The 144,179-nt window shown below is 39.7% G+C and overlaps 3 protein-coding genes and 1 long non-coding RNA gene across 10 annotated transcripts; 3 read left to right on the forward strand and 1 right to left on the reverse strand.

Moving 5' to 3' along the window:
- The first annotated feature begins 13,052 nt into the window (after positions 1-13,052).
- ZC3H7A (zinc finger CCCH-type containing 7A) lies at positions 13,053-41,577 on the forward strand. 4 transcript variants are annotated; one of them, XM_068699926.1, is made up of 23 exons: positions 13,133-13,243; positions 18,841-18,944; positions 20,060-20,099; positions 20,951-21,148; positions 21,673-21,831; positions 22,984-23,064; positions 23,173-23,214; positions 23,990-24,023; positions 24,537-24,817; positions 26,631-26,838; positions 27,838-27,902; positions 28,592-28,784; positions 30,599-30,760; positions 31,802-31,998; positions 32,223-32,320; positions 33,375-33,556; positions 34,984-35,060; positions 35,603-35,736; positions 36,104-36,209; positions 36,659-36,767; positions 37,682-37,815; positions 38,135-38,298; positions 39,558-41,577. In XM_068699926.1, the coding sequence occupies exons 2-23, from the start codon at positions 18,877-18,879 to the stop codon at positions 39,745-39,747; spliced, it is 2,922 nt and encodes a 973-aa protein (XP_068556027.1). In that variant the 5' UTR covers positions 13,133-13,243; positions 18,841-18,876; the 3' UTR covers positions 39,748-41,577. The 4 variants fall into 4 exon arrangements, 3 of the variants coding, with proteins under 3 accessions (XP_068556026.1, XP_068556027.1, XP_068556028.1); XM_068699927.1 differs by having other exon boundaries at positions 13,241-13,299; XM_068699925.1 differs by lacking the exon at positions 18,841-18,944 and having other exon boundaries at positions 13,053-13,243.
- A 213-nt stretch (positions 41,578-41,790) lies between these two features.
- On the forward strand, positions 41,791-72,001 carry TXNDC11 (thioredoxin domain containing 11). Of its 3 annotated transcripts, XM_068699930.1 has the most exons (13): positions 41,791-42,061; positions 46,547-46,624; positions 46,916-47,132; positions 47,856-47,953; positions 49,406-49,535; positions 56,488-56,581; positions 58,857-58,969; positions 60,119-60,319; positions 64,388-65,177; positions 67,557-67,702; positions 68,590-68,699; positions 70,049-70,129; positions 70,934-72,001. In XM_068699930.1, exons 1-13 carry the CDS (start codon positions 41,916-41,918, stop codon positions 71,553-71,555), a joined length of 2,826 nt encoding a protein of 941 aa, XP_068556031.1. In that variant the 5' UTR covers positions 41,791-41,915; the 3' UTR covers positions 71,556-72,001. The 3 variants fall into 3 exon arrangements, with proteins under 3 accessions (XP_068556031.1, XP_068556029.1, XP_068556030.1); XM_068699928.1 differs by lacking the exon at positions 46,547-46,624 and having other exon boundaries at positions 41,792-42,061; XM_068699929.1 differs by lacking the exon at positions 41,791-42,061 and having other exon boundaries at positions 46,486-46,624.
- Positions 71,585-82,406, reverse strand: SNN (stannin). 2 transcript variants are annotated; one of them, XM_068699954.1, is made up of 2 exons: positions 82,256-82,406; positions 71,585-74,428 (listed from the first exon to the last, which is right to left on the reverse strand). In XM_068699954.1, the coding sequence occupies exon 2, from the start codon at positions 74,359-74,361 to the stop codon at positions 74,098-74,100; it is 264 nt and encodes an 87-aa protein (XP_068556055.1). In that variant the 5' UTR covers positions 74,362-74,428; positions 82,256-82,406; the 3' UTR covers positions 71,585-74,097. The 2 variants fall into 2 exon arrangements, with proteins under 2 accessions (XP_068556055.1, XP_068556056.1); XM_068699955.1 differs by having other exon boundaries at positions 82,216-82,348.
- Positions 81,779-98,905, forward strand: LOC137865143 (uncharacterized). Its single transcript, XR_011101768.1, has 3 exons — positions 81,779-81,903; positions 84,497-84,578; positions 98,283-98,905. It is a non-coding gene; the product is annotated as an uncharacterized lncRNA (long non-coding RNA).
- The last annotated feature ends 45,274 nt before the right edge of the window (positions 98,906-144,179 follow it).

Genomic DNA, 144,179 nt, shown 5'->3' on the forward strand with positions numbered 1-144,179 from the left:
CTGTAATCTTAAGGGTCATATCATCCTAAGCACACAGAGAGACTGTATGCTTTAAAATGACATGTATGAAAAATCTTATGTAGAAAGGAAAAAGTTTTAACTTCGTATTGAGATGCTGTCATTAAATGAATACATCAAATGCCATGGAACTACCCCATGTGTACTAGCAGTGATTGAACTGTCATTCTCTTTGCATTTGCTATAAGGGGCTGTGCTATATTGAGTGTAACAGGCCTTGCTAACTGGCGTCAGGATGTGCAAGACAGCACGAGAAAGCAAGGGATTAAAGGTGTGAATCTTGCTAAATGGATTTACTTCTCTAAAGCACTGATCCTAAAGCATATATAGCATCAAGTCATAGGTGATATTGAGCAGTCAAAAGGAGTTTGGTAACATAGTAGTTCATTCCTCTAAGACTTCCTCGTTTAGGATGTATGCTGTAGCTTTCACTGATTAGTCCTTCAAAGCCTAGAGAAATAAACAGCCATAAAACTTAGCACATTCTAATTGTATTAATTGTTGTTTCAATTATTTTAATGCAGATATTTTCTGTCAAACTCTGTTGAACAAGTAGAAATTTTGTATAGATTTATTTTGTGACTATGATACCCCAAAATAGGGTATTATGGTGCTGAATATTGTTGGCATCATTTTTTGTTTGCAGATTATCATTTAAAATATAAAAATTCTTATATTTTATGCTTTAACTTTACAGAGCAGAACAGTACTGCATACAGGGAGTACTCTGAATTTTGTGTGATCTGCAAGGCTGCATTTCTTAACCTCAATGCTGATTTGATATTGCTGTGAGAATCCTAACCTTTTTAATTTTCTAGTTCTGTTTGGAATTCTTTAACGCCACATTAATGTTTTACTGTTATTCTGTTTATTTCCTCTCTCAGAAAGAAGAAAAGCTAAACCCTTATTAGTTTATGCTCCATGTAATCCCTAGGAAGGATTTGCCAGGAACGGATAATCTTTGCTTGATTCCAAGTCTTATTTAGATTGGAGGGTCAAGGGGAGACGTACCCCAACTTAATTATATAGCAATTCTAATTCGTGTTCATTCTGTAGAATACCTTGCAGAGTTTTTGTTTTGATTTTTTTCTGATAGCCACCAATATAAAAAGCACTGATTTTTCTGATAGCCACCAAAGAAAATACCTGTATTTATTAAATAAAAAAAAGTCAATACTGTACATCACTGTTTTAAACATATAGATGTTCTTAAGTAACTGTGTGTTGAGATACTAAAAGGTCATTTTCTCACTTTCGGTAAGGTAGTGTTTTTTATTTTTGAATTTATGTTGAAGCAGTGAATAATTTGCCTATGGATATGTGGAAACATTTTGCTTTATGCATGCAATGAAGTAGACTTAAAATGTAACGCAAAGTGGTTAATTATCTGTAATGATATCATCCCTGATCCTAGGGAAGGGAATGCATCTTCCTTTGGCCAGAAATAAAACAAACATTAAACAACTGCTTTTATATAAAGAAAGAAATATTTTTAATTGTAGCACATATATTGTATCCCCCCAACCCCCTTAATTTTTCTGTAGTCTGCGTACCTAGCTGATTACCCCACAACTGGGAGAACTGGTATTAGGTGGGTGCCTTTATGATCATTATGACTGTAGGCTGAAAGGAAGAGGAGGAGCTGCAGGAGCCCTAATTTTACTTGAAATACTGGACTTAGGAAACCATGTGAAAACACCAGGCAGTATGATTCCTTCAAGAAGGGTCACCAGCAACACAAGAAGTGTGACTACTTATTGGTAAGCTGCTTGTTTCTTGTTCCTTTCCGTTCCGATCCTTTCCTTTCTTCTGTTCTTCGATGTTTTATCTCAATAAATCATCATTTAGATTTGGCCTCTGCCCACCTTCTTCTTCAGCTTCTTAAATCACTTGTGATTTATTCAAAGAGTTGACGCTCAGATCACCTCATCTGACTTGTATACCATAGCTCCTGAAATTTCTTGTACCAGCCCAAGTAATTTATTTGAGCAAGGCATATTTCCTATCTGCCTGAAGCATATAATTAAATTTGGAGTCACACAAATTTAGAAGATAAGGGACTTCCTGTTCTGTTAACAGAACCCTTTGGGAAATCGGTAACATGTTTTTAGTAAAAATAAAATCTAATCAACACAATCATTTTTTCTCTTCAAGAAGAAAATTTATATTAATTATTTATTCATTAAAATATTTGTTAAAATAATTTGGGAGAGCCTTTGAGAAGGGGAAGGAATGGCAGTAAGTTCAATACTAAAACATTTCAACTGACAGGCAGAAAAACTCTGGTCATGAAAACATACAAATAAAGCATATGCAGTATGTACTACAGGTTAGGTTCTGTTCTCAGTTAAAACAGTTAATTCCTATTATCTCTAAAACATAAAGAAAAATGTATAAAAACAAACAAAAAAAAACACCACTAAAGAACAACAACAAAAAAGGGAACTAGAAAAAAAAAGAAAAAAGAGATGAAACACCAAAAACAACCAACCAAAAAAAAAAAACACAATAGCTATCTAGTACCTGAAATTCAACAGTTTAAAGAAATAATTTTTTTATTTAAATCTCTGCAACTACTGTGTAGGTTTAAATGCTAGCAGCTCAATTTTACAAATTTCAGTAATGAGACACAGAACAACGGAAGCCCTATACAAAGCAAGGTGAAGAGAAGAAAAACTTAGAAGAGCTTAGTTCATTGTCTTATTTTTAGTGCTTTGAAGTGCGCTAGTGCTGCTTATTCTATCATGATAATAATGTACTCTTAAAGAGACTGTATCAAAGCTGACGTGCCTAAAAAATATATATATCAAAAAAACTCAGAGGGTAGGCAACATTGCCTTTTAAAATAGCTTCTAACAATGACTTAGCGTAATTATATATCCTCTAGACTGAGGTTTGGAAGAATGTTAACTCTCCTGTCAATTTAAAACCTTCTTACGTATACAACCCATGGGTGGGGTGCCACATTTTAGAATAGAGCATTTCACTTAAATGAAAAAAATAAAAAAAATAAAAAAAATAAAAAAAATCTAGTGTTTGTTTTGTTTAGGTCTTATAGCATATAAACTCAAATTTCATGGAAGCACATGTGGTTATAAAGCCTCTTTTGAGTTCCTACCACAGAGTAAAAGAGTACAAGAAAAATGAGGAAAAAAAAAGATTAGCAAAAAGGTATGAGAAAGCAACTTCTATGACTTCATATCCTGCCTTGCTGGGCACACAGTCTCTAGATGGACTCATGTTGTTGTCAGAGGTTGTGCTGCTCCATCAGGGCCATTATTTTTAATGGACACTGTACACTGCCCATTCACCTGGATTCTCTTCTGTACTGCAAAATGAGAACTTTGAAATTAAATATATTATGTCAGTTAATTCTCATATGACTCTTCTCACTTCTGAAATTGTGTATATTTAGGAGTAATGTGTGCATAACCTATACACTTAACGATATGGCTTGCAGCAGAGGAAAAAAAAAACAACTGTACTGGCTTGAATACCAAAATGCTGGACTGAGGGATGAAATTATTTTTAAAGAAAATATTATAACTTTATATAAAAAGATATATATTTGAATAAAAAATAGCTCTAGGGGTTCCACGGCAGCATTCATTCTTATGCTTTTCTACTTTGAGGATATGAGTTCCTTAAAATGGTAATCTTTCTAGTTTAACAAACAAGAATTGAAATACTGTTTTTAAATATTTCTCTTTGATAGGCTTTCAGTTATGAAGTATTCTGCATTTTTTCTAGTTGAACCAAATAGTCTATCTTTTCTCCCTAGAAGAAAGAGGTGAAAGAAAATTATTATACAAGTTTCTAAGATCTAGTTTTGACACTTAAACATTCCAGTTGCTGGCCAGAACACTTAGTAAAATGAGTATTGGTGTCTGATGCTGATCTACACATTGCCAAATTTTTCCAGTATCAGTTTATGTCCTTTCAATGCATAGCACTTCTTGCTAGTAATTTCTGCATTTTTTTGAAATTACTATATTTATCCTTCTTGTATTTTAATGTTTTTTGTTCAAGAAAGATCAAAAATTGAAATGAAAATTGCCAGGAAGGAATAAAGGGTGAATCCTACAAGTAAATTTTATCTGGGAAGTGTGTGCATGTTTTGTGAGAGTTTACAGACTTTTTCTCTCTCCTTCACTCTAGAAAAGCTGTATTTTAAACCCTGTATTTCAGTAACGATGGTAAGGGAAAAATAGAAACATCTCATCAGCTTGATGCCCAGCAATATAAAAACAGAAATAAGCTTTCTGTTAAAAAGTATTTTCTCTGAAAGAATCTAGTCAAATCTGGCCCCTCCTTATTTAAAGTTGTATTTAAATTCAGCTTTTTAGTGTATAATTGCTACTTTTGCAAAGCAGCTTTTGTTTCATTATGTTTTAGGTGACATGATGAAAAGCAAAATCATTGTAATAATGTACTCTAACATGAGGTGGAGTGACATAAAGCAAAAAGTAAACACTACTGTTCAGGACTTGAAATATGTCAGTGGCAAAACTGAAGAATTCCTTACATATGTTATACTCAGCTTGAGAATACTTTGCTGTTTTTACTAGTGCTTATATTCTGAGTCTTGGATGACTTCTTGACCTTTTGGAGTAACACTGACAGCTAAGATCAGCTGATGAATAACTGCTTATATCTATAACTAGGCATTATGGTGGTTGGTTCTCTGTGTGAAGGGTCTGAGCTTCCTCTGAAGTAAAAAGACAAAGTTAGGGATTCACAAGAGCCAATGTACTGTTGGGGGACTCCCTGTTTTTGCCAAGTAGATATGATTAAGAGAGGCAGAGAGGTGTAGCATTTAGCCACTTTGACCTAAGCCTGCAGGGAGCAGACAGTTACAATGTGTTAATAGCTTTCAGGATATGAGAGAGACAGTTTAGAGTCTTTGAAGATACTTATCCTACTTAACTCACCTATGAAAAGGATAATCTGATTGCCAGCCCTAAAGAGGTTTTAAGCAACTGTTCCCTTTACTCTTTCTGTTGAAATTGTGAGAAGAATGAGATTTTCTTTTTCAGAGACAGAAAGACATGCCAGCAACAGTTGAGCTCGTGATTAGGATACCTTACTGCAAAAAAGAGAAAATCTGTCCTGATCCCTGCTTGTTTATGCAAAGGCGCCCTACAAAACTCACAGGGATTGCTTTTTAGCAGGAATGATCAAATTGGTAAAGTATGTGTCCATGCTAGCATTTTAGTTTGGCTCAGAAGTAAGCCATTGATTGCCACTATTTGGTGTGCTTTGGGTCGCTGTGTAGTCATCTGTTATTATGGTAGGGCCCCCTCTGTGGATGGAGGTATTCTTCAGTTCTGGTTGTGTTCTTTCCTGAACAAACTTAACCTCTGGGTTAGATTACAAACCACTGGTTTCACCTCCTCCATCTTCTTTATGGGCAGATTTAAACTGCATATATAAGCTGTGATAGAAAAAGAGATCAATTCACTTTAGCCATAATCCGTCTTTTCAGTTATGTTAGAATTCTCTAGGATTAAACATATGTTCTTCTTAACTTCCAAGTATAAAGCCAAGCAAATAAGGACAGGACCATGGAGGTGGAAATCAAGATACTGAATCTAACAAAAACACGTAGCTCCAAAGTACAGCTAGAATGTGTATTACCCCTCAAATAAAACACTTATAGAATATCCCGAGTTGGAAGGGACCCATAAGGATCATCAAGATCTAAACTTGAGATAGATTCACGCTAACAGCGGATGCAATGATGTTCTCTTTCTCTCAAAGGAAGTAATCTACATGCCTTACATTGTTAATCAGCACAGCCATAGTTAAAGAAAATGATAAAATTAAGATCAGATGTAAACAGCTGAAGCTCATGATAATGAGTTAGCCAGTTACAACAGTGATGTAAATATCATATTACCAAGCAGGCCAGAAATTGTGTGTATTTTCCTCAGTTTAACCTCCAATGCCTGTTTGTAATGTAGAAATGAATAAAACAATGGTATAGAAAAAATGGAATATAATGAAATAATCCAATAAATTAAATGGGCATATATTGCTACATTTAAACCTTCTTAACCACAAAAAAATAATAAGAAAAATTGTAGGGTTTTTTTTTTGAAAATGTAATGAAACATGTAAACATTGAAAACTTTAAAGCTGCTCGGAAAGAAGAGAGTTGACAGATTAATAACTTCATAATGTGCTTTTCTTGTATCCTTAAAGTACCTTTATATGTATATATATCTATATCTATATAGATAAATAGATATAGACATCCTTTTTCAAGATATATTAGGCACCGTCAGTGATTGTCCTTAAATCCCTGGACATGGAGAGGTGCTGTGAGAACTGCCCACAGAACTGTCCCAACTCCTGACTTTTCCCAACCCTGGTCAAAATTCTGTAACCAGCTAGAATAGATCAGTTATTATTAAACCAAGAATTGAAACAATATATATATTATTCCTATTGGAATATAGCCTTTATGTCCAGACAGATACATTTTTTGTGATCAGAAGAGAGTTTGTGAGTTTGCAAGTCCCTTATGAAAATGGTAAAGCACCTCAAAAGATTTAAAAGTCTTGAGTGCATGCAGCATTAAGGCTCAGTAAACAGGAAAACTGAAGTTAAACTACTGAGACCCTATAGAGCAGAACTGTTTGTTTCAGAGTCTCAAATTTATTTCCTCTTTAGTATTTCTGGTATGAATTAATACAAAATGCCCTGCATATTCCCTTTCATTTTTAAATCATTTTAAATCACGTTTTCAAAACCGTGTGGCATTTAAATTTTCTAGTCCAGCTACCAGCTACAAGTTTTTTTTTTTTTTTTTTTTTTCCATACTCTGGACAACTAACATTTAGGAAGGATATCTTAGCTAAGAACCTTGACTATAATGATATAATGATGTAAAAAATAAAAATTCAACCAATGCATTTTCAGGACAGCATGCTTTTGAGTAGTTGCTCATTCATCTCAAGCGACTTTCAGGTATGGCTTGATGTGGTTCCAGTTTTGTCACTCTTCCTGTTGAAATGTGTGACAACATCAGGAAATGGTCTAACCTGTAGTAGCATACCCTGACAAGCACTTATTTTTCTTGTTCCTTCCCCTGCCAGCCTGAGGTGATACACTCTGATTGTTTTCAAACATGCAAAGAGAGAGAGGCCTGAGTAAGCCTTAGGTACATTATGGAGCAAACTAGGGAAAAAGAAAGCTTAAATCCATCTCCCTCTCATTTATGGAGACACCTACCAGTTATCATCCTTATTATTCCTCAGAAAAGTTTAAAAGCAGGGACTGGCACTCTTTCTTTCCTGGCTAAAAGAAGACCTCTAGCTGATCACCCATCCTGGCAAAGGGTTACCCTTCTTCTTCTTACCCTCATTAGACCCGCCATCCACACCTTTGTCGTGCTGCAGCATGTTTCACTCAAGATTATTGTCATGGGCTGGTTGGAGGCCTCCAGCTAATGCTCACGGTGGTGGCTGGCATTAATGTCAGCTAGCCTTGTGCAAGACAGGGGTCTTCTGCATGCTATAATATTACACTGAAGTTGTTGGGTTTTCTTAATTCAAGAAGTCATTTCTAATTCTGAACCTTTCAACCTGCAGGAATTCCTTTCGTTCTAGCTCTGCTTATGACACCTGACATCGGTTTGTAGATACCAGCACCCTAGGAACCCTGGAGTGGGACTTGTGCCCTCTGCTGGTCAATTGGTCCTCACAATGCTGCAGGAGTAGGCAATCCCTTCTCCTTAGGCTCAGTAAAAGCTGTATACTGCTACAGAGCGACTGTTTATTAGTTTTTAATTCTGCTGCAGATTAACATTGAGACACTGAAACTAACACGGGATACTCTCCGCTGCATACTAATACTTCAGTTTAATGTAAAATATGACAAGGATTTCTACTTTAATTCCTAGACACAAAAAAAAATGTATATGTTTTGCTTTCTTAAACATTCTAAATGTTCTACTCAGCAAGGAGTTTTAAATTAATTAAAAAAATGCTATTTATTTTCCTAAGAAAATAAAAAACGTTCACAACTAATATCAGGCTCATATAACAAAATTTGCAGTTTCACTTGCTGTTCTTCAAATACTCAGCTGCCCCTCTGCCACCCAGAGCCGCTCAGTGATAGCAGAAATCATTTCTCTGTTAGGGTATTATCAATTCCTTTACTTTTTGCATACAGTAAGTAATTATTCGTGGTTACAGAGAGAGTCATAAGCACAACTTGGCAACATAACGTTTGTGTAGGAAGATCTTGTTATGCCGTTTAGTTCAAGTCTAAGAGTAACTGAATAAGGATATATAAATGTTTTAAGAAAGAATAAACAAGAAAGTTAAAACACACACACAAACACCAAAACCTTTTTATTTCTACAGAGATTAGTTAAGTATTGTCTAGTACAGAATATTCTGCTCTCATGTGACTTAACTTAAAAATTCATCTTATTTTCAGGGGTCAAGCCTGTATTCTCACCAGTAACTGTGGGAAGTGACAATATACTATATCATCATCATTTGTAAAGGAAAAGATCTTGCTGTGTCAGTAATGCAGTCAGTTAGGTTATTCAACAGCGTGGCATGCACATGACAGAACAGATAAAATGCCACAGAGTATGACTTGCATGCCATACTCAGTATTTGTCCATGGGGGTATAAAGGATTCATTAGTTCATTGGTATTCATTAATACCAATAAATAAATAAAAACCTAATATTTGCAATACCTTAGGTGGGAGTCCTCCTCCATATGCTGGCCAGCTACAAGAATGTGCACTAGGTCTTCCTATTTTGCTCAAAGCACTTCTCACTCATTTCTGTGTATCCTAAGGAAAACATCAAGATATCCCCCCCCAAAAAAAACAAACAAACAAACAACAAACAAACAAACAAAAAAACAGGTATAAAAAATACCAACTGCAAATTGACTTATAGAATGGATTACATTAACCTGATTATTTAAAATACAGGACATTATTTTTAAGGTTCGTCTACTCATAAAGATTTAATATGGTTTAACTGTTACAATCTGAGTAATTCAGGCCAACACTTCTGAGCATGCCTTTCACAGAAGGAATCCTGTATTTCATCCTGTTTTTTTTATGTTGAGCTCTACCTTGGAGAATTATTTATATAATATATATATATATTTTTTTTTTGGTGAATACTTCCTTTCATAGTTGCTAAAACACATATTTATGCCTGACCCAAACTGGCTATTTATACAGATGTTAAAAAAAAAAAAAAGTTTTTTTTAAAAAACTTTTTTGAAACTTCCTGTTTTAATTATTCAGGAAATTTCTTTTTCTTCCCAAAATACATGTGGAAATGGAATAGCCATATATTTGCAAACCACTGCTTATGGAAAGAGCACAATGTCACTGTGCATATGTATGATGGAATTCTGTGTCTGGAAAAGAAAATCAAGGCCTCTTTCAAAACGACAAAACCAAAATAGTTTAAGGGAATACATTTCCTGGAATTATCTCTACACATAAATAACTTATTTACATTAGAAATTTCTATGAACTGAAATCCTAATGTCAGAAAATGTTCAATGATAAGGACTTAAGATGCTGCAGAAAATGCAATGCACTGAAAAAACTAGTTACTTGTCTTCCAATCATCTGATGCTGCTATTCATAGCTATGTAACTCTCCTGATTAGTGAACGCAAAGATGGACTCCAGAGCAATTTACTTTTTAACATCTGAATTATAAAAATAAGACTGTTCTTTTGTTTCCTCTCAGAAAATAATTTGTGGATTTCAAGGGAAGTCCCTTTGCCTGGTTTGTTTTATAAGTTTATTGGGGAAAAAATACTAAGAAAATCTGACCATACTTCTGGTAGTCAGCTGCATAAATGACTTAATTTCTACTAAGTCCCAACTCTTTATTAGCTCAAAATATCACTTAAACTGGAAAGGGAACTACTCAATCATAGATGTTAGGTTATTATAACATTACAAGTTATAACTTAGATTAGTGAAAAGGAACATATCTACTTGTATTAAAGTGGTGAAAAGGAGAGTATGTGTGTTCTTCTGGTCTACTAACTACTACTAAAAAATCTACAATTACACGTTTTTCAGTCTGTAGATTGGTTCTTGGTCAGTCTTATAAAAGCAACTAAAATACGCACTTCTGAGTAACAATTCTACTACAGTGGTTAGGAACAATCAAAGAATAACAATTTTCTCCAAAGTGCAAAAAAGCTCTACAACTTCCAGCTACATTGAGTTTTTCCTCTTTGTCAAATAATTAACCTAGATTGTTTGTTCAAAATCATCAGTACGTATAGCGATGAAACATCTCTTTTAACAGGTTTTAATATGACAAAAGATTAATTCTCCAAGAAAGCAACTCCAGTGATGTTCTAGCAAGGTACAAGGGTCTTTCCTTCTTGATACAGAAATGCAGTGTTTCCAAATTCCTTTTAAAGGGTATTTAATCTCTCTCTCTCCTGGAATAATTCTCTCATAAGCAACAATAACCAGGTTCCCCTTACATGTCAGTATAACTACATAAGCAGTTGAAATTGTCAAAAAATAATTAGTCTGGTAAGTTTATGTAGGCTTCCACAAAGAGTATTTTAAAGTGAAAGATAATCAGGTTATGTAACAGGAGTAATTATCACTTGTTAACCTGTGACAATAAGTCAGTTCAAGATGGTTGAAGTGTAACTACTATTCTGTTCCTCTGAGTTACTATACCATAAAATTAATTTAAACAAATGAAAATAATTATGTTATCTACTTCCAATTTATATAAAAGCAAAATATATTATTTCCTCAAAAGCTTGGTTTTGGGTCAATGCCTTGCCACATTCTCCTGATATTTTGCACATCCGGTACATAACACGAAAACACGACTCCAAAGCTCCCACTCTCACAGAGTGCCACTGCTGTGTTGCTGGAGCTGCTTATAGGGTACAATTTGTTTTTAATAAATAAATAAATAATGTAGCTTGTTCAACAACATAATAATTCTAGCATAAAATCTGTTTTGCTTCCTAAGTGTTTGATACATAGGGTGTTCTTACAGCGTTTTCTGTACTTTAACATCATCCCACAATTTTCAGGCTCACTTCTGCAGTCCATCTGATTCAAAGATCGAAGCCGAAATTTCCTTAAGTGGTATATCCTTTATTGCAGTGCTGGATGCACGGGGGATCTCTCCACCTATCGTGCATACCCAAAGTGGAAAGCAGTCTTGAATTTATACAATCAATCTATCAATATTCTACAAGCGCCTATACATATGCATTACCTATCCCCGCCTTCCCTCGCTTCTCATGCTAATTAGCCTTTTGGCACCTTGCGCCTGCGTAGAGCCTCCCAAGAATTGTGGGCAGGGGTCTTTGGGACGTGGGCAGGGGTCTTTGGGAGGAAGACCCCGAGTCTTCCTCACAGTGTACTTTTCACCTTTGGCCAGGAATCTGCTGAGTTGGCAGGTTTCTTAATTGCAAGAGCTGGTTGTTGCTAATTCTTCCATTTGTTGTATCTTTATAATGAATTCCAATGTCCAGTTTTGAGATTTATAGTCTTTACATTTGTTTCTCTGTCCGTCTGCTGCTTCCTTATCATGAGTTCCAGTGTCTTGTTTCGAGATATACAGTCCATGTCTGGGGATTGTCCTTGCCTCCCCAATGTCTCCCCAATACCTCCTTAATATTGTCCTTGCCTCTCCAATGTCTCCTTAATCACATCCTACACCTGAAACTCTCCCAAATTGGTCAGCCCATGGGTGGAATTCTCAGCAAGGCATCTTTTACCAGTGAGTGATGTGTACAACATGATTTATGCAATACCCATACATAGAAAGCATTAACAACTAGGACCAATATTTTTAACATGCTTCTATCAGCTGAAAGATTTTACCTGATCTTCGGTTTGTTGTTCTGGATGAGAACGATTGTATTGCTTGCTTAAAGCTGCTCAGTGTTCATACAGTTATAATGTGGAATCAGCTAAGCCTTCTTTCACCATTTTCATGGTCCAGCTCACGGTTTATTATCCATGAGTACAACCATTGTCCTGGGCATGCTTTTTTTCCCCCTCTCACCTTCCTTTAGTTTCTGCAGTGAGCAACAACCTGATTTTTCATTCAGTTTTAGAGGACTTTTAATCTTATATGCTTAACTCTTTCATGGCAAACTGCTGCAATTAAATTCTCACACTTAGTTAAAGGAATTGCAACCTTGCATCAGGTTAACCTTGAATCACAAGCTCACATCAGCCAGGTTATCTGGAGGCAATTCAACTACCGCGGCTTAGAAAGGCCTCAAAGCCACGCTCAGCAATTTATGCTCGGCCTTTCAGCAGTAATTAGATCAGAGCTGATTAATGCTGCCGAGCCGAAGGCATCTGCCAGGGGCCTGACTGCGCCCGAGACACCACTTCCCGGTGCACTAGGCTAAGGCCCGGGACGTTTTGCTCTGCAGGGCTCTACTGCACGGACACGTGCCGGCACCGGGGCGCCCTCCAACACCCGGTGTTAGCGGGGCCGCCCCGGCAAGGGGCCCGCGCAACCTCCCGGTACCGGGACGCACACGCGGAGCCCCGGCCCACCGTCAGATCCCAAGGCAGAGGCGGTGGGTGCTCGCGACTAACGACAATGCAACGGTTCGGTTTACTCGGATTTTATTATTCGGAGAAAAAAAAAAAAAAAAAAAAAAAAAGAAAGAAAGTTTCCATAAACACGGACCGCACCCTCACGCCGCCCTTCACCTTTCGCTCCTCCCCTCAGGCCTCCCCCACGGTTCCCTCAGGCGCCCCCGCCCCGAGCATGCGTAGAAGGAGCGCGCAGAAGGGGGGTGACGTCACCGTCGGCCAGCACTCCCGGGAGGCGCCGCGGGCAGGCTGCTACGTCACGCTGCTTCCGGGAGAGCCGACTAGGCGCCACCCACCCTCCCCGGCGGGCCCTGGCGGTAGGGCGAGCTGCGCGCAGCGGCAAAAAAAAGAGGCGGGGCTTCCAGGAACCCAGTCAATCAGCGCCAAAGCCCTCCCGCGCCGTCACCAATCAGGAGGGCGAGTTTCACAAACAAGAGCGACGAGCCAATGGGGGAGCGGGCGGTGCTGGGCGCTGCGGCCAATCGGCGGCCTCCGGGCGGCAGGGGGCGCGCGCGCGCGGTGGGGCCGGGCCAGACCGGGGGAGGCGGAGCCGCAGCCGCGGGAGGCGGAGCCGTCGTTGTCGCCGCCGTGGGGGCCGCGGGCAGTTGCAGCCACAGCCACAGGTAGGGTCTGGGGGGCGGCACGGGATGTGCTCCGACGCTTGGCTCCTCGTCCGCTGGTAACAAATGTGGCGGGGGGGTGCCGGGCCCGGTGCGCCCGTGGGAGAGCGGGGGACGCTGGGCCCGCGGGGTTAGCGGGGCGCGGGCAGGCTGTAGGGGGCGGAGGCAGCCCCGCGGGGCCCAGCTGCTCGGTGGGGTTGGGCCTGGTGCCCGCGCGTCCCGGCCCGAGGAGGCGCTGCGGCTGCCCGGGTCCCGGGCTGGGTCCGGTGCTCGGCGCGATTCGTGCGCGGAGCGTGACGCGCGGCCCCGGCCGCCGGGGGGGGGGGGGGAATGAGGCGGCCTTATGCGGCTCCTTTGTTCGCCCCCGGAGCTCCCGCGGCTCGGGAAGGTGCAGCGAGCTGTGGGCACGGCGGGCGGGCGTTGCCGTTGGGGTACCGGGTGTGGGGGTGCAGGGAGGTGCCCGTGTGAGTAACGTGGGGTGAGTCGGGGTTCAGCTTGCGGCGCGCTCTGCTCCGTTCGCGGTACGGAGACGGTGCCGTGCAGCTGGAGCTGAGTCTGCTCCTGTAGGAAGAAACCAAGCCCGAGGCCGAGCCGCGTGTCAGGGGTGCTTCCAACGTGGGAGCTGGCTGTGCAGCTCTGGTACCTGCGGAGTGGGAGCCCAGAAGTAACAAAACCCGCGTGTTCTGCGCTGCTCCCTCCCCTCCCCCTGCCCGTTACCCTGATCTGCCCGGGGCAATGCCCAGCGGTGCGTGGCCGAGGCGCTGAGCTCATTTGTGCCCGCGCTGCCCCAGGAAGATCCTTCTAAAAGCCCTTTGTGTCAAGCTCTCTGCTTCCCCTTCCTCATTGTGGTGCCAACCCAAGAATGCTAAGCGGTTCAGGCTCTCGGGAAAGGGCTGCGCTTTGTGATCTGCAATGACCTGGTTAAACAGCGGGGCAGCAGGATGAGTGATGAGATGGCTTTGAGGAGCCTGCATTGGGCTGTGTTCATCCCCCTGGGGCAGGTGCCCGATGTCCAGCCTGGCCCTTGCTGAGGTGGTTTTGCCTCTGACTCTCTGGGAAGCAGGTAGGGTACGGTATGTGTTCCCGGATGTGGAGTTGTGTATTTACAGCTCTGTTTAGATCCTAACACCCAAACATGCTGCGCTCGCTGCCCTGCTCGGAGGTGCCGGGCATAGTAACAGAAACAGGCTTCAACTTATCATGGGAGGAAGGGATCTGTACTGGCTTGGCTGCCTTTCAGTCAGTTACTCGTGTGCCCTTCAGTCTTCCCTGTCCACTTTGCAGTATTCCCTTTACCGTTGGGCCCAGAATACAACTTTCTTCTTCATGAGTATGGTTTTCCTATATGTAAACAGTGGTGAACTGTTCACATTTTAATTTTACAACCAGACTTCTGGTTTGACAACTTCTGATTGCTGAATAAAGCTTTAACATATGAAGGTGTAGATGATAGATTCATTTTTGGCTGAGTTAATTTTTTTAGTCTGTTGCCTTTTTATAACTTCTTTCCTGCCTGTGACATATAAAGGGGCAGAAGGTGGATGCTATAATACAAAAGGGGGTCTTAGCTCGGTGTGATTTTCATTAGACCTGCACCCTGTCAAGGTTTATAATTCAGCTGTAACAGTGAGTCCAGTACAGATAGACCAGCAGCAATCACAATGAAATTTTCAATGTGGTTTGTACTGTGGAAACATCTAATTTAACATTCTTGTAACCCAGTAATTGCATTAATAGTGAACTCAGTGGTGCATGGCAAGAGGATATGCTTCCATTATCTTAAAAACAAACAAACAAAAAAACCCACATCTATTAAAAAAACAACGCTCACATACATGCACACAGAGGAAGGAACTGTAACAATTATTTGGCCACTGACACCCTGCGTAGTAGTTCTGGTCCCCAGGTAATGTTGGGCGTTAAGAACAGAGGGAATGCTCTGTGCCCTGTTTGCCTGTCAATGAGTTGTCCACACAGCTGGATGCGGTAGGAGGGAGGCTCCATCCTCTCCAGCTCACTGCCCTTTGGAACCGAGCTCCCAACTGGGGGAACTCCTGGGCACAGCAGGTTGGTTGGCCATCCCCTGGGTTTGTCTCCAGTGCGATCATTTCTGTTCTTCATAATGTCCGCTCACGGGCTTTACTGTTCCTGTTCAATCTCTTGATGTTAGGATCTTTGTAAAGCACCGTGTTGGACCTTAACTGGTGGTGATTACTTAACTGGTGACTTGAGATTTAGCAAAGGCTGGGCACTATGACCTTCCCCTTCACAATGCCCAGAGCCTGCCTTCCTTCTGTAGAAACACTGAATTCTCTGTGAATTGATTAATTTGCTTTTAAAGATAAATTTTACAGTACAAGATGATCTAGCACTGATTGTAGCATTGATTATATTCAAATCCTCAGTGCCTAAAGAATTAGCCCAGGCACATCCTATATGTTGAGAACGTCCTTTAAAACTTACCTGAATGCTGCAGAAGTGACAAAGTTTAGAAAACAAGAAAATTGTCCTGCTGGAAGGAAAGCAAAGAACCAGTAAGAGGTGTGAATGGCTTTGTACAATAGAGACATGTTGGTTTTCCTGTCTGCCAGAGCTGGCACAAACATGTTTTCCTCCATATCTCCTGTTTGTGTAACTGGGCTGGTGTCTGTCTGAAAAGGTGACATTGACTGCTGGCACTGTATTTTCTGTCACTTTCTCTCTGTGTAATGTGATTGAGATGAAGCCTGTGATAAAGATTTAACAGTGATAATTGTTCTTTGGGTTTAGGCAGATGTTTTTTTTTGTCCTAGGTTTAGTGAATGGAGCTTGGATTGGTCACTAGCAGCAGTTGAAGAAATACAACACTCTGTGCAACACTCAGTTCTGCCTATAATCTTAATTACTGGTACATTAGTGTTGTTTTTTTTTTTTGTTTGTTTGTTTTAACATCCCACACTACCTCTCTCCTGTAGCTTGTCTCTGTCAATGGCTTGTACACAGCGTAAAGCCACCATATGGGCTGTGTTTTTCTAATAGTAGTTACAAGAAACAGGGCAGCATTTTAACTTTCAAAAATATATATATACATATGCATATTTGTTTTAAATTCTGTCCCTTCAGATGAAGGAGAAGAGCTGTTACAGGTGATTTTTCTGTATTTTGAAAGTGAATGGATGACTGAAAGTCAAGGCACCATTATTTGCTGTGTATAACCGAGGCTGATGTGTTTCTGGTTGCACAAGAGGATGTAAGAATAATTCGGATGGGAGAGATACTGTTGGAGGCATTATGTGAGACAACTTTAAATCCGCTGCAAAATCAAATATTGGGATAAAGTGACTGCCCAAGTATACTACAGAAGGATAATTTTTACCTGAATGTCTTATGGATACAGATGAGTTAGGAGGAAGAAACAGAAAACTCCTTTGAATAATAAATTATGCCACTCTCATATGTTCGTCACTTGCTGGCATTCTTTTATCTGTGATGCAAATTTGTAACAGTTCCATTAACTTTATTGTTACGGAGAAATTCCAGCATCAATATGTGAGTTATTCTTTAATATTTTTTGCTACAGGTGGTAAATAAATGCAGTTGTTACTATGCCGGACTTCACCACTTTGCAAGTTGGTGGAGTGTTGAGGTTGCTTAGAATTAGTAGAGCAAAGCTAATTTTATGCTTGCCCGGATCTTAACATATACAAGAGACTTGTGTTGACAAAGTAACACAACCTTATTAACAACCTTATCAGTTGTTAATTCAGGGAGAAAAAATGCTTTATTTAGCTTCCTTATTTTTGTGGATAAGTGTATGCTGATGCTGCTGCTTGTTTGGTTAGCATGAGGGTTTCTGAGTCTTGTTAGCCTTGTTTGAATTCTCAGTGCTAAACCATGAGTGAGTAAATAAAGTATTCAAATGGCCAATAAATTTCCTTTTGGCATTTATATTTATATTTCTTCATAGATATGCTATTGTTAGCCAGTAAAACATTTCTCTCATAATAAACGTCCTTTGTATATATGGCAGAAGTGGTATGTATTAATAACCTGATAAAGAAAAAAGGATGCATGAAATAATGTGAAAAACAGTTACAAAAGCGTTGATGGTTATTTCCTCTCTTGGGAATAGATTACTGAGTGTTATTTGTATGTCAAAACAAGCAATATCTGAACAATTCATGTCCATGAACTGTTGTAGCTGCTAGTTATCTGCAGAGACTGACTTTTTATTTATGAATTTTAACTTGCTGGTGGTAGAGGACGCAGTGGGAAGCTGGGTGAAATGGAGCCCTTGCAGTGCTTCCGTTAATTTGCTCAGTGACCTTAAGAAAATCCCTTTTTTTTTTTTTTTTTTTTAATGGTGGCTTTAGGTATGTGTTGTCATGGGACAGACTCTTGAGAGCTCTCATATGTTTGTTTAAAATCCTTGAGAAATGTTTGTAAACGTTATTATTCCAGATCAGTCAGGCAAAGTAAGGTGTCTTACTGGCAGATTGCTGGTCTTGGTTGGGAATTTGTTGAGTTAGCTGGGGGTTGTTTTGCTGTTTTACTTTTTCATTCCTTCATCATTGATATGAGTTGGTAACACAAAATGTGACATGGCAACCCAATGCAAAATGCATTTTTTTGGTGGTTTTAGCTTAGTTTCAAGACTAACAGAAGCGTGCTGCATGTAGCTTAGTATTTATAGTTTAGTATTGTTTACTGTAAATTCCTACATCACATGTTTTTGTGAAGCAAATTAGCTTTTTTTTCAAGCTATTTTTTTTTCCAGAATTCTAGATTTCCAGAATAAAACCTGGCCCTGATGATCTTTTTGTTTAAAATAAATACATTGTGTTTTTACATTGTGATTAGGGACAACTGTAGGCAACCATGAAATGATACTCCAAGTAGCCTTATGTTGAGGTTATACCAACCATTTTAGCCTGTTTAACTTGAATAGTTATAAATGCATTGAATGAAAGACATGGGGGGGAAAAATCAATGACTCAGACTAGTTGACTGGGATTGTGAAGTTGACAATGTGGAATTGACCCAGTTTGGCTTTTGAGATGAAGCCAGAGCTCTGTGCTGCTGGTGCAGGTTTCAGTAGATTGGCAGCTGTTGGCCGCTGGTGCCCGTTTGTGTGGTTTCTGAGTACACCTTGGTGCTTGGCTGGCGATGAGAGACTCGAATTAGATGTTATAGTAGTTTTCTGACCAGCTTGGGTTTTATTAATAAATATACTGGGCTCTTGAGTTTATTTCCACTTCAACAAATAAAGCAAGTGTAAAGCTATTAAGGGGCACAAGGTGGAAACATTCCCCATCAGCTTGGTTCAGCAGCAGTGCATGTGAGCTGTGCGTGCGGTTTGGTTTGGTTTCACTAGCATGACTGTATCATCTTGAGTAAATAAGCAGAAAAGCAGTGCTAAATAGAAGTTGGAGAGGGGTTTTCAGGAGAAGCAGGTGCTGGCAGAGAGAGTGTTGCTTTTGGGGCTCTGCATACTTGGTGTTCTCTGCAGGCATGGTGCTGCCAGTGCGTGATCAACTTGCTGTTGCTGTGAGATTGGGTCCTTGGGGCCCACATGCCAACTGCTGCATGCTAACAGCCGTTTTTCTTCTTTCCTTTTTGAGGAGTTGCATATCCAAAAAGTGGATGTTCAGGATAACATGTCCAATGTGTCGGAAGAGAGAAGCACTAGACAACAGGACATTAAGAAAGGACTTCAGTTTATAGAGTATGGTTCTGTGTTTTTATTCTTATACATGCTTATACACCCTTACATACAAGATGGATGGAGAAGTCCTTTTAAACAGTACTAGGGGAGGAAGATAGAGAACCTGCATTTCTCCTCAGAATATTTGCTAGCATCAACGTGGAAGTGGAGAGCAGACTTAAAGAGCAGACAGCACCCCGCTTTGTTCCTAAGCAGAGCAGACTGGAGGTGGGAGGGTGTTCCCTTTCAGCCTTTGAGGAAAAATCAGCACTGACGTTTTTCATGGGTGGATAAAATCCACCTTACCTGTATGGACGTTTGCACCTAAGACTAGGTTGCTACTGACAGGGCTGAGTTTGCTCACTGCTGCCTCAATGTTTCTGCTCTCTGGAGCTAAAGTTTAACTTAATAAAAAAGCTTAGCAGTAGTTAATTTTCACTTGGATCAGTGCCAAGTTCTCCTCTAGGAGATCCTGACTAGCTTGAACTGACTGTGAAGTTTCACATTAGTTCACTGCTCTTATAAGACATGGGGGGAAAAAAAAAAAAGGAAACTGCACTTAAAAAAAGTATCTAGAAAGTGGTTCCCAGATAACCTGTATGGGAAGAGATGGCATTCCTGTTTTTCCTTTCCAAAAGTTTGTAAGTAAATACACGCTTGGTGCTGGAGAAAATCTTTGTAGTGTGTCATGCAAAAGAACTTTTAAAATTCCTTAAGTGTTATTGGTATGACTTAATTGAAACTGACATGTTCTTTTAACAGATAATTTGTAATTTTATAATGCTTACAGAAAGATTTGCAGTTCTCATATATATGAAATGTTTTTGCATGTTGAAAAAGAGGAAGAAGGGAATTGTTTTTAAACAAACGACACTGAAACATTAAATCCAGCATTCAAAATCTTGATACGTTTTGAATAGCAGAATTAGGGCTGGCCATGTAACTTCAAATTAAAATGACTCCGTAATTCTAAAACATAGCCATTTAATCAAATCTACTCTGCAGCTCTCCTGCCTTGTTCAGTGCAGGCAGTAGAAAACATTTGGTGTTTTAGCCTGTTGCAGCAAGTGAGACTGCTTTTCATAATCTTTTCAGCAATGTGTACCATAAGTAAATTTTGTAATTTCTTTTTCTAGATCTACTTTGCCCTATCCAGGGACACAAGAACAATATGAGGTAATGAAACTACTTTTGCATTTCCAGAAGTGTTTTTTTGACATGGGGTTATCTTATTATATTTATTGTTGTTTTCAATCATCATTTAAGTAATAGAGTATGAATGTTAATTTACTGTGTCTGAATATGGGAGCCGGAGGACTACTTATATGTAGGACTACTTGTGATAGAAGTATTCAGATATTTGGATATCTGGAAGTTGCTCACAGAGCAGCTCAGATTAACTCTTTCCCTACTAGCCCTGCTAGCGGTAGGGATGAATTTGGGGCATTCATTGGATAAAGTAATGTGCTCTTCTGGGTAAACTTTAGGGTAGCACAGTAAAAGTGAGGTAAAAGGACTTCAGGCATATATGTCTTCATGACACATTTTATTCTTATATGTGTTACTATTTTGCATAATTTTTGGACTTTCACATTCATCTTTCTAGCATTTTTATCAAAGAAAAGGTTGTTTCACTGGCTTTGAGAACACATTGCTTAAGAAAGTAATTGTTCACATTTTAGACTGAAAAAATCATTTGTTTTACAAAAGCAGCCTTTGTGTAATATTTGTTTGCCAGTTGCTGGGGCTGCTGTTTGCTAAAAGAATGTAGGGAACACGTAGATATGTCTTAGAAGTTACATGTACAAAATAATTATTTTATAAGTAGCTCATCCTCTTTTGTTTCTGTGTATTGTTGTGTTGAGTATTAGAGACTGGAAAAAAATGCGAAGAAAAATAGACAAAGTTTTAATTTGATTTTGGTTCTATTAATTTACAAATATAAATTTTCTATTTAAATATATATTTGGAAATATGGAAGATTCACAAACAGTATTTATTTTGTGTGTTTCTCTTCTTTGTTACAGTTATTTATACGAGAACTTGTTAGAAATCTTTTTAATGAAGGGAACGATGTATATCGAGAAGGCGATTGGAGAGGATCACTGAGTCACTATACAGAAGCTATAAACATAGCAGATTATGCAAATTCTGAAGAAATACATGTTTCTGATGATATTTTAGAGAAGTTACATGTAAACAGGATAGCATGTTTTTCAAATATGGTAAGCTTCTACTTAAACTGTGTGATTTCTTGAGAACAGAAATGAAGGTATGGAAAGCTTAATAGTGAAAAGCTCTTGGTTTGAGAATTGGAGTGTTTCAAATAATCATTTTGGCATACTCTTTAATCTCATCTTTTTACAAGTATAATAACCTAGATATTTTAGCTACTAATATTAGAATTTAACCAAAAAGAGTCATACTGAACTTGAAAGTTGGTGGAAGAGTATTTTTGTCCATTTATATGGCGGATTGCATTTGAGACTGCCGCTTCCTCTGTGGAATAAGATGTGAAACAGCTAAATTGTCTACGTAACACTAAATGGATTTTATGTGAAAGATAGCTAAAAAGAAGCAGGGTTATGTTGGTTGGTGGCTTAAGAGAATTCGCCAAACATTCACCCACTGCAGCATATATGAATGTTTTATAGTGTTTCAATAGCTTAATTTAATACAGTTTACATGCTATCTTCTAACAATAAAAACTGATCTGATTAGTTCCTTTTTTTCCTTTTATCCATCGTAGGGACTTCATGAAAAGGTTCTAGAAGACTGTGAGATAGCATTAAGGTTGAATGAAAACAATTTCAGAGCTCTGTATCGGAAAGCAAAAGCTTTGAACGAACTGGGAAGGTATAAGAAGGCTTATGATGCTGTAGCAAAATGTTCTCTTGCTGTGCCGCAGGTAGGCAAATTATACTGTTTATGATATTTTAAATAAATTAGTACAGAAAACCTGTACTTACATCAAGACCAGTACAGTTTTGTTTTAAAAAAAAATTTTTGTTTTAAATTTTTGTTTTAATATGTATTTCTTCTTCTTCTTTTTTTTTTTAAATTGTGGATGTTAAGGCTGACAGCAGATACTACAAGCTTCAAATTCAGTTTGTTACATTAACTTTCAGCAAAAGAAATACTAACTTTTCCATATGTATGAACTGCTATAAGCTTTTGCAGTAAACACTAGAACCATTTAACTGTTGTTTAAAATTCTCTAGTTATTATACTCTAAACATTAAAAAGAACCCATAAAGTGTAGCATTTATTCCTGTGATGGCTGTTTTTTAGCTTTTCATGAATTTAGTAATGTAGTTCTTACCTGTGCATTGTCCTCCATCTAAATCCCTTAATATGCACCTCTAAGTTTAGGCTATGTCTGTATTAGCAAGCAGTGTGTGGTATAACAGGAGAGGATCTGTAGACTGGAATGATGATACTGAGGATCTGATTTCCATGCTTTTTTTTTTTTTAAGAGTTGGAGTGCATCAAGTATGCTCCTGCAGCACTTCTTTCCATTTAGTTTCATCTTAAATGAATCTAATTTGGCTCTCTGAGACCATTCATAATGCAAGCTAAAATGCAGTGAGTGAGGATGATTAAGAGATTCACTTCAGAACTGCATTCCTGATTTGATCTAAAATGCTGATCGAAACTTACATGGTGTGCTCAAAACAGACTTAGGACAGATTATTGAGTTAATTTTTTTCTTCTCTGTACATCAAAAATATTGAGAGAAAACACACACACTTCTCACTGTCTCTGGTTTTGGAAAATCTTTGTTATTTTTGATTCAGATAGACAAGTGCTTTCTCTTCTATTTTCTGGTCTTTTTTCTTTCTTTTTTACTTCTAGACATTAGAATAATTTTGCTTAAGGATAGCTTCTGTATTTTTCAGTGCAGCTTGTAGTCCTATGTGCTTGTGAAAGAACAAGTATGCATTAAGAGACATCCAGCATACAGAGATCTTTCAGAATATAGATTATTTGAGATGCAAACAGATGTCTTTGACCAATTGTTAATAGATATACATTATGAATTTTTATTTATTTCCTTTAGGATGAAAGTGTGATTAAACTGACTCAAGAGCTAGCTCAAAAATTAGGGTTAAAAATAAGGAAAGCATATGTAAGAGCAAAGGTAAGACTTCATTGTAACTCTTACAAATTTCTACTGTTTTAAAAAATTAATTGCTTTCTCTCTCTTGATCTCAGTTTTGTACCTAATGGAGGTATCTTTCCATTGCAGCCACCCTCTTCAAATTCAGTTTCTAGTGATATATTAAATCTGGTAAGTTTTCACATTTCAAGTGAAAGTTGACTTTAAACTATGGGGAATGGCTTTCATAATTTCACAATGATGAAGTAAAAATTGCGCAATTCACATTTTATTTAAGGTGCTGGTATTTTGGACTTCAGGGTTCCATCAGTCTTTGTGTTTGATTTTGCTATATGCTTATTGCAAATTAGGGCGTGAGATTGTTCAAGTTATCTCCGTAGAATAAATGTTAGCTAGAGCTTTAGATCCAATGTAGGGAATATATTTAATGCCTTGAGACAATGGCATAGTTTATGTGGTTTGTTTGTTTATTTATTTTATATTACTGAGAGTAATTCAAGTGAAGGGTGCTAGACCTTTAACTTGCCAAAACTTGACCTTGCATTTGAACTTAAATATATCTTCATATTTCTAATGTATCTGAGTAGCACTAATGAAGAAGAGTTCTTCATCTTCCTTACAGACTTCTTTTCAGGTGAATATAGACAACTTAGTTGTAAACAGAGGATTTTGAGTAGAATGAGGAAATAAAGGAACAGCACATTTAAGTTGCAATTTGGACTTATACCAAGTATCAGTCTCACTATTGTTGGTTGCTTACAGATTTTTAGTGCTACAGTGGTTGTATTTCAGTCTGCAAATGGATACTTTATCTGAAAAAATGTTTGGTCTTTAAATTCCTAAGCCTAAATGTGAGGGCTTACCTTCTTAGTCTGTGAAACAGGTTTGAACAATTTTAATGGCTCTTGTGCAAAGTGCTGAGAGGTATTTTTTTTCTCACTTGCAGAGTTCTTCTTCTTCTGTAGAAGATATTGAGTTCGGTGAGTCTTGTGTTCCAGTATTAATGCTAGGAAACTAGATTTATCATGTGTACCTACTTGTATTTGTTAAGAAACTTCTCCATAAGAAAATGTAACTTGTCATTTGAAAGACCTGTGACAAAAAGTCTGATCTGTTTCTCTATAAAACTACATATTGGAGTGGCTGATCCAATCTCCAGTGGCATTCCCCATCTTGATATGACTAATTGCCATTAATGCGATTGTCTTGCAGATCTCTCTAACTTGGAAAAATAGGAAAGTGAGAATATGCCAAAGATTTAGTAAAGTATCAAGTCTGTAACTTTTGCTGTCTTTTAGTTTCAGAAGTATATAAGCACTGAGATAGAGGTACATGTCAGCTGGAAGTTAGAGGAAACTGAATACATTTATTTGCTTAAACATTCTTCACGTTTCTCTACCCCCACCACCCCATGTCAGCATGATAAACGTTATGGGAGATATTTTTACATTTCTGACTAAAAGTTGCACTCATTCCTGTGTTATCTGTTTCAGATTTATCTGACCAGAAGCAAGAAATGGTTTCTGCTGCTTCTTCATCAGTCTTTGTTTCTGAATTGTCTAAAGTGGCATCAGTACCCCTGTCATCCTTATCTTCTGTTATGTCTCTTCAAGTGGAAAAGGTTTCTTTGCCTTCTGCAGTGTTGGCAAATGGAGGAAATGTTTCATTCTCTATGCCAGAAGCATGTTTAGATTGTGGAGATGGGGATATAATTATTGGGGAAGAACTTGACGAATTACTTGATTCTGTGCCTGATCCAGATGAAAGTGTAATGGTAAGACTTTTTGTTTCTTTCTTTTCAAAAGACTGTTCTTTTGAGTGACATCTTGTGTGTTGTTTTTTTTTGTTTGTTTGTTTGTTTTTGTTTTTTTTTTCCTCTTTTTAGTGTTTGTTTTGTTTTTCAAAGTGGGCAGGTAATGAAATGTGAATTAACTTTCCCGGTTACATCGAGCTGTATTTGTGTACAGTCAACTTGAGTCTCTCAGATGTGCTTCCTTCAGATGTGTCTGAAAATATAACATCAGGACCCTACGGGGCTCTGAGGACAATCACATTGGTCTTATGTGTTGGAAAACTTAAGTGAAGTTGCCGTGGAGGGTTGCTACTTTGAGAAATATTTCTACCAGTACTACCACTGTGGGGAGGGATACTAATTCTATTAGTATGGAAAGTGAGGCAGGCATTTGAAATCTGGCAGATGTGTATTTGTTGCAAATGAGTCCTCAGTGAACTGGAGGTTGTTGAAGCGCCCACCCTGGGCCTTTAGAAAGTCAAATTAAGCATATGCTGATAGCTTTGCAGGACAGTGGTGCTTATGCTGTGGTCTGCTAATGCATCCACTAGAATCTGTGTAATCGGAGCTTTGCCCAGTATTGCGTCCTGCGTGACCAGAAATAGCTAGATCATCATGAGGCTGACCTTTTATATTTCTTAAAGATATTACAGAAATTTAGGCATTTGAAGAGTTGTTTTTCATTACACTGTCATTCTAGAGTGTTATAACAAAATAAGAAGCATACAGAGTTCCTCAGCTGTCAGTCAGAATGAAAGCTCTAACTGATGACCAGAGATGGCTAAACTTATTAGCAAGGTTACTGACTCTGGGTTCTGGCTCTGACAGTCATTTGGAGCCCTTAGGATCACAGTATTAAATGAGGCTCTGGCATGTTCAATTCTTTAATTAGTTTTGATTTAAATTTCTCATTCAGCTATGGATGCAGCTGTAAATAAGGTTGATTACAGAAGTGAACTTGTCTTGTGTGATCTCTTAAAATAAGGCCAAGCATTTTTTATTTAAAGTTTTATGCGGTTTGTTTTGTGTGTTAATGGTAATATAGATTGTGGTTGTTAAGAAAAACTAAGAAGTTTGCCATAGTGAAAGCCAAGAGGAAATACAATCCTTCAAGACAGACTGTGGGTCTCATGTAGTATAGAGCCTGAGTGGCATGTGGGACCAGACATTGCCTGAATTGTGCAGACCAGCTTAGTCAACCTGTAGACAAGGAGGGAGCTTCTTGGGGAGGCAGGGAAAGAAACTCCCAAACTTGGTCATGTGCTTACCAACGTTTGTGTGGTTTTGCTTGGGTGAAGAAGGTGAATTGGCTTATACAGAGCACAATATCATTTGATTCAACTTGAAGATTTGTTTCAAAGCTAACTCTTAACTCCTTACTGTACTGAAATTTGAATTATGTTCTCTTTTTATTTAGAAGAAATCATGTGGGTTGGACTCTTCTTCCTTTTCACTATTGTGTTATGCTTCTAACATAATTTGGTAATTCAATTCTGATTTTTAGTTCACAAAAAAAAATCAAATCCATTATTAAATTCAGCTAACTGAACCATTAAAGTGCTTGGTTCATAGAGAATTTATTGATTAGGGCACTGAGGTGTAATTTCTGCACTTCTGTAAGTGTCCTGTAGTTCTGCACAGTACTGAAGGGTACCTCTTATTGTTGTTTTGCTGTAGGTTTACCAAAACTTAGTAGAAACTTCACTAAAAGAAAAACTGTTAGAGATTGTGTTCTTGAGAGTTTTTTTTTTTTCCTCCTGTGCGTGAACACTTTTTTAAATTCCTTTTTATCCAGCAAACTACAGGTGCCAGGGGACCTATTCCTGCAGGAAGTGTAGCTCCCAGTGTTCCTTTCTCTGCCTCACTGCTGGGGACGTTGCCAGTTAGCACAGGATTTGTTCCTTCGCCTTCTCTTTCAGAAATCTTTTCACAGCCTTTGGCTTCTTCACTGGAAAATTTTTGTTCACCATTAAGCACCTTTTCAATCAGTGACCCAAAAAGAGGTAAGAAATGAGTCTTAATATTTGACCTTATGATGAGTTAGAGTTGTGAATGAGACAACTGGCTTCCCTTTTTAACAAAGAAATTTTCACCACTATTCACTAATATTTAGTACTTCCATAAAATTTGGCCTGTGCTCATATTTAAGAGTACTGATGATCAGTATTGGTTATACACAAGATTTTATAAATAAAGCTGCTGTTTACTTGGGGTCTGCCTAAGTATGCTCTAAGCTCCCTCTGTGCATTTCATTTTTAATTTGTTGTGGAAGTTAGTGGTTTCAGGTGAAAAAGTATAAAGAAGGAACCATGCTAACTTCAGGCTTTATTTACTTAGGTATTTATTTTAACAAAGATGTACTCACAGCTTAAACCATTTCTGATGATTTGACGATAAACAGGAATCCTAGAAGTCTAGTATAATTGTATTCTCTGAAAATATAGCAATATTTCAGATTTGGATTCAGACTCCAGGTTCTGTAATTATATAGTAAAGTCATGTGAAATAGCAAGAAATAATCAGTGAACTGGAATAGAAAAGAAATAAGTTTTGTCTCTAATCACCAGTATTACAGAGCATGCTCTCTTTAAAACGAGGCCAAATGTACAAAGCAAAATTAAAATTCTCTAAACCCTCTTTCATCTCCTTATTTTTGCTAATCTGATATAGCTTATCTATCTACTGTTTTTGTACTGCAAGGGTATCTTTATATTCCTTCAGCATGTCTGCAAAACTACCGCTAATGTTAATTAGATGGTTATATTGAACATGATTGCCCAGTAATTTGTCAGCTGAGTTGCTTACAACGGGGCTTTTGCATAATTGGGAAAAATAAAAACAAACCCAACAAACCAACTAAACAAAACCCCATAGAAAACAATAAACTTCTCTGTTTGTCCAAAAAAAAAAAAAAAGCACCTTTGCTTATACTTTGCAGGAATGATATATAATTTTTGGGATAGGATGCTTTGAGGAACTGAAACTTCCTTTTATTCCTTTAGATCTCTCAAGTTCAGCTTCTAGAGATGGAACACCAACTCTTAACAGCAATAATTCCCCATTGTTTGTAAGTATTATTTTTTTTTACATCAGTTCAAATCTTAATGCCTCACAGGCTTAACATAGACCTTAAAAGAAAATTCTACTATGAAAATTAAGAAAATAATGGCACTTTTTTCCATACCAGAACTGTATGCTAATCGTTTTACAGTAGCTCAAAGCAGCAGTAATTGAACACAGGAAAAAAATAATTTTAAAATACAGTTGAAGTGTAAAATAACCAACCAAAGAGAGGGAAAATCTCTGTATGGTGTGGGTGCCAAATGTTAGGAGTCCTGGAGAACTGTCTTAGTACAGGAACAGAGCAGAGGCTGCCTTGTGTCTAAGAATCCATTTGGTCTCTGTATCATAGTCATGCCATGTATTTCCTGCAGATACTGGCCCTGCTGGCCACTGACTGTGTGTGGAAGGGTGGCATGAAGGATTGCATCCTCATGGGCCAAGATGGAGCAACAGCCTGGCAACTGCTGCTGTTCACCCTGTACTTGCTTGGGTCTTGTTATATGCTTGGTTTGCTGTGTGTATGGCTTTTGTGAAATCTGTCCCCTTTCCTAGATATGTAGTTAAGTTTGTACTTGATTATTTTTTTTTTGTGCAATCTTTCTTATTCTTTGAATAATAATTTAAATAAGTTAAATTTTAAATGTAGAGAAATGAAATGAGATGGATCAAGTAAAATACACTTTTTTCCAACAGATAAATGGCCCTAGTAGTTTGTTTGGGTCTGAAAATTACGTGGGAATTGCAGGTCAAGCTAGAAATGAGTTTTCAAATGTTTTTAGCAGTGCAACTGCTAATGTACCTGTATCTTCAGTACTTGCCGGAAGAAACCCATTAGAAGGCACACACGAGCTAAGACAGGCCTGCCAGTTATGTTTTGTCAAAAAAGGTAAGGGGCCTTGGGACTCAATTGGGTTCATTTTAAAGTAGTCTAAAGCATACATTTAAAATATTAGTGTACATAAAATACTCTTGGCTTCCCAATAGTGTTCAATTCCAACTTGTTTTTGCGGTTGTAGTATGATCTTATTATTAAGGAACTGGTAGAATGTTTCAAGAACTCTATTGTCTTTCTTCTTTTCTTTATTTCTTGTCCTAATAGGTTCTTGATTCCTAAAACCACCACAAATCATCACATGCCTTCCCCAACCTGTAGGTTTACTGTGTAAGGTCATTCACATTCTGTATTCACTTTCCTCCCAATGCCCAGGGTACTGTGAAGAATGACACCTTTGCTCAAGACTAAAAAAAAAACTTGCAATACCCTCTCTGATTGGCCATGGGGAATTGAACTGCAGTTCAAAGTACCTGGTAACCTTCACATCCCATCTGTTTTATTGTTTTTTTTTTTTTTTTTGTTTTTTTTTTTTGTTTTGTTTTGTTTTGTTTTTTTGTTTTGTTTTGTTTTCTCCAAACTAATTCTAAATCATAATCATGAGGCTTCCAAACCTTAACTTCACTGTATTGACTCAAAGGATCTTAACCTGTACTGGGCTTTAATATAACTAATCTAGGCCTGAGCTGTTGCTGTTAAACAGAGCTGTATTCTAGAAGCAATAGCTTTTATTAAGACTAATCTTAAGAAAAACACGAAAAAACACCATTTTGTTTCAAGTTACAGGTGTCAATAATAAAGTACAGCATAGTAATCGATCTTATAGAGACTTGTATCGAGACATTTGTGGAATGAATATTGCAGTTTTAGGAACTCCTTTATTTGGTTAAAATTATTTTTACAAGAAAAATCCATGTCAAATCCAAGTCATATTTGAAAAGCCACAGAACATGCTCTGTTAAAAGCCAGAGCTATAAAATATTGGTGGAAATACTTGTTTATATCTTGACTTCTTATATAAAAACATCTATTTCTTCTCTTCTTTGCATCTCTATCAAAGCCTTTAAGTATTGCATCCTTATATTACCTGCTAGTGAAGTTGTGCTGTGCCATCAGGTTCCCCAGGGAAAATGGGTCACACTCTTTTTTTGTAGTTTCTTAAATAGCAAAGTTCACTGAGCATTGCTAATCTTCAGACTTACTCCCTGATTTCTTTCTTTCAGAAGTAATACAATCTTCACCTGGGTATCATCCTAAAAACAGAGTTTAAATGTAGGCACATCTTTGCTTCCAAAATCACAAGGCTCTGGGAGGGGCATTTTTATTTTTGGCATGTATACTCCTTATCTAGTGTTTTGTGTCTGAACATAGTAGCTGTTCTAATATAAATAAATAAATAGAGGTTAAATTGGATCATTTACGCATTCTTGGAGTTCATCTGCATTGCCTTTTTGTAAGTAAGCAACTTTTTGTTGTTTTAAACAAAAAGTTTTAAATCAAACTTTAAAAATAAAGTTTTAAAATAGTGTTTTGGGAACGCATGGTAAGGAATTTGAAAAAATGTAGCGATTTGTACATTGTGCAAATCCTCCCATAGTACTTCTAAGGTTGTAACACAGCACCTCCTCCCCAAATAACTTGTGCTTTTTATTGCCAGGACTGGCTGTTTTGTAAGTATTTATTTATTTCATTCTGCTCAATGTGGTTGTTAATGAGTTTTGGTTCTTCAGACTTGCTGGTGCAAGTAAGAATTCAATATAGTGTGTTTGTGTACTTTGCTTTTGGTTGTATGTGCCTTCTGTGTGTGGAGATGGTACAAGTATGCTGCACTTTATGTGAATATAAGCAATTCTCTGTGATCATTTCAGGTCCTAAATTATTGGATTATGCTTACCATCCCAATTTAGAACATAAATGTAAGAAGGATATTCTGATTGGCAGAATTAAAAACTCTGAAGATAAATCATGGAAAAAAATACGTCCAAGACCAACAAAGACACAATATGTAGGACCATATTATATATGTAAAGGTACGTGTTGTTATAGACAGTAAAATGTTAATGCCTACGCTCAAAGTAATGCCTTTTAGCTTTTTCACAGTGAAGTATAGAATGAGTTTTTGTTCTTCTTCATGGGAGGTGGGGAAGAAGGTTCACTGGGCTATTTATACTTTCAAAGGCCACGAGGGGAGCCATATTTTGACAATTAACAAGATTATTTAGAAAAACATGAGATGTACTTCTGTCCTTAATTATGAATAACTTCTCTTCTGAGTATGAAGTATGAGGTGATATTCTTACTTTTGCTTCATTTTACTGTGTCACTTTGGGCCTTTTTCCTGTGAATTATGCATACAGTGATTACTAAGAAAAGGCACAGGAGTAGTGCCCCTCTGATTTCTAATATTTCCCCAAAGCTTTGGTGTATGTATGTGTTACTGTTTGGCAAGCCAGCACAAGGGAGGAGTAGAGTCCAAAAAAGTGGATCCCACTGTCTTGACTGCAGCAGGTCTTTCAGGGTGCACCTACCTTCTCATGAGGAGTTGTATTCTCACAAAGATGTGCTCTGGACAGGGAGGGACATGCAGGACAGCTTTTTCAGCTTCTTGTAGGTTAGCAAAGAAACTGGTCTGGCTGTTAGGCAGGCTTGGTACACCACCCAGCCACCTGCAGCTCTGTACAGTGTATTTTGAGCACTTACTATTAAAAAAACAACAGCAGAGCATTTTTGTTAGACTTGTGCATTATGAACTTCTGCTTATGGTGTGAGCAAGTTGACTAGTATATTAATTAACAAATATCTGTCTGTATTTAAACAGAAGTATTCTGGGCTCTCAGCATTGTTGTCTTAGAGTAGCGGAGGATAGTGCATCAGTCTTTTTGAGGAGCTCTAAATTTTCATCAAGTCATTCTGTATGAGGTTCTGCTACTATCTGTTAGAGTTTAGTGACCTGTTTACAACAGGTATAACTTCTTTATTTAACATTTTCAATGGAGATAGTAAAGATTTTCAGATGAACTTAAAGTAGGAGTTATGTAAGAGCAGTGTCAAATTCAGTGGTGTTATTCTAGATGTTGCTGCTGAAGAGGAATGCCGATATCCAGGTCACTGCACGTTTGCGTATTGCCAAGAGGAGATAGATGTATGGACACTGGAGCGCAAAGGAGCCTTTAGTCGAGAAGCTCTTTTTGGAGGAAATGGAAAGATCAACTTCACTGTGTCCCGACTTCTTCAAGAACATCATGGATTATTTATGTTTCTTTGTGAGGTGCTGCTTATTTCTAATAAAATAAAAATTATAATAGATCATCTATTTATCTGTTAAGAAGTGCTTTGGTTTGTGACTAACTTGTATATTTTGAAATATATTGAGTAATAATCTGAATAGCTCTAAAGTAGAGACTAGTTGAAGTCTATGATAAAATATTTAAGGTGAGGTATATTTTTAATATATAAAATATATACTCTATAATTACTTGTTTTGTATTCCAGAAATGTTTTGATCACAAACCCAGAATAATAAGCAAAAGGAACAAAGATAATTCATCTTCTTGTTCTCACCCTGCGATGCATGACTTTGAAGATAACAAGTATGTCTGAAATACCATCTCTTTAATTTTCAAATTAGAAACAGAGATTTCAGGGTATTTTTGAATATTGAGTTTCATTTTTTTACCTGTTGATTAATTTATCTTCCTTGCTGATTAACTGTGGTGCTTTGATGGTATTGATAAGACAAACTTACTGAACAAAGATTGTTTCACATAACTAAATTGGAAGTGAGCTCTATCTTTATCAATGCATTCAAAAGTAGTGGTGTCTACCCTCATACTTGAATCCTATTGCTTTGTCAGCTAGTAGCTCGTCTACCCGCTGAGCTGCATTGCTATAATTATATGTGTGATGTTAAATTCATATAGGATTTCATAAGTCTGCTCTTTCTTCAGTCTTACTCAATTTTGCTTATTTTACATTAGTTTTAACCCAATCAGTTAAGAATAGGTTTACTTTAATTACTTGAAATTAATTACCTGAAATAGACTTTTAGGCCTATTATTTCAGTTGATGAAAAGTAGTATGACAGTATTTCATTATTACTTGAAAGCTAAGAAAGATTTTATAGCAGTATTAGTGTTAAATAGGTTTATGATATTAAATATATTTCATTTCTTATATAATGGAATCACAAATGGGAGTGTTTTAATTGCTTTGCTTTTACTCTGCTTCACTCTAAGCTCTAAAAGCAAGGCTTTTACTTTGGTGCATCAACTCTTTAATGATGCTCTACCAAAGAATAAGTACTTTGTGTTTGTAATTTGATTAGACTATATACTTGAAAGTAAACATGATGTGCTTTGCCTTATGGAAACCAATGATCCGGTTGGATTGGGTTCAGCAATGTTTTGCAGAAGAGGAACCTCTGGATTTTACAAGAGCACTAATTCATAATGTTGGTTTACTCAACCTAGAAATGATGATTAGGTGCTACTTCCTTTTGGGAAGGCTTCTTGTTTTCTGATTTCAAGTAAGAAATGTTAAAAAGGCAATTGAATAAGCTGTGATAAAGAATGGTTATTTTATGTTGTTTTGCCACACACAAAAGTAATTTTAAGGCATGTCTAAGACTGACTCTTCTTGAAACAGGTGCCTTGTCCACATTTTGCGAGAAACTATGGTGAAGTATTCCAAAATCCGCCCTTTTCAAGTTCGTTGTCAGCTTGACCTGTGCAGACATGAGGTGCATTATGGCTGCTTAAGAGAGGATAAATGCTTTTATGCTCACAGTCTGGTAGAGCTTAAAGTCTGGATAATGCAGAAGGAAACAGGTATATTCAGCAAAGTGCTCACCTTAATCTTAATCCTGCTTCTTCCTTGTCTCACTTCCTCCTGAAATAAATAATTTGGGATCAGTGCACTGACTGTCAAACTGCTGAAATCTTTCACACAGAATATTCAATCAACAGTTGTATAAATTTGATACAATGTATTGAGTAAGCCTTCTAGCTTTTCAAAATCAGAAAGGTTTTAGTAATAAAAATTGTCAAAAACAGTTCGTTTTCATGTGATTTTTTTTTCTTGAAATAAAACCAAAAACGTTGCACAGTTTTTGAATCCAAGTCAAATCCAAGGAAATAGGTCAATCCCAAAGTGGTACAGTGTTGCTGGGAGTTTTACTCCTTTACGTCTGTGATTTGTCCTTCAATGTCCCTTTGAAAAAGGGGTTCCTCATTGCTTCAGCTTTCTACCTAGAATCTTGTACTGGTGTGCTAAGCCAGGATGTCTCACACACCTGAAAATTTTTGGAGTAACGAAGTCAGAGATACAAGAGGTGACTGTTTCTTTGCAAATCACTGTTGTTCGGTCTCTCCTGGGCTGAACCTTTAGAGCTCTACGTGTGCAAATAAAACACTAATTTTCTGTTCTTACCTGCTGCAGCTACATAGCCAGGGACAGCAAATATTTAATTCCTGTAATTTCTGTTTTGAAGTAAGGGTTCTCCAAGAAATCCTTAATTTGCCACAGAAGGATGTGTTTTATTTTTGGAAGGATGTTTGTGCTGTCCTGATGGTTCCCCACAGACAATTAAAGCTTAGTCTCTGCACTTTGAACGATGGTCCTCTTCTGAATGTAGGGTATGGAAAGTAAAGGAATGCTATGTCAGGAAATAAGTATTTGACCAACCCTCAAACCAAACACAGATGGCAGTCTGTGTTTGTGTGGAATGATAGCAAATGTTATAGTATGTGAGCATGCTGTGTAGCTGCGATGGGAGCCTTAGCTGAAATAGTTGTAAGAATGGCCTTTCTGAAACAAGACCTAATTAACAAGACTTGTTTAAGATCTCTTTAAAGAAGACAGGGATAATCTAGTTTCTTTCAGCTGGCAATTTGAATAATTTTTTGGTGGTCTCCAATAAAATCCAGGTTTTCTAAATAGATTCTCAGTGGATAAGTACATTATGTTTACATAAATACTCAAAGATGTATCTTAACTTATTTGAGCAATCTGTAATTTAAGAAAAAACACTTCTGTGTTAGCTTTTCAATGTGATCATATATACAGTATTTCTATTTTGGAGGCCCCTGTGAGATTCTTACGAGTTTGTGTGTATACGTGTATATATACATTAAAAAAAAAAAGTATGTAAAACATGTAAAAATAAAAATAAAACATTGTGACTTGAGTATCACTCCAGGTTGGGCATTTCTGCAATTTTAGGATAGTCGTAAGTACTTTTTACTTTCCTTTACAGGCATTTCACATGATGCTATTGTTCAAGAATCAAAGAAATATTGGCAGAACATGGAAGCTAGCACCCATGGATCACAGGTATTTTAATTTTGCCATGAAACTAACTCTGTAGCAACTCTGGTAATTCTTTTTCTGGGTCTGTATAATGTAGTGTATTTCAGAAATCACTTTTAACTCTCCCCGAATGATCTTTCAGTATAGCTTTTCTTGGTGCAATGATGCTTAAAATGCCTGCTTTGCTTCAATGCAATTGCTTTTTTGTTTTTCTTATTCTGTCATAGGTGAAACATGAAACCTAATTGTCATTTCAAAGGCAGCTGCCATAGGGCCATTGATAGTCTTTTGTGTAGGACCTTTATCTATTTAGTTTATACATCGTATTCATATTATCACAACTTCTGTGTACATATAGTTAAATCAGAAATAAGTTAAATAAAAAGGCATTCCTTAAGAAATGTCTAAATATGAAATTTAAAGCTGAACCATTGCAAGGCGTGTAGTGTAATATCTGCTTCAGGACATAGATTGTATACTTTTATTGTAGGGGTAATTCATAATTGTGTGGATTTCTTTGCAGATACAAAATACTTTTATTGTTGTTGTTATTTTTTTGGCTTAAGATCCTTGGGAACCAAATGAAATATGGATCACTTAATTTGAAGATTAAGTTTGTTTGTGGCCAGTGCTGGAGAAATGGTCAAGTTAATGAGCCAGACAGAAACAAAAAATACTGCAGTGCAAAGGCAAGACACCCGTAAGTAAGACAGAACAGTGAAAATTTTGCCTTCTTGTAGCTGTTTAAAGCCTCTCTTGGGAAACTTTGTTACTGCTAAGGAAAGAGGCCATACAAGGAACTCGAAAAGTGTATCGAAGCACAACAGAGTAAATCTCTTTGAAGTATGTTAATAATTTGTAATGAGAAATGCTACAGTGGCAATTTGCTTTTTTAATTAATAAGTTATGGTAGAGTTTCCAGCAAAATTCAGTTAAAGCTTTCCCTGCCTAATTGAGATTTACGAAGAAACATTCGTGGCTTTCCTGGTTCTACTTCTGTCTACACACACTCTGTCTTTTCTTAGTAATACTTTTTTTTTTCATTGCATGCGTCCATTTTTAACTAGGTGGACCAAAGATCGCCGTGTGGTGCTAGTGATGTCTAATGAACGTAAGAAATGGATGACTATTCGTCCTCTTCCAGCAAAGAAACAAGTGCCTCTGCAGTTTGATGTATGTTAACCTAAAACTAACCTTGTTGGTTAAGAAAATGGGGTAACTGGAGAATACCAGTAACTGAGCTTTTTTCATCAGTTTTGCAGAAATTCTCATGGGAGCTGGTGGGGATGTGCTAATAGTGTTTCTGCAGTGCTAAGTCTTAACATCTGAGATCAGTCCTTTTCTGCTACTGAAGCCCTTTCTCATCAGTGGCAGTTAGTCACTACTAAAAAGTGATTTAACTAAATTCTTACTCATGTTACTTGCTTCAAACAGTTTACTCTTTCTGACAACAGTAATAGTGGTTGTTTGTTTTTTTTAATAGAATAAACACAGTTTTACATTTCAGGTGATATAAATGTCAGCTGGGGGGATAACACTAGCCAAGACTTAAAAAGCATTTTCTGGTATCATTCATTTACTCTTTATATTCATAAGGAGTTTTTTTTTAATTCATGTTCCAGTTGTGCAATCATATTGCTTCAGGCAAGAAATGTCAGTATGATGGAAACTGCTCATTTGCTCACAGTCCCGAGGAAAGAGAGATGTGGACCTATATGAAGGAGAACAGCAGTAAGTTTTTTTTGTTTGTTTGTTTGTTTTTTTAAAGTAGGCATTTAAAGGCATGCTCTAACTCTTTTCATTCTTTTTCCTCAATAAGTTTTTAATCCACTTTAGTCTTTTGTAGTAAGCCTTGCAGGAGCTTCTTTTTTAATTTGAATATACCCAGGCTGGATATTCAAAAACAAATAAAATGAATGATATTATCTATTCATGGCCCACAGTGTATTTTAGCAATACAGTAGTTTGTATCTTATTTTTTAAGGTGTTAGAAGCAGCATATTGATCTGTGTATTAGTAATGTTGTTTAGTACTTACGCTCCATATTGCTATGTGAACACACAAGGATTCTGTGGCTAGCATATGGTGGCAAGCTATTTGTGGAAGCATTCCCTGTTGTCCCCTTGGCCCTCCTTCTTGCCCTTGGGTGTTTACTGGGAATGACTGTGCATGTTCAGTTGTTGATTTGTTATCCCATTAGAGAGTTGCAGGGCAGGATTAATCAAAAACGATAAGTAAGCCATGACATAAATGATATTGTTATTGTCTGAAAGTAAGCAAACTAAATCCAACCAAAGTTGTAGCATACTTTGTATTAGCATTTAGAAATACAGATATTGATATACCGTGACATAGTTGTTATCTGGTGGCATAGTTGTTATCTTTACTCTGGGTGTCTGTTCAGAAATGAGTAACATCTTCCTTTCCCCTAGATAGGCAGAAATGGGTCTTGGTAAGTAGCCAGAGATTCATATTGCTCTTGGCTCTTATCTCTAAGCTCTGTAACTGTCTATACTGTGTCCTTCCTTTTTTCTTCTTACCATAGATGGGAACTGAAGTAAGCTTGCAAACTCAGTTATTTATCTAGTATTCTCAAAATCCTGCCTTAATTGCTAATTACTTATTTTAGCTTCTGCTCTCATTAGTTCAAGACTTGGAGCAGTTGTATGACATATGGCTAAAAAGTCAAAAACAAGAAAAAGGAGATGATACAGCTGCTCAGGCAAATAAAGAAAATGGGAAGCAAATTCACATGCCGACTGACTATGCCGAAGTTACAGTAAGTAATCATAGACGTAATTCTAAATTCAAGTGCCTGTTCCCTTCCCTCTGGTCAGTAACACACTGTTCCTACTTTCTTGGTGCTTCTTTAGATGATACTGGCTACACTAAATGAAAACTTTAAGACTGTAGAGCAGTATTCTGAATCCTATAAAAACAGTGAAGTTCATAAACTAAAGGTGATTGTTTAAGTAGGAGTATCTGATGAGCTAAACAATAGGCCAACATAAAGAAAACATTTAAAATGTATTAAGAACAGTTCTGTGCTTATTGTATTCTCAATGTTTTGTTTTTCTTATAAATTTCTTATAAAACAGGTGGATTTTCACTGTTGGATGTGTGGGAAGAACTGTAATAGTGAGAAACAATGGCAGGGTCACATTTCTTCTGAGAAGCATAAAGAAAAGGTTTTCCACACTGAGGATGATCAAAACTGCTGGCAGTATCGCTTTCCAACTGGATATTTTAGCATTTGTGATAGGTAGGTGTTTTTTTAAGACGTCAAAAATGCTGAAGAGTGACAGTTCATAGTGTAAATAATCAGTGCAGTTACTAGTTTTAACATGAGATGGTCTAGTATTTCTTGCTTTGTAAATATCTTTCAACAAGAAAGTAAGTAATGGACAGTATTTTAGCATGCACTGTTACAACTCAGGGAGTGACAAGCTTCCTAATCATGGAACCAAATGAATTGCTTGTGTGGCCTTAATAAAAGGTCACAAGTTAATTGCAGCTGGGCAAAACTTTGTCAAAAAATACTGTTGTTATTACAAGTTTATTTAGGGATCTGCCTTTCATTACCCATGGAACACAAGAACAGTACCTAGCTGGATACTGTTATTGGAGCTTTAAGGCAAGTAGAAATTTTGTTGGCACATACCTGTTGTTTTGTTTTGTTTGTTTTTTTTCCTGCATTCAGTTGTACATCTTGATGCTCCCTTTGCTCCTCTTAAATGCAGCCTGTTTTACCTGACTGCAGTAGATTTTGGTAAGCCAGTTGGCAGTTCTTTCCAGTGTTGGAATCTTCTTGGAAGGCTAAAACCTTGGGAATCTGCATTTTTGGATTTAAAAGTTCACTGTGCTGTTCCAGAGACCTTTGTTATTCAATATCAAGTTAAAGATTTTGAGTGTTTTAGAGATTTAGAGAAATTACATAGCATATAAAGCAAGTTTTTTTTGTCTGGGTGGTCTTTGCATGGAAGTTTACAAGCCCCCTTTACTAAACTTTTAGTAACATCCGGAATGTATGTGATGCTTTGTATGCTAATGGACCTCAGCTGTGTAGTATAAAGTGAATGTAAACTGGTATGCTTACCACTTAATGGAAAAATACTAGAATAAAATGAGTTCTTAAGTCATGCTGAGTACTTCAAAACCAAACTTACTTAGCAAAGGGAAAATATTTTTTAACATAAATAGTTTTTGAACAAAAGTATATCTTAATGGATTAAATGTTAAGATATTAATTTAACTGATAATTTGACCTTACCAAATTAAAGATGTGTCAATCATTAAATGACTCGGTAAAGTAGGAGCATGAAGAGCAGAAAGAAAAGGGTCAGTTCTTCTCTGCAAATACTTTACAGCTACTGTCTTGCTTAAAAGGTAAAATACTCTTCTAGTTAGGTTTGTATCCTTAAGGTTTTAGTGTATCTGAGAAACATGACTGGGAAAAATACCTAGATAAAATAGTTGTCATGATAACGTGATAAAAGCGCTATTTGAAATGTGTCTTAACAGATACATGGCTGGTACTTGCACTGAAGGAAACAACTGTAAATTTGCCCATGGAAATGCTGAACTCCATGAATGGGAGGAAAGAAGACAAGTTTTAAGAATGAAGCTCAGCAAAGCAAGAAAAGACCACTTGATTGCTCCCAGTGATAATGACTTTGGAAAATATAGTTTTTTGTTTAAAGATTTAAACTAATACTGAGATGACATATACATGTTACCAGCTGGAAGCATAAACCAGAGAATTTGATAGTAATCAAAAGCATGTGACAGAAAAGCTGCAGGTTTTCTGCTTTTATTGGCATATATTCCTCCTGAACAGCAAAAATATAGTAGATTTAGGGGGATTGAGTGGACCTGTCTATGCTCCCATGAAACAGAGTGGTGATTAAAAAAAAATCTGAAGTATTATGTGCTTACTCACCTCCTGTTGGACAGAAAGATAGGGAATAGAAGGGGGGAAGAGAGGTTATAATGTCTAGGAAGCCCCCCTAGTATCAGTCCTTCAGTTGAAAAACTTTAAGGCATCAAGGTATTACAAAACCGAGTGTTATAGGTTAAGAAGAAAATGATGAATGAAAATTCTTCAGATCTGTTAATGGAGAGGATTTGTTTAAAACAAAGTTTGCTACTTATCTATATGTAGGTTGCTAAAAAGGATTTTCGTATTAAAGATTTTAAACAAAATAACCATTTAACTACAATATATGTTGAATGGGTATTTTTTTCTCTATTTGTATGTTTCGATATCATTTACTGAAAAAGGATCTTGAGAGGAAAAACATATTAATTTTTGAAAATGAAGTAGTTAAAATTCTGTTTCTTGGTCTTTGCTGTTTAAATGATGATTTTGAAAGATTACACTAGTATGTCAGTATTGTGTATTATTGTATGAACTAATGTTGCCTGTAATAAAGAGAACTTTACACAAAGCTGTTTTCTGCATGTAGCCTCTCAGGCAAATCATTGTTTGTTTTTACAAAACCTCAATCCTATTAGCAAAAGCTTGAGCACCTATAGCTAAAATTTAGAAGGTTGGTATCTGTATCACCGGCTCCTTGTTTGCAGTTTTCTTTATTGGCATCAACTCTTTGGACTCATCACATTATTAAAATAACAAAAACTGCCAACTTACTTGCAAAATTAGATGAGTGTTTTGGAGCTACATGGTGCTGGGACATGTTTTCAGGCTTTTGACTTCAGCATGATCAACACCTCAGCTCTAATGTGTGTGGTGCTCAAGATTCCCTTTCCCGCAGACCACAGGCAATGGAAGCCATCCATGGGCTGAGATCAGTTCTGACAAATGAGCCTTTGGGCTTTATGGGCACTGGAATTCCTATTTGTTTCATTTTGGCTTCTCTACAGATCATACTTCCAGCTTCAATTTTGTGTTAATTCAGTTTTTGTTTGTTCTTAAATGAAGCTTCTTTCAGTCAGTCATTCAAAATAGCTGAAGTGAAGTTTCTCCTCCCTTTTGTTCCCCATGCCTTACCTCTCCCTCCTCTCAAGAGTATTTTTATTCCCCTCTCTTGGCTCACGTATCTAATTAGAAGAGCTTTAAGAATGACTTCAATAGTTTGAATGTTGGCAATATACTGTGTATGTAAAAAGTGTTGAACCAAAGTTCAGTGAGACCCATGCAAGTGACAAGCCTGGATGTTGTTTCCCTTTCACTTTATGAACTAAAAGCACAGTGAATAATATTAAACCAACACCCTCAGCATGGGCGAACTTGTATAGTAACTGTTCCTCACAGACTCGGCTGGGGTGCATTTGAATACAACGTACAGTATGCATACTAAATTAGCTTGGTGCTTGAAATACCACCTGTTGTGATGCTAATTTTTTACATTGTTTGTAATAAACTGAGCTTGAAATAGAGTACTATGACACTTATTTCTGTGACAAAACCTCATTGTATCGTTGCTTTCTCAATTTTATGCTTTCCTTGTTTAATGTAAGTGCTCTGTAAATTATTGGAAGTAATCCTAGACAAAACTAAACATGAAAGCCTTGTTCTATATAGATGGTGTGAGAGCTTTAATTAATCCATGGGAGAAGAGTGTGTGTGTGGGGGGGGGGGAACAGCTTCCAGGGGGGCGTGCGCTCCTGTCAGGGACGGAGGGACCCCCCCATAGGAGGAGGACGAGGAGGGGGAATCCCCTGCGCAGGCGGAGTTCCCTGAGGGCGAGGAGGAGGAAAGGCGCAGCCTCCCCGCCCCTCCCGGCCGCCTGTGCGCCTGCTCGGGGCGGCGCGACGTGGCGGCGGCGGGTTCGCCGGCAGCCGGGCGGGCGGCGGGGAGCTCCCGGGGCCCGGTGTCCTGCAGGCCGGCCCCGCCCCGCCCCGCCCCGCCCGGGGGTGATGTCGTTATGTGGCGGCCCCGGCCCTGCGGCTGCCTCCAGCCCGCGGCCCCGCGCCGCCCGCATGGCGCGGCGGCCCGAGCTGCTGTGCGGTGCTGCCATCGCACTGGGCTGCGCCTTCCTCGTCGCCCTCAAAGTCACCTGCAGGTAATGGCGGGCCGGTGTTGGTAGCCCCGGCCCGGGGCTCCCCCCCTTGGTGGTCGGGCGCTGGGCCTGCTGCCGGACGGGGCTTCTTCGTGGCAACCAGCCTGACCCCAAGGGCTCCGGCCCCTGCCGCACCGGGGAGGGGTGGGGGAAGGGCTCGGTCCCGTGGTGCCACAGCTGGGCCACGCAATTCTGGGCCCTAAATCGGGATCCGGGTGCCGTGTATGGGATTTTAGGGCACGGTGACTCCTGGCTGCGTGATGTGCTTGGTTAAGGGCGTTGCTTTGGGGTCCGGATTTGGGTACGGGAAGGTGGCACGGGGCTGGCTGCCTCCCTGCTGTGCGGAGGCCGACGTGTGTTGGCTGAGGGGCCTTGCCCGCAGGGAACGTGGCCGAGAAGCGCCGAGGCCTGTGCTCGGTGCTCCTTCCATGGACAAGGAGCAGGATGGACCTTTAGGCTTTGGTCAGTGTCGTGCCTCCAACGGCCGCTGAACCACAGTCATTGGATGCTCAATCATCTCCCTGTTCAACTGTCCATTACTATAACATACATAATACGTTTTTATTATTTTTTCTCCTGTGCTCGACACTTACTGTGATGCTTTTGTTCTCTTCCTGTGCCCCTTTCTTCAAAAACGTGCATGTCCCTTTCATTTCATTCCTAGCTGTATAGGAAAGCTGACAAGTTGCTCCTGGAATGAGCTTCTCACTGCTCTATACTCTCCACAGAAAATTTGGTTACAGTGTTTTGGCTTTTCATAGTATAGTCAGACAGAAAAGCTAATACTGGGAAAGTGTTCTGCATTGTGTTGCTGCCAGAAACAGAAAATTCAAGTGTACAAATTCCATGTGCGATTTAGAGGATGGTTAATTGTACACGTTAACTATGACTTAATGCTTAATTTCTCAATTCACATCAGTTCAGTTTGTAATCAAGTCTCAGCACCCAAGTACAGTTAAATGTTGTAAGTGGCAGGAACTTCTACAACCCATGAATAAAGTGTATGGAAGGGAAAATTCCCTTACTACAAGGGAATCCGCTAGTGGGGACCAAGGTATTGCAGGTTTGTAGACACTCAAGGAACAGCCAGCTGCTGCCTGAGCTAACATGTAATTGTGAAAAGTCTGCGGTGTAGAGCCTGAACTATTTCTGGTACCATGCAAATGTCTTTTGAGGCAGCCTTATGACTTGGCAGACGAGGGGCCTGATCAAAAACATGCTTGCATGTGCTTTCTGTTCTTATCAGGTTGTTCTGTTGAAATGAGGCTTAGTTTGTATGTAAAAACTATGTGAAGGTCCTGTGCTATACATCAGAGGGAGGCACTGTTGAGCAAATCAGAGTAAGAAGCTGGTGGCTCTTCGTTTGTTGTGTGGTGCTTTTTTTCACAGAATCATCTAGGTTGGAAGAGACCTCCAAGATCATCGAGTCCAACCTCTGACCTAACACTAACAAGTCCTCCACTAAACAATATCATTAAGCTCTATGTCTAAGCATCTTTTAAAGACCTCCAGGGACGGTGACTTAAACACTTCCCTGGGCAGCCTGTTCCAATGCCTAACAACCCTTTCGGTAAAGAAGTTCTTCCTAATATCCAACCTAAACCTCCCCTGGCACAACTTTAGCCCATTCCCGCTCATCCTGTTGCCAGGCACGTGGGAGAATAGACCAACCCCCACCTCACTACAGCCTCCTTTAAGGTACCTGTAGAGAGCAATAAGGTCGCCCCTGAGCCTCCTCTTCTCCTCCAGACTGAACAATCCCAGCTCCCTCAGCTGCTCCTCGTAAGACTTGTTCTCCAGACCCCTCACCAGCTTTGTTGCCCTTCTCTGGACTCACTTGAGCACCTCCATGTCCTTCTTGTAGCAAGGGGCCCAAAACTGAACACAGTACTTGAGGTGCGGCCTCACCAGAGCCGAGTACAGGGGGGCAATCACTTCCCTAGCCCTGCTGGCCACACTGCTTCTTATACAAGCCAGGATGCTGTTGGCCACCTGAGCACGCTGCTGGCTCATACTCAGCCGACTATCAACCAATACTCTCAGGTCCTTCTCTGCCAGGCAGCTTTCCAACCACTCATCTCCCAACCTGTAGCTCTGCTTGGGGTTGTTGTGCCCCAGGTGCAGGACCAGGCACTTGGCCTTGTTGAACTTCATACACTTGGCCCCAGCCCATCGGTGCAGCCTATCCAGATCCTCCTGCAGAGCCTTCCTACCCTCGAGCAGATCAACACACGCACCTAGCTTGGTGTCATCTGCGAATTTACTGAGGCTGCACTTGATCCCCTCATCCAGATCATCAATAAAGATATTAAAGAAGACTGGCCCCAGCACCAAGCCCTGGGGGATGCCACTAGTGACCGGCCTCCAACTGACTTTGACTCCATTCACCACGACTCTTTGGGCCCAGCTATCCAGCTAGTTTTTAACCCAACAAAGCGTACGCCAGTCCAAGCCACAAGCAGCCAGTTTCTTGAGGAGAATGCTGTGGGAAATGGTATCAAAAGCCTTACTGAAGTCAAGGTAGACCACATCCACAGCCTTTCCCTCATCCACCCAGCGGGTCACCTTGTCATAGAAGGAGATTAGGTTCGTCAAGCAGGACCTGCCTTTGGTAAACCCATGCTGAGTGGGCCTGATTGCCTGGTTGCCCTGTAAGTGCCGCGTGATGACACTCAAGATAATCTGCTCCATGAGCTTCCCTGGCACTGAGATCAAACTGACAGGCCTGTAGTTCCCCAGGTCTACCCTCCGGCCCTCTGTCCCTTCTTGTAGATGGGCGTCAAGTTTGCTAGCTGCCAGTTGGCTGGGACCTCCCCTGGTAGGTAGGACTGATGATAAATTCATAATTACTAGTTTTTTTGTTTGTTTGTTTGTTTGTTTGTTTGTTGGTTTTTTTTTTCCCTATTTGAGGAACATGTAGTTCCTGAATCATTTGTGCTATGGTATATCTTCTGTTGACCTATTTTACATATTTTCTTTAGAGCCAATTTCCTATGTCATTTTTAAGGCTTATGCTGTCATACCCTGTGTCCATCTGTCTGCCCATTCACCATAACTCTTGAACTGATTGTCCACTTCCAGTTTAATCCAGTAGAGGAAGCAGAGGTTTTTAAGCAGTATAATGAAAGTGGACAACCTGAATATGTGTAAGAGGAGAAATTCTCATTTAATGTCTCCTAAGAAGCAGGTGTCAGTGTGAGGTTAATGCTTATGGGCTGCGTTTGGCTTTCAGTGCCTACTCAGCACGTGGCCGGTGAGTTGAGGTAGTGCTTCTGTACAGGGAAGAAGTGAGTGGTTTGGCTAAAAGTGGGGGTGAAGGAATGGGAGGGAAACAGGAACTGATTTGAGGGGACCTAAGAAACCAAGGGCTGGGGAAGAAGGGTTAGTGAGGGGCGAGACAAGAAGGACCCAAAATAGAAGTCCATGGGACAAATAAGATTTTTGGCCATCTGCATGAAAACAAATTGGTTTGTGAGTAGTGGAATTAATGAATTGTGTACCTGAGGAACCAGTTTGTATTTTAAAAACTCTGGATTTGATATGAGAAATGCCTCTTATGTTTGAATTATGAACTTCCGTAACTTACAGAAACTTTTAAGTCTTGAGCTTTAATTATGTACTAAATAACCTGGAAATGAGAGGAGCTGTTGGTTTTGTGGATCTGTTTTATTAAAACACAGGCACCAACCAGGAGGATCGTAAGATTTGAAAATGTAGCAGTGTTACTAAGAGGTTGCTTAAAGTATGAATTTAACAGTGGTCAGGGCTCAATAATTTATTGGTTACTAACATTCTAACCTGAAAAGAATCAAAAGAGGTAAAAATAAAAATATTTTTATGTTTAGCTTTTTGTTGTGATACAAGGCAGAGAAATGCATAATCTTTCCTAAAACTTCCTGTTGAGGAAAAACTATGGCAAAACTGATCAGTACAGTGATGTGGTCCAGAGTTTAATCTAATTTGCTGTAGTGTAAATATAGCTAGTTCAAGAGAACTAAGAAAATAACAGAAAGAATACAATCATACGCTTGTGTTTAAGGCAGTTTATACCACTACACACTTCTGAACACGTTGGAAGTACTGAATTTTGGAATTGTTGATTCTAGATTTGATAGAAAGCAGTTTCCTGAGCACTTAGTTTATGCTCTTGGTATTGTTGGTCAAACTTGTTTCTCTTAAGAAACTTGTTCTATCTAAACCTTACATTGTATAGTCTTTAAACACTTACTTGTAAGTTCTTTTTGCTGTAGATGAAACATGTCCTGAACAGAGTTCGTGATCCCTGCTCTAATCACTGACATCAGTGAAGTAAACCAATACGCATTTATATAATGCTAAAAGTCATTAGTAAAAACAAATATTTTTTCATAATACAGTACAAAAGAAGCTTCAAAGTACAAAAGAATACTTCAAAGCATAAGCATAGTAATAGTCTCTGTTCATACAAACATCACAAATCTTTATGACCAGTGTCTCTTCTCTTATCAGGGTGCTGTTGTTACCTAAAGTACAAGTGTTAAAAGAGGATGAGGCCAGGGAAGAAATCCAAAGAAATCACTCTTCCTGGTAATTTTATGATCTGCAGCAACCAGCAATAAGAGTGTGAGCTAACACAGCCATAAACTGAGTGCATGTTATGACAGTGTTACTTTCTGAAGCTTGTTAATAAGGGTAATCATTAGATTTTACGGTATTTCTTGAAACTAACTCAGATAATTGAAGTTGTAGTCATTTTGCATCAATTCTTAAAGTTTTGTCATTGCATGACATTCACTAATGTGAATGAGGGCTTTGGGCACACTTTTTTAAACTCCTATTTTACAGTCTCAATAAGCTCTCTTAACTTCCTTCCCACAGCCGAGCAAAAGACGTAACAATGCCAGCAAAGCTTCCCATGAATTTCTTCTCCACGAGATCTCCAGTCATTGATCTTTTCCGGGGACAGTTAGACTATGCAGATCACCTTCGTCAGGATTCGGAAATTGCATTGTATTTCTTCTATGCACCGTGGTGTGGGCAGTCTGTTGCAGCAAGAGAAGAAATAGAACGTGTGGCCAGCAGGTTGTCAGACCAGGTAACTCTAGAGAAGATGCGAATCTTAAATGTGACCTGATAGCCTCTGTTTAGAGATTAAAGAGCTGATTTCTGTCAACCCATGGGCACCAGTAAGACCTGAATGTCTGTGTCTTTGAGTAACTAAGCTAGTCATCTTTACATATCTAGTGTTAGAATAAATGGAGAAAACCTGTGTTATTTCTGCTCCTGGATGGAGAGCCCTGCAAGCTTCTTCTTAGAAGTATTTCTGGATTTATTTGTGTGTCTTCAGACACAAACAACAGGGAGTTTGCCTCCAGTTCCACTATCACTGGAGACAACAGTAATCATAAAAGGCCTTGCAGCCCTTGCATTGCTGTCTGTCGGTTGATTACCTCTGAACACAGATACGGTTGTCCGAAACCTCCACTTGTTGAGCTGCTTTATGCAGAATAAGTTATCAATATGGGTTATGACAAAGTTAGTAGATTTGGAGGATTTCGGTTAGGAAGCTTAAAAACTAGAAGTAAAAGTGACCATGACAGATTGCTATTACAAAGAAGTGACCAACAAAAGCAGGAAACAAAAGAAAAAAAAAAAAAAAAAAAAAAAAAACTTGGATGATAGAATTAAGAGGAACAGATATGGAATACTGCCTTGAAAAGTCATTTAAAAATAGCAGATGGAACAGATTGGAAAAAAACATGCTAGATAAAGAAAGTCACTGTACTTTGCTAGCTGTGAATTTTTATCTGCTTTGCAGGTGCTTTTTGTGGCCATTAATTGCTGGTGGAACCAGGGGAAATGTAGGAAGCAGAAGCATTTCTTTTATTTTCCTGTGATACACTTATACCACCGGAGGTAAGAGTTTCTTCGCAAAACAGTTTTTTTTTATAAAATGTTGCATTTTCAAGGTGCTGCATCTACAGTTATAATAAACAGATGAAGAGGAGGAGATTCTGGGTGAAGCTCGTTATACATGCTACTTAGGTGTTGAGAAGGGCTGTAAATGTCAGTTAAATGACATGCTGCTCAGTTCATTGTTCAGGAAAATTTGTAGTGCACACACATCTACTGGATATTCTCTCTCCAAAAAATTCAGATTTATATTTTTATTTTAGATTTCTGCCTGCTCTGTAGGTGGATTATATTAACTGGTCCCAATGTTTAGCAGCAGCCAAGTATGTATTTAAGGGCTGTTGAAGGTAGTGGAATGTAGGTGCATGTTTAAATGGAACTGTATACTGAAGGTGTTCTTCTAAATTTGAATTTCACACTCATTTTTTAATTCTCTAAATGTTGAGATACCATCATATAGTATTCTATATAATCTCGTTTTTATTTTTCTAGCATTTGTATGTCTTTTTGTGTGTGTGTGTGTGGAGCATAAAACACTTTTCTAATGCTAGGTACAATAGAGTTGGATGCTGTGTAGTTTCTCACGTTTTTGCTTGTGCACCTGAGTCTTGCATTGCAGCTCTCTTCCATTACAGAGGCTGATTTTGTTTGGTTTGAGGATTTATAAATTGAGGAGAAGCAATCCTTATCTTTGTCAGCTGGACTTTGAATCACATTAAATCACATTAAATTGTTCAATGGGAATAGACTAATTCCTCGTGCTTTTATGTTTGATTTCTTTTTAGTTTGTGATGCTTTGTCCAACCTAATGATAGCAACTCAGATGCAGGCTTTCAAGGTGATGGAGGAGCACTGGAGGCCATACTCCCAAGGCCCCCATGTTTTAGGACCACCTGATGTGGTGTGGGCTGGTCATGGGTGGCTGGGAGGAAGCTGTAGACTTGCTCAGTCTGTCTGTCAGCAGTGTGACTGGATTTGTCCATGCCTTACTGAGGTATACTTGTAAATGTCTCTGTAAAGAGATCTTTCACCTTTTCAGGTTGATACTGTTTGAACTAGTCTAAAGATGTAAAAATTAAAGTGAAAATAGTAGCATTTTTTCAGATCTGTATTTTTAAGTCACATGTATTTACTTGGACAAAGCAGAAAGTCATTCCTGGCTTTTACCAGCTTCTGCAATGGGACTCAGAAGTGGTCCTCATCCCTTTGTCCTCACCAACACATCATGCCTACCCGTAGTCACTGCAATTTCAGTTTAGGAGTGTAAGCTGTAGAACAGTAACAGTGTTGTGTAACACAGCTCCTCTATCAGTTACAGAAGCCACTGATAATTGGGGGCAGTTCCCAAGAGGCTGAGCATGCTGTTTGTATAACTCTTCTCTCTGCCACCCCCAGCAGGGACTCTTTCTATTGTTAATTTAAGTCTTAATGCTTTATTATTTTTTTTGGTACTAGTTTTGGACCAATTGAGTACAAAGGCCCTATGAGTGCTGTTTATATTGAAAAGTTTGTTCGCCGGGTGATGACACCACTACTCTACATCTCGTCTCGATCAAAATTACTAGATTTCCTCTCAAATTATGAGGTACTTGTCTCTCTTCTCTAGCTTTACTGCAGTGGTTCAGAAAGGATTTGACTTGTTTTACGATTAAATTTTATCTGCTACAAAGTACTAGTTTCTTTCCAGAATCTTGAAATCAGTGCCATGTAAATTTTGTTGAAATCATAAATACATGAAATGACAAATTCATAATGCTAGTTCCCTGTGTAGTGCTTACCATAATTCAGTGATGCTGTTAATTTGCAGGGCTTTATTACACAGAGGCAAAAATCATAATTGTTACCTCATAAGAAAAAAAATAAATAAACACATGAATAAGACAAATGGGAGAAATATTTTCCCAAAAAATCTTGCAGTCTGTTGGAAAAACGTGAGAAATATGTAATAATTGTTTTATTTTTTAAAGGAGCATTAAACCTTTCTAATAAGATAAGTCTGTAAAGTAAAGACAAATGTGAAAGCAGTTAAAATAATGGCTTCTAACCTCTTTGTAAGCTCTTACTTCATGATCTCAGTCCACTGGTGCCCTGTGTTTAATTAATTTTCATTTTTTTGTGTTCAGAGGTGTCACAATGGGTAGCAGTACTAGTGGGTTAATAACTTCCAAATGGACAAAACGCACTTAGATGAGAGTCATTGGTAATCCCTTTGTAACTGTTCATTCCTGTAGTGCACAGTGGGAAATATTATAATGTTACTAAACTCCCAGCTACTGGGGCAGAATGGAAGAACTACACGACCAAGTGATTCTGTAGTAGTGGCCAGTACACTGGCCTTTCCAGTGTTTCAGAATGAAGCCCAGTTCCTCTTTGAGTTATCACCTGTTCTGCCGCAGGATGGAGTGCAATGTGTGCTGTTAGGTGAGGGCTGCCATGGCAAAAGGGGGTACATGCTTGCAGTTACCATGGGTTGGTGCTGTGCTCTTTATTGTTTAGTTCATCCGGCTAGAACTACTCATGGGTTTCATTTGCCAGTGTTTCAGCAGGGACTTGGAGTCAAGAGTAGCAAGTTCTGTCTCTGCATCTGCTGCCGATACTTTCTGTGATTGCAAACAGTTCTGTTGTCCTTCCTGTGCTTCAGTTTGCCAGTCTAAAGCTTCGTTACTGGTTTTCTACCTCCTTTGAAAAACAGCCGTGCTTGGGTTTTGGGAACTAGGGCTGTGTTCTCTGAATTATTCTTGGTAGTCTGCAAAGGGCAGCTAATAAGCATAGTGCTGGTAAGCTGAAATTTACTTTATAGTAGGATGTGCACTTCCAGTGGAAAAGACTAAAATATAAGAAATCTATGGTGGGAAACCTTTTTTTTTCTTTTTTTTTTTTTTTTTGAAATACTGCTTAACAATTGAATGTCTATTTGTATTTACAGGCTATGCTCAAACTTCCTTGCTTCCTGTGCTTTAATTCTATGGCTCCAAGTTCCCAGTCTCTACGTTCAGTATTTATTTGTTCTTTTTCCTTGAAAGAGCTATGAGTTTTCTGAGCTGTTGTGATGCCCTGCCTGTATTCATTTCAGGCTGAGGTTATTCCCCAGCTGGTGGCACTAGGTACCCAGTGTCTTGCCTCTCTAAAGTTAAGCCAAAGGGGATACTGCACAGGGTGCCTGCTGTGTTTGTAAGATCTGTACAGGGAACAAGTGTGGTGGTTTTACTGTGCTGGGCAGTTGAACTCCACCACAACCGCTCTCTCACTCCTCTCCTTAGAAAAGGAGGGGAAGAAGTAAAGGAAAGAACAACTCACAGATTAAGATAATGATAATTTAATTAAAAGGGAAAAATAATTATTAAGGAAAGATTATTATTAATTAAACAATTTAAGTAAAGGGAAAAAAGGGAAAGGGGAAAATTGAGAAGGAAGGGGAAAAGGGAGAAGGAAGGGAAAAAAACAAAACAAAACAAGTAAAGGCTGTGTGGAAGTGCAGAGGAAAGAAATTACTCTCTACTTCCCGCAAATGAGTGATGCTTGACCATGTCCTTGAAGCAGGGCCTCAACAAATATAGCCGGTGTTGCAATGAGAGCCCACCCCTCCCTTCTTCTTCCTTTTTCCACCTTTTATTGCTGAGTGTGACATCATATGGTATGGAATATCCCTTTGGTTGGTCAGCTGCCCTGGTGATGTTCCTTTTTCACTTTTTTGCCCACCCTCTAGGAGGATTAGAGTCCTGATGCTGTGCCAGCACTGCTCAGCAGCAGACACAACACTGGTGTTATACCACTGCTGTTCTAGCTATACAGGTGCAGAGCACAGCACTGTATGGGCTGCTGCTTTGAATTTGATATTTTATATATAAAAAGGGTTAGTTTTCAGCAGAAGGGAAAGGACGGAGGACTAAAGTAGATCTTTGGGACATTCTGATCAGTCTCTGCTGCTTGATCTTTTCTTTGTTATTTCTTTGTTGAAAAGCTAATTAATTTGGAGTTCACAATAGTTTCTGAAAGATTTGTCATTAGTATCTAATCTTCAATTGTGTGTTCTGCTAGAAAATAGATTCTGCAGACTTAGGTTAGGGATATTTACTTTTCACTTGAAAACTTCTGTCAATAATAGAAAGGGCTGGGTTGGAAGGGGACTTAAAACCCACCCAGTTCTCCCCCTCTGCCATGGGCAGGGATACCTCCCACTACATCAGGGTGCCCAGGGCCCCATCCAGCCTGGCCTTGAACACCTCTAGGGATGGGGCGCCCACAACTTCTCTGGGCAGCCTGGGTCAGGGCCTCACCACCCTCTGAATGAAGAATTTCTTCCTACCATCTGATTTAACTCTCCTCTCTTTTAGTTTAAAACTATTCCTCCTTGTCCTGTCATTATCTGACCGAGCAATAAGTTGCTCTCCCTCTTTTTTCATAAGCCCCCTTTAGGTATCGAAAAGTTGCAATGAGGTCACCCAGGGTTCTTCTCTTCAGGCTGAACATCCACAGCTCCATCAGCCTCTCTTGGCAGGAGAGGTGCTCCAGCCCTTTGATCATCTTTGTTGCCCTCCTCTGAACCTGCTCTAACAGCTCCACATCTTGCTTATGCTGGGGGCCCCAAACCTGGTCGCAGGACTCCAGGTGGGACCTCACCAGGGCAGAGCAGAGGGGGACAGTCCCCTCCCTTGACCTGCCAGCCAGCCCTCTGTTGATGCAGCCCAGGATGCAGTTGCACTTCTGGGCTGCAAGCACACACTGCTGGCTCATGTTGAGCTTTTCATCCACCAGAACCCCCAAGTCCTTCTCTGCAGGGCTGCTCTCGGTGAGTTCCTCTCCCAGTCTATGCGCACGTCCAGGATTGCCCCGGCCCTGGTGCAAAAAGGATGCTTTTGAAGCTGATCCCAGCTGCACTGAGCCAGTGCATGTTCTTGGCTGTTTCATTCTACTTCTGCTGTATCTGCTTTTTAAGACCTATTAGTAGTAAGATCTCCTATATTTTCTGTCCAAAACAGCTCTATGTAGAATTTGGAGTAGACAATAAGTTGGTAAGTTATTAGTATAGTAGGTGAATGATTCATACACAAAGTGTCATGTTGAGCAGGAGGTCTTCTCAGCATGTGTTTCCATGCTAACGTTTTGCTGTGCTTATCTTGTTTCCAAGGGCACTTTATTATTGACTGTCAATTTACTGATAGCTGGGACTTCAAGCCTGGGTTTGCCCTTTTTCCATTTAATCTGTAAAGCTTTTTATGCTTTAATCATGTGCTCAAATTCCAGTAGTCAGTTTTTGACAGAAAAAGGGTCTAGCAAGGCAAATCAGGAGCTCTACTCACACTCAGGTGCTGAAATCCATTAAGCATGTTAACATGTTTGAACTAGAAAGGTCTGTGAAGGTATCAAATTAAACATTTACATCGTTTTTTTTAAGTTAAAGCATATCAAGAGATACTGCAATCTGGTAGTTAATCTTGTATTCAAATTTTAATTAGCATGTTTTTATTTCTAAGAAATGTTCATGAACACAATCCAGCTAAAAATAAGGAGCAAGTGGTGTCGTTTTGATGGTGCATCTATTCCCCAACCAAGTGATGAAAGTGTTGATGACACAAGAGGGCGCTCAAACACTTTGAAAAATGTTGACTTGAAGGTTGAGATTCTGCATTTTCTGGTGTTGATTAGTTTTTTTATTGTTTGTGGGATGATACTAGTGCACAATTAAAATCAGATAAAAATTATAAATTGTTTTTTGAGAGCAAAGGAAAAACATCCCAATTGGAAAGTACTTACAATGGTGGAATGTATGGGAAAGTTTAAGTAACATCAGGAGAAATATGTGGTTCCTACGTGCCTGTTAGAACATGTGCTCAGACTCCTTGTGTTTTATTAGCTGCAGAGGTGTGGTGGCTTCATTTGAATCCAAACTGGCATGTCTAATTCCTCATCTGACTAACACAGTTACTAGAAATGGCCTCTTCCTTCTGAGGCACAGAGGAAGAAACCTTGCTGCTTTTGCAGTTGGACAGAAAGCTTCACTGAGCTGTGAGAATTAAACATGCCCAGGGAGCATGTTGCTTTCTGGCATGGGGAGAGAGAGGGAAAGAGGCTGTCTCTCTGGGAGGTAGCTGGTGTGTCTTAGCTTGGTGTCAGCTTGCTTCTGTGCTCCACGTGTGTAGAAATGCTTCCTGAGCGTTAACCACCATGTGAGGTCTGGCCCAGATGTGCATTTGACTTTGCTGTTGTGTTTGATGCTGATGTTAAATGATGAGGTGACCATTTACTTTCTGTCCTGGCTACATAATATCATTAACATCATTAGGAAATGAACAAGCTTTTACCAAGTTCATTCATCTAATAGCAGTCAATACAACTGTTTCTTTGCATGTAGTATGGGTTCTTCTGTCCCTCCAAAGACGACATTTCTCCTTGCCTCTTCCTGTGTTCTTTCCTGTGTTTACAGATAAGCTGAGGCAGGAATTGCATGTCAGCACAAGTCTGAAATAGACATGATCCAACCGGAGACCCATCAAGAAATAGGCTGCACTACAATTAATAATTCTGTATTTTCATATATGAGCTTCATTTAGGAGATGATATTAATGAGTTTTCAATTTTGAAACATATCAACACTATCCCACTGTCATTGGACAGTCATTAAAAGGCCATTACTTAAACAGGTTACTGATTAGGCACGTAGCATGAGTTAACCTACATAAGGCATATATTCTCCCCCGATACATGTAGTTTCTTCTTACTGAAGAAACGTTTTATAAAAATGACTCGTGGCAGCACATTCTTCAGGCAGTGCTTACAAATCTTAACCCTCTGTGGATAACGGAGCTAGCAGTCAGAATCAGAGCCTCACCATTTAAAATAATTTTATAAATGTTTCTAGATCTGCCCCTTTCACACTTTGTCAATTTTGACTTCTCTTTCATTCACTGGGTGGTGCCATAGGTTTGCTTCTTAGAGTAACGGTATTGAAAAATGGTCCTAGGAAATGGGAAGCTATGAATCTTTAATAGTTATCTGCCCCCTTATTTTTGTTTACTTGACGGCTTTAAAAGTTTTTATGAGATTTATTTTTTTTTTACTTAATTTTATATTAGGAAAGATCATTTTTTTTAAAAAAAGCAATTACAATGAATGCTGTTATATTGCTGTATTTTTTCCTTTTTAATTTATATTTTTATTTTCTTCTTGACAACTGTTACTGGGTAAATTTGCCTAATTGTTCTACCTCATTTTTATTGTTGATTATTTTCTTGGCATACTTCATAAGAAATCTTTATGAGCAAGGGTCTTGTGTTTAACATTCACTTTTTGACAGGACAATTCCTGCCTGAAAGAACAGGTCAGTAGTTGGAATGGAGATGTTTTTATTGGTGAAATATCCCAAGATAATATTACTAATAGCAGTAATAGGCAAAACATTTGTCCATGTTTTAAAACAAATTTTTATATGTAAAAGTTAAATAAATAATTAAAGCATTCTATGAAATAAAAAAATATATATATATAGGTGGGAAGGCTTTTGCCACATAAATGGGTGATCAGTGAATCTAGAATCATTTGTCCCACAGTGATACCTGTGCTCTTGCTCTGTGCATCAAATGCCTTCTCTGGTGGAACTTGGAAACAAATAACACAGAATAACCAAATCCCATCACTTACTCTGTCCTAAAAGTCTATTAGATTAATTTGAGTGGTGAGGTAAAAAAAAAAAAAAAAAAAAAAGTGATTAATAATAAGTGTTAAGTTTTGCAGAATGTAATCTATTAAGACCAAAACTTATTTGAAATTCTGGAGCAGGAGTCTGTTCTTCTGTCTGTTCCATGTCAGCTTCTCCCAGATGCTCTTCCTGAATTTAATCGGATGCCATTCAGGCTTGGTACCTGACAAAGACATGAGGCCAATTCAGAGCTGAGAATTTCAATTTGTCTGGCAATTTGAAGATCTGTTCTTATGTATGGATATGCAAGTGGGATGTGGGTCTCATTATTTTTGTGCAGCTGTTCTCTATATCTCAGGAACAACATAATGAAAGAATTTACTATGACTGATAACGATAGGACGTTAAGTTGGCTCAGCAGTTCAAGTATTCACTCAAAAAAAAGTGTAAATTCATATGTAGTTGCTAATTACATGCAACATAGTAAATAATTAAAATGTTAAGTTCTTGATAGTTAGAAAAATCATCTTTTATATTTCAATTCTGAGAAAAGTCTTTATGATGATTATTGTTCTTATGATTCTCAAATTAATTTCAAAGATTGTTTTTAGAGAACTTTAATAGCTAACACAGCAAATATGCAGCTTGAAACTCATTCCTCAATAGTCATAAACCCCTCTCTTGTGATATGTAGGGTTTAACGACATCCTTAGTTTGATTGTTTGATTTCCAAACAATCTTTTGATGTTAAAATATTCTTGCAGCATAAAATGACTGTTCTTCAGTAAATATTGTTTTGTTGTCTTTTTGTAATGTTATGTTTCACTGTAGGTAACTAATTGCAATTTCACTTGTATGTGTACTTGAAAACAGATTGGCTAACTAATTTTTATTCTTTCAGCCTGGAGTTATAGGATATTTTGAGTTCAATGCTTCGCCTCAACCTCCTGGTTATTTAACTTTCTTTACGTCAGCTTTACATTCATTAAAGAAAGGTAAAAGCTTCATCTTAAAAAATATAAGGCATCTGTGAACAATTCATGCATATGGACTTCAGTGGTTCTTTACGATATTTTATAACTTGAAATGTAGTCCCTTTTGAGTGTTGATCTAATTATGAAACTATCTTTTATTACTATGTAAAGACGGTGTACATTAAAGGTGTATTGTATATTTTGTGATCAGCCATCATGGAATTAAAGTATATGACAGTTTGCAATTCAAGGATATGTTAAGATACACTTTTTTCAAAAAACTAAAGGTAGCTGTAACAGATGCATCAACATAATCAGACTAGCACTTAAGTAATTTGAATTCAAGAGTATCTTGTGCAACAACTGAAATGGCAGGTTCAGAGGGGTGAATGCATATGTACAGAAAATAAGTGCGCTTAATACAATATGTGTAGTTTTCATAACACTTAGAGGTTTTATTTTGGGTTTTATTATAAGTGTTAGAGATTTTATTATAAGTGTTTCTTAAAACATCAGTATTGTACACTAAATCTTCTATTCAAAGGTGTAAGGTACTCCTAAAGACTATGCGAGCTTGACTAAAAGGCTGTAAGGAACAGACTTATTATACCCATTTAGCTAATTAATAACCTAATATAGATCACTCAGCTCTGTTGTTCTGAATGCATTTATTTGAAATAAAATTATAGAGAATCAATTTCCCACTGCAGCAGTGGTTTTAAAAGCCACTACAAACGGTGGACTGGCTATTCATAATGGAGACGTAATGCCTCCATGTGTGTCAGTATGCTTAGCCAGCCTTTGAGTATTTCCATCTGATGAACTTGTGGGTTTTGATCAGAGACTGCAGTGGACCGTTTCTTTTGTAAAATCTGGATAGTTGGTAACAGGCAGCAGCACTTCTATTTTTTTTCTGTCATCTACTTGCTAATCACCAGCACCATGCTGTTAGTAATACCTCTGTACAGTAAGTATACAAACACATTTTTCTGCTGATGGTAAATTCCAGGCATAGATTTTATATGCTTTTATTAGTAGCTATTATTCTTTCGTGACACTGGAGAGCTGAATGCATTTCTGGGTTACTTTGCTCTTCTAAGTGCTATTTTTCAACTCAGGTTAGTGAGAATTTGTTATCTGTGTTCAGAAACATTTCTTCATGATACACTGCTCTCAGAGAGGAATCTGTTCTGAGGTTTTGTCAATTACCAAGCCACATTCCATTAAGTCAAAATACTACTTTAAAAGTTTAATGTACTGTGGTGCTCTTTAATCAGGTCATAAAGTGGTATTGTCATGTGCACTATTCTTAATGTGCTTATCCTTTTCACAAACCCCATTTTTGAACTTCACTGAATGTACTTGCAGACCCTGATTGCTTACAGATTTTTGAAAATAAATGGTCTTGAATGAGTCAGTAGTGACGCAGCTGTACATTGTTCATCAAAACTATTTAAAATAAGCAGAAAGCTGCTAGTTTCTCTTCCAATGTTGATTTCACAGAAATTCAAACTTCCTTAAGAAGTTTATGATGCTTATTATCTTAATATTATCTTAAGAACATTAATTTTTTGGTAGCAATTCTTTTGTCATAAATTCTGGATGCAACTTTCTTAAACTTAAGATTAGCATATTTTAAGGATATTTCTGTCAGCAAATGAAGTAAATTGATACCATTCTTATGAGTTTTACTTTGCCTCTGACTTGGTGTATGATATAAAGCCTAATCTCCTATATTTTGTTTTGTAATTTTCCCAGTTTTGTGTTGGGATAGTTCTATACAATATAAGTGTGAGAAGTGTTCTGCCCTGCCTGCACTTTTATAAATCTAGAAATATTAAAATAGGTATTTCAGTATTGCCTATTTACTGCAAATAATATACATCATATGTATCAGTTAATATTCTTACCTTTTGTTTATATGTATATTTCATCTTGGGATTTTGAGATGCTATAACAGCAAGATGCATCTGTGATACCAGGTTTTGTATTTAATAAGCAAATCAAGGAATTGGACAGTGCAGGTTAACGTTCTCTGTATCCTGAGTGCAGAAGAGAAACATGTTTGTTCTCATTGCCTGCTCTTGTGTTTCTTCTGCCTCGCTTCATCACTAATACTGGCAGTTACTATTCAGTAAGATTTTCTGTGCCTTTACACAGCATCCTTCTGCGTTTTGCTTTGAAAGGAGATGGTGTTTTTGCATTTTAAAAATAAGATCTGTATTCTTCTAAGACTTTCAGGAGAGAAGTTCAGTGTGTATAATTTTATTTAAAAACTGAAAATTTGCCCTTTAAGATTACCTTGGAACAATACGCTTTGGAGTGATCACAGATAAACATGTTGCAGAGGAGATCTCACTGGTGAATTCAGGCAGCGTGTATTTGCACAGACATGTCAACACATCTCTAGTGAGTATTACATTTATGTTGTAGTAACTCTGAGACAACACCTGGAGATTGAAACTCTTGTTACACTGCGATCATAATGTCACCTGGACAAATGTAAAATAAATGGGTGTTCACAAAGTGGAGAGTGGTGGAATAAAATAATTTTCTTAACTAAATGTAGTATCTATATTTATCTGAGAAATATTTCAAAAACTGTAATACACAGGCTTTTAATTTATTAAGGTGTGTATATGTCGTGGTTTAACCTGGCCGGCAGCTAAACACCACGCAGCCGTTTGCTCACCCTCCCCCCTCCCTCTCTGGGACGGGGGAGAGAAATGGAAAGTGAAGTCTGTGAGCTGAGATAAAGACAGTTTAATAAGACAGGATGATAATAATAATAATACAATGATGATAATAATGTGTACAAACAAGTGATGCACAATGCAATTGCTCACCACCCGCTGACCGATGCCCAGCCTAACCCCGAGCAGTCCGGCCCCCCTCCCCCAGCTAGCCACCCCTATATATTGTTTAGCATGATGTCAGATGGTATGGAATACCCCTTTGGCTAGTTTGGGTCACCTGTCCTGGGTCTGTCCCCTCCCAGCTCTTACTGCACCCCCAGCCTGCCTGTTGGCAGGACAGAGCAAAAGGCTGAGATGTCCTTGGCTTGGTGTAAGCACTGCTCTGCAACAATTAAAACATCGGGGTGTTATCAGCACTCTTCTCATCCTAAGCCAAAACACAGCATTCCACCAGCTACTAGGAAGAAAATTAATTCTGTTCTAACTGAAACCAGGACAGTATACTTCATTAACAATGTTTAAATTCACAAGGTGTTTGTGACTTAGAGATTGAGCTCTTTATAAAGAAAATTTATACTAGTGAGAAAAGTAAAGATTATAAAGTTGTAGTGATAGAAGGGGTTTGCCTGGTAGAAGTCTTGTTGCCTAAAAGATTGTTTGTCTATCTGATGAGAAATTGGAAAGATTACCCCTTGGGAAAGGATATATGAAATGCTGAAGCATGCTGAATAGTGTCATTAAATTGAAAAAGAGTGTTTTAGGCAATACAGTAACAAAGCATGGTATATTTGAGAACTGCATTCATTAGTAAACAGTATGTTTTAGTAAGTGAAAACAAATAGTTGTTTTTTCTCTTTTCAAGATCTATCCAAATGATGACATGAACTATACAGCTGAGAATATTTGCAAGTGGGCTCTAGAAAATCGAGAGATGCTCATACGCTGGCTGAGACCTCATGGTGGAAAAAGTCTTCTTCTAAACAATGAGCTGAAGAAAGGACCAGCACTGCTCATATTTATACCTTATAATCCCTTAGCAGAAATTCATCCTCTTTTAGACGAAGTAAGTGAAATAACTTCAGTTTTTAACTTCCAAAAATGCTAGAACTTGAGAACTCTACCCGGGATTCTGAGACAAATTGCACTGCTACTGTGCAATACCCAACGTGGGTGAAGTGCTGTTGGGCTAAACTGTGCTCAGACTTGTTGACAATAACTATTTTTACCTTGTGTGTTGTGGTACAGATTGGATATGACTTGAATTACTTTAAATTTTCTGTTCAGGTCTTCTAGGACTTTAATATAAAAAGATATAGAGCTAACTGTTACAGAGAGAAAAATCAATGATTTAAGGCATATGTGTTTCATAACTGTATATATTTGATGTTTCTGAGAAATGGAAATTGCCTTCCGTGAAAATAGAGAATGTTGTTTAGGAACATGAGCATATAAATCCTGAATTAGCTCTTGGTATTATGAGGGGTTGGAAATCTGTATACTTTTTCTCTATATGAAACTTCCTTTCATATTTATATCCTTTGTTAATCTGCTCCGTTAAGGATGATAGGCCTGTTTCTTGCTGTGTCAAGTAACAGTAGCAGGATCATTTATGCAGCGTAGTGTCGGTTCAAGGTTCAAAGCTGATTGTCATAGTAATGAAATTATATTTGGACATCTGGTACTAAAAATCACTTTACTTTTAATTGGAGATGTTTTCTGGAATTGGTAGAGAATACTTCCCATTCAGATTTCTCTCCTTTGTGTGGCTCAAATTAACGCAGTTCCCTCCCCCCCTCCCTCCATCCCTCCCTCCCCCCCCTTTTCCCCTCTTTCCCCCCTTCCATTTTCTCTTTTATTCATGTAGTAGCAATCGGTCCAATTGCTCCACAGTAGGTCCCAAAGACTCTTGCCTAAATGCTTCTGAAGAAGTGACCTAGCAAAGTATCTGCTGCCTGCCTGTCAGTTCTTCCTCATGGCATGCATTTAGACAGAGAACTTTTCCCTTGTCCAAATGGACTAACTCTTGACTGCTACTTGCCAGCATTTTAAAAAGGCACATGAAACAGAGCAATAAGCATTAGTAGTACAATCTGCCTGTGACATTCCTGTTATGGGTATTTCAGTGTTCAAAAATTCTCTTTCTGGGTGGCAGGTAAGGGATTTTATTTCACTGCTCCAAGTATTCAATTTTCTTTAAAAACACACTTTCTTAATCCATTTTATGATGAATCCTGCATGTTAGTTTGCACCACACACAGTGTGCCTTTGTCTCCTGTCAACAGTTGTTGAAAACAAGAACATAACTTTTTCCTTTTGAGCGAGTGCTGTGAGAGACAGGCAGATCTTTGGTCTTCTAGTGCAGCTGACTTCATTCAAATAAAGACCGAGAATGTTTTTGAGTGTTGCAGAACTTGTGTTTTGTCCACCCCATTCTATTTCTTCTCATCTTCTTTCTTCCCTAAAGGTGATTACATAGGGAAATACAGTCCTTTAATTAAACCAGACACTATTATTTGAACTCTAGCCCAACTGAGAAAATAGTCAGAGCTAATATGATATTTATATCCTGTGTGTGTTCCTTAGTTTCCTTCCAGTTTTCCTTCTCTGTCATTATTCCCATTTTTGAACTGTGCAGGACAGGAGTTTGTGTAGCTGTGTAGCTATGCAGTTATAGAAACTAACTTACCTGATTTTTTTTCCCCCGGATTATTTTTCAGCTGGAACCCATTGTCCCATTTAGTATGTCACACAGCTGCACATCACATTGGTCATCACATAGCAGTAAGAAACAAGCATTTGTGGAAGATGAAAAGCAGGGTAAAGGTTTGGAGGCAACGCTGACTAGTGTACGGAGCACCTCTGTTCTGGAATGCATGTTTTCCACAAGGAGACCTTATTAATATTGCAGTGTCTGAAGCAATGAGGAAAAAAATCACTTGTGGTACAACATCTAGTGAAACTAGAAATAGACAATAAAACCTAGTCAGCTACAAGATACGGTATGAGGAAACCTTTGAGGAGAGACTGGAAGAGAACTGCAATTACTCTTATACTAATCTGTCTTATTTCGGCAGACTTAATTCAGTGATGTTTGTCCCAGCATAAGCATTGTAGTAACAGGTGCCATTTATTTAGATTAAGTCAGTGTAGCATAAGATGTTCTGTATCAGATTGCATCCTACTGAAAAGAATATCTACTTATATCAACATTATATCAACAATCTCATGGAAGAAGATAAAGATTATTCTGTTTGATGTTGTATTGCTTCACTTCCAATAGAGAGATATTATTGAACTTTTTTTTTTTAATTTTAGCTGTAGGAATAGATGTTTATTGTAGCTGTCAGGAGTGAGTTTCATCAAGCTTTGAAACCACTTGACTGTAAGGCAGTTTCACAGAATGAGAATGTCAAGTTGCATGTTGAATGCTCAGAGCATTTTTTTTTTCTGGTAATAGCTCACTCAAATGGGATTTCCTATTACAAATCAGTTTTTCTGTTCATAGTCACTGCTCAAGTTTGTCTGTATAGGTAGTCAAAATCTCCAGGCTATATTTTAGTATGAGGGGTCAAGTATATGCTTTCAGGATAAAAATACCTAACAGTGCATTCTTAAAGACTAACAGAAACTGTTGCTGAAGTCTACATTTTAGTACTGATGATCTTGTTACAGCCCTCCTGGAGGTAATCAACACGTGTTTGATAAGTAGGTTTCTTATCACAATGTTCTTGTGTGCGCAGTGTAAGGATGTTCTGTATTTGGATTATATTTAATATGATAGATGAGGGTGAGAGAAAACCTGCTCCTTTTTCCCTTCTTGTATGTTCTGTTATTTATTTCCTAGAGAGGAAAATTCCTTCTTTGGTCTATACAAGTGCCTTTTTGGTGCCCATTCCCCCTTGGTTAAAAAAAAATGATGCAGCACAGAACACTTGCCCTGAGTGGCAGGCTCCGCCCCACCAATAAGTGCAAAGCACACCTGGAGAGTTACAACTGTATGTTGTGGCTGGGTCAATACCAACATTGCTTCAACTCTGGCAATTATAGTTACCAAAGTTGTGTGCTGCCTATACCAGGAAGAATTTTTATCTTTTTATCACATGGGATTGCTTTAAAATAAATGAATTTCTCCTCATACTGGAAAAAAAGGGCAATTCAGGAACCTGTACCAATTAATTCTTTGAGTGGTGGGATGTCGTGGTTTAACCCGGCCGGCAGCTAAACACCACACAGCCGTTCGCTCACCCTCCCCCTCCCTCTCTGGGAAGGGGGAGAGAAATGGAAAGTGAAGCCTGTGAGTTGAGATAAAGACAGTTTAATAAGACAGGATGATAATAATAATAATAATAATAATAATAATAATAATAATAATAATAATAATAATAATACAATGGTGATAATAGTACTACTAATAATAGTATGTACAAACAAGTGATGCACAATGCAATTGCTCACCACCCACTGACCGATGCCCAGCCTAACCCCGGGCAGTCCGGCCCCCTCCCCCTGGCTAGCCACCCCTATATATTGTTTAGCATGACGTCAGATGGTATGGAATACCCCTTTGGCTAGTTTGGGTCACCTGTCCTGGGTCTGTTCCCTCCCAGCTCTTACTGCACCCCCAGCCTGCCTGTTGGCAGGACAGAGCAAAAGGCTGAGATGTCCTTGGCTTGGTGTAAGCACTGCTCTGCAACAATTAAAACATCGGGGTGTTATCAGCACTCTTCTCATCCTAAGCCAAAACACAGCATTCCACCAGCTACTAGGAAGAAAATTAATTCTGTTCTAACTGAAACCAGGACAGATTTAACCTTAAAATGTAGTGTTACAGAACTGTGATAAACATGATGTAAAGACACCTTGAGATGAATGTCATGGACTGAAAATATTTTAAATTGGATTTTTGTAGTTCTGTACATTTAATTCTTACATAATAAACAACTAACTTTGTTATCAAGTAAAAGCCTCCTAGAATTGTTTTGTAAGAAGGCCTGAGAAGAGTGTAATCAATTTTATTTCTGAAATTCTATTTTAAAAATGCATAATACATTGTTAAACCTGTAACAGATAACTGCATTTGAGTGAACTATGCGCAGTTAATCTTTTTTTTTTTTTTTTTTTTCCTCTGTAGATTACCAAAGTGGCCTTGGAATACTACAACTGTAACAAAAGCCAAGAGGCTGAACCAGATCCCCAGCACATGGGGGACAATGATTCACCAGCTTTTGATTCCTATGTTCCAGATGCACATACAAAATTGGCAGAAACGTTCTCCATAACCAAGTACCCCTGCTGTAACACAGTGGTGCTTCCACAGTGGCATTCGATCTCGAGAACTCACAATGTCTGTGAGCTTTGCATTAACCAGACCCTTGGTGTCAAACCAAATACAGTCAATGTGCCACACTGTAATTTTTTTGAGATAGAAGCAGCTTTGGACTCTTTCTACCTCCAGGAGCATACCTTTTTTCAAGTTACATCAAATACCATAGAATGCAGCAATTTCTTAAGTTTCTACAGTCCCTTTAACTATTACACTGCATGTTGCAGGACAGTAAATAGGCATTTTTTAAGTTTCATTAGTTCTGAGAAGACCATCTTTCAGACCCCTAAAGTAGTGTTTTCTTCCCATGGGAAGAAAGATAAAGATGACATCCAGAATTCTATTCCTCACATTGAGGATAGGAATTGTTTTATTCCTCACCTTCATATTAGTGGCACTAACATTACTGGTCTGAGCTGCAGGACCAACAAAACCTTGAATCTCTATCTGCTGGATTCAAATCTTTTTTGGATATATGCAGAGAGATTAGGAGCATCAAGATCTACTCATCTTAAGGAATTTGCTGCCATTGTTGACTTGAAAGAAGAAGTGCACTATGTCCTGGATAAAAATCAGTCACTTATTGGATCTACCCTGGGTATGGTTTCTATTATACAAATGCTTGAAATAAGAAAAACAAGTTTGCAACTAAGCTCATGCACGAAAGACTTAATGCCATTCTGAAAATGACTGCTTATGAAGTGAGACTATAGTTAACATTGTTAACCTTTACTTATTCTATTCTATTTAGTAGTTGACCGAGCAGTAGTATGTATTCTACTACTATTTGCATGAATCAAATTTCACTTACCAAAAGTAACCTGCTTTAAGTGAAGTAAACATTGAAATGTGTGACTCTTGACTGCCTGATACATCGAAGGAATCAGTAAAATCTAAACTAATGTGCTAGTGGAAAAAAAATCACTACATCTTAACACATTTGATATTAGAGAAGACACATGTTGGTGTTTGTTCTGTCATGTTGGTGCTCTGTGTACTAAAATTTCCCAGAATTTCATGAGATACTGCCCACTTACCTGCAGAAACTAGCCCTTCCTCTTGTCCTCAGACTTAGAAATTATTTTAAATGTATGTTGAAAAGCAGGTGTGTTGTCAGATACAGCTCTCATTTGCTTTTGTTCAAATCTGTCAATACTTTATTTCCTGGCTGAACTGGGGTGGAGGGGGGGAGAAAAGGCAGTTGTATTCAGGAAAAAAAGACCGTATTCACAGTTCTGATTTTATTCCCAAATTACGTGGGTAAGATGCAAGGTGCCTAACCACATACATTTACCTGCCATGCTGATGTGCAAAACTGAGTCAACTTTTAAAAAATGCAGGGCTTTTTAATGTTAAAAGTGCAAGTAAACATGGAAATAAATTCAGGTGAACATAGTATTGAAATAAACTGTTTGAGATTGTTTATCAGTATAATTCTTACAGCATTAAATTATATTTGCATTTTGCCAATAAATTCATAAGTTCATACAAAAGTATGCACAACATAATCAGAACATGGCCATTTGTTCTTAAGTTTTCCACCCAGCACTATATTCTTTTTCCACCCCCCCTGCCCCAAAAAGCATTATGGAGAAAAAAAAAAAAGTTGGGGACCATAAATGGATGCTTAGGAGAAATTAAGATTTAGGTGAGGAGAAAATAAATTTGCTTCCCCTTTGTGCTTCCAGTATTTTGTCTCAAACTATTTTCCGTTCACAGTATTTCCTGAGCAGGACAAGGGTTGCTCTGCTGAGTAGCACTCAGTAGATCTCTCTTCTGAGTTATTTGAACATCCAGAAACTTTTTTTCTCCCAAATATTTTGTCAAGGATTCATGTGATTTCTTTATTTTTTTTATTATTATTTTATTTTACTGTATTTCAGTAAGCATCAGTTTACAGAAAAACTTTGTGTTTACACAAATACGGATTTCAGGTTTTATAAATGGTTTCTAAAAATTCAGGAGTCTTCATGTCTTTTAGTTAGTCCTGTCCAGTTATTATTTTATTATTTAATCATGCATACACATTCAAAATCCGGTGATCTAGAAGTATAAAAGCTGTATTTTGTTCTGGGGTGAGAGCTTCATTAATGCTGAATAGTAAATACCAAGAGCAATGGAGTTATATTTCAGAGATAAATATGATAATCTGGTGTTTTGTATGTATGTACAAAGGTGCTGTTTTTAGTTGGTTGAGTTTTTGGACTGAGAATACCAGCACAAAACATTTCTATTTGATAAAATAATTATTTTTAGTGTACTTAATGCATCTTTTGCTTGATTACTGAATGTTCTTATTTTACAGTGCATAGGATAATGTTTATCTAAATTGAAAACGTTTATATAGGTAGTATCTTGCAGAGATTTAGAGAATGTGGTCTAGGCTCCAAGTGGTATACCTGAAGGTAGTTTTGGAGATTGTTGTAAATTTGTAGCACAGACCAACTACTGTTGAATATCTTGATATTAAAGAGGAAGTGGAATGAAGACAGCCACTAGTGAACTGAAGGTGGCCAGTCATACTGGCATGGGAATAGCACAGTCTTTGGTCTAAAGCAAAAGAATCATAGGGAAAGTAATTAAAAATAGTAAATGCAAACAAGTGTGGAATTAAGTAGAACCTTTAATATGAGGACTAAATAGTTTTATGTGGTATGGATAAAATGAAAGATAGCGAGAGGATACTGTTGTTGACTGAACAGGTGCATAGTTAGATTAGTAGGCAAAGATTATTATTATTATAGTACATTGAACAGGAGTAGAAGTGAGATTAAAGAAGCAAATGAAAAGACTGAAATGAGCAAATGAAAAAAGTGAAGTTTTATATTGTTTTCACATTAGTGGTAGTTGCTTGAGTTCTTACTAAACTCAGTGACTTGAAACCAAGTTTAAATTGGAATTCAATAATTTGAGAGAAAATACAAAAGTAAAAACTGCCAAAATTGTGAAATAACTTTATGTATCAATTTTATTTCAGAGAACTTCATAAAAAACTACAGCATTCTCTATAGCCCCTTGAAAAGGCATCTTGTTGATGACACTTCAGTCCGTTTTCGCATACAGCATGTAATCACTGAAGTGACTACCAGCACCTTTCATGATACTGTGCTTTCAAATGAAAAGGTACACCTCATTGCTGAAAGAATTCCTTGCAAATCATTGCTCACAATTTTGAAGAAGGGGACTCATTCTTTTTTGTTTCTCTTTTCTATAACTGTGCTTTGTCCTTGACTCGATTCCCGCACTCCCGTTTCCTTTATTCGGGTTTGAGATAACACTAAAGAACATTCTGATTTCTGGGTTTCATACCTGAAAATAAATAAATATACTACATTTTTTTCCTATGTATCACATTTTTTTAAAACTTACTTAAAAATTTAAGCAAAGCAGATGTAATAGAAAAAAGAAAATGTGTTAAAACTAAAGTATTATTTGAAAACACACAGCAAAAAAAAAAAAAGTTTTCCAATTGCATTCCATGAAATTGTTTTATGTAAGATGTCTTGCTGAAGAGTAATTAATTTACTCTGATTTATTTAAAGATGTGATGTATGGATTAGTATCCCTTAGGTGTGAGGATTGCAGCAAATGTATACATCTGCAGTAATTGGCTGCCAGCAACCCTAATGCCTGCTTTGCTAGCCTGGTACCTACACCTTTCTCCCCCCAAGCCCCACAAAGTTTACAGTTGCTGTAAGATACATAAGAATTTAAGGTTGCAGAAGAATTGTGAGAAGTGTAAGAAAGTTTGATGCATTATCATTTACAGGGAAATACACAGAGAAAATACAGAGAATTATTTATGGAAAGAGAATTTCCCAAGAAATTCTGTGTTAACCTGGGAGACAGAAGGCAGCATGAAATAGTTTATGATGTGTGTCAATGTTAGGATATAGTTTCCTTTCATGTTTTAAGGGTTCCAGTGAATTTAAATGTTGTGAATACTAGTCCTTGTTTACCACAGATTAACCACAATAGGTAATCAAACTCTTCTCCATTTCATTTTCCAGAATGTCTTGCTGCTCTATTATGCACAGTGGTGCGGATTCTGTGCTTCTCTTAATCATATCTTTATTCAACTTGCTCGGCTTCTGCCTCCAGATAATTTCACTGTGGCAAGGTAAAAAAGACTCTAATTTAATCTCTCTACAATAATGCAAGTTCATTGAGGTCATTGGCCTAGAAAATAATTACTTTTTTCTCTCTACACTCTTGCAATACTTGATGTAAATGTTGTGTTTCATTTTTCTCTGAATGCATTATTTATCCTCTGTATAAATTTGGTAGTTTTCAATCTCACTGTGGTATATCTGCAGTTCAGTTATAATGAATTTTTAATCAGTGAGATTATTCATGAAGTGTCCTTAATTTGGGAAGTAAATCAGTAAAACAGCAGCAGAAAATCATTTTCACCTCTGATTATTTGTAGCAAAGAATTATATCCTGTAGTACTGTATTTGAGAAATTTTATATATATATATATATGCACATACTTGTATTTTTTATACTTGTATTTTATATATACTTGTATATATTTATAATTGATACATATTACATGATTTTGTTTAGCATTTCCAGGGCTTTTCATGTTACAGTACAATTTAAACATTCTTATTCATGTATTTGATAATACATCAATACTTATAATCTCTGCTCCAATTGCATCCTTTGTTTTATTCTGACTGAATTTACTTCAGGTGGCAGCAAGAATTATATTGGGAAAAATTAATTAAAAACCTGGAATTATTACCTGTTTATAATTACTGCTTTGTTCTCATAGATATGATGCTACTCTCAAACATGCTTCCATTCTTTGTTGACATTGAAGTTCTGTTGTTTGGTCCACTATTTTTATTCTAGTGTTACTTATGTGATTGTCTTTTTTTTTATTTAATAATAAAATTGTTGTAATAGAATTTTATTTATAATCAAGGGAAACCTAAAAAAGCAGAGAAGAAAAAACACATAAGCAGTTGAACAAGTGCTTCATTCACAAAATCTTGTTTTCCTTTCTACATAGAGCTTTAGAAGAATTTAGAATGCATTTGTCCTCGGAAGAAGCAAAGTAATTTATTCTCCAAACCAGATATTTAAGGAAAATATTTGTGGAGTTGTATTGAGGAACAAATTACTGAAAAAGAAACAATTCAGTAGCACGTTGAAGTTTGTAGGCAGGTCTGCCTGTTTCAGGGAAGTGTATACATAGTGATTGTGTACTTTAATTGCCAAGAGAGCAGTTGGAATACTGTACATATTTTTCTGGCAAAAATTTGTTAATCTGAGATTTATCATCTTGTATATTGGCAAATAATTTTGCTGATTCATTAGTGCAATATATTTTCAACATAACACATTCAAACTTACTTCCACAGTTACTTGCATTTCCCTCTTTGTAATCCCCAAAATGGTGTTTTAGGAAAAAAAAGATTGTTCATCTGCATGTTTCATCAGTGTGTCATTTCTTAACAGAATTGATATCACTCGAAATGATCTTCCATGGGAATTTATGACAGACCGTCTCCCAACTATTTTGTTTTTTCCGCATCACAGGTAATGTAATACTTTTCCTTATGGGTTTTGTACTTTAATTTTACTAAGTTATAATAACTATCCGACTGTAATTCTTAGCAGAGAAAAAAACAAACAGTAATTCTTCTTTATGTGTATTCTAATAATTAAAAAGAAAAAGAAGACATGGATAGCTGATTTTATACAGACAGTGAATACTCTCTCTGAAAGTCATTATTTATTTGTTTGCAAGTCTTTATGAACAGCAACATAATGTTTCTTCACTTAACTTTTCTTATTTGGATTTTATTATTATTATTATTTTGGCATGATCCAGGTGGATCATGTGGTTACGGGGGGAGGGGGATGAAGAAGAGAGAAGTGATGTAGATAGTGGTGCAACTTTTATCTAATCTCTTCAAATTGATACGCTAATAGATATCTTAAAGGATAATATGAATCTAACTTCAAAAATGTGTATAGGATTTGGAAGACTTAGGTATTTTGTCCAACTTAAACATTCATTAATATCAGGTCACTGTGATCATCCATGTCCCAGAGTGATGTCATATGCAGTTCAAGGTGCTAAAATATAAGTATTTTAAATATGGATTAAGAGCACAATCTGTTTCTTAAAATTCTTGCTCTCAGACAAATATCCACCCAATGCAGAGATGCTTATAGCACATAAAAGGATTCATGTTAGTGCTATACCTTCATTATACAAGTTTAGGTTTCTCTTAATTGCTATATTAGCAAGATACTAAGTTTGAGTTGGACAGCAGATATTTAAATAAAGCTATCATTGTTTACGTACCTTTTTTAATATTAGTATGCCCTTTTTAGGAAGGAACAAAGTATGAAGTTTCCAGAAGACTTCTCAGTTAACCTTCCTAATCTTCTTAAATTTATTTTACATTACTCAAGTCTTTCTTCATCAGCACCCTGTACCAAAGAATGCTTACATAAAGAAACAGTTTTACAGCAAGGACACATCTTGCACTTAGAGAAAGAAATTCAGAAGTTAAGATCAGAGATCAGTGCTCTGCATCAAGCCCACAACCACCTTGAGGCACAGCTTTCTGAAGCAAAAAGAGAAGAACATCAAGTACAGCAGCAAAAACACATACTGGAAAAGCAGCACAAGACTCTGCAGCTCCACAGCGAGCAGTTACAAGCCACATTTGATCAGAAGAATCGAGAATTACTAGAAATGGCTGAAAAGCTTCAAGAATTGGCTGATGCATCAGAAAACCTCCTTAAGGAGAATACTTTACTAAGAATCCTGGTAGCATCAAGGGAAGGAAAGCTGCAGGGCAAAGATGAAATTAACGAAGCCCTTCAGCCAGAGCAAAAGCTTTCTGATGACAACATATTGGTTTCAACAGCTACTGCCACATCAGAGGAAAAAAGAATTGATATTGATACTCTAGAAACAGAGCACAGTAGTAAAAACAGGACAGAATGATTTCCTTCACAAAGAAAAATGACACAGTATTGGGTAGGTATTTATGCAAATTTTATTGAAATTCATTGTAAATAAAGACTTCTTCCCTCACATGATCTAGAAAAAGAAAATCAAATGAAATATTTTTGTATACTTGAACAACTTATTAGCTACCCACATCTAAAGCGAAGAGTATGGAAAACTTTCTGCACTTTACTATTGCACTAACTTGCAGACACCTATCTGATAAAGATGCTGATGCTTAGGGGCAGCAGCATAAAGCATCTGACTAAAGACCAGTTATTTTTCACCAGCTTTCTCTAATAACTGCTAGACGGAGAAAATTAGACCATTGATTTATACTTTTCCTTTAATTCCTGAAGATTGCCCTTTACACTGCATTGTTTGCAGAATTAAAATGGAGATAAATTATCTGTATAATCAGTAAACTTGAATGGACAAAGTCATCTTGCTGTAGCTACTCTATTGAAGAACTTCAGCACTTTGTATCACTTTTGTACACTAATTATGTCTTGAAACCTGCAAGAGCGGAACTGTGTGAACTGTTATCTAGTGAACCAAAACTAAAGAAAAATCTTATTGATTTAACCCGTTTTCTCCTTGCTTTTTAGGATTTATACAATACAGCAATCTTAAGTGTGTGGGTCTGGCTACATATGCAAGCCTCCTGACACTAGTATATTAAGCATGTGCCAGGGCAAGAACTGCCCTTTGGTATAGCCTATAGTATACTCTAGTGGTAATTCCAGGAGCTTTTCACTGCTGTCAGTATTAGTTTTTGCTTCAAATTTGAGTCTTCAATTAAGAAATCAGAAGCCAAATGCAGCACTAAAAGTGCAAGACAACATCTTACTCTAGAAGAAAGGGGTATGACCTTACTGAGTAGGCCACTGTTGTCTTATATCCAGTTGCATAATTCTCAAGTAAGCTCGCAAGGCATCTCTTAACTGAGTTATGCCATACACACAGGGGCAAGAAGCAAAAGAAGTGACTTCCAAGGGAGCTGGAATTTGAATTTCATTATTTGTAGAATATTTTAGGAAACAGGTCTTCACAGTAAGCTTTTTGGTCCTAGGCAATCAAGTGTTTAAAATCCAGACTAGGCACAAGGAAGCTACGTATAAAGTAGCTTCATATAAAATAGTTCATAAAGAAGCTGCGTATGAAGTAGTTTAGGGGCTAGAGTTAAGTTGAACCAGGCTTCAAAGCATGTGTACCTACTCAACAGTCTGAGAGTAGGCAAGCTGGCCTTGGTGGTTTAGTGCTGTCCCTTCTCCTCTCCAAGTATTTAACACATCTTTTTACAGTTTCTATAGCACAATTTCTTCCACAGAGCAGGAAGTGAAAGAGATATGCCATCCTTACATGAAAGTGCTTCCCAGCTAGTAGTATGAAGACACCCCCACACTGAAAAGCAGTCCTGCTTCCCTGTATCAATCCTAGACAAACTAATGTTAAAACTTTTATCTTGTAGTAGTTGAGCTAAGCCACAAGATTATCTACAAGATACACAAATTGAATTCTGTAGTTGATCACCTGTCTTTAGACTAAAAAGCCTTTTTATAAACAGACTCCTAACATTTTGTTTACATACACCTGAATTGCTAAGTACACAAACAGACCTTCTAGGAAAAAAATAGGTAAGTTACATTTTTAAGTTTTAATAAGTAACTGCTTCTGCAGTTTCAGCATGCAGACAGAAGAGAAGACCCTGCTCTACTGCCAATTCAAATTCCTGGAAACCTTCTGGACCATCCCTGAGGGTTCAGTATCCATCATCAGTTCCCAGTTCCATCAAAATGGCAGTTTCCTCGCAGTAGCTACATGGTTAGAGAGCTCAGTTCTAGCAGCCAAAAGCTTAGCCTATGCCTAGCTGCAACTGAAGGAAACCATTTCCTTTCTTGTAGCTCCTGTGTTTCTTCCCTCAACGTATTACTGTCAGGTTATACCTGCTTTTCAAACAAGGTATTCTACCTTCTTTTCAACATTCTGTACTAGTCCAGTGAACTGCTGAAGTTCTGGCTCTATGGCTGTGCACTCAGAAGTTAATAGCAGAAGCAAGTTTTAACTGCAGATCTGGTTTTGAAGGTCTGGATTCCACCTACAGTCCTCTTGTGTTACATACTATTTCACCACACTATTCTCATGTGCTGTGAAGCACAAAGCAAAAAGCTTCTGGCAGCCTATTTACAGTTCACAGTTGTAAAGTAGTTCACATTACAGTAGTAGCTCCATCAAAATAGGCTCAGCTAAACATTCAAGTAACAAAAAGATGCTATCAGTCTCTTCACTCAAAGATATCCTGGTGTCCATTGCCAGCAATGGACTTTATGCCAGGTGAGTCAGCTCTTGTCACAGAAGTAGGATACACAATTGACACAAAGAGCAACTTCACAGTGCATGCAGTTGCAATGAAAGCTTATTTAAGCCTCATCAGGGTGTTTTCTGATGAGTAATGTGCACGTGACCAAGTTCTTCACAGTATAGATTCTTCTGCTGGTTACACATATAAGCACAGTCCACATACAGGTATTGCTCCAAGTTAGCTATGTACTTCTGTGCTGTTTGGAGTTAGCTTTGCTTTCCTCTCTACGCAAGGTCCTTTAGCGGAGTACTGCACAAGAAGAAAGGGCTCTTTGGTTTCTCCTTCACCCACGATGCTTTCCTCATCTTCAGACTGGCTGATCCTCTGCAGACGCAAGTAACACCAGCAGCCCAGTATCAAGGCACCAAGAGCTGCAATAGCAATCAAAATAACAATGACAGTCACCACTCCTGTGGTGGGGCTGTGATCCATAATAGACATGGTCAGTATTTCGGATTGTCAGACTTCTTGAGGAAGATTCTGCTGTTGTCACTGTATCTTCAAATTCCTGCAGTGGAAAAAAAAAAAAAAAAAAGAAATACTTAATACACTTGTTCAGCTTCACCATAATCAGAAATATTACAATTATGGTTGGTATCCTCTCTGTGATGATACATGACCCTCCTGAATTCAGTGCTTCACGCTTCTGCATATACACTTACTTTAAGATGTTTCTTTACAACTTGCCTTTGAACATGCAGATGTCTACACTGAACTAAAGCAAACAAGAGCTAAACGTGGGTTCAACTTGACCTGCTTTCAAGATGCCCATGAGTAATAATTTTTTTCTAAGAGAAGATGAGAAAAGATACTGAGGCATCTTAGGATCAGGTGGTTCTGAGACAGAACAGTCCATATCAAGTTTTAATCATAACTCAACCAAATTTTTGCAAACATTGAAGTCACTAGGCAGAGTTCAGCAAACCCAGCACTCATATCAAGGATATACCTAGATTTACATAGCAAAATCATATATATTTTTGCCAGTGATGGAAGCTATAGAGTTTAGCATGAAGAGATTTAAGACTATTTAATACAAATACTAAATCATGGTTGACTCTCAAATCCATGACAAGATAGTAATTTGGCTACCTTTACTTTTTGTAAAGAACCTTACAGAAACAGTACATCTAACTGACAGAAGTCTGTCACTTTAAATTTTTAATGTATGTCATCTTCCTAATGCACAAACAGTTCCAGGACTGGTAACTTAATTGCAAAATTAATTCTAATGCTAATGGGTTACTACAAACCCATCCATAGCACTGGTCTGTTTAGAAGGGTTGAGTACATGGTGATTAATTGGTTGTTCACTGAGCTGGTAAAAAAACAAATATAGCTTTAAATGCATTTTTTGTAAGAAGCAGGTAAAGCTAGATCTATTGGAGACTTCAGTAAATCTAAGGGGAAAATTATTATTACAAGCTTCTGCTCCTCCTTAGTGGCTTTCAAATAGCAAGAGCAAGGTGGCATGTTAGAAATGAAGCTGAAATAGGAACAGAGGCAGGAAAATGGGAGAGGAAGAGCTGCAAGACTTTCGTAGTCTGCCACAGTTCCAGCAAGCAGCAGATGTTCTCCATACACTTTTGTCTACTTCCACTTCTGAATTCATGGTATTTTAAGGAGTCATGTGGGCCTTTCCTTTTAAATTTAAGGTTACTGTTAACAAAGTTGGCAGTTCTGGGTTTCTCTACTTCAACTGGGTTTGTTACTTTTTCTTTCCTGCTACCTTCTCTTCTACAGTACAGGAACTCAACGGGAGACTTTTTAGAGGTCGGAGCCAGTTACGATGTGGGAACTGCTGTAAGAATCAGGGCTCAAAGTCACGATTTCAGGTACAGCAGGTACAGTCCCGAAAGGCTCTAGGGTCTGCTGCAAGAACAGAACAGCAGTGCCTGCGTTCATTTGTGTGTAGGCACTGACTGGTGTTGGATTAACTAGTTTCTTCTGGCTGCAATAAATGCCAGTCTGCTGAGGGTCACATACCTGTAAAAATGCTGAACAGACTCTTCCCCACCATCCCTGCTGCACCCAGCTGCAGTATCGGCTCCTGCATGCAAGCCCCCTCACAGGTCAGTCTCACCCAGCCTTAGGTCAGAACCCACAGGCTGTGTGCAGTACCTTGAATTCTCACCGTGACAGAGTCAAGGCAATTACATCACACCTTCACCAACATCACTTAAGCCAGAGATGGTTTAGCCCCTAACCTCTCGTGGAATGGCAGACCCACGCACACCACACAGCTACTTCATCCACAAGAGAAATCCAGTATGAACATTATTAGGGCCCAGTGACTCAGAACTAACTTGCACACACTGATTGGGTTTCCAGCCCTATAAACTACTGCAGCCAGTAGCATACCTGACAGCAGCAAGTCCAGCAGACTCAATTTTCTCCAATTAGAAAATCAACTACCACTCACACCCAACCATACCACATATCAGCAACAGCAGAACTATACCCACTGCAGCCAGACAAGGTGTATAATTTTTGTCAGGATCATCTTGGTTTTGCAACACTATAAACTTTGCTTAATCAACACCAGGAAAACAGCTGAGGGTGAGTCAGGGTGGCTTTCATGAGTTAGTTTTCCTCAGGGCATGTCTGAACTGCAGCACTATTTGATCTAGCTACACCAGCACAGCATCAGCACAAATGATTTAGTCTGCTTCTCACGTAGGCACATGAAGCCCTGTCCCACAGCTCACAGGGCTGCTAGCACCAGTGACAGCCTACTGAGTGCTGTGGCACATACGTTTACATCAGAAGTAAAGAGTTACTGGTACCTAGAAAATAGCTTTTAACACTGAGAAGTCCAAGAGCCAGATGTTCTACCACGAGCCAGCACTGTGCCCTTGTGGCCAAGAGGGCTAATGGGATCCTGGCATGCATTAAAAGGAGCATGGCCAGCAGGTCAAGGGAGGAGATCCTCCCTCTCTACTCTGCCCTGGTCAGGCCTCACCTGGAGTACTGTGTCCAGTTCTGGGCTCCCCAGTACAAGACAGGGATCTCCTGGAAAGAGTCCAGCGGAGGGCCACAAAGATGATACGGAGCCTGGAGCATCTTGCCTATGAAGAAAGGCTGAGAGACCTGGGTCTGTTCAGCCTGGACAAAAGACTGAGAGGGGATCTCCTCAGTGTATATAAATATCTGAGGGGTGGGGGACAGAAGGATGTAGCCAACCTCTTCTCAGTGGTTTGTGGGGATAGGACAAGGGGCAATGGCTGTAAGTTAGAGCACAGGAAGTTCCGCACTGACATGTGAAAGAACTTCACAGTGAGGGTGAGGGAGCATTGGAACAGGCTGCCTAGGGAGGTTGTGGAGTCTCCTTCTCTGGAATGAGAAGGAGATATTTAAGTCCTGTCTGGATGCCTACCTGGGTAGCCTGCTCTGAGGAACCTGCTTCGGCAGGGGGGTTGGACCCGATGATCTTTCGAGGTCCCTTCCAACCCCTACAGTTCTGTGATTCCATGTTATGTCCAGATAACAGAGAACCCACACCTATGCACACTGTAAGAAGACATTTCTCCATCCCCCTCTGTGACACAGCTGCAAACTGCAGTGGTCCTTGTTCACCATGGATAATGGAGACATGGGCATAGTAGTTTGTGAAACTGTGCTTGAGTCTCCCTCAAGTAGGAACCTAAGCTCTTCTGTAATGGGGAAGAACTGTCTTGAGACAAGGTTCTCTCTCCCTTACCAGGTTATACACGGGGCTCTTGCTATTCCCATTTCTTTTGGGATCCCCAGGAGCACAGCTGGCCCAGAAGGCCTACTGCCCAGGAAGGTTCTTCTGAACCAAGTATACACAGTAGCAACTCAGAAGTTCTGAGATGTAAGCATTTATTGGTGTTGGGTTAAAAAAAAATATATATATATATATATAATCTTACTATTCCTGGACATCTGTTTAACACCACAGTTATGGCTTCATAGCGCTGCTACTGCTTGAGGTTGTGAGGCAGTTTAACCCCTACTTCCACTATCTGAGTAAGAAGGTGTTTCAGATCAGTCCTGTTCTTCAGCAGGCACTGGAAAGGACCTTGCAGGCCCACATGTGGGTACTGGCAACTCCTGCACAGCTGCTGCTTCCAGCAAGTGAGGCACTATAGCAGCTGACAGCCAGGAGCATAAGTAGGGAGCTTCACGTGCAGAGCTGGCCAGGAAGAAAGTGCTGATTACTGCGGGTGTGACAGCTTTGTTTTGTTGTCCCCTGCTCTAACAAGTCAACTCAGCTTAGTCATGACAGCTCCTTTAATAAATTCACACAGAACCTTAAACAGAAGGACAGGTTTTAAAACTGGGAGATTATCATTTCTTGTAGAGAAGCCCTGCTCCTAACTCGGGCCCTTAGACTAAAAGGATGAGCCTAACAAATATTCTTTGTTGCACCTGGCATGGGGTTGATCATTTGTAATTAGTATCACCACCTAACCAGACAAGCCAAACGTTAACAGTAGCAGACAGAACAAACTTGCAGGACTCATCTCTGAGGCAGGATGTTATAAAGTGAACTCTCACTCTGTTTACACTAGAAAGTTAATTCTAGCTGGCTTAGGCTCTCCTGTGTGTCAAGTGATATTGCTTTGATGTGGCAAGGTAGAAGGTGTTGGAGATGGAGAACTAGGACCTACAGGATGCAGTTGGATGTCCATATCTTTATTATTTTAAATCAACTGCTTTTATATTTGATCAAAGGGACTCAGATTGCCTGAATTCTTAAAGTCTGGAACAAAGAAGGGCACAACTTCCTCCAAATGCACTACCCAGTGAGTTTTACTTTCCAGGCACAGAAGTAAGTCTGATCTCACGTTCATGCTGTCAGGATTATCAGGTTGCATCAAGAAGCCCTTTCTAGCTTCTATTCGGAAAGCTCCTGATGTCTTTGCACCATACTATAGTTAATACTAAGAGCTACAGGAGAAAACAAGACTAGATGTCTTCAGAAAGATGACTGCATGGACATTCACCCTCTAGCAAAAGGACAACCAGATGAAATTCAAGGTCATTTTCTCAAAGCACTTCAACTCCTACTTCTCAGTGAGAAAGCATAGTAGTCATTCCTTCTGCAGGCGTATCCTCTCCTTTGCACTCAGGGAGCCCGGAGCCAGCACCCTATGTGTCCGATATTAAGCAACTGTACAGCTTTACAACGGCACAAACAGCTCATTAATGGTGCACAGTAGTAACTGGGATGACAGCAGCTTCTAAGTTTTTGATTAAATTTTTTTTCTGATTGTTTGAAACTGAATTATCAGAAGCTGATAAAATAAAGACAGTGCTCTGGCATTAGCTACTGTTGTTAATTCATGCTGAAATTGTTCTTGCTTTAGGTCAATGTCTAGAGCTAGAGCTCTCCAGCAGCCTTAATTCTGCTTTCTGCTTGGTACATGCACACACTGCAACCACACTGGTAAGAACTACCAGGGCAACCTTTGGGTTGGGTTGTTCTTGAGATGCAGAACTCACAGCTCACCACCAGCAATTGACTGAAATAGAGATTAAGCTGTCTTCAGAGTTCATTTCTCTCCTGGAAAAATACTGCATTCTGTTGATCCCCTTAAATTGATCCTGAAGGAGATTACGAGCTTTAAGGCTCACTTCTCAAAGCATACCTGAGCTAAAGAGACCTATAAGTATACCAGGAGCAGCACTGACTTCATCCACCACTTTTACTGTAAGATATTAAAAGATGTAAATTTCTGATCTTCAAAGGAATTGTTAGCAACATTTGTATGTATTTGGTGGCACTTCTAGAGCTACATCCATCTCTTCCCGCCCTACTTGCCATCAAAGGACACATCTAAGCACATTTACTCATTAGTAAGATTGGTCAGATTCCCTGGTGGGAACTGCAAATAGCCTATCTCAGTTCCTACAGCAGTCAAGCAGTGAAAACATCAGGTATAAGTCATTTTTTCTAGAAGTAACAGCTTTTTTTTTTTTTCCTCCAGCTAATGCCAGCTTCCACTCACAATTCCATTTGTGAAGTTTTATTACCCAATCCAAAAGCTCTAAGTGAAGGACAAACATAAAACCAATTTAAATTGCAGAAGGTTGCTGGAGGACAGATTCTATGAGGCTGGCAGTAGTTTCTAAACAAAGTTTTTTTATGACTGTAGGCATTCTGCTGCTAGTGGTTAATACCAGCTGTGGTTAATACCAGCAGGCATGCACATGAAGAGAAATACTGCTACGGTAACAGCCAAAGCTATGGGAAGAGGCTTCAAAAGGCAATCTACTAGAGTTCACCCAAACAGAACACTCAAAATCCTCAAGCAACAATTGCACCTTAAGCTTGTTAAGTGTTTTTAAAAAGATACTTTTGGCAAAATACCACAAGGAATAATGCAAGTTAAATGAGGTAGGCGAAAAGATATGAGAATAGAACTACCACCCTGACTTTAGCTTAGAAATAGATATGTAATAACTACTGCTTAGTTAAAAAGCCTCCATGCTAAAATCTTTGCAGGAAAGTAACAGCAGCTTGCAGTAGATGCTACTAACTGAAAAACACTTCCTCTTGTATGTGCAAGGAAGATTACTTTTAAGGAATGCTGTATGCTCATCACAAGAGCATCCTCGTTACCAGTGGAACAAGGAGGGAAAAAGCCTCAGGGGAGATTCAAAATGTAATTCTGGCATTGGCACACAAGTGCACCCAGCACTCACATTATGCAGCCGCAGAAAGCTAGAGGCCTTCATAGTGCAGAAGCTGTCAGCCTTTACTACTGCCAGAGAAACTGTGGGAGCACTGTTATTCTCAATCAACTCTAGTTTAATGCCCTCTCTTTCTGATAAAGCCAAATTGCACTGCACAAAGCGAGGCTTGGCTGGAGGCTGTTTTTGAAGGAGCTGTTCAGTGGAAACCTTCAGTGCAAGTCTCCTGCCACAACCCTTGTTCCACTTGTGATGAGGAATAAAAGAGCGGGAAAGCTTTAAAAAGGCTTTTCTGTAGCCAATTCATTACAGATAGGCTTTACTGTCCAGGACAGTTTTCCAACAACTTAGCAATCAAGCAACAGTTAGAAACACTAGACCTAGCATCACTGCCTGGAACTGCAGTTAGTCTCCACATGAGGAGAAACAGTACCTTACACTTAATCAAGAATTACTTTCAGAGCTTTTACACTAAGTTAAACTACAGTGCAGTTAGTGTTTTGCATGAGACAGCAAGGTGAAGAGAGGGCAGAGCAGGCCAGTGAGTCCCAGGTACAGCCACACAACTTCAAAAGCACACAGACACTCTCAGCAGCACAGCAAGGGGAATAGGTTTATGCTGTAACAGCCTGTCAGTCAAGAGATCCAGTTTATGGAGAACTAGCAGCAGGTTTCTACTGGTAAGATCACACCTGCCTCCAAGGCACTTGCCTGGCAAAGCCTCTGTCACACTTTGGACTTTGTCAGTCACAGCCACACACAGCTCTGATGAGGGGCCTGTTCAGACAAGATAACAGGGTCGCTTCTGACAGGTGGTTATCAGAAATAATGTGCTATGTATACCCTGTCTCATAGCATAATTCCCAATATATTAGAAAACTTGCTGAAGCAACAACATTAAGTTTACTGATAAAACCCTTTTTTAACTTACACAATTGAGTGAGTGCTCAGGATATATGTATTTTAATGGCTTTGTCCAACAGCAGCTAGCTTGTTCCTGTTTATTACTGATAATTAAGCAGTTTTGCTCGATTATATTCTGCTCACAGACTGAAAGCAACACCAAATCCTGCCATGTACCAGCACCAAGTAGCTCAATAGCTCGGGCTCTTAGTCCTGCGCTCCGGGTTTTCACCTCAGCTCACGGGAAAAGCGAAGGTGAGGCCGCCCTGCGCCTGGCCTGGCCACTTTCGTCCCCCCGGAGGGAGGGGCTGCACAGCTCCCTGCACGTCCCAGATGCCTTGGGCTCCCTTCCCAGAGGGATGTCCCCGCTCCTGGCAGCCCGGCCAGACGGAGGGGACAACCCATGCTCCCCTACCCGAGGTGAGGTCGGCACGGAGCGCTCCCACCCCTGATGCCCACCCACGGGCCGCATCCTCCCCGCGGCAGGCAGCACAGGGGGCCGCGGAAGGCACAGCCAGCCCTGCCGGCGGCTCCGGGGCCCGGCCCCGCGACTCCGGCCCACGGCAGCGCACAGCTAAAGCGCCCAGCAGCCGGGGGCTCGGCAGGGCCGCCCCGGGCATCCCCCCGTCTCCTCTCACACACAAAGAGCGGCCCTAGGGGACCGCAGCGCCCCCCGCCCACACACCCACCCGGAGCCCTTCCCTCAGCAGCAGCGGCGCTGCGCGGCCTCACCCGCCGCTTTTGTGTCGGGACCGAAACCCCAGCCCCTCACCGTCGCTTTGATCCGGCCCCGCCGCAGCCTACGGCGCTCCTACCGACGCCACCTCAGGCGCGACAGCCGTTTCCCCGCCCGCGCCGCCTTATAGTGGGGCCGGGCGGTGCCGCGCCTCGGCCAATGGGCGCCTCGACGGGCAGGGCCGGGGCTCGGCCCTTCCCTCTGCTCCTCTCCTCCCTTCTCTCGTCTCTCCTCCCCAGCAGCGGCGGCGGCCCCGCCGTCCCCTAGAGAGCCGTCCGGGCAGGGCCGGTGGTGCCCGAGGAGGAGGAGGAGAAAGAAGAAGGCTGAGGCGAGGGGCGCTGAGGGAGGAAGTGCCCCCTGCCCTGAGGCAGCTGCGGGGATGCGCTGGGGATTTGGCCGGTTCTGGCTCTCTGCAGCCTCCCCCTGGTTGTTACTGGGCTCAGGCCTGGGTGCTGGCAGAGCCCAGGTTGCTCGAGAGAGATATGTGGCAAAAAGAGCTCTGAGGGCGAAGGCCCTGACAGGAATCTGGGTGCAGAAGTTACTGTGCTCCCCTGTGAACACCTATTGTACAATGTAGGGGTGCTGGCCCCTATTGTGCACAACTTTATAGGGTGTAGGAGTGCCTTGCAGTAATGCTGTGTCTGCCGTGGGCATCTGACAATTCACGTTAACTTTAAATAAGGTTTCCTTTTAATGATTGTAACAGCATCAGGTTCTGTTGTGTTTGTGCATCAGCTGCCAATCAAGAGATGAATGATAAAGGACCCCTAAACACATCTTTAAAGGTTTGAAATCTTTTTAAAAAGCCAAAGACTGAGCACCAACACTGGGCTCCTTGCACTGTTAGGAGCTGCATCCCTGGCACAGCAATGCTGGACGTGACAGTAACTCATCTTTGTGTCCGTGAGCTGATGCAGAGGTAGCCTGTAGGGCCAGTAATTTAAAACGATGTTTAAATCACATTTAAATGTTTGAGTGTCTGCAGATGCCTGTTTTACATAACCAAGAACGCAGACTGGCTGTAATGGATTAGTGTCCTGATGCACTTCAGTGAGAAGGTCATGCACTTTTGTACAAAAAGCATGAATGCAATTACGAGAGCTGACTCGTGAAAGTCATCCACTCATAGCAAAGCCTTAAGAAAAGTTCAGCAATCTCTTTTAGCATAATTTAGAAACTTTTTTGCCTTTGAGAACCTTTTAATAGTGATTTTGTAACCCATACTTGGCATATTGCACAGAGAACAAAGCAGGTTCTTCACACTGGTTTCTTGTCTTTGCAAATGGGATGCTTGACAAGCACAGGCAGAGAGCATGGGAAGTTTACAGTCTGCTGCGGAGACAGTACAGGGCTGCTAATCCTTCACAACTGCTTAAAACCTCTTGCTTTGCCGCCTTTACCTGTCTCCAGTTAATGCTCAAGGCTTTTTAAATCCGATGCAGACAGATTTAACAGTTTTCTGAATTTCACAGCATCATTTAAAGTGTAACCTCCTGCTTTGATGCTTTTATATCACAGCACTTGACATTACATGTGTAATTAACTTCACAGGGAATTATATGCAGAAGTATTTTGGGGTCAGCTGTAGTCATTATCACAGTCATCCCAGTCTCTGCTGGAGCTACTCTGACTCCTAGCATAGTTTCCAGCAATGTTGATTTTAAGCATTACTAATTATAGAGGTTCTTTAGTTTCTCTTCTGGAACTAACTATACCACTGTCAGAGAAATTCATGATCAGACTAAGTTTTGCCTGTAATTTGTTTTGTTAGAGTGATAATTTCCATTGTTGCAAACTCACCTCAAGCTCTCCCTGTCCTTCAGCAGCTTTTCAGACAGTTCATGTGGCCACTGAAGTGTACCCCGCTTTGGAGCTTTCTGTGTCTTTCCAATAACTATAGATTTTGAATGGTTACTGTCAACAGTTGTTCCTTTAATTAAGGGCATTTGTTGTGTTACTTCTGAAATGGTAGCTAGTGAAATAAAATTGCTTCCTCCGTTCCCATTTGGAAGGACAACAGACATGCTTTCCTGGATCTATACCTGTTCAATTTTCTTTTTGTTTTGTGGCACTCTTCACTGCAAAATCTGTTCAGTAATCATCTTTGCACCCAAATCAGGAAAACAGATTATTCCACAGAGAATATTTATGTATGTGTGTTTTAGCTGATCCTTAGAAGTAGCTGTTTTGCAAGTCTATTACGGGGCTGCTAGAGGACAAAATGCTGCCCCCTCTGTTTAAGGAGACACGAGTAACAGCTCACACCTTTACTTGCAGGCCCACTAGAAAGCACGGACATCACAGAGAAAAGGAGAATCGCTCCTTTTCTGAATGCTGAATCCCTCCAGCAGCTTGACAGGTGAGTTTTCTCTTTCCTTATTTCATTTGAAGTTATATATGAAGTGGTAATTCGTGGCGAGAAAATGATTGATATTAATAAAGAAGGGGGAGATTTGAGAGTGTGGCCATGGGGGTTGGAAAGCCCCGAGGTTGAGATAACATTAGACTCTTAACGACGAGGCCATCAGGAATATAAAAGAGTTTAGAGGGAACAAAGAAGGATGATTCAGGAGAGTCCATGCAGTCTCTGGTTTCTTTTTCTCCAGCTGGTTTCTTGTTCTCCAGCTGTTAAGGCATGGATGTTTCTGTGTGTTGGCTGTTGTTGTTACATTCAATGTTATTTGACCAATGAAAAGTTGTTTTGAAAAGAACTGCTGTGGAGTGAAGGGTATAAGAGGGGAGCCTGCCCTCAAGATAAAAAAAGAAGGCAACACGATGAAGTTACATCAATAAAGAAGCAGGAAAAAGAAGTAAAGAGGAACAGGCTGGCAGAATGGAGACCAGGACGGGAACAGGCACATTGATTGCCTCATGAAGATAGGTTTGGCCAAACTCAGCAAACCGCTCAAAGAAGCTCGTACAGAAAGTTGCTGGAAATAGGCGGCACTGGAGCTGGAGAGAAGCTCAAGCTGAGAGAGCGAACCCATGCACACAACTGCCTCTCGCTGGTAAGCAGTTGCACATTATGGGGATTCATACATCCTTAGGAACAAAGACTATCCTGGTAACCTTACAGCTTATTCTCCTTCTTAACAATTGGACAGTTTATGAGCCTGAGATATGGGACCAAACTGAGGTCAATGTGTGGGACTCTGCAACTAAAAATGACAAGGTTGCAGTGGGCTTGCTCGGCACCTGGCAAGCAGTCTCTGAGGCCTTAAAGAGCCTTGTGGGACCAGTCTGAAACGTGTGGTTTGCCAGACAGTGAGGGAGCTGCGGGCTCCTTTACTGATCTGACTGCTACACCATGGGCCCCTCTGCTGCTACAGCCATCGAAGGCTTTTGTTGTTACACCCCCTGTTGACCTGAACGTGCCTTTTGACCCAGGCCTACTGGCCTTGAAAAGGAGATGGATATGCTGATTTAAAGATCAAAGCCGAAATTTCCGTAAGTGGTATATTCTTTATTGCAGCGCTGGATGCACGGGGGATCCTTCTGCCTATCGTGCATGTTCGAAGTGACAAAATATCTCATATTTATACAGCGAAACAATGAATATTCAATTAGCATTCATACATATTCGTTACATAACCCCGCCTACCCTCGCTTCATATGCTAATTAGCTTATCAGTCCTTGCGCTTGCGCAAAGCCTTCCAAGAATTGTGGGCCGGGGTCTTCAGGATGTGGGCAGTGGTCTTTGGGAGGAAGGCTGTAGGTCTTTCTCGTAATGCACTTTTCACCTTTGCTTAATCAGTTGTTTTCCAAGCTGTAAAAATGCTGAGTTGGGTTTCAGTTTAACAGGGTCGGCAGATAACAGGTAGTCTCAGTTAACAAGACAAGACAGTTGACTCAAGTTATCTCAAGACTCAGCCTGACTAACAGTTAACAGATACAGGGATGTTTTCAAATAACAAGATGCTTAAACATAACAGAAGGTCTACAGATAACAAGATGTTGTTTACTTTGTCCTTGCTAACTTTTAACCACAAGTTCTATTCTATCCTAAAGTGAGTTTATACAATATCATTCCACAAGTTTTATTTTATCCTAAAGTGAGTTTGTACTATATCATTCCACAAGTTTTATTTTATCCTAAAGTGAGTTTCTACTATATCAATGCTTTTCCTCGATCTGAGAAGAACAGGATACATAAGGCCTGAAGACCAAGTTGTTTGACAACTTAAAGCAAGACATATTGTTCAAAAGGAATGGAAAATGGAGACTTGTTTGTAATCAAGAAAAGGAATGGAGACTGTTAAGACATGGAACTTAAAGGATTGTTTGTTACCTTTCCTGATTGTACAAATGTATAGGCATACTCGGGTTTAGTATGTTAAAGCGATGTTCTATATATTTAGAATGTTTGACGTTCATGTGTGCATGTTGGTGGAGCGTACACTCCCTGCACACCCAGCGCTGTTTACTTGTCTTTTATACTTTTTATGAATATTTCTTTTATAAATATTACTAAATTCAGTATTCTGTTATAAATGAGACTTCATTTATAACAGAAGGAAGGAAATTCTTAATCCAGTTCTGAAGCTGAAGAGGAATGAAAGTACATGAAGATTCTGTCTGTGTCAAAGCTGAATTTTCAACAATTTTATGAAGTTCACACACTAAAGCCAGACTTGTTTCCTCTACAAGGGCAGGCTGTATGTACCACAGAAGCTTTCCTTGCAGATCTTCTGTGGAAGCCTACCAGCTTCCCATATCCTCGTGCTTAAGAAAGCATCTTGTGGCTTTTATGCTCAATCACGGATGAACCTGAGATCTCCACAGTTGCTACTGTTGGCTGAAAGTTTGAGGTATTTTTTAACCAGTCTGCTGTTTGATGCACAAAATATTGGTTGATGTTTTTAATATCAGAAAGTTGTCTGCTTCTCTGTTTCTGTTTGCTGTACCTTGACCACCACACTTGGGATATTTTTTTGTGTCTGCAAAACTAAAGCTATTTAGTGAGATGGTGTCATCATGACTTTAGTGTGTTAGGTAGGAAGTGGGTAAACTCAGAGGCCATAGACTGAGTAATTGTCCATAATGAAGGAAACTGGCATTTTTGTAGGAAAGAAAAGGATAATGAGATTATCAGACAGGTTGCGCGAATAGCACCGTTTTGAATTCCCATTACATTCAGAGCAAGGGGTGTGTTTGCTCTTTAGTGATGGGAGAATTAAGGCAACTGATACTCCTGAGAACACAGGGATGAGCTTCTCTGTTGTTTTATTTTAAAGTAATCAGTGTAGTCATTACAAAGGAAGATCACTGGTTATCCTGTGCTGTTCCGAATACCCATTTGTGATTATATGTGTATATTCCCATGTCCCTGCTGTATCTTACCGTCATTTTGCTGTGACTCACAAAGTGTAAAAACACATTTAAGATTAGCATATATCTGAGTAGTAGAATCAATTTGTTTCAGCATTAATTCCACCTTCAGGAATACCCACCTCATATATTTAAAGAAAACCCACAAAAGATAGTCCCTGTTTGACAGCAGTATGACAATGGTGGATTCTCTTATTCTATTTAGTATGTAAGTGGTACTTCATGATGATAAACTGTGAATCTAGGCCAGGAAAGAAGGATTGTTTAAAACCCATTTGAGCATAAGCTTAGCTGCAGGCTTAAGGAGGCTGAAGCCCTTTTTTGGCACAGAACATAAGTTGGGACATGGAGTGTTTCTGCTTATGTGCCTTGTCTAGTGGAATCAAATATTGCTTTGTGATTAGGCTGCATGGGTTGTCTGTATTAGATAGGAGAGCTAACAGTTTCCTAGCTGAAAGATTTGGCAGTGTGAACTTCACTTTGCAGGAACAGTGTTTGCTTGGCACTACAGGTAACTGTTATGCTGAAAAGCTGATTTTTCAATATACATTTGGAAAGCAGATTTGTGAAGGAGGGAGTTGTTCAGCGTTTCATTCAGTTTAACTTGACCACAAAGACATGTGCAACAAAGCTATTGCCTGTTCCATGACTGGAGGAAGAGCCAAAAAGTCTTTCCATTCTTTTCCTTACCAATGGATTTTTTTTTTTCATTTAGAATGAAGATATATTTTCTGATAAACTGAGTGCTTCAGCTACTTTCTAGAAGAGCTGACTGTATAAGCTACTATAGAATAGTATAGAAATATATAAGTGAAAAGACATTGCCCGTGTTTACTAGATGAAATTAACATCATGGTGGACTGTAAAATCAGTAAATGTGACCCCACCCCTACCCAAATCAAAATACATTTTTTTTCTGGTTTGGCTTCTTAGTCATTTGGGCCTAACTTTAATTTATTAATTCCTTTCTGTTTAAAATTTGCAAACACTTACAGAACTTTTTTAATTCCTCCTTTTCTTTATGAAGATTTCCTAGGGAATCTTCTTGAAGAACTTCCTTGTTGTGTTCTTCCCACTCCCACCCTTTCCAGAAGACAAGAAAAAAGTATTCATCTGTTCAAATAATTACAGTATTAACTCAACCAAAATGGTTTGGTTGGCTTTAAATCTCTTCCATTCTCTCTGCTTCGTTTTCATTTATTGATTTGTTTCTAATGTTACACCTATTGCAGTTCTCTAGGCCACCAGAGACTACCCTAGGAAGAAAATTTTAATACCAGAATATTTTATACAAAAACCACGAAGAAAACTACCTGTATTAAAAACAAAAACAACAACAAAACAAACAAACAAAAAAACACCTTAAGCGCTGCAGTCACATTTTTTCCTCTTTTTAATTTACACATCATAAAGAATGCTATAAGTTTCCCTTTCCATGAAAAAGAAAAGAAACAACAAATACATGTTCATAAGTGAGTCCAGAAGAGGGGGGCAGCACAGGGTCTTAGGCTGAGCAGTTTATCAACAAAGCCATTTGTCCCTCAGAGTCTAAGGCCTATAGGCTATGGCCCTCTTAATTTTACTGTGCATCCCTTTCTTTTACCACCTGGAAGGTATTAAAACACTAAGTTGTAACAGAGTCCTGGTATGTAGGTATGAGTCTTGTTAATAAGAGTCCAGAATTGGTCCTTAGCCAATTCTGAGGTACAGAAAGGCAAATGCCCTGTCCCGCAGACCATCTTGTTACCATTTTTTTTTCCCTGCACGTTTCCTGCTAAATTTTGCTTGGGTGTACTTGTTTACTCCTCTGAATCCAGGAAGGCAGCTCATGACCCAAGACAGGAGTACTGCATAGGAACAATCAGAAATTTTAACACAGACAGTATTTAACACATGATGTAGCTATTTTATCTATTAGTAGCAAAGACTATTAAATACAGTATTCTGATTATGAGTAATTGTTTTAGTTGCAATTAAGATCTTCAGATTAATTTCCTGAGTACCAGCAATTACTCACTATACTAGAAGCTGAGCTGTAAACTGTTCTGCTATTGGTTGTGCAAAGGCCTTCGTTCTCCTTCACATTGCTGCAACTTAATCTATCGGTAATTCTCTCTTATTTCCTTTACTTCCGTTGTTCCAAGTATCAGGTAAAGACATTTTTATCTTCTTTTTAGGATTAGGTGTATTCTCCCTCTGAAAATCTGCAGCAGGATTTAATTTGAATGGAATCTGCAGAGACTGCATTATGCTATGTCAAATCCTAAATGTCAGCATATATGACTTTCCCAGTATCACAATTATTGTTAGTATTCTGTACCCAGGTTAGATAGGGTAGTGGAGCCTTAGGGGGTGCTGGAGGGAATTTAGCTGTGGTAAATGCTGCACTGGTCACTGGCTGCAGGACCACATCCCTTAAAGGAGGCCAGAAAGCTGCAAAGCTCATGGTGCCAATCTAGGGCAAGAGAGGGTGCTCTACTGCAGTTACCAGCACATCCTTGGGGCAAGGGGACTACAGGACATATGAATTCATGGTTTAACCCTACATGGTAAGTGGTACACAAGAAGTGTGTGTTTGTTCTTGACTGTTTTCCAAGTCAAATTTTACATCCTCATTGCATCAGCTAGGAGGCTTATTCAAGCAGTGCTAAGTCCCTCCAAAATACAGGGAAGGCAGAGCTGCATGTCTGTCATCCAGGACTGCAATCTGTGAGCAAGGAGCAGAGCAGCCTTTTCTATAGTGACCTAGCTGTCTTTTTGACTCAGCTTTTAGAGAATTCAGTTTTTGTAATTCTTCCTTGTGATAAATACAGGCTACATTATATATGCCAAATTCCGTATAAATTTGATTTTTGTGATGTTTCTGTTTTGAATGACTCTAGTTTAGAAAATCTTTTATTGCAGCAGAATTAACGCAGTAGAAAAGCTGTTCCCCACAAAGCAGTTCACAGTAGCTGTCAGCATCAAACGTTTTCCAGGCACTGTGCTCGCCGCCTAGCATCCATGCCAGGGTAACCTGGCTGCGAGCCATCTGTGTGTGCAGTACTGGTGGGTGAAGGGACCATGCTGCAGGATTACCCACCAGTGATCAGTCATAAAGGACAAGCTATCTTTCTAGCAGTGCTATTTACTGTACTATGTGCCCTGCACCTTCTCCAGGATGAATGCACAAGGCTTCAAAACAATGTAGCTTTTTTTTTTTTTTCCTCTGTGAAACAAAGCCTATGCAGTATTCCTTAGGATGAGACCTCCAGTCAGCAGTTATTCGCTGAAAAGCAACTACTGTAGGAAATATTTGGACTTTTTTTCTCCCACTGAACAAAACTGGAAGTGCACATTCCTTGAAACTGATATTAATAGTTGTTAGAAATCAGATCATTTTATAACACTGAAAACGCAGTTACCCTGTAAGTATGAAGAAGACATTTCTCTTGTTCCTGTTTATTTCCCATTTGGCTCTTGCAACCTGTGTGAATACATGCCCTCCATTTTAGAAATCTCAGTGCCTCTTGAAGAGTCTCATCTATACTAGTTTCTATATACAAGCTTCTCTGCTATTAGTTATTGCAGCTATACTAATGGTGGGTAGTCTGGACAGCCTGTATCTCTCCAGAGTTAGATACATTAGTTGCTCCCATGCCAGCAGCTGGCCTCTGGCACAGGCTGAATGCTAGCAAAGACAACATGCCGTACTGAGACTTGTAAGGTATGTCAAATTGAATAACGCAACATACAGTGAATGGTGCTGCTGGAGAGAGCAGATATTTATGAATACAGGGCAATATCGTTAATTCTTTTAGGTTTGTGAAGAATTGAGAACTCTGTGGTGAGAATATTAGCACAGAAAAGAGAGGGCAGGGAATCAGAAGGACCTAAAAAGCTAAAGAGCTAAAGAGATGTGAAAAATAAATACAGAGGTCTGGAAGACAGTGATGGTACCATCCGTGCAGCCAGTGCAGATTATCCAAACATGATAGCCCCTTTTCATTTACTTGTTGTTAGGGCATCACAGCTATGGCAAGACCCTGAACGTAGCTTTAGATAGAACTGAATGTAGCTTCAGGTAGAATATAGAATATCTGTCTGTATCTGTCTCATATATAGAGATATATTCTATATGAATATCTACCTAGTATATAGAATATCAGATAGGAAATGATTCTGCATTCTGATGGCATTAGTTACACAGTTTTTGAAGAGAAAAAGTAACACAAGTTACAGGTATTCAGACATGAAAGGTATTGCAGTTTACATCTGTGAAGAGTTACAACTACAAACAGTTTGGATTTACATAGTGTATAGTTTCCCATGGAGATTATTTCTTATTGTAAGTCTGTGTGGGGCTGTGACTGGGCCGATTATTTGTATCTCATATCTCCATTTGAAGTAGTATCAGGTTATCGCAGAACCTCTCTCAATTATTTTTCAATGATCCTGGGAGTCTGGAGAGGTCCCGGTAGACTGGAAGCTGGCAAATGTTGTGCCGATTTTCAAGAAGGGTCAGAAAGAAGACCCTAGCAATTACAGGCCTGTCAGTCTCACGTCAGTGCCTGGTAAAATCATGGAGAAGATGGTTCTCGAACTTATTGAGGCGCACCTGGGGGACAAAGCAGTCATTGGTCCCAGCCAGCATGGGTTTGTGAAGGGTAGGTCCTGCCTAACTAACCTGATTTCCTTTTATGATAAGATCACCCGTATGGTGGACCAAGGGAAACCAGCTGATGTGATTTTTTTTGGACTTCAGCAAGGCTTTTGACATGGTTTCCCATAGGATCCTACTGGACAAAATGTCCACCATACAGCTAAATAAAAACATCATACGATGGGTGAGCAATTGGCTAACGGGCAGGGCCCAAAGGGTTATGGTGAATGGGGCTGCGTCAGGCTGGCGGGCGGTCACCAGTGGGGTCCCTCAAGGCTCCATTTTAGGGCCGGTACTTTTCAATATTTTTATAAACGATCTGGATGTAGGAATAGAAGGTATTTTGAGCAAGTTTGCTGATGACACCAAACTTGGAGGAGTTGTGGACTCTGTTGAGGGTGGAAAGGCCTTGCAGAGGGATCTGGATAGGTTGGAGAGCTGGGCGATCACCAACCGCATGAAGTTCAATAAGAGCAAGTGCCGGGTCCTGCACCTGGGACGGGAAAACCCTGGCTGCACGTACAGACTGGGCGATGAGATGCTGGAGAGCAGCCTAGAAGAGAGGGATCTGGGGGTCATGGTAGACAGCAAGTTGAATATGAGCCAGCAGTGTGCCCTGGCAGCCAGGAGGGCCAACCATGTCCTGGGGTGCATCAAGCACGGCATCGCTAGTAGGTCGAGGGAGGTGATTGTCCCGCTCTACTCTGCGCTGGTGCGGCCTCACCTCGAGTACTGTGTGCAGTTCTGGGCACCACAGTACAAAAAGGACATGAAACTGTTGGAGAGTGTCCAGAGGAGGGCTACAAAGATGGTGAAAGGCCTGGAGGGGAAGACGTACGAGGAACGGCTGAGGGCACTGGGCCTGTTCAGCCTGGAGAAGAGGAGACTGAGGGGAGACCTCATCGCAGTCTACAACTTCCTCGTAAGGGGGTGTCGAGAGGCAGGAGACCTTTTCTCCATTAACACCAGCGACAGGACCCGCGGGAACGGGGTTAAGCTGAGGCAGGGGAAGTTTAGGCTTGACATTAGGAGGGGGTTCTTCACAGAGAGAGTGGTTGCACACTGGAACAGGCTCCCCAGGGAAGTGGTTACTGCACCGAGCTTGACTGAATTTAAGAAGAGATTGGACTGTGCGCTTAGTCACATGGTCTGAACTTTTGGGTAGACCTGTTCGGTGTCAAGAGTTGGACTTGATGATCCTTAAGGGTCCCTTCCAACTCATGATATTCTATGATTCTATGATTCTATTTGTCAGTGTATAGCCAGATAAGCTGCATGCCTACATATAGGGTTTACATTGTATTAATAGCCTTGAATAATATGGAGGAAAAATCTGAATTTAACAGCATTGGTAGAGGTGGTATTCCAGCCTTCATGATGCAGACAGGCCCAAAATGTTGTTTGTTTTTTTTTTTTCCTGTGTTTTCTTTGCTATATGACCAAGTCACACGTTTTCTGATTGTTTAACAGGACCCTAAGTTGCTAAATACAGATAAACAGCTGTAGCTGAGAGCTCCAGTGCTGTCAGATGGCCGATAGCAATGAAATGTGGGTAGAGGGTCAAAACACAAGACAATAGGAGTGTGATCTCCAGGCTAAAAGGAAATAGTTCAGAGAGTTGAAAAGCTAAAAAAAAAAAAAAAAAAAAACTGTTCAGGAAATCTGTATTGTACAATTCTTCAGCTATTCAGATGCTCTTTGTGTTTATTTCAAGCAAACGGGCAAATACTGTTTGAAATAGAAATCAATTTATTACTTGGAGAGGTGAAGGAATCTAATGCTTTTTACCTGTAGCTGGTGGCAGAGCAGACTCTGACAGCCAGTTTCGAAAAGAATCAAACTGGAAGTGACACAAGATTATCACAGACCCAACACAGCAGTTAGACCAGGTTTCCAGCTAACTTCAGGGCAGTTGCAAAGCCTCCTAGACACAACTGGTATCTTCCATTTTACAATGCTGGGCAGAAATGTAGACAGATTGCTCCGAAGAGACCTGCTTCTTACTGCTGAGTTAATACAAAAAAGTCTTGTAAATGGAAATGTGACATCCAGACTGGTACCTGCGCACTTCCCTAGATGTGCAAAGAATAAGAAAGTGTTTATTCTGTGAGGGGAAGACTTCCTAAGTCAACAACTTTTTTACTGTGTCTTTTCAAGCTATTTTCCTGGATAAATTAATGCAATTGAAGGCTTCAAATATGTTTCTGTAGACATTAGCAACATTAGCACACTAGTAATGCTTCTGGACATCTTGTTTCTTTCAGACAGTGAACAGAAATACCTGAATAAGATGTTCATGTGTTAGTGTTCTCCACTTAGCTGCATATGTACTTACTTTAGCTAGCTTGCTTTTGGTCAAAGTTCCCATAAACTATGTGAACACACAAAACCTCAGCTTATTTATGCATTACTTTCCTGGACCTATTTGCTTTAAAAGACCATCTATAAAATGAGGTTTAATATATTACCTAGGCAGATGTGCAGAGTGTATTTGGCAGTTACTTGGTTTTAAATGTTTTACCACGTTATGGATAGTTGCTGCCATTGCTGGTAGATCAACACTATATTTCTATAGAAATATTCAAGGTTATCAATGCTTGTAATCATCTATAGCCAGTCTTCCACAACCAATGTTAAACAAATCATTTCTGAGCTCTGTTTAGAGTGAGGCAAAGTTGCTACAGATGGCAAAGCCCGGATGGCTAAGAGCTCAGGGTTTTGAAGTTCTGCCAACTCTGGGCTCAACTGGGTATGTAGGACCGTATGCTGAATACAACAGAAACGTGTGGGAGTTATGGCTGTTCAGTGCTTCTGAAAAAGTATCCACTACTAAGAGATTTAGCTCTAGAAGCCAGGCCTATTGTAGGTTTCAGACTCCCCTGGCAACACTTGAAAATTTTGATATAAACAAATTGTCCAAGGATGCACGGGGTATCTATGCCAGATCTAGGAACAGAAGGCAAATCTCTTGATTACTGTTTTCCCATAACTGTGCAGAATGTTATTTCTCCTGTATTATCTGAACTATAATTATGAGTCTTGCAGGCTTTAGAAGAGTGTGTGCTACTGAAATGCTGAGTTGGTGGAGAGAAACAACATAAGAAATGAAGTATTAATGCTAGCAAGTTGGTGATAAAGAAAGAGGAGTTATGCTGAAAAATGTATTATAAATGTTCTTTAAAAATTGTAAGAGCCTAGCTAAAACAATCCTGCAAAGTCAGCAGTCCCAAGCAAGGCCTTTGATTTGACCTTAAGACTGGAATACTGTTCTGAATAGCTGTCAGCTTGTCCTATCATTTTGGAAACATTTGGAAAACTTAGTCCCACATTCGGAATTAGTTAGCATTTAAGGTCTTGTATTAATTCAACTACTCTTATAAACTCTGGTACCTCCAGTGTGAGCAGTACCTCAGTAGAACAAAGGATGCACAATAAGCTGCAGAGAGTGCTACTTGAGTCTTACTCTTCTTGGTAGACTCTGTCTGTCCCTCTCAGTTACTGTCTATTACTACAAAACACAGAAATCCACAGGTAAGACAAAGAGAAGCAGCCAGGCAAGAAGAAAGCCTGCAAATGGGAAGAAGCTAGAATCACTGTCAGTAGGAGATTGTGTAAACTGTTCTTAGATTCAGAGATGACAGGAGAAAGTCAGTATATAACTGTTTTGGCCAGGAATCTGCAGCATATAATGCTTAAAGTACTTTGTTCAAAAACTTTGATTTTTCCTTCCAATATTAGTATATATATCTATGTCCTTTACTCTGACTTTTTACTTTAGTTTCTTTTATAAGAAACTAATAATTTGCATGATCAGCACTGTTCTAAATACCTTCAAAAGCTGACAGGAACTAGACAACCCATCCCAGCTTTCTCTATTCCCATAGGAATCTCTTTCATTCTGTACCTCAGAAACCCCTGAGTCAATACGTTCTAGCCAAATGTCCCTAGAGGAGGGATTAAAATGCCAGAAGAGGAAAAAAAAATGGATTATTTCCTTACATTAAAAAAGTTAGCTTGAATGCATTTCCAAAATTTCCTTTGCAACCAGGATGATTGGGAGAGTAGATTAAAAGTTAGGAAAACTGAATTTCTTTAGTAATCTTGTCTCTCCAAGGACTTGGATATAAAGGAAGGACTGTGTCAGAAAGCCTGAGAGTCAGGAGACCACAGTTCTAAAACAAACTGCTAAATTAATTTTTCCCTAAGATCCTCATCTTCAATCAAATGTGACCAAGTTGTTCTCAATTTCAGCATCAGGTATCAGATGTAACTAATAGAAGGAATTTCAAGGCTCAGTGAATTTCTGTTTGAGATATTTTATTAAGTGTACTCTTGCATAGGGAATTCAGCAAACATTTTCTATCAGTGTTTGAAAACCCTTTGAGTTAAGTCTCAGTTTGCTCTAGGCTTGTCCTCTATGGAGAAAAATCTTGTATTAGAAGCTATTAGACAAACTGTCGAAAAGAAAGTTGAGGAAACCACAGAACAGCAAACCAGACTCATACGTAAGCCTTCCTCTTCATTGGATCTGGCAGCAGTATTCACAGGCTGCTCATTGTGGAAAACAAGGTTAATAGTTAACTTCAGGCAGATTTGGGCTTAGCTGGTAGTTGGAGGGCAACCTTCCTGAAGAAAACAAGCAAAGAAACAAACAAACAAAAAAGCAATTGCAACAAATCAGTAAATTGCAGGAAATCAATAAATTGTGATTTGCACTTTTTGTTGATAGGGAGTGAATAGCCTTGCCTGGTGATACAGGCCTCTGTATTTGAAAGTATTTGACCCAAGTGTAGTGTGAATGACTGCGGAGGAGGTCCCAGCTCTGTGTCTGTGGCTAGGCTAATAGGTGATGGGACTGCTTTCATTGATGGACTATTGCAGTCACATTTCCTTGGGCTGTGATCAAAATTCTCACCAGAATCTATGCAGGGATCAGTTGGCATGATCTGGTAACTTCTGTGAAGTTAATCGATTTGTTCATTATGCCGGTTTCCTTTGTATTAGTTATCTTCTTTGCAGACCTGCATGTTCCTGGCAGAAACACCTTTGTTCCAGTGCAGACTGGTTGCATTCCCTGGAATAAGTTGACTTTTTTTCTTGCGGACAATTTTGTGGGTCTCAGAAGGGTGAGAAAAGTGGGATCCTTGCCCGCACTGTTTTTGAATAAAACAGAGATTGTCACATGTTCTGAAGATTAACAGCAGGATTGCAAAAGATCTTCACATGTTCTGATAGCTGTCAAGATTAAATTTGCTAGTCTGTTTTTTAAAAAGTGTGAATGCAGATGGATTTATAGTGGAAATAGCACCTCCTGCTTGACATTAGTTGTGCACAGCAGGGCTGGGTGCAGTTCCCACACTGTGCCTACCAGCCACACAGGGTTACACGGCTGCCATAGAGCATTACAGATTTATACGTTCAGGCTGTGTTAAAACCAAATGCTTAGACTCTATTCTTCTAAGCTAGCCATGCACTGGACTGAGTTGAGCCAGACACAGTCTGTGTTCACACAAAAGTTGGCAGAGCAGTGAGTTTTGGCACCAGCTGGACAATACTTACTCCCCGAGTTCAAACTCCTTTCTCTGTGTACATCAGCATGTAGTGCTACTGTAATTAGGCAACCCTAGAATTAGAAAAAATCCTTGTTTTGCAGCCAAATCTTTAGATAAATACCTTTTGTTGTTGTTGTTGTTGTTGTTGTTTTCTTTTTTCTTTTTTTTTTTTTTTTCCCAAAATCTTCTTTCATAGTGTATGAGATGATTATTGATTATGTATGTAGCTTTAGGGATTTGACTTTTTTATTCTCTTTTCCTCCAAACTTGTTTCCTTTCAGCAAAAAGCAAATCTCTGTATTATACAACCAGATTGTAAATATAGTCTAGTAAAAATAAGCATTGCCACCTGTCTCTGTCTGTGTAGCAGCAGCCAGTTACAGAAACTTTGGCCCACACTCCTTTATGAGCTAATTTACTGTAGTGAAAAGGCAAATTGGTAACTGAAGTAATGTGAAGGTCTTCCAGTGAAGACTACATTTAAAGTCAGCTGGTATAAACCTGTTTTTAATTTTTTCATTTATTTTTTCCTTTATGTAGCCAGGACCTTTACTATGACTTTGAGACTAAGGTGATGGTAACCATTGATTAAAGATGCATTGGGGAGGCATTGGGGAGGCAAGGACAATCCCCAGACATGGACTGTATATCTCGAAACAAGACACTGGAACTCATGATAAGGAAGCGGCAGACGGACAGAGAAACAAATGTAAGGACTATAAATCTCAAAACTGGACATTGGAATTCATTATAAAGATACAACAAATGGAAGAATTAGCAACAACCAGCTCTCGCAATTAAGAAACTTGCCAATTCAGCAGATTCCTGGCCAAAGGTGAAAAGTACACTGCGAGGAAGACTCGGGGTCTTCCTCCCAAAGACCCCTGCCCACGTCCCAAAGACCCCTGCCCACAATTCTTGGGAGGCTCTACGCAGGCGCAAGGTGCCAAAAGGCTAATTAGCATGAGAAGCGAGGGAAGGCGGGGATAGGTAATGCATATGTATAGGTGCTTGTAGAATATTGATAGATTGATTGTATAAATTCAAGACTGCTTTCCGCTTTGGGTATGCATGATAGGTGGAGAGATCCCCCGTGCATCCAGCGCTGCAATAAAGAATATACCACTTAAAGGAATTTCGGCTTCGATCTTTGAATCAGTAGGCACTCCGGGTTTTTTTTAAGAATCGATCCGGTAACTCTGTGCACAGACCAAGGTAAGAAATATTAAGTATTGCCTTGGGGGTCAGGTGATCTGGTGTATGGTAAGCCCTTGCACGGGGAAGTGCTGGCACTACACCAGGGGAATCTGGTGTACGGTAATCCTTGCATGGGGAAGTGCTTGGAAGTACACCAGAGAATCTGGTAAACTCAGGTGTGCGGTAACGCTGGCACGGGGAAGTGCTTGGCGGTACACCCCCATCTTTCAGTACGTTGGTGTGTGGTACACTGCAGAAGGGAAATTTCTGTAGCGCATACTGGCGAGGATTAGGAAAAATGGGAAAATATGAGTTCCAGGGGACAGGGAGATATCCCTGGGGGAGTGCCTACTAATAGTTCTTCCTGAGGAATGATAAGAAATTGGAAACATAATCCCAAAATTGGAGGGATTATAAAAGAAAAATAATTCTTAAAGGGTTAAATATTGTGTATCAGTCTGGACAAAAGAACCAATTAAGGAAACAGCAGCATTTTGGCCAAAATATGGGTCTGATGAAAATTCAGGCTTTAAATTTATGTGTAAACAAGAAGATTCCTTTTTCAGAGAAGGAGCCAAATTATGCTCCCTATAATCTTAATATTGAACTGGTGGCAGCAGCAGTCACTCCAGGAAGGGAGACAGGGACTGTAATTAACACTGTCCCTAAAAAAGTATCATACCCTAGGCTCCGGCAAGAATTAGAACAAGGTAGAAGATATATTGAGAATTTTGCCTTCCCTGATACTAACAGTACTAACACTAACTGTGTATTCTCTTAGGTGAACTACCCCCTCCTCCTTACCAGCAGAGAGGTTAGGACTTTTAAGAAGGAGAGGAAGTCTTTACTTGAGGACCCCAACAGCCTAGTTGAACAATTAGACCAGTTCCTACGACCTAATTTATACTCTTGGGGGAGGGAATTATGTCTATAAGTATGTTGTTTACAGGGAAAGAAATGGGAATGATCAGGAGGAGAGCTGCTATACAAGAATGGGAAAGAGCTCATCCTCCAGGACCAGGGGTAATACCAGCAGGGCAGAAATACCCACTTGCCAATTCTGGCTGGAATAATAATAGTGTGCGACGCAGAAATCATATGAGAGACTTGGGGTCAGAATGAGAAAGTACTTGGGGATGAGACCTGAGGACCCAGTATCCCAAGGGCTCTTGAAAGTTCATTGTGTGATTAAAGCCTGGCAAAATATGCAGAAAATGCTTCAGAAGGTGGGGGGATGTAGTGAACTGACTGGGGGACCCTCCTGCGGGAGGCCCTGGAGGTGTGTGTCCGGAGGGGAGATAAGAAGGAAAAAAAAAAAAAGAGAGAGAAACTAATGGTATTGACAGTGCAGCGGGTAGTGAGGCAGAGGGTTGGAGAAAGAGGAAGAAAATCTTCAGGGGGAGTCAGGGCCAGGATGGAAAGGAGAAGAAGAGAGATGAAGGAATGGCAGGCAAAGAAGGCTGCCTGCGTTGTGGCCCGAGTCCTAGCAGAGACAGGCAGATAAGATGTTTTAAGTGTGGCCAGGCTGGCCACTTCGAATAGGAATATCTGGAGTGGAAGAAGGAAGAAAGAAGGAAAATGGGATGAAATATGCTATATTGATATGTTGTTTCAGTATGTTGGAGGGAAAAGGTATGGAATTAAGTTGGACCCTGACTGAGCCTTTGGTGCTGGTATTAGAAAAGTACAGGCTGGAGAAAGATAAAGGAAGTGTTAAAAGGATTGCTGAAGGTGTTAAAGGTGTGGTATGTAGTATTTAACAGAGCTGTTTGAAGTTGAATGAGCAGGGAAAGGGGATGTAGGCATTATCTAAGTAACAGTCTAGAAGTTTTGGTATATTTGCATATTTGCTGTGGTGTTTGGTCAGTTTCCCAAGCATCGGGGAGGGGGGAACAGCCTGCTCCACCAGGGACCTCTCCAGCGGCCGCAGGGGGGCTTTGGCTCCAGCGCCTGGAACGCCTCCTCCCCCTCCTTCTGCACTGACTTTGGTGTCTGCGGGGGGGGTTCTCGCTCTCCCAACTGCTGTTGAGCAGCAGGTTTTTGTTTGTTTCTTTGTTTGTTTGTTTTTGTGGATGTGCTCTCACAGAGGCATGGATTGTGTTGCTATGGCTTGGCTATGGGCAGCAGTGGGCCCCTTTGGGGCCAGATGAAATTGTCCCTTATCTGCCACGGGGAGGCTTCTGGGTTTTTCTCACGGGGGCTGCCACTGCAGTTTCCCACCCCCACACCTCTCACACCCCCCGAACCTTGCCATCAAACCCAATACACTGGGGAACAGCTAGGTCATTACTGACTTGTAAAGTATCAGGGATTAAATTAACTAATGAAACCCTAAAAAGTGATGGGGGCAGAAGGGGCTGGGATAACAGTGCCACTTTGGGGGGATACCAAGCTGAGACTAGGGGATAAAATGATCACTGGGTAATTATTGTATGTACCCAAGGCAGGGACTAACTTGTTAAGAAGGGATTTGACGGTTAAATTGGGCATTCAACTAGTAAATTGTTAGACTGGAATAACAGTGTTATTAATGGAGTGCTCTCTGGCCCCGAGAGCAAACATACATGTATATTCACCTCTGACTGGAAAGACCCTGAAATGGGGGCGGAAGCAACAATATAGGTGGACAATTTTACCTCAGGGGCTTACAGGGCCACCTATCTATTTGGGTAAATTCTAAAAAAGATTTTGGAGCAATTAAACCTCACAAGGAGGTATTAATGTTACAAATATATGGATCATTTTAAGGAAAATCAATACTCCCTGATGGGAGAGAAATGCTGAATAAAGTGATAATGAGGCAAATATTAACTGTTTTACATCAGAAGAGTCATTGGGAGGTGCAAGCAATGTGTGATGTTGTGCTAAGAAAGTATGTCTGTGTAGGAATATACACTTTAGGGAAGCACATATGTAGAGGATGTACCATATGTCAAAAGGTAAATAAAAAGGTCTTCTGTAACCTATCTAGAGGGGGACGGGAGCCAGGGTTTTGACCTTTCCAAAGTATACAGGTAAACTTTACTGAGTTACTTGTTTGTCCTAATTGACCACGTGACTGAATGGGTGTAAAGCTTTACTGCAAGGGTTAAAGCAGGCCTTAGAGATTGAGTGGGATTTTCACAGTCCCTGGCACCCCTCCTCTTCTGGAAAGGTAGAGCGAATGAATGGTGAAATTAAGAAATAACTAACAAAACTTGTGCTGGAAACTAGGGCTTCTTGGGTAAAATGCTTACCCCTTGCACTGTTAAACATATAGACACAGCCCAGAACTGATGTAAGAATTTCTCCTTTTGAAATGCTATATGGTATGCCCTATGACTTGGAATTGCCACTTGATCAACCTCAATTCTAATTAAGACTTGGAAAGAGACTGCTTTAACACCACGATGGGGAAGGCCCCTATGTTGTTTTGCTTACCACAGAAATGGCTATTCGAACTGCGGAGAAAGGATGGACGCATGCCAGCCGTGTGAAAGGACCAATCCGGGAAGGTAAATGGGAGGCAGCTCCAGGCCCTGACGACTTGAAGCTGACACTAAGACGGACTCGATAAGTATTGTATATTATCTGTGTATCGTGGGAAGGGGAGGAGGCCCTGTTTCAAAGGCTCCCTAGTAGGTTCCCCTGAAGAACACTGCTGCTGCCAAGAAGAACCGATACCTTGTAGTTCGCTGCAACCGAACAGACAAGCGAGGCAGAGAAGTGAAAACGGTGGGGGACTGAGGGGCTGACAATTTAGATGGGCTCTGACCACCTCCTACGATACATGGGAGTCAGTATCATCGTTTTGGTCAGCTATGGGTCTGCGCATCCCCATCAGCCTTTTAAATGGAGCTTGATCAGATGGAGGGATCAATTCGTCATCCAGCAAACGACAGCGGGTGCTCCCAGTTTCCGCATCACATTATGTGACCTGGTGTCAGTGCAGCCATGCTTTAACCGATCAGGATTTTATTTCTGCCCAAGTTCTAACACAGGAAAGGGGTACTGTAATTACCTGAACATGTATTATTGTGCATACTGGGGGTGTGAAACCATTGCTACGGACTGGACACTCGGGGCTGGTCGGAATAAATTCTTACAAGTGGGATATGGGCCGCAAGGTTGTAACCAACAAGCAGGTCCCCGTTACAGGTGGTGAGGGCATGGTATAGGGTATACAGGAACCTTCCATGGAAATAAAGAAATTTGCAAGGTTCTATATATAAATAAAACAAACTTGGATGATACTAGCTGGGTACTAGGAAATGTGAGGTGTCAGATTTTACAAACACAGAACAGATAGGGGAGGACTCGTACTAATAAAAAGGAGGATGCTGATAGGCCCCAGGCAGTAGGACCAAATGAGGTATTGTCAGAAAATGTCCAGGGAATACAGCCTGTGGAAAATACTACAGTGCCAACCCTTGGCAGCCCTACGAGCTCAGGGAAAGCCGAGAATGATAACATAGCTGAGAATAACATATGGGGGGGTCATGAATGCCAGCTACCAATTATTAAACAAAACAAACCCAAATGTAACAAAACACTGTTGATTATGCTTTAGTATAAGGCCTTCATATTATGATGCTATCGGGAAACCTGGGGAGCCCTCCCGCACAAACGAGAACAACCCTCTACAATACAGTTGGGGAAAAGACATAAGGGTAACACTAACACAAGTCACTGGAGGTGGTAGGTGTGTGTGCATGGTTCCTAGTGGGAAGTGTCACCTACGTAATATCATGGAGAATGGAAAACAATCAGCCGAGTGGTTAATCCCAGCCAACAACGCTAGGTGGGTTTGTTTGTGAGTGGGCATAACTCCTTGTCTATCACTAAAACTCTTTAATGCGTCTCGTGATTTCTGTATACAGGTGATAATTATACCAAGGATTCTATACCACCCTGAGGATTATATGTACACCCAGACACAGTGGAAAGTCATCATCTGGAAAGACGGGAACCATTCACGGCTCTAACTTTGGCCACCCTAATAATCCTGGGAGGAGCTGGAGTGGGAACCAGGGTAGCCTCATTGGTTAAACAAAATCAAGAATTTACTTCCTTATGCATTGCTGTGGACGAGGACCTGACCCAAACTGAACAATCCATCTTGGCCCTGGAAAATCTATCAGGTCGCTTTCAGAGGTAGTGTTACAAAATCGTAGGGGATTAGATTTGGTATTTTTTACAATAGGGCAGGCTGTGTGCAGCCCTGAAAGAGGAATGCTGTGTGTATGCTGATCACACTGGAGAGGTAAGAGATACAATGGCAAGACCCAGGGAAGGGTTGAAAAAAAAAAAAGGAAACGGGAGAATGAAGCCCGACAGAGCTGGTACGAATCTTGGTTCAATTATTCACCTTGGCTTACTACTTTATTATCAACAATAACAGGACCTTTGTTGTTCTTAATAATAGCACTAACTTTTGGACCATGTATTTTTAATAAATTGATTGCGATTGTAAAGGGACATTTAGAAGCGGCACATTTAATGCTCATACATGCCAGATATGAACCAATAAGTACCAACGAAGGAATCAAGGAAACATTAGTTCTTAGTAGCCAGGCATTGCCGAGATTCAATGAACAAAACGAGTAACTAAAAGAAAAAGGAGGGATTGTAATACACAATAAATGTTTGTTCATTGTCTTTTGTATTATAAAAACAAGGAGTTCTGTTTGAGGAACTGGAGTTGTGAAAACTCCCTGCTGAAGTAAGGAGCTGTATAATGCTTGGCTAGACACTATGAAAATTCTTTTGCTTAATGTAACAAAAAAGAGACACCCCCCCCCCTTTCTCTCCTTCTGCATCTCAGTTGCCTCTTTTGTTTAAAGACCCTGCTGCAAAGCTCATGTAACCATCTCCTGATAAGTTGCTAAACCAGTTTATCAACATCCTGCCTTCCTGTCTCACGCTGGGCCAACATGACCAAATAAAAAAAGAAGTTGAACCACAATGCTGAGGAAGACTATGGCCTTCATCTTCACAACCACCAGAGGGACAGAGACGACCCCCTAGCAACAGCGCGCGCAGTCGCAGAATATACCAGGATGTGCTGCGTAATCCTGGAATTACCAAGATATAAAAAGGGACCCTGGCGGGGGTGAGGTGCGTGCCGTTGGCGGAGCTGAGACTCCCCGGCCGCCCAGCGCTGTTTTGCTTGCTGTTGCTTACTCAATAAATTCCTATTATTAATGCAATGCTCTCTGAAAATTAATTATGGGGGCAACTTATAACAGTCCTGAATCAGTTTAGGGAACAGTTTTAAAATTGGATCAGCAAGGAGGTGGAAATTTTCCTGGACTCTTCAGTTGAGGTTCTCCACCTAGACCTGCCCTCTTTTTGAAAGTACCTTCTTTGGTATCTCCTTTTTCTGTTGGTGATGTGCTGTTTATGAACAGTTTTCTCTGGGCTAAAGAGTTAACACTACCAATTAACACTACCAATGCAGCAATTAATGCACATATGCGATGCTTGAATCGAGGGCAAACAATCAGCAAAGAGAGACTACAAAGAGGTAGGAACACACTGGCAAATGGTGAGAGTGCAGAAACACTGCTGCAGCATTCTGACATTTGAAGTAGCTTCACAGTTTGCTGACAAACTCTGCTATCTGCTGTCTCAGGGGAACGATTCGTGCATTCCCTGCCATATGGACTGACTGCTAGAGCAAGAATTTATTGAGAGAGCTCATAAGCTCTTATCCCACAGAGATCTTGCCCTCATTTTCAGGACGTGATAGATATGGAGAAGAAAATATCTAGTCCCTCAGCCACATTATAAATATACCTCCAGCTGCAGATGAGTAACTGTCAATTTGTTTTAGAAATTAATTGACCTGAAAGACCAAAATATTTAAGTACTGTTGGAAATGTAGTTATATAGAATGAATATAGTTTAGTGGAGGACTTGTTAGTGTTAGGTCAGAGGTTGGACTCGATGATCTTGAGGTCTCTTCTAACCTAGAAATTCTGTGATTCTGTCATTCCATGATAATAAAAATAACCTTTTTTTCTGATTAGCCAAGTCAAGGAATGCTTGCTAGGCTAGATTAAGAACTTCCCAGTCTTTGCATTAAATGATTCTGTTCTAACGAGTGAATATTAGAATAGGTTCACCTGTTGCAGGAAGCACGGCCGAAAGCACGACAGACACCAGTAGAGTCAGATCATGCTCCATTTTATTGCCCGAATAGCCTAACTTTTATAGAGAACTTAGCAGGGGTGGACAGTGTTTCACACAAGGTTATTGGTCAAAAGCACTCAGACAAACAACTATAAGAAAACAACCCCACCTGCAAGAAAACAACCCCTTGTGATTAGCAGTCACATAGACCTTGTCCTTGAAGCCAGCTACTGGTAACAATATTTTTCTGAATTCCTCAATTGGGCGATGTGGGAACACTGTCATGGGAACTTCTCATAGTTACCCTGGTAGCTTGGTTTGCTCAGCTACAGCAAGCCATGGGATTTTTGCTGTTTCAAGAAATCCCTCAACAGTGCACCAACAGAAATTTTATGAGTGCTTCACTACTGGTGAAAAATACTTATATTCAAACTTATACTTAACATTTGAAGAGTTTTTCCAGCTTTTGCTCTGGAAAGTCGTGGTTGCAGCCACAGAAGCTGTTTCAGTGCACTTTGTGATGAATGTGATCTTCGTAGGAAGAGAAATTTGCCAGCTGAGGCAGTGTTCATTTCTTGCATTCCACCTCCAGTTTCTGACAACAGGAGAAACATCATAGAGAATTGTTGTAGGAGTCCAAATTACTCAACAAAACATTAAAAATGTTTCAGCTTCCCAGATCATGTCTTTCTAGTGGTATTTTCAAGGTAGACCAGAGTCACTGGGTCTGGAAATGGTGCATATTTAGCAAGCTTTCTGAAAGTTAAATTACTGGTGATATTACTTAGGCTTCTAAATGGGATATTCTCCTGGCAGTAAGCAGTAGCTGTGAGGAAGGTTAATGGGACCAGAGAGACATTTTTGGACTGAACAGTGCCTGCAACAAGCAGCAAGAAAACCTTTTTGGCAAAATAATGGAATGTTTATATACTGCTGTTTTTTGAACTTGACACTTTTATGCCAGCTAACAAGACAGTATTATCTATATAGCTATAACATTTTGTTCTGCTTCCTGTACTTAGTCTGTAGTATTTGCAAACTGTCTGATCTGTACTGAAAAAACACATTTGCTGCATGCCTAACTTTAGTAGTTTTCCTGTCCTCTTCCTTCACTGCTGTCTGCAACACTACAGTTTGCAAGAAATCAGTCTGATATTATGGCAAACATCTCTTTGTCTTCTGTGGATATTGTGTAAAGGAAGATAAACCAACCGTTTTTCAACCTATGAATTGTTAACTATGAGAATAATGAGGTCTTTCTGTATTCATTCTCTTCAGATTTTGTTCAGGGATGGTTTTGGGACTTTGTTAGGAAAATTCACATATTAATTTACGTTTTCTCTGTGAGAAGTTCGTGACATTTCAATTTATTAGATTAAGTAATGTCTCTTTATTGTACTGAAAAAAAAAAAAAAAAAAAAAAACAAATGTTAAACATACCTGTAGCCAAACAGTTTTTGAGCAGGTACATGTACATGTATGTCTGGTGACTATCGAAATTTTCTAGCCTTTGAGTTGGATATGTCTTCCTCTACTGCAGCATTTACTTTTGTGTATAAATTCTTAGTAAAATACACAGTTCCTCTGGGAGAGGTTATATTTTAATGCCAGATGAATTATTTATGTGCCAGCACTTACAGAAATGGAATCGGCATACATCAATATGCTGAAGAGAATGATTACTGGCTTTTGAACTTACTCACAGATGGATGCAAAAAAATAACAAATAGTGCATTAGAAGCCTGTAAATATCACTCTGAGATTAGGCATTTAATATATTTTTTTAGCTTCTGTTAAAACAGGTCATTTGCTGTATGATTTGCTTTAGTTCTTGAAGCAGAAGCAGAATTCACTTTAAAATATAAATTCATTCAGTGTTTAAATTTGCACAGACAAAAGATTGAGTAATGCAATATATCGACTGTGTACCTGTAAAGATGCTTTTCCTTTAGGTGTGACTGGAAGAAGGTTCTCATTAGAATTTTTAGAGGAAAATGTTCTACTTATGTGCATAGAAATAGAATTAAATACATACAGAAGCCTATAAATTGAGCAGAGAATTGGTATTTGTGTGGTCAAGTGATAATTGCCACTGACGTTGGGGTCAGAGCCCCGAGCCGTGAGGGCTGGTTGCAGCCAAGTACAAAAGCAGACTGCCTTTGGCTGCAGCTACAGACAGCCTGCAGCCTCCCTGCCACAGGAAGGCCGCGTTCCTCCCATGAATTTACTGCTACGGGTTTTTGTACCTGAAAGGCCCATTTTGTGAGTGCCTCCATTTATAATGCAGAAAGGTGTGGGAGGGATAAATTATTGATTTAAACAGAAGAGTTGTGTATGATACATGACAGAAAATGTATCCTGAAGAACCATTTTAAATTGTTTGAATTGCCTTTACTATCAATTAATCTCTTATAAAGAGGGCTTCACCAGAACACAAACCTGCAGAAATTAACGTCTCGAATGGCTGGGGGAAGGACATTTACTTCCCTGTTCTGCCTCAGCATGGCCTTGGGCACGGTCACTGCGCATTTCATTACCCCAGAGGTGTGTAAGCACAAAACTGCTGCGAAGTCCCACAGGGATTTAGTTTCCGTGCCGTAGTCTGAAAAATGAAACTAATAGTTCCTCCTCTCAGTGTGAAAGACTGTGTGATGTGACCTATGCAAACATAGATGATATTTTTACACAGTATGGCTTTAGCATCAAGCTATATTGATTCCCAGCTGCCTCCTCCCATTGTCTCTGCTCTGTGGCAGATGTTGGTGGTGTGACGGATGTTGGTAGTATGACTGACGGTGTTGGTGAGGTCTGAGCTTCCCTGTGGGAAGCTCTAGCTCTGTGCTACCACGGGAACTTGAAATAGCACAGCTACTTCCAGCCACCACTGCATGTCACCAGCCTTTGAGGTGGTGACACATCCAGGAAAGAAGAGGTTCGAGAGGAGAAGCTGTCATAGGACTGAGCATGGTAGACTTGCCTTTAGGATCCGCCAGGTGCTCAGGGCAGGGAACTGTGATGGAAGATGACACATCACTTATCAGAAATGTGATACAGCTGCTGTTGTAGATGTATTTTCAAAACAAACCAAGTTATGTCTGCAACAGTGACACGTTCTTGGTCATGGTCATTAAGTGAAATTAACATACACTGACAGGATACATTTTCACAGGATGTAAGCACTCCTTGTGACCCTTCACATATGCTGGGCAACTAACAAATCGTTGCTGTCCATGCCTGTCATAAATTCTTTTTTGGCTTCCTTTCCAGCCCTGCAGTCTGACTATGGCCCACTCTTGCTTGAAGGTGGCCTGCATGAAATCCTTTTCATAAATCCCCCCCACCCACCTGTGTTTCAAAATCACAGGTGGGTGGGGGGACAATGAGAATGTGAACGGCTGATATATAGTAGGAGATTCAAACTCCAGTGAAAGGAAAGGTTAAAAAAGCCAGCTAAAGGATTTGTGGTTTGTTCCACAGGTGGGCTTTTGTCGCTCATTCGGCATGACTGGATCCAATACCTGAGTTTGTCTGGGCAGAGCAAAGAGGGACAACTTGCCTCCATTTTTGCCGTTAGTTCATTTAACAGTTCTTTTTTTCTCATTGTCACCAGGAAAAATAGCTGGGTTTGTATGTGCTGCATCCTGGTTTAGCAAGGCATCTGGACTGATGTCAAGACTAGACTCAGTTTAGAGGTAAAGAGTCACCTGTACTAATTGCTTTGCTGATTGTTGCCACTCTTCCAACATTTAATGTATCTTAAATTTATCTCGGATATTAAATTAAATGCAAGTGTTGAATGTCGTGTTTTTCAAAGAAAGATTGACATGAAGACAGGAATTCTGTTGCGATACAGAGTAACAACAACAACAACAAAATGGATTAAAACTTTGAAAACTTCATCATTTTGTATTTAAACACTAATGTTTTTTGAACTTTTGTGCTCGGTCAGCAATTCTGAGTCTCCTTCTATAAGCTGACGGCAGTGACAGTAATAGCATGCACTTAGTTTTGACTTAAATCGGGAGAAGCCTGGAGTTCCCATGTTAAAGGTCCTGGGCTACATGTTGACCTATTGATTTCTCTATGGGCAGGCAAGGTTCATTATATAGGGAAATGATTCACAGTCCTTCTGCTTTATTGAGTGTTTTAGGTCTTAAATTTCTACCTAAACAGCTTCCAGCAGAACGAACTGTGAGGGTATTTGTAATCACTTGTTGACACAGATTGCTGTAATACTTCTTTTTTCTTTTTATTCCTTTTATGTGCTTAATGTGAAGTAGTTTTAGTTAACTGGCAGCTTGGCTTTTTAACAAGACTTTAAGAAATTTTTAATCAAGTTATCTTGATCTAATCAATTGTTAATTCCACTAGTTTACACAGAAGAGATACTTACTACAGCATCTCTAGACTGATTTTTCTGGAAAATGGGGCTTTAACTTCATGATATTCTTTGCTGTAGAAAGCGTTTAAAATGCATAATAAATATTTTTTGATATATATACCATGTGCTGGTTTGTCGTCTTTCATTTTGATAAATTAAGCAAATAAGCTAATGACTGCTATATGTGACTAAACATGGAGAGATTCAAAAGCAGTAGCTTAAATTATAAGAAATGTGTGTATTTTTTATATTTGGAACAAAAGAGAGGCTGATGCCATGGTTATTTGATATATGAAGATTGAATTACAACTGTGGGAAGGAAGTCAGACTTTTCCACAATTTTTCACTACTGTAACATAAAAAAATAATTACTCATTTGGAAATATAATTTTCATAGCTTCACAAAGCATTATATTTCTAATGACACCTGCATGTGAGCATGAAATCTAATTAATATTTTTGTTTCAAGAGATTAGATTCCTGAATGTGTTCATCAAGAGACTTTGTTGGCTGTTTAATTCCCTGTTCTCTGAGGAGGAGACAGGCAAAACGATGACAGGAAACTCTAATCAAGCAAAGCTGGTTAGCATTGTTTCTCAAAGCAGTTTTATTAAACACAGCAGAAAAGTGTGGCCGTAGGTACAGTTCAGTTGCAAGCCGAGCTCTTGTTAGCTTTTCTCCTTTTAAAGCGATTGTTACAGTCTTGCTGTAGCTCAATTTCTTTTACTTCCTTCAGGAACACAACAGAGATTTTGCTAGATTTTGCTACAGGAGTTTGGAGATAAGCATGGTTATAAATCCAAAGCAAGAGGGATTTTGTAAAAAGAAAGCAAAGTGTAAATGAATGTCATGGTCTGAAATATCTCATTTATAACCTCTGCCTTCAAGACTGTCATACTGAAAGCGGATCCCCGTTTGTCTGTGGTAGATACAAATGTGAGGTATCAGTATGTGACTGTAAACGGTCTTTTCAGCATGCCCTGCCAGTGGGGAAAAGCAAATTCTGCTTATGCAAAACATCCCATGGTCTTAGTAAGACTTTCCCAATGGAACTGCTTGTAAATCTGGGGGGGCCTGGTAGCTTCTGCTACATTTTTAACATTTATTTCTTAGCAGCTACCCAAATAAGAAACTATGCAATACCTTTCTTGTAGGAGCAGTAAACTCTGAGAAGTTTATACCATCTATGTGAAATTTCCAGACAACTTGTTAGACTGAAAAAAATATATGTACCAACTTTTTCCAGAAATATAACAGCTAATTATTTTCAGCATGCAACACAAATAATGTTTAAAGAATATGAACTTCCTTGAGTTCACATAATAAATATGAAATTCAACACTACTAGTCAGGGGAGTTACTGCTAGGGAAATTAACTGGGTACTGTATCTGGACCCAGAGTATTAGTCCAAATTGAGATGATCCCCTAAAATTAACTGAACTTAAAACATGTATAGGTGGTCACAAATGAATGGTTTGTAAGTTAAGTATTTTACAGAAGCACATAGATTAGAATACAAAATATAGAGAAATTCATTGTTTTTTGTAGAAATTATATTCAACTATTAAGTAAAATGTTTTACAAATTTAAATTTTGACAAGTAATTTTATCTATTTAAGTAGAAAAAAATTTGGTATCGGAAAAAAATACTTTGGGATTTGATTAAGGAGGTATTGGGGAGGTATTGGGGAGGCAAGGACAATCCCCAGACATGGACTGTGTATCTCGAAACAAGACACTGGAACTCATGATAAGGAAGCAGCAGACGGACAGAGAAACAAATGTAAGGACTATAAATCTCAAAACTGGACATTGGAATTCATTATAAAGATACAACAAACGGAAGAATTGGCAACAACCAGCTCTCGCAATTAAGAAACTTGCCAATTCAGCAGATTCCTGGCCAAAGGTGAAAAGTACACTGCGAGGAAGACTCGGGGTCTTCCTCCCAAAGACCCCTGCCCACGTCCCAAAGACCCCTGCCCACAATTCTTGGGAGGCTCTACGCAGGCGCAAGGTGCCAAAAGGCTAATTAGCATGAGAAGCGAGGGAAGGCGGGGATAGGTAATGCATATGTATAGGTGCTTGTAGAATATTGATAGATTGATTGTATAAATTCAAGACTGCTTTCCGCTTTGGGTATGCATGATAGGTGGAGAGATCCCCCGTGCATCCAGCACTGCAATAAAGAATATACCACTTAAAGGAATTTCGTCTTCGATCTTTGAATCAGATTAGAATTGAGTTAACTTTGATATATTGAGTATTAGAGTTAGTTAATGTGTGTAAAAAGCTAATGTGAAGTGGCATTGACCAGATCATTCAGGTGCTAAGCATTGCATGAATTCTGCTGCACATATTGTCGCTGCTCCAAAGGGTTTATATATTACAGAGTGGCTAAATCCCAGAAAAGGGGTTTAAGAAACAGACATTTCCTTCAGACTGTCTGTGCCAGCAGCTATGTAGTAGTGAGTAGCAGTCAAAAAACAACTCTGCACATAAGGGAAGGATAGGCAGCAGAGTTTGAATTTGAGACTCTTGAAGTAGGCTTTCTTCTTGGGCTTGTCCAGATGAAAAAGGATGCCGAACTATCTGAACTGGCCTGCTAGCATTTCCCTAGCTTGTGCGGACCCCTCAGAACATCCTATGCTGCTGTTGTCCCCATAACTCCCATCAGAGGCACGTTTCAGAGAAAAGTTAAAGCACTTTTACACTCAGGGTTCAGGGCAGAGTGGGTAGACTAAATAAAAGCAGCACTCTGGAAAGCATTCGCAAAACTGACAGTTCAAAGAGAGTCAGGAAGTTCAAAGCTGTGGAATCATAAATTAATCATTTTTCATCCAGCACATAAGTGGTATGGTTTTACTGTATTTCTTCTTTTGACGTCAGCAGTCTACCCTTTCTGTAAGGTGCAGCAGCGCTTGAGTTCATTCCTCATGATAGCAATCGGACACGACTCCTTCTGAGCCCTGGAGTACATTTGAGAAATATATATATTGCACAGCTTCTTTGTGTTTCCATTTTGTTTGAACAACTGTGGTGAAAATAAAATAAATTTATTTCCCTCCTCTACATAAAACGATGTTCTTAAGTTAGAATTTCTTTCCTGTTTATGTTAACATTTGCTTTCCTAATTCTGCAAGCATGCAGGCTGCACCTTCTATGTGCAATTCCCAGACAGGGTTCCTGACAGAAAAAAATGAAGTATCTTATTGAACTTAGCTGGCATTGCATTGTCAGCTGATAAAACAGTGCTTCAAAGTAGTAATGAACTACTTCTACAGTGCAATACCGACCAAATTTTGTGTAAAACGTGGAGTAGAAAGCACACATGACATAAACTAACTCCTTTTCCCTTGTGTCAGTTGTAGATATACACAAACAGTGAACCTGATTTAAGACCAGTATTTATTAATATCCTAGACCAATTTAGTTTATCATTGTTTCTATAATGATGCTGCAGGTGATACCATATTCCAGTTTGCTTTGTACTGAACTGGTATTAGTAAGAAGGAATTGAAGAAAAACTTGTATATTCCTCTTTTCCTTGTACATTGTTGCTCTGTGAAATGATTTTACTGAAGTTGATCTCTAACATCTGATGTTCTTTCTGATGTAGACAATTGCTTTCCATAAATTTAAAGATTCTCTTTCAGGTTTTTTTGGATGTGTGAGGATTCAGCATTATTTTTATGCTATCTGTTAGAAAAGAAAAATGATTTGCTATTGTTATAAAAGAAGTCTCAACACAATCTGAATTTTGTAATATTTATACTTATATAAAAAGTATAAAAGGTATAAAAGGTAAGTAAACAGCACTGGGTGTGCGGGGAGTCTACGCTCCACCAACACGCACACACAAACATCAAACATTCTAAATATATAGAACATCGCTTTAACATACTAAACCCGAGTATGCCTATAAAATCAGGAAAGGTAACAAACAATACTTTAAGTTCCATAACTTAACAGTCTCCATTTGCCATTCCTTTTCTTGACACAAACAACAGCCTCCATTTTCCATTCCTTTTGAACAATACGTCTCGCTTTAAGTTGTCAAACAACTCGGTCTTCAGGCCTTATGTATCCCGTTCTTCTCGGATCGAGGAAAAGCATATCCATCTCCTTTTCAAGGCCAGTAGGCCTGGGTCAAAAGGCACGTTCAGGCCACCAGGGGGCGTAACAGCAAACGCCTTCGATGGCTGTAGCAGCAGAGGGGCCCATGGTGTAGCAGTCAGATCAGTAAAGGAGCCCGCAGCTCCCTCACTGTCTGGCAAACCACACGTTTCAGACTGGTCCCACAAGGCTCTTTAAGGCCTCAGAGACTGCTTGCCAGGTGCCGAGCAAGCCCACTGCAACCTTGTCGTTTTTAGTTGCAGAGTCCCACACCTTGACCTCAATTTGATCCCATGTTTCAGGCTCATAAACGGTCCGATTGTTAAGAAGGAGAATAAGCTGTAAGGTTACCAGGACAGTCTTTGTTCCTAAGGGTGTATGAATCCCCATAATGTGCAACTGCTTACCAGCAAGAGGCAGTTGTGTGCATGGGTTTGCTCTCTCAGCTTGAGCTTCTCTCCAGCTCCAGTGCCGCCTATTTCCAGCAACTTTCTGTACGAGCTTCTTTGAGCGGTTTGCTGAGTTTGGCCGAACCTATCTTCATGAGGCAATCAATGTGCCTGTTCCCGTCCTGGTCTCCATTCTGCCAGCCTGTTCCTCTTTACTTCTTTTTCCTGCTTCTTTATTGTTGTAACTTCATCGTGTTGGGTATAAGAGTGCAACAATGGTTGCTCAGTATCACACACAAACACACCTCCTTCCTCTGGGAGCATCATATCTAATGCTATCCTGTTTCCTAAGCCATTTTCCTGATAGCATCTAGTTGTTCAGCGATTCCTCTCATCACATCCTTGGTATAATTGATGAATCTCTGCTGATTATAATAGAAATAATTAATCCAATCCACATTTTTATTGATTGTTACCCACCAGAACAGTGACTCAAACCCTGCAGCAATTTGATTTCTGGCTTTATGTTCATCCGGAACTCCTCTAGGTACCCCAATAGAATCTATGTATACTCTGTCATCAAATGATATTCCTAAGCCTCTTTTACTTCTTCTGGGTATTTGTGATGTTTCTCTTTCAAATGCCAGGGTGAAGGGTATAGCTAATTGAACAAGTGCACAAGTGCCTCCCCAATTAGATGGTAGGGTGGACCGTAAGATCTTCCCTCCACTGTACCACCAGAGATCTGCCCTGGGGATCTCTAGTCTTGAGCAGTTTCCCATCAAGTCCTTGGTAGCACAAGGCAAATTCTCCCAGATGCCAGGTAGCACTCACACCCTGCCGTGAGAGGCAAGCTGTATGGTTACCTATAGCTGTAGAGAATGCAGGGGGAACCGTGATATTGTTATCATGCAAGAAACAGCAAAGAGGCCTCAAAACAGGCCTCATTTCCCCAGGCAGTCTTTTCTTGGTATAATGCAATCATACATCACATCCCTTGGAGTCTTTGGTCCACCCCCATGGGAAGGGCACTATCTGGGCAATCGGTCATCCCGAGGCACAAGCATAGCAGTAGCTACGGTTGAGACTCTGGACGGTATATTTGACCCATTCTATCCAGGCATTCACATCCCCATACCCTGTTTGAATCTCAAATGTTTGAACTGCCACATTTCAGAGGGCCTCCTGTTTTCTCTCCTGTTTTCTCCTTGAGTTTCTACCTTTCTCTGATGGCAGAGTATCGTTTCCGTACAGCTATTCTCAATCTGGCTGTTGGGTCTCTCCCAGTTATTTGTTCTCTCTGGTCAATTGTCGTTGGGCATCTGAATCTCCACAAGCTAACACCTCACAAGCATCAAACGTGACGGCTTATGGTACATAACCCTCTGTCACAGTCACCCATATTTTGATGGGCTATCCCGTTTTTGCTATTATCTGGTCATGCCTTTTCCAAGTTACCAATTGACCGAGGTCTTCTCTGAGGCCTAGAATCACTAAAAACAAAATTAGTGATCGATTTTTCCCTGTCATTATTCTTAAACCTTAGGTTTCCAAATAATTATCGATACAAAAAATAAGATGTACACTACTACTATAACAACCCCCCCCTTGGGAGCACTGCAATTCGCTATAGGTCTGTCCTTTCTCTCAATCACAAGTCACAGTTGTTAGTTACCTGTGAAAATAAAAGGTTGGATTACAATTGTAAGCTTTTATCCTGCTCAGAGTCCATTATGAGATTTTTCTCTTCGATTTCAACTTCCAACAAGTCTTTTGTAGGAACAGCTTCCCAGGTACTAGCGTCGACGGATGCCTTCACTCGAGTATAGTGAGTCCAACCTTTTTCCACAGTTCTTATGGCTGTTTCAGTGGTTAGTAATTGTCCTTCCCGTTCAGGCCAGAGTTGACTCTTTCCAGATCCGAATCAGGACCCGGTTTCCTGGGTGATGGTGGTGAATGGGGAATTCCAAAGGTGGGGTTTGAGCCAACAACCCACAGGTCCTGAGAGATGACAAAGAAGAGGACAACCCCAGAATACAGTTCTTAAGAAAACTCTCTTGTTTTGAATTGTGGTATCTCATCCCTTCTGCCCAGATAGGGCAATCTGAACAGCATCTCATATGGTGAAATTCCAATATCCTTTCTTGATGCTGTTTAAACCTGTAGGAGTAAGCATTTTACCCAAGGAAGTTGGGTTTCTAACACTAGTTTAGTTAATTGCTTCTTTAATGTCTGATTCATTCGCTCCACCTTCCCAGAAGAGGAGGGGTGCCAGGGGCTGTGAAAATCCCACTCAATCTCTAAGGCCTGCTTTAACCCTTGCAGTAAAGCTTACACCCATCTAGTCACGTGGTCAATTAGGACAAACAAGTAACTCAGTAAAGTTTACCTGTATACTTTGGAAAGGTCAAACCCCTGGCTCCCGTTCCACTCTAGATGGGTTACAGAAGACCTTTTTATTTACCTTTTGACATATGGTACATCCTCTACATATGTGCTTCCCTAAAGTGTATATTCCTACACAGACATACTTTCTTAGCACAACATCACACATTGCTTGCACCTCCCAATGACTCTTCTGATGTAAAACAGTTAATATTTGCCTCATTATCACTTTATTCAGCATTTCTCTCCCATCAGGGAGTATCGATTTTCCTTCAGACTTCATGGCTCCCGATTCCTTAAAAAATCTTTTAAAACTTTTTAGTTCTTTCTTAATTTTCAACAATTCCCTGAATCCTCTCTGCATTTATTCTGTTTTCCTTCAGACATCAGATGCCCTAAATACCTGACTTCTCTTTCTCCATATTGTAATTTATTTTTCAATACTTCCAAGCCCTACTTTCCCAGAAAGTTGAATAGCTTGTTAGTAGCTTTCTTCACAACTCTTTTCTCCTGTCCTGACAATAGAAAACAATCCACATATTTGTTAACATTAATACCTCCTTGTGAGGTTGTAATTGCTCCAATTTTTATTTATTTATTTTTATTTTTTTTTAAAGAACTTACCCAAATAGATAGGTGGCCCTGTAAACCCCTGAGGTAAAATTGTCCACCTATATTGTTGCTTCCGCCCCCATTTCAGGGTCTTTCCAGTCAGAGGTGAATATACATGTATGTTTGCTCTCGGGGCCAGAGAGCACTCCATTAATAACACTGTTATTCCAGTCTAACAATTTACTAGTTGAATGCCCAATTTAATCGTCAAATCCCTTCTTAACAAGTTAGTCCCTGCCTTGGGTACATACAATAATTACCCAGTGATCATTTTATCCCCTAGTCTCAGCTTGGTATCCCCCCAAAGTGGCACTGTTATCCCAGCCCCTTCTGCCCCCATCACTTTTTAGGGTTTCATTAGTTAATTTAATCCCTGATACTTTACAAGTCAGTAATGACCTAGCTGTTCCCCAGTGTATTGGGTTTGATGGCAAGGTTCGGGGGGTGTGAGAGGTGTGGGGGTGGGAAACTGCAGTGGCAGCCCCCGTGAGAAAAACCCAGAAGCCTCCCCGTGGCAGATAAGGGACAATTTCATCTGGCCCCAAAGGGGCCCACTGCTGCCCATAGCCAAGCCATAGCAACACAATCCATGCCTCTGTGAGAGCACATCCACAAAAACAAACAAACAAAGAAACAAACAAAAACCTGCTGCTCAACAGCAGTTGGGAGAGCGAGAACCCCCCCCCGCAGACACCAAAGTCAGTGCAGAAGGAGGGGGAGGAGGCGTTCCAGGCGCTGGAGCCAAAGCCCCCCTGCGGCCGCTGGAGAGGTCCCTGGTGGAGCAGGCTGTTCCCCCCTCCTGTCCCCCTCCCCGATGCTTGGGAAACTGACCAAACACCACAGCAAATATGCAAATATACCAAAACTTCTAGACTGTTACTTAGATAATGCCTACATCCCCTTTCCCTGCTCATTCAACTTCAAACAGCTCTGTTAAATACTACATACCACACCTTTAACACCTTCAGCAATCCTTTTAACACTTCCTTTATCTTTCTCCAGCCTGTACTTTTCTAATACCAGCACCAAAGGCTCAGTCAGGGTCCAACTTAATTCCATACCTTTTCCCTCCAACATACTGAAACAACATATCAATATAGCATATTTCATCCCATTTTCCTTCTTTCTTCCTTCTTCCACTCCAGATATTCCTATTCGAAGTGGCCAGCCTGGCCACACTTAAAACATCTTATCTGCCTGTCTCTGCTAGGACTCGGGCCACAACGCAGGCAGCCTTCTTTGCCTGCCATTCCTTCATCTCTCTTCTTCTCCTTTCCATCCTGGCCCTGACTCCCCCTGAAGATTTTCTTCCTCTTTCTCCAACCCTCTGCCTCACTACCCGCTGCACTGTCAATACCATTAGTTTCTCTCTCTTTTTTTTTTTTTCCTTCTTATCTCCCCTCCGGACACACACCTCCAGGGCCTCCCGCAGGAGGGTCCCCCAGTCAGTTCACTACATCCCCCCACCTTCTGAAGCATTTTCTGCATATTTTGCCAGGCTTTAATCACACAATGAACTTTCAAGAGCCCTTGGGATACTGGGTCCTCAGGTCTCATCCCCAAGTACTTTCTCATTCTGACCCCAAGTCTCTCATATGATTTCTGCGTCGCACACTATTATTATTCCAGCCAGAATTGGCAAGTGGGTATTTCTGCCCTGCTGGTATTACCCCTGGTCCTGGAGGATGAGCTCTTTCCCATTCTTGTATAGCAGCTCTCCTCCTGATCATTCCCATTTCTTTCCCTGTAAACAACATACTTATAGACATAATTCCCTCCCCCAAGAGTATAAATTAGGTCGTAGGAACTGGTCTAATTGTTCAACTAGGCTGTTGGGGTCCTCGAGTAAAGACTTCCTCTCCTTCTTAAAAGTCCTAACCTCTCTGCTGGTAAGGAGGAGGGGGTAGTTCACCTAAGAGAATACACAGTTAGTGTTAGTACTGTTAGTATCAGGGAAGGCAAAATTCTCAATATATCTTCTACCTTGTTCTAATTCTTGCCGGAGCCTAGGGTATGATACTTTTTTAGGGACAGTGTTAATTACAGTCCCTGTCTCCCTTCCTGGAGTGACTGCTGCTGCCACCAGTTCAATATTAAGATTATAGGGAGCATAATTTGGCTCCTTCTCTGAAAAAGGAATCTTCTTGTTTACACATAAATTTAAAGCCTGAATTTTCATCAGACCCATATTTTGGCCAAAATGCTGCTGTTTCCTTAATTGGTTCTTTTGTCCAGACTGATACACAATATTTAACCCTTTAAGAATTATTTTTCTTTTACAATCCCTCCAATTTTGGGATTATGTTTCCAATTTCTTATCATTCCTCAGGAAGAACTATTAGTAGGCACTCCCCCAGGGATATCTCCCTGTCCCCTGGAACTCATATTTTCCCATTTTTCCTAATCCTCGCCAGTATGCGCTACAGAAATTTCCCTTCTGCAGTGTACCACACACCAACGTACTGAAAGATGGGGGTGTACCGCCAAGCACTTCCCCGTGCCAGCGTTACCGCACACCTGAGTTTACCAGATTCCCTGGTGTACTTCCAAGCACTTCCCCGTGCAAGGATTACCGTACACCAGATCACCCGACCCCCAAGGCAATACTTAATATTTCTTACCTTGGTCTGTGCACAGAGTTACCGGATCGATTCTTAAAAACCCGGAGTGCCTACCTTCTTCCTTTCCCCACTACTTCACGGATCCTGCCTCTTTAACCTGTCTCAGGCCCTCTGTCAGCTTTCCACAGGACTGCCACCGTTGATGCACAGGACTGCTGAAATCAGCAGGGCATGCCTTCCTGCTGCTGCGGCGGTGGGGCTCCCCAATAGGTGACTAGATCTCAGACGAGTCCCCAAATTGTGAGAAACACTCCGTAGCCAATAACTTAGGCTCAGGCGAGGATCTCAGTGAAGTAACGGTGCACATTAAGTAAGTGAAGTAACTGGTGCACACTTTGTTGGGTTAGAAACTGGCTGGATGGCCGGGCCCAAAGAGTCGTGGTAAATGGAGTCAAGTCCAGTTGGAGGCCGGTCACTAGTGGCGTTCCCCAGGGCTCGGTGCTGGGGCCGGTCCTCTTTAATATCTTCATCAATGATCTGGACGAGGGCATTGAGTGCACCCTCAGTAAGTTCGCAGATGACACCAAGTTAGGTGCGTGTGTCGATCTGCTCGAGGGTAGGAAGGCTCTGCAGGAGGATCTGGATAGGCTGCACCGATGGGCAGAGGTCAACTGCATGAAGTTCAACAAGGCCAAGTGCCGGGTCCTGCACCTGGGGCGCAATAACCCCAAGCAGAGCTACAGGCTGGGAGATGAGTGGTTGGAGAGCTGCCAGGCAGAGAAGGACCTGGGAGTGATGGTGGACAGTCGGCTGAATATGAGCCAGCAGTGTGCTCAGGTGGCCAAGAAGGCCAACGACATCCTGGCTTGTATCAGAAACAGTGTGACCAGCAGGGCTAGGGAGGTGATCGTCCCCCTGTACTCGGCTCTGGTGAGGCCGCACCTCGAGTACTGTGTTCAGTTTTGGGCCCCTCGCTACAAGAAGGACCTGGAGGTGCTTGAGCGGGTCCAGAGAAGGGCGACGAAGCTGGTGAGGGGCCTGGAGAACAAGTCCTACGAGGAGCGGCTGAAGGAGCTGGGATTGTTCAGCCTGGAGAAGAGGAGGCTCAGGGGCGACCTTATCGCTCTCTACAGATACCTTAAAGGAGGCTGTAGTGAGGTGGGGGTTGGCCTGTTCTCCCACGTGCCTGGTGACAGGACGAGGGGGAATGGCCTAAAGTTGCACCAGGGGAGTTTTAGGTTAGATGTTAGGAAGAACTTCTTTACTGAAAGGGTTGTTAGGCACTGGAACAGGCTGCCCAGGGAGGTGGTGGAGTCACCATCCCTGGAAGTCTTCAAAAGACGTTTAGATGTAGAGCTTAGGGATATGGTTTAGTGGGGACTGTTAGTGTTAGGTTAGAGGTTGGACTCGATGATCTTGAGGTCTCTTCCAACCTAGAAATTCTGTGATTCTGTGATTCTGTAATTTTTTTTCCTCATCTTTTTATTATTTTCCAAACTGAACAGACTGGATCCAGCAGAGGTAAAAGGAGTACTTCATTCTTTAGCTGACTGATGCCCTCACATCGCAGTGTCACAGCACACTGAGTCTGGATCCTTTTCTCTCCACGATCTTTCATTTAGAAACCAGGATTTCAACACTTCTTCCACCACTGAAACGTAGATGTGGGCATGATGAGACAAATTCTGCCTGATCACACCAGCATAAATCAGGGTCTGGTAGTGTTAATGGCATTAACCCTCTTTTTTTTAGTGATAGCAATATTATCTTTCATAGTCTTTCCTCAAGAGTATTACAAGGCAGATCTGGACTTACTTGGAAGAAATATCCATTGCACTTAATTTCTATATGCACCTTCAGATTCTTTGGCAGAAAGAAGGCATGGAGAAAGAGGACAGCAATAAGTCCAGAAGAAACAGGACCACTTTCAAAAACAGCTCAGTGAGACCATTAAACTATTCTACTTTATCTCCAAAAAGCATGTCAAAATTGGGAGAGAAAAAAAAAAAAAAAAGTGATTAAACATAGTGATTAAACATATATCGTACTATTTTCGTTCCTCATCTGAGAAATTATATCTTCTATTGGGCCATGAGGGAATCTGAAGAAAAAGCTTCTTTCATGCTGCCAAGATCCTAATTAGCTGCATTCCCAGCTTTCTGAATGAGGAAGGAGACTCCTTTCCCATAGAAAACACTGGGGAGTGGAGGGGCAGCCGGGATGATGCAGCAGTGGTGGGTCTGTGTGAGCTGAGTGGGGAACTCAGAAGGCAGCGGCAAAGGAACATTGTTTCCCTCACAAAAGAGGCAGTTATGATCACAAATGACTTACAAGCAAGGATTAGACATCCCTGCACCCAATGTACAATATGCCATTCATTCCTCTTGAAAAAATGAACTTATTTCATCCAGACATGAAACAAAAACTAAATTCCCTACAAGAAAGGATAAGTTCAGTGTATGCCAAAGCCGACATCATTGTACTGCTGATAACAAGCCTTGAATATCAAAAGGGACACAACTTTCATTTGTTATCATTTGCAGAAGCATTTTACTTTCTATATAGAGTGGTAAACAGGATTTTATTTCCACACAGACACACATAGAGACTGGCATGCTGTTAATGAAACTCCACAGAGAACAAGCCAAACACCACAGAAATCATTAGGGCCTGTCACTTCTACGGTTATATCTCTGCTTTGTAGAGCACTCCCTCAACTGTATAAAATACAGCCCTAGAAAGAAGAGTTGAGAAATAACATCCCTGGAAATTATAAATGAACAAGGGCTCTTGTCTTACTGGTTTTTATGAATGGACTCTTTAATACATGTAAGGTAGATGTACAGCTGTTTGTAATATTACTACAGAGACAGGAGGCAGCAATACCTGTTGCTAAACCTACCCAAGAAGATCCTAAAACAAGAGGTGCCCATCAGTGTGTATGAGCTGCGATTTTCCTCCTTTCCTAATGTTCTGTAAGTGCTGGTGTTGTAACTCCTGCTGGAAAATCTGCACTGTGCAGTTCAGTGGCTAATCAGGTTTTCAGTTTAATAAAATTGTTTCCATTTAATGCTAATTATGTTTGCAATTGGCTGCTGACAGAGTTTCTAAGTTCTGTTAGCAAGGTAGTTCTGGACACTGGGAAACTGCACATTCAGTTCTTCTGCTTTGTGCTCCATCATACAATGGATTGCTTAATTATTTATTTTTAAATCATTCTGTGACTGTTCAGCTGAAGTTCTGTGTCACAAGCTAAAGTGGGATTGGACACCCTTTGAATATTCATGCAAGACCAAGAACTGTTTCTACAAGCAAAAAACATTTATGGAAAGTGAATTTCAAAGCAACTGCAGCATGGTGACAATCTGTGTGACCATTTAAATCACTCAAGTACCACCACGGGATTCTCAATTAAACACTAGTGCCTAAATGTACCGGTTGTGCTTGGGAAATTGGAGAGAAAGATAGAGCTATTTCAAGATTGCAGAAATTTTTGAATAAATGCAAATTCATAAAAATAAGCCTTGTTTTCACAAAAAAAAAAAAAAAATAAAAAAATAAATAAATAAATAAACAAGGAAAATTGGGAATAGTTTATCAAATCTTTGAGTTTGTGTGCCTGAAAAACTGTAGCATGAGTTTTCCCATTACACAAGAATTGTGCGATGAAGAGACCAAATATGTCTCTCTTCCAATAAAGGTGCCTTTGGATTCAGAAGACTTTCTTATGATCTGTCCTTGAAAATATACAGAAAAAGCAGAAATTAGCTTAGAGTCCTATCAAGGATTTGCTCAAAATACCAAATTCTATGCCTTCCTTACTAACCCCGGTGATACCTGTGACACTTACAGAAAACCTATGTTCAGGCTTTGGATATAAAATTAATCCTGTGCCAACAATGAAATAATCTTCCACCTTATTTTTCCAATTCAGTCTTCAGTAGGGGTTTATCACAAACATATAATTGCACATGACCAATCCTTTGAAATCAGCAAGAATGCTGAGATTTCTGTCAAATTGTTAGCTCAGCCTATTTACTTCTGTCTTGCATACAAATTCCTGAACAAACTAGAGATTTATGTAAGAGCCTCAAATTTTGCTATTAAGATACTGAATGTCCTGTGACTAATTTAAAACATTTGTTTGTTCCCAATAATTACAAAGGTACCACTTCTTTCCTCTGCAAATCCTGGGATTAATTTTGCCCTCGGCTTAATCTATTCACTTTCCACTTGCCTAGATGCACTTGGAACTGTAAGGGTCTTGTTTTGCTCCACAGAGATCAATGCTAACACAGCAATTTCGTTCAGTAACAATGTATGCTAAAATAGGCCCCCAATCTTCTGTACTTAATCAGAGAGAGAGACTAGGAAGTGGGGTCTTGCAGCTCCTGGCTAACTATCCCTGTACAAATTCCTGCATGGCTGCCCAGGTCATAACAGCTGCTATACTGGGAGGAGTATTAGCACAAATAGCAAAGATGTTGCTAGACACAGCGTTACGGAATTTCTTCAAAATACTTTGAATACTTTTGAATTTCTTCAAAATACTTTGAAGAAATTGCTGACAAACTCATACTCCCTGTACTTCGCTGTTGGACGTACTTACATGTCATCCTACACTTATGGGTTGTTGGTGGTGTGGTTTTGTTTTGTTTTGTTTATTTTCTTGCCATGCAAGAAGTTTTAGAAGCTTTTTACTAAGTGCAGGTGAAGCTGACAGAGTGCCTGTTGGAAGGAGAAAAGCCCTCACAAAATCAAACCCATCAAAAATGTAGAACAGAATGCTAATGCAATCTTGAAGAGAGGAACAAAGTCAGCACAGATGCTTTTACACAGCACTAGCTGATAGTTTCTTGCACTTTGGTTTAAATCATTGCCATGGAATTACTTAGGATTCCTTCTCTTGTGAAGAAAGCCAAATACTCAGTTATAGCCAGTTGCTACTGGAAAGATGGAGGTAAAGACACTGCCCTTCTTTCAGCATCCCCAAAATAGCGAAGACCTAAGTAGTGCATCACGGTAGGCCCAGAGAAACAGAGGTACCTGACCTGATGATGCTCCCCAGGTCTCCTAGCAGTGCCTGCAACTTATAACCTGGAAGGATTAAGGGAGAGCTCCTGCAGTTCCTAGGGAACAGGTTACTGCATTTTTGAATGATCACCATTTATTTAAACAAAGTTAAAGGAAGAGGGAGTAGAACTAGTTGATGTTGAGGTTCATTAAAAGTATACTGTGAAAAAACTCTTAAGTTGATGGCATAGGAACTCCATTTTAACTTGTAGTGTAGAGAAACTGATACCAGATAGCAAAATACTGGAGAAATATCCCAGGACTACATAGAGACATAAAAGTAGGAGCATTAAAAAAAAAAAAAAAAAAAAAAAAAAAAAAGTCTACACTGCATAAGCTGCTCTGCCATGCCACTAGTTACGTAGAGGTGATCTTTCAGCTCAAGAAATTCATGCTGTAAAATCTAGAAATTCTGAACAGTTGTTATAGGTTATAGGAGTTATTACAAAAGCCTTTTCAATTAAGTCATGAAGCATGTAGACAGACAGCAGTTGATTTGGACTGATGCAGTGCAAAACCAGTATTTTCACCTGCCTGTACACAAAAGGTGAATCTATTCCTTCATCTGTTGTCTCTTCTCTATCATGAAAGAGTTAAATAAGATAACCATTTGACACTTTTTAAGAAAACACAAGAGCCCAGCAATTACCTTCAGCATTTGCAGAGTTAAAGTTGAACACAGGACCCTAAAAGATTAAGAAAAATTAAAAGGAAAAAGAAATAGAGAAAAATTAACTCCTCTTTGGGTTTATGACAATTTCTTCCAAAGCAGTAACGTGACTCACTGATAAGAGAAGGCAGAAGAAAGCACAGCTGACATTCTGCTAGGAATTATGGGGTGGAGCTCCATCACTGCAGGCTCACGCTTATTTAGCCATGCTACGCTGAGCATTCACACGTGAAAAAGGGAGACATGCACCTGCTGAAGAGCTTGCAGAGCTGAACTGCTGCAAAGCACTGCCAGGGCAGCTTTAGTTCAAGAAGAGTCTCTCTTCTTGCCTTCCTGCGCGTGCAGACCTTCAGCTTTATACCAGTTCTGTTTCAGTCAGGGAAGCAGACAGGGTACACTGCACATACGAGCTCAGCCAACCCAACCCCTACCAGGTTCACTCAGCACAAAAGCCTCTGGAAACTCTGGGTTTTGTATCTCCATTCCTCCCCACCAGCCACTGGCTGGAAGTACCAAACAGAGAAAGTCATAGTTTTGCACCACCATTCTTACACCGCATGGCTCTCAGGCAGAAAGTGCTGAGCACCCAGCTCTGCTGTCCCCCTTCCCCTGCCTGTCAAGACAATTTTTGGCATACTAATGAGCCCTTTCTGCCTTCTGGCCCTTCCCCTACCCGCTCACACAGGATCTGCTTTCCCAGTAACAATAAACACATTCTTGTGCTTCTCTTGTAATAAAAATCTAATTTTGGTGTATTCATCCAGTGATCACTAAACCCTTAAGAGTCTGTAGAGATTTCAGCAGAAGAGTGCATTTGTAACAGAGGCTGTTTATTTTCCATTTAAATTTGTGCATTTATTTTGTCTACAGCAGTCTGAGCACAACACAATGGCCCTAAATTCACTGACTACTTTGAAAGCTAAAGCTTCTTTCCACTGGGATGACAAAAGCCTCATTTCCAGAGCAAGTTTAATGCCCTCCGTGGCCTGAAGAAGAGCTGCTTGCATTTCCTTGTGCATGCCATAAAGGCCACACCCTGAAGGGGTTCAAAATGCAGAACATGGCCAAGGAAGTTGGTTTGACTGTTTCCCACTTGGGTTCCCTCCCAGAGCACCAGTATCGCAGCCACTCACACTGTATATGTGTTAGTTCTTCCCCAGTTCCAGTCCTAGGCCCCTCTGTAAGGATCCCAGGTGTGAAATAAGAGAGATTTCTCTCTTTCCTTGACTCTGACAGGTGGGCCCTCAGGATACAGGGCCTGGCTGACAGCCGGGGCCTACTGGTGGCAGGGGTCTCAGGGTCTGACATCGCCGTACACACTTAACTCAGGCCAGACCCTGGGGCTCATTCTACAGTGCAAAGTCTGCCAGCTCTATAGTTACAAGCGAAGGAAGTTGCTTTGTTTAAAAACAAATAATAAAGCACAGAAGTTCTAACATTATGTGCACACAAACGTGCTCAGGTCTGTAGTTAAAGCAGCAAAACAGTCTCTGCCAATGTGTAAGTGTTGAAGACTCACAGTTTCTACTACAGCTACTTAATTTCCACTGTCTGTTTAACAGAGAAATAACATTTGATGGAGACTAGGAGCACTCATACTGCAAATAATAGTTTGGATATGCTGGCTATACTACATTCATTTTCATTGACAGCACATGAATTCTTATATAATAAAATAAATGCTAATTTATGTACTAAAAGATGTAACATGTTTGTATCACATTTTAAAGATAAATACAGAATCTACTAGTCAAGAAGTCCAATATTGAGTCAAAAAGTACCTGAAATAACATGGAACTCCAGTGCTAAATGCTACTATTATTACTTTGCTTTCCTTCTCTCAAGATATCTGAGCCAGAACTGATCACAGGAATCCTTGTGACTTTTAGCATTAAGTCACAGCTTTATTCAGAGAAATCACGTCTTTGATCTGCGCACATGAGATGACCACAGGGTACCAGTGGTTTTTCTGATATGGCATAATGAAGGGGACGTGTTACAACAGCGAGTGCCACCTGAAGTAACACAAATAGGTCTGTGAATCTCTCCTCCGCTGCTCTTTGCTCAGGAACTGCTTTCCACTGATGCCTCTTCTCAGTCAGGATATAACAGTGAAGGACTTGCTCCCGGGTGTGCCATCAGCTTGCAGCAAGGCATGTGGGCGAATAGACCAACCCCACAGGAATTGCAGACTTCAGTAATCACATTTAGACAATGTTTATTCAAGTATAAGTAAGGGCTGAGGTAAAATCAAACTAGAAAGCAAATCTGATTGGTATTCTGGTGGCATTCATTTCATAACAGTAATCTCATTAATCTAACACTGGCAGAACATCAGATCTGGTTTTGTCTGAGGAGTGCCACCTTTGAGAGCCACTTTAGCTTACAAACTGATTTTCAACCAATACTTGTTGAGACAGAAAATATTTGCTAACCCTGACACGTGCTGCTCTGTTGCTAAGCATCCCAGGAAGATGCAGAAGACTAACCGAAACTGTAATTATGCTTCCTTCAGTGCTGCATAAAGATTTTGAAGCCAATACAGCAAGGTGAATATAAAATGATTTTACTTCATTTGCTAAAAAATTCAGACTGTTTATTTTATATTTTATTTACTAATTGGTGATTGTTCCTTTGCCAAATTTACCTGCAGTAGGTGGCTATTGAAGAAATAATTGAGTTTTTATGAATGAGCATCATATATAAAATTATGCATTATATATAGAATAATGCTCAGTTCTTCATGTGCATCTTTAGCTACTTTTCCATATGGTCTGTTCTTTACTTTCCTCTCCTCATGCATGGTGATCTTTTTCTAAATGCAGGTGTAAACATTCACAGTTGATCTTAGTTTAAATTAATTGTTACATAAAAGACTACCACAGTTTAGCGGTTTCAGTCACTGTCAGATCCACCTCTTGCTTCCTCTTAATATTTCTCTTAATCTAGCAATAGGACTAGATTAAATTAAAGACCTTCCTTGTTTGACATTTATGAGGACATATCTCTTCCTATTCATTTCAAAGTATTTCAAAACAGTCAGTTAATGCATAAACTGCATCTAAACAGCTTCATCCAACTTTTGCCTTACCTTGTTTAATATAATCACAGTGTTTCACAGACCACTGAAAATATCAGAAGCATTTAATCATAAATTAGACCGTCTAAGGTAGAAATAATAATTATTTTTAACACTTTCACGTGAACTCACTTTCTAAATTCCTTTTTCAGTGCTTACAATATTTGGAATGATATTACTGAAGCCTGAGACTATCTGAAAGTGAATTCCTCTAAAAACAAATAAAAGCAACTAAGCAATTTCTAAGGATGAAGTAATTGAAAATAGAATTCACGCATTGTTACTACTGTACAATTTAATTTCAATGAGGCAGAAAAAAAAAAAAAAGAAAAAAAAAAAGAAAAAAAAAAACTTATCTGAAAAACAGCAAAGGCGTGGGTGTTTTTGAGTAACAAACTTCTGAAAGCCACAGACGTATTTTTCATGGAAGTCCCACCCCTAACTTCACAAAATGCTTGGAAGGCTGTAGCCAAACCATACATAATTAATATAACTGCATTGTAGAGATCTTAAAACAAATGTATTTATATGTATTTATAGTACATTGCAACTAGTCAAACTTTCGATCCAGAACTGTATGGTTATTAAAAAAAAAAAAGAGAGAGAGAGAAGAGAAGAGCAGAAGAAAGATGTTTGTCTCCTCTAAGAAAGTCTAACAAGAATGAGTCAGAAGATAAGATTCCACTTCAAATTATGATAATATTAATAGACTGCACAAACAAGCTACTTGGTCTGGAAAAGCTTCAGGGAAATAATATCAGGTCAGAAGAGAGAGTCAGCAAACACGGGCAAGCAAAAGTGAGCAGTTTTCTCTTTGTCCCTGACAATCTGTTGTCACCCAACAGATGCATGGAAATAAATACTTTTGCCTACTGTTCCTATTGTTAGATGATCTCAGAACATTTGGGATTCAGATGAATACAAATACAATGGCCTATGTAAATATCAGCAGCAGATATTTAGACTGATTCAAAACAGTGTTACAAATTCAGCTAGACAGATTGAGCTTTCAGTTTGGCTGTGTAACTCCCAAGTAATAATATTGGCATGGTCTACAGTTGTTAAAACTTTCTAGTTACAATTCTGCTACCAAGAGCATTTATAAATTGCTAGCAGGAGCTGGAGAGAGCACATACATTCCTCTGAAAGAATGCAAGATGCAGGCTGCTCTCATTTATTTATGTTCAACATGGCTATGTGAAACAGCAGTCACCTGCAAGCCATGCACCAAGTATAAATATTGTCATCCATTGTGCGCATTAAAAAAAAAAAAAAAAAAAAAAAGTTTGCTTTTGTTAGATGTAGTGTCAGGCCAGGCCTGTCCAAACCATATCAATGTGAAGGTTGGAGTCATGGGTAGGTAACAGGGGACACAAACATGGGGTCCCTTGGGGGGCAGGGGCTCAGTAGAGACCAGGAGAGATGCTACCATCCTTGTGGGCTGAGGACAGTCCGTTATGGGCTCCTTCAGACAAAAGATCCATGGATTAAACCAGTACAGTAATAGGCAGCAAGCCCATCTGAAGAACTTTGGAGCCTAACTTAGACCCCTAAAGCCTAAGCTATCTGTGTAAGTAGTACAAATTCCCTCTTAACAGAAAAACTGACTTGAAACAAGCACAAGGGCAACTTCATGTGCTCCTCCATACATTAACTTAAATCAGCAAACTTTTTCTAAAGACACAACAGCTGCAGAATACAACTTTATTTTGTAATTCAGCTCCATCGGTCAGTCTATGGCTGCTCTCCATGAAGGAATCATCACTCAGGACAGATACCAGAGGTAAATGAGACAGCATTTACCACTTCATATTGTAGGGACTTGAACGGTTTCCTCAATTACTTCTCTGCCCCAGTACTGGACATAGGAAATGTTGCTTATTCCAAAATCTTAATTTTACAATTTCCAACTTGGTTTGATAAAAGTTAGCATGAAAGGAATAATAGGAAGCAGACAACAATTTGATTGTCTTTTCAAAATTACACAGAAAGTCTTTCCCTGAGATCAGACACAGGTTCTGCAATCAAAATTCTCTCTTATGGAGTAAAAATATCAATCTTGCCAAATTATTCCAAACTATAAATTATTCATCTTTCTTTGAAAATTAGATTAGTGAGTGCTGTGCTATATTTAGCCATTTATGATTGCAGGCTGATTTAAGATTAATAGAAATAAAAAATCAGCTATTATATCTGCAGGTGAATGCCACCACCACCACGTCCAATATTGCAATGTAATATTGCAGCCAGAAAAGACAAACTGAGTAGTAATATTAATAGCTTTTTAGGAAAAGGCCTTAAGATACAGCAGACTAAGTGATTGGTTATATTGTCTACTTGTGTGCGAGTGCACATGCCTATGTGTGTATGGGGTACCCAAAGAGCAAGAGAAAAATGTCCAGATAAACAGGTTACGTGCCAAAATTCCAGCTGGAGGTGACGAACAAAATTAAAAAAAATAAAATAAAAATTTAAAAAAAAAAAAAAAAGAGAGGGAAAAAAAATAGCACAAACATTTAGGTTTGTCATATCTAAATAATACTTTAAAAAATGTAAATTAAACCACAGAAGAGACTTTAATAAGCATAATGTTACGCTTTCTTTCTAGGGATTTTTCACAAAAAGAACAAGCATTGTTAGCGTACACTTGAATTTAAAACAGGCAGGCTTTAAAAGCTGGACCTTACAAACTACGAGTATTTAGCTGAACCCTTCAGAAGCCTTCAACATACAGTGAGCTCCGCCCAGGTTTACTTCCGACTCAGACAGACCAAAAAAATCTGGCAGTCATTCTGGCAGCACTTCTTCAGTTGAATAACCTGAATCAGGAATCTGACCTCTGTTCTGTAACACTGCTGGTGTTTCTCTCCCTGCCTTAAACCCACTGCCCTCCCTGGTCCAGGCAAGCTGTGCTGGTTCCCAAGGCTTCACCACTGCTGCTGCAGCAGCCAGCAATGCTTGCAGAGCTGCACGAGTGTGGTGCTTCTGGAGGGAGAGAATGAGCATATAACTGAGCAACTCAAATTATACACCCTCACGTTGATCTCTGACCTGCCTTGTGTTAAGAAGGCACCACGGCCACTAAACTTAGCTGGTTTACAAGATTATTTTTTCTTCTAAAACCGTTCTTGGTCCTTTCCAGAAAAGCACTAGCAGCTGCCCTTTTCTAACAGATTTTGAAGGCAAGATGAGAGAGCACTAAATTATTTTCAGATGATCTATTTATCACAGACATTTGAAAAAGAAATGCAAGTCCCAAGACACTTACTTCGTGCTTCTATATTAAAGGCCTCTAGCATTATTCTAAGTAATCTATGCATTTCACAATGCCAATATACAATCACCCATAGCAGACATGGAGGGCTAATCAGACTGGTTACACTCTTGTGTAACAAGAGTGTTTTTTTCATTTCATCTGTATGGCATTTTCTGGACCAGATTTTTCTGAAGAATAACAAATAGCTACAGTGAAAAAAATGCAGTTGCAGCAGTAAAAACTTTTGACCAGTTGTTCTAACTGCGGAGGTTCATCAGCTGCAGCACAAAAACACTGAGTACCATCCTTGCGTGCAGGTGAGGCAACAGGAGCCAATATGTTTGAAAGTTGACTGTAAACCCAGAAACTACTCTTCCCCCATTTTAACATCTACAAGCCACAAGCCCTCAGAATGCTTTTTTTTATCATTGCCATCTCATCATTGCTTACATAGCTGGAAACTGAGCATATTTTAATCCGTAAAACCTTTCTTTTAGATACTTATGTACATTATATTACTGAGGAATGAGACAGGAAATTGAATAAAAAATAAGAAAGGTGAGGTATGTTATGCCATCCCATTTATATCCATTGCTGGATGTAAATCGAGGTCATTCCTAGATTATTTGATACACATTTTCTTTCCTTAGAAGACTCCTCAGTGTTGCACATTTTACTGTGTACATTATTGACTCAGTGAAACCACAAACTGCCACCTATTACAGTTCATGTTACATTCCTGAGGATGATTGAGTAATTGAGACTGACACAGGAGTTGTCAGCACCAGTGAACAGCATTGCCTGAGCTCTGATTAGAACAGTGCATCTTAGTGAAAGTGCATCCTTCTGCAGTGAAACTTCTAGCTCTCTTCAAAATCAGAATTTTTTACTTCCGGAGGATTTAGCGTGGCTTGGTTTCCTCCTTTGGTACACCCTGAAAGTTATCTAGTTATGATTTCTCAGGATATTTGATATTCACAATATATCCTTCTGGATTTCACTCATACTCCAAAGCACTTCGTCCTAAGGGACTGACAGAAAAGCTGAAAATAACCCTTTCTGTCATTGGCTAGAAGGTAATTTGGGGCTATTTTTTTCATCCTGCATAAAGAAGATACCTGTGTGCTCTATAGTCTTTGCAGAAATCTCCAGAATGCAGCTGCAAATATAGAAAGAAGCAACCAACTCAGAGGGGAGAATATCTGTAAAGCACCAAGAACTGACACCCAGACTTAGCCGTTTTGGTTTTGGACACGGTGAAGATTTGCTGCTCATGGCATTGGTGTGAGTGCCAGATAGCAAAAATATGCAGGACAGAGAAGGAAAAATAAAATAAAAATAAAATAAAAATAAAAATAATAAAAATAAAAAATCGTTCTTCCGGTTGAATAGATGGAATAGGCAATGCCACCAGTGCCCTGAGCAGTGTGCATGACTGCGGCGCTCACCCACCCACCTGTGCTCACAGGGTGCTGCAGACTGGAGCTAGTGCCTATACTATTGACTACCTAATTTCATGAATCAAATTTTGGAAAGCTCTTTTAAGACTCATTGAGTACCGAACACCTCTCTTTGCAAGGGGAACAAGGACATTAGAAAAGGATGAGGAAAAGCAATTATGATTTAAATACAAAATTATTGCAATAGGTTTGAGATGTTTAGGAAGACTCTCAGACAAATGTTTTACCCAATCTGAAGCACGTTTCAAAGAACAAAGGAAGCATAAGAATGTTATTCAAAGGCAAACTCTGACTAATTTCTTTTCTGCCTTCACACATTTCTCCTCAAAACAATGGATAAAAAGAAACAAGTGAAGGATGTTTTCCTCCACAGTATGAGATGGAGGAACATGACCTTGAACATGACCTTGGTTGTATACAGATGCTACATGATGTGGCTGTATCAAAGTTCAGTAAGGTAGAGCCTTTGGTGGAGACGGAGAATGTAGATTGACAAAACTGAAGAAAATCCTTCGAGCAATTGGGCATTTACAATGTTAAATGTAACTATCCCATGCGCATGCATGCATATGCTCCTTATATGAAGAATATTAAAATGCTCAGCAGCAGAGCTGTGACTAGTAATTACATATTAAATGTCACAGTGAAAAATATTTAATATGGAGTCTCTCAACATGATTTAATCTGCTGCATCCCTACGAAGTGCTTTATGTACTTAAGCAAAGCAATGCCAGAAGGTTATTCTATGCAGGAAGGGCAGGTGTCACCTGTGCAGAAGGGGGAGCACACTGCCACATCCCTCACCCAGCCTCTGGGAGATCTCCCTATTGGCTTCACATCAGATGAAATTAGAGACCTATCAAAGACATTTACACTCTCGTGTGAAATGAGCTATGGTTCTTCATATCAGATGAAAAGAAAGTTTATATTGATGCATCTGGTTCATATGTATACCTTATGAACAGTAACCTGGCTATGACAATTTTGAGGCAAAAAACTTTGCTAATGTCAAAGTGCACAATGCATTGGTATTTCTGATATCTAGCCATCACTTATAAAAGTGTTATCTGAAACCTGAAGTTCAGCATGGCTTCACACAGAGCTTGGGCAGCCAGATCTGAAATGAAGACTCACTTCTTCACTCACAGTGCATTTATCTGTACGTCGGATGTACCGATTACACTGGGCAATCCCACCACAGCCTCCGAATATTTCACAGCTTTCCACAGTCATGCCAAGCAGAGGCCCAGTCATCCATCTGGGGAGCTTTTGAACTAGAAGCACCATCACAGGTCTCATGTTCTGCCCTGTTAACCTTTTAAAAGGAATACACGTGATAAAGGGTCTGTGTGCACCGTTTCAATAATGGAGGCCTCATTTAAATGAAAATGTACTTTTCAAGTTTTGTTAATGGAAAAATGCTGTATAAATCCTATATGCCTGAAAATCTACACAAAAGTGCCTTAGATGTAGACATAATATAGCAGAGTTCATTTTTAATTTTCCTTCCACATCCTGAAAAATTAGACCTCAGAAATGAAGCTTCAACAAGCTGAGCAGCTCTTTGTGACCTTCAGAAACAAATTGCCAAGTTGTTTAAAGGGCTTAATTATCCTCGCTCATGCCATAAATAGCAAGTAACAAATGAAGACATTGTCCCTTTAGGCACTGACTGGAAAACAGCATAGGACTGATGTTATTTTCCACAGAAAGGAAACTACACAGTGATAGTATCAAAAATATATTTCAAACTTTGCTTTAAAAGACTCTAGACCTTGTAGCATGACAAAAATAGAACAAATACAGTGATTCTACTGCCTGATCCCACTGGTGCTAAACTTCTGATTATAGAGCAAGGCTAGGCAAGTTCTGGGCACCTTCCACAGACCAAACACTTTCTTACCAAGTTCTGCAAAGCAGAAAATGTAAATCCATTCAGCTGGCTGGAATATTTTAAGCAGTGGATGAGGAGAGAGAAGAGAATAAATATAGCTTTATTATCATAGCACTTGAAAGGCTAGTGACACACAGCAAGCTTAAAAATCTTCTGTAGCTAATTTAAGAAAATTAAATCTTTTACTCCTCTGTGCTTATATTTTAGGTGGTTTGTGTTTGATTTTGTTTGTTTCTTTCTTTTCACTGAATATTTTAAGTACAGTTTGGCAAGCAATGCATTTCTCAGCAAAACTAATTCTTTTACACTTGCAGAGTCCAAATGGCTTCAACTTGGGGGCTCCCGCAGGGGTCCCACAGAAAAGGCAGGCTTTCTCCTGTGTCACAGGACAACTTGCCTGCAGTAGATACCATGTTGTTCCCCCACCTTTCTCCCACCCTCCTCACCCCTACATCAAGTTTAAATGCAGTGATGAGTGTCTTCAATCACTGGCTGATTAACATTTCAGATCTACTCTTTCCCCACAGTAATGCAGATGGTATTTATAGCTCTGATCCGACCTGAATGATGGTGAGCTATACTTTACAAATAATTTGTCAGCTGAGCTGTAGTACAGTATTTTAGATACTTATCATCAAAACAGGGTCCTCCCTCCAAATGTATAAACTTATATATTGTCTAGGTACAGCTGCTCCCCAAAACTACAAATGAATTATTTTTTTTGTGAAAATAGTGGCATCATTTGAGATCGTAAAATTAATTTTCAGTTTGGAACTGGTCCAGACGAAATAAATCTTTATGACTAAAAGATAATGTAACAGCAGAGGTAAATGTAAGAGTTAGGATCCAAGTACTTCCTTTTCTGGCAATTACAGAACATTAGATATAAAACAAGCTCCTAGTGGTCTGAACTTTTCAATCCAAATATCTACATTTGGAGTTAAACTTTGTACAGAAAGCAAAGAAAGGGAAAAAAAAAAAAAAGCTAATTTTTGAGAGATTGTTCAAAAAGGCTAAGTCATTATTACATCATCTAAATGACAGGATTCAGAGGTATTTTCTTGTCAGAAAAAAATATCATAACTATAGAATAATGCTTGAAATGTGCATTTTATATTCCTAGCTTATCTTTGAAAATGTACGAACTTCCAAAGGCCAGTGAGTCATTATAGAGTGGTTTAATTAAAAACCTCTCTATTGATTGAAGTATACGAAGCTCTACGTAACACAGCGTCTGTACTGGTAGAGCCAATACAGCTCCACCTACCCGCTATGTAGGGTAGGTGGAATACTACCAAAAAGCACATTAGAACAACATAGCTCAATAAATATTGGATTCCAAGTCTAATCCAGTTCCATTCTCCCACCAAGCAGTCTAACAAAAACAAAATTTAATTGGCTTAAAAACAAATAAAATGCATATGAAATGGAAATATTTTACAAATATAAATCCATTCCACTTAGGACTGAACTAATGTCTTCACAATTATTTTGAAGCTTTTCTTCTCCTCTAATCACCCTGTTTTTAATACTTGCAGGCACAACTCTAATAACAAAGAACTGATCCATATAATGTATTTATTCACACCTCCTAGCCTTTAAGGAAGAAGAGTGTTTCAGAGCTCAGAATGACTTAATTATTCATAGTTTAAATTATGTGGTCATAACACCATATCTCCTTATGATGCCTATAAGTCAGCATTTTGGTTGAAGACATTCCTAACATACAGAAGGAACATCAGACACATCTTTATTGAAGTTGCTGACAAAGCAACAGAACACCCTTCACATGTTATGTTTCTGTTATGTAGGTGGATTAATAAGCTCAAAACAGTAAGCCCATGTTTGGCTCTTTTCAACTGAAAATTTGAAAATAAACATGCTAGTCTATTTTTAATAGAGCACATTGCACATCGCTAAGTGCTGTGTAAGCAAACACAATGGTTTATTAACACCACACAATGACTCCAGGAGAGGGAAGCACTGACGGACAGCCTGAGTCAAACCAAGCTGATGGACGGTCACATCCAGATGGGTTAGGGACAGAGTGAGCAAACCTCCTGTGCCTCTGTGTTAGCCAAAAGCTAAGAGCTATGCCTCCCAAGTAACAGAACTGGGTTTTCTTGCCATTTGCCACACCTATAACAGAGTCAAGTTAAAACAACTCACTGACGATCGAAAGTCATTTTTGACAGCTATTTGTGAGCAAGCCTCATTATCCTTCTATTATTCTGGAAATATTTAATAAGAGGCTGATTTGATTGGTTAGCATGTGAACCAGTACCCACTCAAAAAACAGAAGAGACCTACTTCCACTTTGATTTCAGGCCCAAGGAAATAGAATAACATTCCAGCAAGGCTGTGTTATGAGCAGCTCTTTCCTTCTGCTAATACAGCCCTGCTTTTCTTAGTTGACTTGAAGGCTTTCATGGCATGGTTATGGCCTCAAGCCTAGAAGCAAACTTCACTGCCTCTTACTTTTAATTCCTGAGGACATCTACCACTCTGCAAGCCCTCTTCCATCTCTTCCCAGTGTATCTCCCTGCCTCTTCTGACATCTAAGAGGACAAACCGGCCACTGCCGCACTTCTAATGCCCAGATCTCCTCTGCCCATCCATCCCAGCCCCTGTGCAGTCCAGAACAGACCAGTGCTTAAACTTCAGCTCCCTGTAAAATACAGGAAGAACGTTACTTCTTTTATCTCCTACCCTGTCTCCTCCTATCTACCCGTACTACCATTGATTACATCAGTTAATGTTCGCAAAGACCCAGCCATCAGCTGGGTAAGGTTCAGCTCAGCCCTAGCAGGTCTACACAATTATTCTTGAAAGCCTTCTTAAGTGAATCCACAATTTGAGTTAAAAGTTTAGCTGAACTGAAAAGCAAACGAGCAGCAAGTGTTTAAGAAAACTATATACTGGCTCACATACACCAGGGGTGAATGTTCATACGAGGAGGAAATTCTCCACCTCCTGTTTGAATTTGTTAAGAACAGATGCAAAATTCACAGTATTTTCTCTATCAAATTAGCATAGAAATTACCAGCCTTGCCACTTTTACTTCAGCTTAACCATTATATAGATGCCATTACAAAAACAGAGGTGCAGTTAGCTAGTCTTAACTAAATCTTCTGAACTTCCAGAGGACTTGTACTTAGATGATTTTTTTTTCTTCCTGTTGATTTAAATAGTATCTAATCTAGTTAATCCAGCCTTGCATCTTCTTTACAATACTTTGCTTTGGGGGCATTTTGTGAACAGAATTAATGAAGAGAATGAAACATGAAACTTCTCAATACTACACTTCAGTGTCAAAGAGGTCTCCAGAGAAATCCCGAGTTCTAGAAAGACTCAGTATAGAAATAAAAAACAGATATTCTGAGACCTAGTGTATTTTTCTAGCCAACATCTTCCTGCTTGTACTTTCATACTTCTATAAATTCCTGCCTTTGTGATGACAAGGTATAAGTTGCAAAGCTGCTGCTTTTCCTGGGGCAAATCAGCTCCATATGAAGACTGCTACTTTTTTTTTTTTTTTTTTTTTTTAATTTCTTTTTTCTTTTAAACTTTTGTCCTTATTTTAGTAAGGACAGAAGAATCCTTCACTATAAAGGTTTATGCAAAGGAGACAAAAAAAAAATATAAGCATTTTAAAAGGCTACATTAAACAGAAGAGATATGTAAAACAGTTGGGTGGAAAGAAAACATGTTTGTTTGCTTTTCCATATTCATTTCTCATTCTCTTTTACACCAGAGGGCTTTGATCTTGACCAACTGAATCCAGTTGGCTCAGCAAAAATAAATAAGGCATTAATGAACAGCAAAATCCAAAGGAAATTCTTCTGGCTTTAAAAAGAATATTATATTTGATGCCAGTGAATATTTTTGCCTTGGTCTTTTTTTTTTTTTTTCGTTCTTTTTCTGTTGATGTTGTTCAAAGTAACTGATTTCGTTAGACATTAAGTCAATCAGGTCGCTAGCTTTTATTCAGCAGAAAATCATCAAAGCCCCTTTTTTTATACTTATATAAAAGGTATAAAAGGTAAGTAAACAGCACTGGGTGTGCGGGGAGTCTACGCTCCACCAACACGCACACACAAACATCAAACATTCTAAATATATAGAACATCGCTTTAACATACTAAACCCGAGTATGCCTATAAAATCAGGAAAGGTAACAAACAATACTTTAAGTTCCATAACTTAACAGTCTCCATTTGCCATTCCTTTTCTTGACACAAACAACAGCCTCCATTTTCCATTCCTTTTGAACAATACGTCTCGCTTTAAGTTGTCAAACAACTCGGTCTTCAGGCCTTATGTATCCCGTTCTTCTCGGATCGAGGAAAAGCATATCCATCTCCTTTTCAAGGCCAGTAGGCCTGGGTCAAAAGGCACGTTCAGGCCACCAGGGGGCGTAACAGCAAACGCCTTCGATGGCTGTAGCAGCAGAGGGGCCCATGGTGTAGCAGTCAGATCAGTAAAGGAGCCCGCAGCTCCCTCACTGTCTGGCAAACCACACGTTTCAGACTGGTCCCACAAGGCTCTTTAAGGCCTCAGAGACTGCTTGCCAGGTGCCGAGCAAGCCCACTGCAACCTTGTCGTTTTTAGTTGCAGTCCCACACCTTGACCTCAATTTGATCCCATGTTTCAGGCTCATAAACGGTCCGATTGTTAAGAAGGAGAATAAGCTGTAAGGTTACCAGGACAGTCTTTGTTCCTAAGGATGTATGAATCCCCATAATGTGCAACTGCTTACCAGCGAGAGGCAGTTGTGTGCATGGGTTCGCTCTCTCAGCTTGAGCTTCTCTCCAGCTCCAGTGCGCCTATTTCCAGCAACTTTCTGTACGAGCTTCTTTGAGCGGTTTGCTGAGTTTGGCCGAACCTATCTTCATGAGGCAATCAATGTGCCTGTTCCCGTCCTGGTCTCCATTCTGCCAGCCTGTTCCTCTTTACTTCTTTTTCCTGCTTCTTTATTGATGTAACTTCATCGTGTTGCCTTTTTCTTTTTTTTTCTTCTTCTTTCTTGAGGGCAGGCTCCCCTCTTATACTCTTCACTCCACAGCAGTTCTTTTCAAAACAACTTTTCATTGGTCAAATAACATTGAATGTAACAACAACAGCCAACACACAGAAACATCCATGCCTTAACAGCTGGAGAACAAGAGACCATCTGGAGAACAAGAAACCAGAGACTGCATGGACTCTCCTGAATCACCCTTCTTTGTTCCCTCTAAACTCTTTTACATTCCTGATGGCCTCGTCGTTAAGAGTCTAATGTTATCTCAGCCTCGGGTCTTTCCAACCCCCATGGCCACACTCTCAAATCTCCCCCTTCTTTATTAATATCAACCATTTTCTCGACGCGAATTACCACTACATAGATAACACAATCAATTTCTTTCGAAATTGCTTCTAGCAGTTATTTTGTTGCTATAGGAACTTCCACAGTTTCTCTGAGCTATACTGATAGGCTGTTCATCTATTTATTCAGCTTCTCCTATTAAGCCCACAACATTGAAATCACCTGGGTCCAAATGTTTCCATTTCTCCTACTTTCATTGTCTGGCCCCATGTGCACAAGCATTATAAAAACCTCCCATATATAGCAGTCTTATTATATTTTTTGATTTTTCTTGGTTTATTTACTGAGTTTTTCTTTTTTTTTCTTTTTTTCTTTTTTTTTTTTTTTCCCATTAAAATCAGGGGATCATTTCATAATCAAATTTTCTGTCTTTCTTTAAGTATAATTTGTCTCAGGTGTTTTTCCCCTCCTTGCTCTCTCAGCCACCAGATGATCTGGATGAAAATCGCCAACTTGTCTAAAAGTTATCGGGGGTGGCAAGGCGGGGTGCAAGGAGTGCCAAAGATTGTCCTACAGGAAACCAGGCTAAAAATCAGTGAGGCTTCATTGTTTGGAATGAGAGACACAAGCAACCAGGGCAGGCAACCTATAGCTCCCGTACCTTACACCAAGACAGCAAAGTTCTGCTCCACCTCCACTTCACTGACACTAGGAAGAAGCCTCTTTAGAGAAATTAATATGTCTTCCAACCAGCAGCAGTACAAACATTTTGAATTGTGTCACCTTTTGCAAAAGTTCCACATCACATTGACAAAGGGGAACATTTTCATGGTAGGTGTTTTGGGCAGTGGCCAGACCAGCTGAGTATCCTCAGGACCTGGTCACTTCATCATTGCCACCCGCTCACTTGACGTGGGGAATCCACTGACCTATGTGGTTCAGGGCAGCAGCTCTACAAGCAGGAGCACCAGGCAGAGCTGGAGACTGGAAAGTTAGAAGATGCTCGGCTTCCCAAGGGCAAGGAGCTCTTCCTCCCTTACCAGCACACACTCTGTAGCAAGAAAATGCATCAAGAAAATTCTTACTGCAAGTCTGTAGAGCAAGGACAGGAGAAAGAATGAACGATTTTGACAGCGCTTAGTGCCTCATGAGCTGTTGGAAGATACTCAATTGCTGTGGCCTGCAGAACTGTAGAACTCAAACAGATGAGACAAAAATGCTTTTTGTATTCCTGTGTCAGGAATGATGTTTTTTGTATTCCTATGTAAGACCCATCATCCTACAGATAATTCTAGAAGATATGAGGATTCTCTGATATTTTACCTAGAATCTTTGGAATTTGTCTCAGTGGGAGCCTATTAGCTTTAGTTCTTTGTATGATATTATGCAGCTTTAAGTAAATTTTTCTTTATGCATACACTGCTTCCTTTAGTGCTCTTACATACAAGCTGTAGGTTTTTTTCCATAGAGTTTAAAAGCAGACATTTTTTTGAGACATTTTTTTCTCTTACTACAAAATAGTGGTGCTGCAGGGCAGAGGGCATGGGAGATCAGCTCCCTGTGAGATGGGATGCATAACCATCACTACAAATACTGATGAGATGCCAGAGCTCAGACTGATCAAAAAAGGAAGGCAGCACTGCAATGAGCAGCGATTGCTGCTAGCCTCCTGCAAAGCAAATGTGATCCGACTGGGGGATGCAGCAGGGCTGATTGTCAGCAGCCTGCAGTGAAAAACGTACGTCATCATCCTAGCTGAGAGAGTCACTGAACAGAATAAGCAGAGTCACTGCTTGTCTGGTGAATTTGACAATGAAGTGGTTTGTTTTGCACTTTTTAAAAGTTAGCTTTCACATCCTGTGCTAGCAAGCACTTAACACCTTGTTTTAAAAAATAAAAAATAATAATTAAAAAAAAAAAAAGAAAAAAAAAAGAAAAAAAAAGAAAAAAGGTTCAGCCTTGACAACTTACTATAACATACAAAGGATGAAAATGCCTCTCCTTGAACAGTCCCTTCCATTGATTGTCAGCCTCCTCCTTTGATGCTCTTGCAGCTTGTATTACCTTAATGACCTTAATTGTTTTGGCATATTGAATCTTTCTTTGAATAAGAACTAAGACCTGACAGCCATCAAAACGACCAAGATACCTGTGCCACCAATAAAGAACAGAAAAAACAGCTCTGTTCATTGTGGAAGACTCTTATATTCTGGGATACCAGACAGTGGTGCCCCAGTACATCCCCACAGCCCCTTGCCAGGCTGAATTGCACAGCAGTTCACTGAATTACCATCCTTCCGTGATGGATGACAGCACTGTGTCTCACTTCAGAGCCTTGGCAAGAATTTAATCACTGTCTCTACCCACTGAGGGCTCAACACCAATAAAAATGCAAAAGCAAATACTAAAAAAAAAACAAAAGGGTAAGCCAGCTAAAGCTGACTCACAGATACAGGAAAGGGTATGCTAATCCTTCCTCAGGAAATGGCAGAGCATTTCCCCTTCACCCAGTGGCAATATTTTAGGCCGCTCTTCAAAACGGTACACTGCGTATGATAATATTCATATTAGTATCTATTGCCTTGACATTAGCTGAGTGCCTATTTGAGCAGTTTCTTGCAAGCACAGAATCAGACATTGGTTTACAATCGCAGGGGCAGGAGACCAGCTCACTGCACACAGTTGATACTAAACAGAATAGACATCTTAAAGGTTTCAGGAAACATCATCAGAAAACTGCTATTTTTAACCTAATTACATCCGCTACTCTATGTAGTTACCAATGCAAGTAATAAAAGTATAAGATGAGGGCCTTAGATAAATAAAAAATAAAATAGCTTTAAAATAAATAGCCTATTTAAATGTAATTTAAATTTGAATTTATGAAGATATGCAATCAGTTTCTGCACAACCTTTGGATAAAAAGTGACACCTGTTAGGTTGGT

This window comes from Anas acuta, chromosome 15 (assembly GCF_963932015.1).
Source record: "Anas acuta chromosome 15, bAnaAcu1.1, whole genome shotgun sequence".
In the NCBI taxonomy this organism is placed as follows: Eukaryota; Metazoa; Chordata; class Aves; order Anseriformes; family Anatidae; genus Anas; species Anas acuta.

What these genes read in the sequence shown, in the direction of transcription:
- TXNDC11 (XM_068699930.1), top strand. Translation starts at nt 41,916, where the DNA reads ATGTCGTTATGTGGCGGCCCCGGCCCTGCGGCTGCCTCCAGCCCGCGG. An exon ending in ACTTATTGGATCTACCCTGG is followed by an intron (nt 65,178 to 67,556) that starts GTATGGTTTCTA and finishes ATTTTATTTCAG; the next exon opens with AGAACTTCATAAAAAACTAC. An exon ending in CTGTGCTTTCAAATGAAAAG is followed by an intron (nt 67,703 to 68,589) that starts GTACACCTCATT and finishes TTCATTTTCCAG; the next exon opens with AATGTCTTGCTGCTCTATTA.
- ZC3H7A (XM_068699925.1), top strand. Translation starts at nt 13,068, where the DNA reads ATGGGGGAGCGGGCGGTGCTGGGCGCTGCGGCCAATCGGCGGCCTCCG. An exon ending in ATCCAGATGAAAGTGTAATG is followed by an intron (nt 24,818 to 26,630) that starts GTAAGACTTTTT and finishes CTTTTTATCCAG; the next exon opens with CAAACTACAGGTGCCAGGGG. An exon ending in TATTTATGTTTCTTTGTGAG is followed by an intron (nt 31,999 to 32,222) that starts GTGCTGCTTATT and finishes TTTGTATTCCAG; the next exon opens with AAATGTTTTGATCACAAACC.
- SNN (XM_068699954.1), bottom strand. Translation starts at nt 74,361, where the DNA reads ATGTCTATTATGGATCACAGCCCCACCACAGGAGTGGTGACTGTCATT.